The sequence below is a fragment of the Podarcis vaucheri genome (genome assembly GCF_965113315.1).
Source record: "Podarcis vaucheri genome assembly, chromosome: 9".
NCBI lineage: Eukaryota > Metazoa > Chordata > Lepidosauria > Squamata > Lacertidae > Podarcis > Podarcis vaucheri.
This window is the reverse complement of record NC_138767.1, coordinates 25,900,606-26,009,730: the sequence shown is the minus strand read 5'-3', so window position 1 is coordinate 26,009,730 and position 109,125 is coordinate 25,900,606. Positions and strand designations below refer to the sequence as shown.

The window sequence follows — 109,125 nt, the reverse complement described above, 5'->3', positions numbered from 1 at the left end:
CGAGCAAACAGGGCTGTCTGGCTAGGAATCCACATCGCAATCCACAAAAAAAGAAGCCCGACTCCTTTCCCCGCCCTTCCCATCGAGGGGCGTCACTTTCCGCGCTGCTCCCGCTCCGCCCCCCCCCCCGGCCTGGTTTCCCTGTAAAGTAGGCAGGCAGAGTTTGAAGGGAGATCTTGGCACGCCCCCCCCCGCGTGCGCGTGTGGAGGGACAGAAGTGGGCCTGTAAGAAGAGCGGATGTTTTGAAAGTTTTATGAATATAGACGGGCTATTGATTGCCTTCAGGAGCTCGGCTCGGCTGAACCCAGCACGTTTCGTCGGGGAAGGAATTAAAAGCTGGAGGGAGAAAAAAAGCCAAGAGACTTGGGTGGCTTCTTGATGTTTCTGCAGCGGTAAACGGCGAGCGGCTGCCTATTCCTCCATCTTCCCGGGCATTCGCCTGCTCCTGACGACGGAAAGAAAGAAAGATCGCCTCCTCTCCTTCTTGGATTACTGGATCAATAAACTAAGATCATATTTTAAAGCTTGTATGTACACACACTTGGGAGGGGGTGTTAGCTTCGTTGAACACAGGGGGCTTATCTCCGAGGAAACGTGCTTAAGATCGGGGCACACTTCAGGCATCCAAAAGCACGAAGAGAAACCAGTTTTGGGTCTCTCTTTGTCCCTCGCCCGTAAAACTGTTAGGATTACGTTCCTGGAAACACACTTCACAATTTAGCGGTGTTATTGTTTGCTGTTGTTTTACAGCTTCGGTTCTTCGGCATTTTAACAGTCTGCACTTAACGGAAGCTAAAACGTCAAAGTGAGCTTGAAGAGCTAACAGATAATAAAGGGAAGAAAAACCAGAGTCCGCGAATGCCAGGGAATTTATTTTACGAAGGACAAAACGTACTTGCAAGGATTAGGGGAGGGACGAGGAGAACTTTTCATTGGGTTGTTAAATGGATTAAAAATGTAAATTGTGCATTGCATTCCCACGATATACACACCCACCCGCTGGAGGTTTCACCAGGCAACAACTTAAACTATATTTTATCCAGCTCTATCTACAAGAATTCCAAATTTTGGACGCGGGAAATGAAGTACGTATATAATCTCTGAATTGTTCCCAAATAGTGTTATCTCATTGACAGTCAGTGAATATCGCTGAAGAAGAATGTGCGGTTTTTGTGAGTGTTTTATTACCTTTTCACGCCAGCTTTAACAGTGCATGGCACACACAATGTCTACACACAGACATACAGGATGCATACCTGCGTATCTCTCGAAATACAATTCTTATTAGCAGAATCCTCCCACCCCAATTTGAAATATATGTCCGGAGAAATATGTGTCCAATTTTTAATCAAATTTCTATTCACAGCTGTGCAAACTGACTTTAAAGGTGCATTTAATGCAGTGATAGTTAAATATTTTAAGGGCATATGATTTGGCTTGCTAAATGCCTGGTTTGATACGCAGACTAGACAGATGTAACTCTCAATAGTCGCCCCCGGTAGGCCGGGACAGTTAATCTTCCACGAACCAGGAAAGATTTACTCTTTTCCAGATCCGTACGAAGACTCGGCTAATTAGATTGCTGAACCTCCTCACCCTCCCACAGGGTGAGCAAGAACGCTTACCGAACACACACGCACCATTCCTGTCCCAATCAGTGAGTCTCAAAACACACACACACACACACACACACACACACACAGAGAGAGAGAGACAGAGAGGGGGGGGGGGAGGGAGATTTAAAGCGAACTGAGACTCCTTAAAGTGAAAAGACACAAATCAGCTTAGATAAGGGTTACCTATTCTCACATCGGAGCCTTCTGTCCCCAGACAGTGTACTAAGTCGCGTTGAACTCGGCTGGTCTTGTTACTAAGTAAACAGGCGCACGATCGGATTGTCCTACGCTTTTGTCTACAATGCATTTCACACGCCGGCCACTGTGTGGGATCCACCGAACAACCCCACTTCAGCCGATGGAGGTGGACTGGTGGTTTAGCTCTGAGAGACTTCAAGCGGATGACTTGAATCGATCGATTATGAATCGGCAATGCCCAATCATTGCAAACACTCACCTCCCCAGTCCGCAAATTAAGTGCAGCAGATTTTAAATCGTAGGTTGACAATCACTGCCCAATGCCAATAAGTATGTCCTTTTCCTACAAAAATTGCAAACATCTAGCCTCACCCCTCTCCCAATTTAATCCAAGTAGAGCTGTACCCCACCACCACATCTTCTTTCAATGAAATTTATTTCCAGGTTTACTGGAGATAAGTCCCGCTGACCACTCACGTCAAGGCGTAGCCGGTAGGTAATAAAGGAGATACCAGAGAGGAAGCTACTTAGGCTAGCAACTAGCTAGCCGCTAGCTGCCTTGCAGCCCAATCCTATGCTCGTTTACCTGCAGGTAAGTACCACTGATAAGCCAATTTAGTATCAAATAAGCGAACAAAGGGGGGTCAGCCGCCCAGCCCTCCAAGCATGAGTGCTTACTCAGAAGTAATAATGATTTCTGTCAACTTCCTCCCAGATTCATGGGACTGCAACTTTTAACAGTCTGATGTAAGCCCCCTTAGAACTCATGGCACTTTCTTTCAAGTTAAAGAAAGGTTAAGAATGAGGTACCACCCATGGGATCTAGGGCGGCCCCTCGCTATCAGTGCTTTTCCATGTGAGTCTATTCTGAAACATACCATTAATGCAGGAATAGTATAGTAATGGAGGATCTTGACTAGATTGTCCATGCTCCATCCCATTGATGTCTTTGTTCTCCTATGCTTTCCCTATGTTACCAGATCATTGCCCTCTTGCGCTACAATACAGCAAAAGTGGAACAAAACCAAGGAACATATGTGGTATGAAAAATTACAGGATTTCATTTAGAAGTTGTGGATATGCAACAACTGGAAACTCACCATCATGAGCACAAATTATCATGACTGGGCAATAAAAAGGACATCTGGAGTGAAATCAAATTGAGTTAAATCCAAATATTTGACTGCCACTGTGAATGGAACTGTAAGGCTGTGGGACTGAGGTAGCCAGGTGCAAAAATGGACACGGCTCCTGCACCTGATGTAGTGATAGAGAAAAAAAAACTACCAGCTCGCAAGAAAACACAGAAAGAGGTAGGAGCCCTTTCCTCTTTTGCATATGCCCTACCTATGTGACATTTTGGTCCCATGGAAATAAAGGAGCTTTATGTACATGTATCTAAAAGGCCCTAGGCAGAAGGTAGATTGGAATCTACTGGTAGTCTGTGATTTGAAGTAGAACAGCAAGGAGCAGCAGCAACAAATCACCTCTCTCCACCAAATCAGGTGGCTGAGATGAAAAAGGTTGGGGTGAGGAGAACCAGGAGTGGATTTTTGAGTGACAGACTGGGAGCTCTCAGTTTTGGAAACTGATTCTGAGCACTGAGTTCCTTATTCTAAGATTATGTTGGCCACTCTCCTAAGCTACTGTTTTGTACCAGTGTGTATGGCTTAAGAGTTAGTGGATCTCTGGTGGGTGTGTGGGTGTTTAAAGTAGTTTCCACAAGCCTGAAGTCTGCCTGGCCCTGATCCCCATCAGAAAATCTACTGTGACAACTGAAACAGAAAAATTTGACGCCTACTCCTTCCACTCTTTCTTCTTGCTATTGTTCTTCCCAGTTGCTTTGCCTTGCCAGGAGGAGACCTTTGCCCTACATGGTGTAAAGAACATTGTCCTGTGGCCCCTTGATCACTTAGGCCCTCTGATGTGGTGTACAAACAAGAAGATGTTTCTTCCTGGGTTCAATTGTACAAATGATGAGCATATCTCTGAGTAACCAGTAGATAGAGTCTCCTTTGGCTAACCTGAAGCCAAAGGGCAGAACAATGGCCCTGTAAACAAATCAGTGATCTTGTTTATTGAAATAGGGTTTTGTAGAGTAGGTAGTGAGCTGAAGGGTGAAATGTTGAGTTTGGAGGAAGTAGGGATATTCAGGAACAATTCTGGATGGAATAGGAAACACCTAAGCTATTTCTTGGGACATGGGTGACGCTGTGGGTTAAACCATAGAGCCTTGGGCTTGCCAATCAGAAGGTCAGCAGTTCGAATCCCCGTGCTGGGTTGAGCTCCCGTTGCTCGGTCCCAGCTCCTGCCACCTAGCAGTTCAAAACCACATAGTGCAAGTAGATAAATAGGTACCGCTCCGGGAAGGTAAACGGCGTTTCCGTGTGCTGCTCTGGTTCACCAGAAGCAGCTTAGTCATGCTGGCCACATGACCCGGAAGCTGTACGCTGGCTCCCTCGGTCAGTAAAGTGAGATGAGCGCCGCAACCTTAGAGTCGCCCGCGACTAGACCTAACGGTCAGGGGTCCCTTTACCTTTACCTTTAAGCCATTTCTCAGGACCAATTTTCTCTGCCCACTTGACTTCACATCAGGGGTAAGACTGCTGCAAATCCAATGGCTAATGCTGAGTCTGAGTCTTACCCTGAGTAAGCAAGTATAGACTACAGCTTTAAACATGCTTAGAAGCATAACATTTGGGTAGCCAACACAGTGTCTTTGAGATGCTGTTAGAATCCAACTCCTATCAACCCCAGTCAGCATAGCCAGTGGTCAAAGATGATGGGAAGTGGAGTCCAATAACATATGGAGGGCACCATGTTGACTATCCTGCTATAACTAATAGCAAGCACTCTACCTCTCCTTTACCTTTACCTTTTTACCTGAGGTCTTCTTGCAACCTCCCTCCATAAATTTCTCCCAAATCCCTCCCACTGCCATGCTTCCTTGCCCTCTTTTCACCCATGGGTGTCTGTCCCTGAGACTTCAGTCATAAGAACAGAAGAAAAACCCTGCTAGATCCGGCCAAAGGCTCGTCTAGTCCAGCATCCTGTCCTCACAGTGGCCAACCAGATGCCTGTGGGAAACCACCAAGCAGAACCATGAGCACAACAGTGCTCCCCTCTTGTGATTCCCAGCTCCTTAACTCATATGTCAAGAGTATCCTCTTCTTTTCCACTAATACATCTGTGTCTGTTTTCTGCTCTAGGTTCTCAGGAGCAATCCCTTGAAGAAAGACTTTCCTAAACAACTTCTGTATCACATCTCTCTGCAGACCACAAACTTATACATACTAGGTTTATGCCACATCGAGGAAGAACCTTGAATACTATGGTTTGATGAAAGTTTGGAGACTTCTCTGTTCCCTTACCATCCCCCCTTATAGAGCTATAGTTTCCATTATTACTTCTGGGCAGTGTTATGTCTATAGGCCCTAATTTCCTCTGCCCCACACTCCATTCACCTACTCCTGAGCACTCTTCAGTCTCTTATCTTAAACCTCAGAGCAAGGACCATGGCATTTCTGCTGTCTACAGCAACCACCTAGCACCCAGATGGTGCAGTCCTACTACCCCTTGCCTGGGAGTAAGTTCTACTGAATTCAATGGGACTTCCTTCTGCATAGAAATGTAAAAGATTGCATTGTTGCTGATGAGTTTGGGGCATACTATATGGCAGGGGTATGGAATCCACTGGCTGCATTGCCTCATTCTTGGGAGGAGGTACCTCCCAGCAGTGGGTGGGGCCAGAGGCAAAGTGGGTGGGGCAACCGATGTGCCGTTGTACAACAGACTGCATTCCAGCCATGCAAAAGTCTCTCTCTCTCTGTGTGTGTGTGTGTGTGTGTTTTACAAACACCTCTCTCCATCCAAGTAAACAAGAGGCTTTATCACAGTTCAAGGACACATTCCAGCCAGGCCAAAACACTCAAGGCGCCTTGGAGCAGGGCTGTCTCTGCTGCTGGTGAGGTGCAGCAGGGAAAAACAAGTGTGACTCGAAAAGCGGGTGTGGCCTGAGAAATCTCCAGAGGGCTGGCTAGAGAGGCTTGGAGGCTTATATTTAGCCAGAAGCCTGAGATTGTCTGCCGGGGCTGCACTGGATTTGGGTCCCTGTCCAGACTCTGATAGTCCTGAGACTGGAGGGCTTTTACCAAGAAATCCCGTTGCTATATGGTGTGCTTTCCTATGCATTGCATTACATATCTGCTCTGAAGCAGGCCCTACTGCGCGTGCATAGGAATGCAGCTGAAGTCGTCCCCCCCCCCAAAAAATGTGAGGTCTACACTTGGTTCTCTTGCCCAGTAGAATTTAGGGGAAAGCCTTTGAAGAGAGAAAGAGACCCCGAGCGAGACCTTGTTGCCTAAGCTGAAAGGAAGGGGGTGCCTAACATTTGAAGCCTGTCTTGTGCAGAATTACCCTAGTCTTGACGGCAGTCAGGTCGTCTTTCTTCCGCCAGAATCAAAACACCGAGTCCAATAGCAGAAATGACTTTTTGCCTCCATCTCTTGACCGCCCAAGAGGCGCCTCTGCGTTGCCGCCCTCCTCCTCTTCCAAACTGACAGGGTGATGCGGTGGTTTTTTTTTTTTTGGGGGGGTGTTTTTTAAAAAAGTTTCCAGAGGAGCAAGACAGCTTATCAGACGAATTCCCAATGCATGAGTCACAGCCAGCAATCCTAAATGCACTTACCAAAGAGTAAAGCTACTGTCCTATCCACAGGCAGTCTCATCGTACTTAGCAGGACTTAATACTGAGTAGCTATGCATAGGATTGCGACGTAAGTCTCCAGGGAGTTACTGGAATTTACTACGCAGTTAAGTTGCAATCCTACGGTGTTTTGTTGAACTTGCAAGTTGATGTTTCCATTGAGATCAAGGTCCCCTGGATCTCACAAGTTCGGGATGTGATTCTGGAAGAATTGAACTCGATTGCAATACATTGGCTTAAACGCGCCCCACCCCACCCCTTTTTCTGCGGGTTTGGTATATGTGTACGAACCAGCTGCGCCTTTTCATGGGGAAGGGAATCCATTAGAGCCGCGGAGATTTAAATGTTTGTATCGGGAGGCAAATGGGACTTCAGGTTTCCAACGCTCTGTCTGGAATAAATTAAAACTTTCCACATTATTTCTGTCTCTGCAGCCAGGTAAGCGGTGGACGCCACGTGCTGTCTAGCTGGCCACTCCGCGAAGAGGAGGCTGGAATAGATGGGCCATTGGCCCGATCTAGCAGGCTCTTCGTATGTGTGAACTTCTTGGGCAGTTCACGTGGACTTCAACGGGCCTTGCGCAGGAGACCTTCCCCGCGGATTATGCGCTATGTCTGTAGTTGCTCCATAGCCATAGCAGCGGAATACTATATAATGTTACTTCAGAGTTGTCTGACTTTGCCTAGGCTACGATTTAATTCCAGAAAACCCATGCCTTATGTGCTCCAATAGTAGTAGCCGGAGTCTAAGGTTACTTTCTTCTGAACATTGTTTCCTGAGTGGACCTGGAGTGAAACGTTTGGCCAGGTTTCTGTCATTTTTCTCGGGGAATGTAAATCTTTCCAGCCCATTCCCATCGCCTGAGACAGGAAAGGTACGCAGTCCTATCGAAGCCCTAACAACCAAATGGATCTAACGCACCGATTTTGCTTGGTTAACCTAAGGCAGCGATTGTACGGACATTTGCCTATAAGTAAGTCTCGTCGAACACAACGGGGTTTCTTCCTGAGTACTCATGCATAGGATTGCGCAGGCTGCAAACCTACCCAAGGTGTCTTAGGAAGCAGTCCCGGAGTATTTATTGGAACTTACTTCCGAGTAAACATAGGATCGGGTTGAGTTGGGCAAGTAACTCCTAATGAAAATAACGAGGCTGGTTTCTGATTAGATAAATGTTTGGGCTTACCTGGAAGTAAGCCTCACTGAACGCAGCTGGACTTACTTTCCAAGTAAATGTGCACCTGGAATCATATGATACAACCGCGTGGTTTAATAATCTGGCGTCCGGCGCCCCCAACTGGGATTTTAATGGATGCTGATTCTATGGCAAATCCAGAGTATTTAATGGGACAGTCTCAATAATGCACGCCAAGGATTGCGTTTCCCAATTAAACTCGATCATAATCTGTTTACCCCCGACATTGGTTTCAAAGAGGAGTCGCTTAAAGTGGTTGGTAGCCGTCAGACCAATCCAGCCTTCAGAAGTTAAGCCCCAGAGAATTCAGTGGGACTGACGCCCTAGCACCTACGGAACTGGGTGGAGAGACTAACTTCTCATTTTGTACCCTGGCTGTGTTCCTGGGGACGAAGCCACTTTAATTTCACTGGAACTTACTTTCGAAGTCAGTTGATGTTACTAAGCGCCCTAACTTCGAAGTGCCCTCGCCTCCAATTGGACTTGAACCCGCGCAGAAGGACACTCCTAATTATAGCCGCTCCTTTGAGTGTCTACTCGGAAGTAAGCCCACTTGCGCTCACTACGGCTTACAACAGGCCTTGAAAACCTATGCATGTCTACTCGGAAGTAAGTCCTATTGAATGCATTGAGTAAGCACGCAACGGCTGAAGCTGCAAAAAATGCGTGTCCCGTTAATTTCACATTGCCGCGCAATGAGATCCTAGGCTTCTATATTTAGTAGGAAGGAAATCTTCAGAGCCCAGTGGAACCCCCCTTCCCTCTCTTGTGCGCAGGGACCGCAGCCTTAGGATCAGCCTTCAGGCTTACAGGTGGAAACTATTTTCTTTTTCATAATTCCTCTTTGAGGGGACCCGCCAGCCATGTAAACACAGGGGGAGGAAAAGAAAAACACAGTCTTGCTAACCCCTTAACCCTTTCCTGGAGTCCGATAGTTGAAATGGTTTCCAAGGCGAAATAAAAGCCGACCTGTAAAAAAAGAAAAGAAAAAGTGTGTGTGTGTGTGTGCGTGTGTGCGCGCGCGCGTGTGTGTGTGCGTCGGAGCTCCTCTCCTGCCCCCAAACTCTGTTGAACATTAACAGCCTGGGAGCTGCATTGCGGTGTAAAATGTTACATATAAAAATGAATCATCTCTAAGTTTCTCGTAAAAGGTCCCATAAAAGTAGCTCTATAAATCTTGGTATGCACTTAATCCTTTCGACTTGACTTCTTACGTTTCCACTAAATATTTGCACCCGAAAAACAAGAAAGCTGCTGTTGCTGCTCGCTATTAAGCGACTGTCTGAGGTTGTTTTGTCCCACTAAGGCCACAATAGCTGAATGACACCATCAGTATTACCACTAGTAACACTACCACAGCTCCGTTTAGATGCACAAAAGTCTTACGGAGGCTTCTCAACAGTCAATAAGCTGGAAATGAAATTTAAAACCCCAGAGGAGCATAGCGATGCTGACGGAGAATTGCATTGAAGTGGATTATGGGCTAGAGAGGATCCTGGGTCTACTCTAGAGTAGGCAGACAGGGCAGTCCACATCTGACTACTCACCACCACCACTTTAGAAGGAGTGTGTCCTTCCTTTCCTCCAATCCGTTCCTCTGGAGTAATAGTAGTGGCTTCAGTTCTAGACAACTGCACCATAAGGCGTCAAATATTTCAATGTCTGCCCCCCATTCCTTTTGGAAAGTTCTCTCTGCTAACCCCCATCCCTTTTGTTTCGGGGTACTTCCATAAGATCCCGTACTCGCAATCCGGATGAACTGTGAACGCCTGTAACTGTTTGCTCAGAAGCAAATCCCACCCCGTTGATTGTGGCTTGCACTCCCGCAAGTGTGCATAACTCTGCCCGGTTTATTGCGCTGAATTCGGGGGAACTTTAATTCGGAATAAACCCGCACAGAATTGCCTTTTGCCTAACTCAGAAGAATTACTGCTGATTCGTCTGCAGGGGGGGGGAGCGAATCATTCCTTCATCTTCTGTGAATGAACGTAAAAAGCTTGGATTCAAATTATTGGTTCTCCTAGGGTAGCTAAACTGACTTTTGTTAAGACTGCTCACCTCAGAATATAGAGTTGAAGAACTGTATATTCCAGATGACTCCTGCATGGAGCCAAAGCTGGACTTTCTGATCTCCCAGAGGCTCTTCCATCTCCGAAAACTTGTGCTTTTAATCAGGCAGTTAGGGAATGGGGTCTTGCTGCATCCCACTCGCATCCTATGAATGCTTGCTCTGCATTTGGGATAACTCCCAAATCAGTGTGCATAGGATTGCAAACGGACACCAAGGGTGCGCTCGCGCTCCTGTGCAGATGTAAGTACCTGGTAGTAAGTTCCATTCAAAACCATGAGGATTATTTTTGAGTTGCATAGGATTGCGTTGCGCGGAGGAATTCGGTTTTACTGCCAGGGCTCAGAAATCTGCTATGCTCGCATCCTTTCCCTAAAAATGACCCATTCACGCCGAGGACCGCAATCCTATCCACAGTTTATTTGGACAAAACGAGATTTACTGCATAATACTCAGCGGTAAAATTCCTCCCAGCTGTTTTCTCCCATCGCAGCTGAGAAAAACAAGCCTCTAACAAGCCCAAGGTTAGTTAGGGATGTAATCGGCGCTGACACGTTTGAAAAAGACGTTCATGAATTACAGGCTTGTAACGGCGCCATCCGATCCGAAACACGCCTACTCGAAAGTAAGTCCTGCAGATTTCCGACAGAGCTTATTCCCGAGTAAGTGGATATGGGGCTGTAGCCTAAGCAGGCAAAGGACAGAGCTGATTTCTCCAACTGAACTTGGAAGGGCAGTTCCATTTCCTTAAGAGACCGGGAAAGTTTCCTTTGCTCGCGCTGACTGCCGGGCGGCGCGTTCTTTTCATCATCCTTATTAATTATCCCCAGCGTTCTATCATGAACTTGCCCACCCATTCATGAAAAGGGGAACTCTGCGCCGGCGCGCGCACACACGCACACCCGGCGAAAAAAGTTGCCGCGCGAAACCGGCGGAAGATGGGGGAACTTCTCCCTCTTTTTGCAACAGCTCGGACCGATCTTCCTTAAAATTGCTAGGATTAGGAAAGTCTCCCTCCTCAACCCGCCCCCTGCATCTGCAAGGCCTGATCCTTCCCCGGGATCGCTCGACTAAACCTTTCCGCTAAGAATCTAGCCTGGTTCAAGGTAAGAGTTATCCGCGTGGCTGGTTCCTCCGTGGAACTTGTCTTCATTCCTTAACCATGGACGGGTTCGCTCCTTCCTTCCGTCCTTCCTTCCTTCCGTCCTTCGTATTTGTATGCATACCCACATCATCATTCTTTTTCCAGAAGAAGCATCTTCTGCAGATGACCCAATCACCAATACGGTGATAGCAGGAAATACAAACCTGCCTCCTTTTATTATTTATTCCCCCCTTCAGTGAATAAATTGGTTACATTCCACGCAAGAAACGGAATTACCGTAGATTATTGGCCTGCCTGGCTCGGCAGCATCCGCGCTGACTGGCAGCAGCTGGGGGGGGGTTCGAGCAGGGGACTTCCTTTACCTTACCCGGAGTGTAGATCTGGAGGGATTAATTCTGGGATCTTTGAAATGCAAGACATATGCTCTGCCACAGAGCTACACTACCTGACGCTCAGCACTCTTGCTACTAGCAAATTAATAATGGTCTTAACAAAGAATAGTGAGGATAACACAGAAATTTGCTTGTGCGCATCCCTCTGTCAAGGCTCTCCTAGGTGTTCAATAGTTAGATGATGGGAGAGCTACCTGATTGTATGCCATTCTTGCTTTTCCTGAATTGTCCCAATTTTAGTAGATGTATTGCAGAAGCGAGAACAATTTCACCCACTTGTGTGTAATTTCTACCTGCCACAGAGCTTTTAGAGGCATAAACGCTTCATGGAAAGAAAAACAGATTGTGACAGCCTTGCCTCCTCTTACAGGAATGAAATCAAAGAGGTGGAATTCACATTAGCAGCACTGGCTTGCATATTTACCAACAATATAATAATTTCATTAATTGGTATGTATATTTACCAACAGTTTATTAATTTAGAGTCCCCCCCCCCCTATATCTCATCATTCATCCAGATGATCCCACAGTGGTTAGTCATGAAAGAAACCCCCCTCCACACACAAATAAATAAAATAAAAACAAAATGTCATAATGAAAAAAAGGTGTTATATAATCCCCCATGAACAAGGGGTTGATTCGCTCACTGAAACCAATGACGTATATAAGAAACAGTAGTATTTTTTTTAACAGACTATAATGGCTATGAATGAGTGCAGAGCTTGGTTGTATAAACATTCCTGACAGGAGAGTATAGAATCTAATTAGTGGTTACTACCTGTGTTATAACTACAGACAATTGGTGTGTTTATTAGGTCTGGATGTACGGTCCTGGCTCTCTCTGGCATCCACCCCTGCTTTGGAATAAGCAGCAGTCATGTGGTGATGACCACCCACAGGTAGGAAAACCAGGAGGCGTTGTTTTGCTAGGAAGAGTAGGAATAAGAGCACTCTTTGTCCTCTTCCTTATAGAAAATAGCATTTCTCCAGCAGCTGTTGTGAAAGAGGCTCTTATTTTGACCCCAAGCAAGCAAGCAAGCAGATTTTGCTTTTAAAGAACCCAAACAAATACTAGCTTCCTCCTCTGTATTTATATGGTCCAGTTTGAGTTACAGCCTCCATTGCTTTCCCGCTCTAGGATTATTTTGAGCAAAGGTTAGGAGCTTAACTTTCTGAGCTCAGGAGGTTAATTAGCTCTGGTAGGTTAAGTAATGCCTATTTAATGCACATTTTAAGTTAATAATTAGAGGGTTTGTCTATAGGGAAGGCTTGCCCACCACCACGAGTAATTAAGCTATGTTTAGCTAAGCTAGGTTAGCTAGCCCATTTTAAGGCTATTCAGACCGTTTTAGCACTGATCAAAAGTAATGTGAACATACTGCATTTGACTCTTATTCAAACAAGGTTAAGACTGGCTCAACCCAAAACAGGCTCTCTTAATCCATATTAAGTATATTTTACTTGACACCCTAGTAAGGGCTGATTAACCCTACAGATGAAAACTCCACGACGCAGGTCAGTAGCCAGCATGGACTATCGAAATGCATTCTATGCATAACACTTTATCCACACAGCCCACAGAAGTCCTCTTCAGTAGTTTTATTCTTTGTTGCTAGAGTATACAGTGCCTAAAATGGTCTGAGGTTTAAACAAACAATGCTACTGCAACCTTTCTGCAAAAGCAAACACGCTTTAGAAGGTATGTAGCCAGCATATGAAAAGAAAAGAATGGGTTGTTTTTATAAGTACTGTATAATGACAGCTTGAATGGAACTGCCCTCCGATCCTTTACCCTTGCCTGGGTGTAAGCCCCTTCATGCTGGGTGGGGCTTTCTTCAGAGCAGATATGCGTCAGAAGTGAATAAGTTTTGCATCCCACTGATTTACAGCAGCTATAGTCAGCTTATGCTGGCACTTTGCAATACTCCGGGCTCAGAAATACACATGTTGGCAGCTCACTAATACTCATCCCAAATATGAGGCTAGGGTTATAGACCCAAACATTCTTCTCCAACTCAGCTTTGAATCAGCCTTTCCACTCAACCACCTTTCTTCCTCTTATATGCTTCATTGCTGCTTTCTTTTGTGTATATTGAATTTTGCAGCATTTGGCTTCATTGAATGTCCACAACGTTTAGCGTTAGTCTGATATAATTTTGCTGCAAAGAAGTGAAAAGAGCAAGCACAAGTATTGGCGAGGCGACAAGCAGACTGCCAGTTGGTGAACCCGTTGAGGTTTCCAAACAGAGGCAAGCCTATGCATAACACATTGCAGTCATCAAGCCTGGATGTTACCAAAGCACAAAGACCAGATAATTATTTTCACCCATACAGGAGGCTGGATGCACTGTGAGGGTTATGTACATTTTGTAATGGGAACGGGACTGGGATATGTTTGCACACATAGAATGTTCAACATGCACAAACATAGAAAGTGAATACCTTCTGCTGTGGCCATGGTCCAGCACTTGAGCTCCATCCGTGCAAGTTGGATTTCCTCATTGTCAGCAGCAGTGGAAATGGACTCAACAGCATCTGTGGGAATGGTTACTACTAGAGGCCCACTCCCCTAGCAATAAAAGTCCCATATGCACACGGACTAATGAATGAGACCCAGAAGTTCCCATGGAAATAAACGGGATTGCAATGCTCAGTTAACATTATTTGGATTGTGCCTATTATGTGGCAATAAATCCTACTGGTAGAACTGATAGCTTGGACTCATACTGGCACTGGCAGTAGTGCCATGGTCCACAGTTCTAAAGGCATTGCAATCTGAATCAATGGAGTGCCATGCATAATACTTTCTCAGGTCTATAGCCAGAGATGTACTGTACGGTAGGACTTCTTCTAAATGGTTCCGAGGGGTTTGTTGTTGGGACCAACCATCTGAGATAGGTGTCACTTCCTTGTCACTTTGTTTGGAGGGGGGCATGCAGGGGTTCATTGGGGATGAAACCGCAGTCCAGAAATGGGGAAAGCACAGCAATTTTGAATAGGAAAGAGTGAAACTGCTTGCTTTTGGCAGCATTCCCAAAAGACTCTTCCAAAACAACTGATCGCTCTCACACGAAAGGAGTCCATTTACGTGATCTTACAGTGAAGTACGATGCATTTGGGCACGACAATGAGTTATATTCACCAAATGCAGACTTGTGTTTTCAGTTGTTCCTTCGTGACTGGAACGTGCCTTTCTCCATAATTTATGTTGTCAGATGTCTGTCCTTACTGATTAGTACCTCATCCAAGTCATAATTCAGATCTATCTGACATAAATATCATGCACAACATGATGGTTTGCTTTCCCCCAGAAAGCAGAAACTTCTTTTGGAGGCTCTTTGCTCAGAATAAAGATTTGAATCATTGGAAAAATATGTGGATCCTAAATCCATTATTTTGAAGTGTTATTTTTGGACATAGTCTCTTGCCACTTAGTTATGGGAAAGAGTGATTGGGCGGGGGGTATTGAATGATGTCAATAAATTGCACTTCTGAATTCTAATACGTATAGGGAAATCACAGCCCCTCTACCATAGCCTGCTAAAAAGCAGCTATATTTTCCTCAACTTCCTTGTGTGGGAAAGGTTGATAAAAGGAGCAACTGTCTCTATCCACCCCATTTAAGTATGCTGGGAAGCCATGAGTTCCCCAGTGTCCTTTCAGTCCAGCTTTTGTTCTGGGATTGATCTTGTGGTCTTGGTTGGTCAATCTCCATCCAGAGATTGAAAGAGTGGCATTGCGCTCTATTGATCCTGTTATCTGCATGCTTTTATGTTCCAAAATGGGAAATTTAGGGGCCAATCCTATGAAGAGATCTTCTGGGATGAGTAGCTTTGGACGCAACAGATCTCTGGCTCAGCTGGTGTTGAGTCCCTAACCAGTGTGGCTTTTGGGCTTTAGAATTTCTGCGGCACCCTGTGTGATGGCAAAATTTAGCGCACCCCTGCCTCTCACCTTTCATTGTTCATCATTGTTGCAGTGCCCTTGTGGTGCCCTCTTGGCTCGGCACCCAGTGCAGGTGAACCACTCCCACTCCCTTAAATTTTCCTCTGTCCTAACTCTGGCTCAGCCCAAGATACGCCAGCGTAACTTGCTCAGCTGGGCTTCAACTGGCTGAGTGGAAGCCAGTGGAAGTCCTCCAAAATGGGCATTCTGGGGGTGTGGCATGGGTGCGACCAGAGTGGGGGTACTTAGGCTAGATCCTAAACCCATTCAGCTTGATATTGTAACCAGGCAATCTGTCATAAGACTATTTTAAAGCTTGCTTTCCCTCTGCCAGGTTTGGGCAGAATATAAGCAGCTCTGCTGCTGAGCAGGGTTTGGATCTGGATGTAGCTTTAGCTTCATTTACACCAGCTTCTGGTGCACCAGATTGCTCCCTTTATCTGGGAGAGCGTAAATTGTAAGTTTTAGCATACAAAGCCTTTTGTATGCTTCTTATAGCTCACCGATCAATCGTGTACTTTAAGGTTTTCTACTGATTTTGCTGTCAAAACATTTGGTTGAAATGTAGCAAGTTTGGGAGTTTTCCAATAAAAGCTTAATTTCTCCAGCATATGGGTGAAATCTCACATTACATGACTAGACTTCTGCTGGCTCAATGAGAGCTCCCCTTCCTTCCTTTTCCCTTCGGCTCCCTATCCTGCAACCTACTCTGGAGTAGCCCGAGGAGTAGATTTTGAGGGCATGTGAGAAGCAGAGGGAAAGAAGGGAAACTCCCATTGAATGCGCCATCATTTAAAGTTTTAAACAAGCAAACAAAAAAGTTAGGTGGTATGCAGTACGATCACATCTAGAACACATGTCTTTAAGCCTCCTTTGGGTTCCATTGTCCTTACTCATCTTTTTAATGGAGGGTTTCTTTCTTTCTGACCAGCAAAAGGCTCCAAAACTGAAACAAAGCATGGCATTTATGGCTCGCTTAGCATATGACCTCTAGTCTTTTTTGTAGATTAATATTACAGAAGGGACTTACTAGAGATCAGATCTCGCTTTCATGCCCAGATTTTGCATCCCTGCACATTTGGAGCCCCTGCCAATAAGTACAAAAGATAGAACAGTGGCCTAGAAGATGGACTTTAGCAAAATGTTGGTAAGATAAAACTGTTTTCCCTCCCCTCTGCATGATCTTCATGGAAAATAAGTTTTTTTCAAGCAGACTGCAAATCCACTGAAGCAGTGAAGCAGATAGCCCAGTTTTAACTTGAAGGTTTGGGCATCCCTTGAAATAACTTTGGTTCACATTCATATGCTTTCAACTTCAGCAGCTGCTGATAGTCCTCCCTAAATGTTCCTCAATGGAGAAAAATGGGTTATTTATTTATTTGCTACTGCTGTCCATAAAAAACCCCCCAAGCAGGCTATAAATGTAACACATAACACATAAAAATAATGAACACAACAAATGAAAATGAAAATTTAATTAAAGTATTTTTATCTGCTCTAATCTGGTGTTATTGTCATCTGGCTTCCTTGTTTGTGAATTAAAACCCACAAGTTAAAAAAAACGGAAAGAAAAGAGCACAAACAAGGCTGCAAGATGACAATGAAACCAGAAAAGAGCAGATAAAGATAGCAGCTAGATAAAAACACAATTAAAATCAAATTAGATTCAAAATGCAGAGTAGCAGAACAACAACAACAACAACCCATTAGGCCAAAATGCCTGTTTAAATAAAAGGGTTTTTTCTTGAGTAGTCTCCAAAGATGCATCTGATGCCGACAGGAGAGATAGTTAGATAGAGAGATGGGCCTCTCCTTAAGGTCTCAACACCTGGGCAGATGGAAGTAGTTCTTCAGATGGCCCAATCCTAAACCTAGATTTCCACAATTGTAGTCCGTAGACTGCCAGATGTCCATGAGTTTTGTGGAGGTGGTCTGCAGGATGTACACATTAAATACACAAATTCAATTTTAATTGTAATTTCACTGCTTCTTTTATTTCTTATATTGTATTATAATTAGGATTTTATGGAATGCAGACTGTAATCAATAAAATACGATATAAGAAAAAAAGCAGCAATTAAAATACAGTTTAAAATTGTACAGCATCTAGCACATTCCAGCTGGCTTTTTTGTGGCCATGATCTTGCACAGCATCCTAAAATGCACATTTTTGGGTGCTGCGAGAGCACAGCCCTGGAAAAAAGTGTGTCTTTTGGGCTCTGTGACCTCACACGGGTCATGTGACTTGCACAGGAGCATGGACGGGAAGGCACATATTCCAGTATTGGAACTCAACAGGTTGGAAGGTAGGCAGTCATCGTAAAACAGTGATAGATGAACTAGCTAGATGAACCATTTGTCTGACTTAGTATGAAGCAGCGAGTTTCCTATGTTCCTGCATCTGACTATGAGCTAATTCTAGGAGGCTACACATGGTGGCGCAAGAGGCTTAATGCCAACATTGCAAATAATATTTTCCAGGGACGGTCCTGGAATTACAGAAACCATCCTGGTTTCTGATTTGAACCTGGAATGTCCCGCTTTTCCTTAGGACGCCCCTATTTTCATCAGTGGAATGTTGGAGGGTATGGAGTTATGCAACCCCTGAGCCAAGGACACACCTGAAGGCAGCCCTGTATAGGGAAGTTTTTCAATGTTTAATATTTTGTTATGTTTATAAATGTTGGAAGCCGCTCAGAGTGGCTGGGGCAACCCAGTCAGATGGGCGGGGTATAAATATGATGATGGTGGAATTGGATGTCCCTATTTTCATCGGAGAAATGTTGGCGGGTATGATAGCGCCGTGTGTAATCTACACTGCAGAGCTTTCCCAGATCACATCAACTAGCCAGCCGTTTGCAGTCGTGTTTTTGTTTCCACAGGGAAAGCCCACAGCAGTATTTGGAAGGGCTTCTTAAGAGCAAGCGGCATTGGCAGAGGTGCCAACCTCAACTTTCATAGTGGGTGGTCCGTTGTGAAATCCCCCAAAGGCTTAGGATTTTGAGCTTCCCTGGGCCTCCCGGGCAAGATCAAGTGTTTAAAATATTTTACGTGTAATCCAAGACCCAAGACTCTGTTTTGCAGGGAAAGGCAGGTTGAGATTTAACTCTTGTTAGCTCAGATGTTTTCATGTGAACAATTTAAAGAGCCTTCAGCACCTTGGATTTCCACTGAACTGCATGAGCAGTGTTCTGCCACCCCAACAAGTATAAACTTTCATTCAGTCCTTCTCTTCTGTGAGGGGGCCAAAGGAAGGTGGCTGCAGCGCCGCCTATTAACCTGTTTTGTGTGTGCTTGGAGCATAAATGCACAGAAGCTGTCAATTTATTTTCTCATCCTGGCCTTTGGGGTTTTATGAATCATCATCAATACAGTTTCATATGAATTTATGAAACTGCCTTGCTCTGAGTCAAGCTAGTTATGCTGTCTAGACCTGAATTGTCTGACAACCTCTCATATCCATTGTTTGTGTGAGGTATGCCTTAGTCTGTCCTCTAGGTCAGCCTTAAGGCAAACCTGACTCTGTCCAATGCAATTTCATATGTTTCTGTGCATTGGTATTCATGGGTTTGCTATTGTCAATTCACAAATTCCATTCAGGATACGTTTTAGCTATTACTGACTCAAGATCTGGGTGAGGTTATCCAATTGAAAATATAGAAGGGATAATTTCCTGCGCTTCTTGTTTGCATACCTATGAAGATGCATATGTTGGCATTCATAGAAGATTACTTGATTATACACTCAATAGTTTGAATGCATGGATGTGGGTGCATTGTCCATATACATGCTTTCGTGTTTCATGCTTTGAATTTCATGTGCATTTGGGGGGAAGTGGGAGACAACGCTGAATGAAAAGTGGCATATATTATGATTATTGTTTAGCCAGTGTGATGTAGTATTGCACTAGGATCTCTTTTTTTTAAAAAAAGTTTTTATTATTAAAATAATTCAGCATTAATGCACACATATTGCGAATATACAAGCATACAAACATACATTTCATACAATCCTTAAAATTGTTCAAACATACCTTCACTCAATCCCACAGATAATTCCTTTTCCCATCACCATCCACCACCCCTCACCCCTCACCCCACCTTTGTGTTAGACTTCCAATCTACTCAATTGCAATTTCTTTCGACTTCTATTACTTTCTTTCACACACCTTTAACCTAATTCCATGCTTCTTTTTCTGTTACACATTGTTATCCATCTTATTTAGTATCTGTGATATCAGGGTTCAAATCCCCACTTAGTCATGAAGCCCATGGGTGACCTTGGGCCAGTCACTCATTCTCAGCCTAACCCACCTCATAGGGTTATTGGGAGGACAAAATGAGGAGAAAGAGGAGCCGTGTGAACCATCTTGAGCTCCTTGGAGGAAAGATGGGACATAAATGTAATAATAAATAAATAAATTTAAAATATCTATATATGGCTTATTTAATACTAAAAAAAGTCTCTAAATGGCTTACAAAAATAACAGATTTTATACAAACACACACATAACCACCACCGCCACCACCACCAGCTCATTCATTTTGGAAACTTTAGAAAACTCGCTGTAAACAATAGCCCAATCTGTAATCCGGTTTAATCTGGATTAAAACAATTTAGCCTGGACCGACTTTGATGGCTCTCAATTGCCTCTAAGCCCCCATACTTCACCTGAACTGGATTGTAGACCAGACTATTAGCCTTGAAAACGTTGCCTCAAAACAAGCAGCCATTTAGGGTATTGAACAATAAAACCAACATATTACCTCAGCGGTGGCCTTGCTTCTTAAGAGGCAGTCCTCCTTGAATGTTTACAGTAGTCATAAATGCCTAACATTTGAGTAGAGGTTATAAAGTAAATGTTGACACACTCTCAACCCCATTGTTCCTTAAAAGGGGTGGGGGTGGAAATCACGATTTGGGAATTTATTTTGATTTCCAAATGAGTCTTTGAAAGGGCAGGACAACCAAAGCTTAAAATGTCCTTTCAGGCAAATTATTTTCTTACAGCAGCATAAGTTGTTGGAAACAAGCACTCATAAGCAAAATGTTAACAGCAGCAGTCTAAGGATGGCAGTCAAAGGCTGCATACATACGATACCTCTCTTCCCTAGCAGGTTTTTAAGCAGAGGTTGTGAGTCGAGGACCCCTCACCCGCTTAGGGATAAATAAGACACAAGGACACGTATATTTTAGGTTAATGGGCTAAAGAAGGCCACAACTTTATTGGTTACAGCATGTGAGTGGTATTGGCTTATGCATTGGATCAAACAATCTATATATGACTCCACCCCACTCAGCGGGGAATCATCCGAAGGTTAACAACCAGTGGGAGGAGCTTGTTGATGCAAATACAACTGGAAGCTTCCCCTGATGTCACCGGGGGGTTGTGCCATGGCCCTAGCCACCCGCAGGGCATCGGACAGGATCCATGACTGCCCGATTCCTTTAACGGAATACCCAACAAGGGGAAGGGTAGGTGATGGCCCCAACTTGCCTTTCAGCACACGACACATATTCCAATGCCTAACCGCCAATACCCGAAAAGTTGTGACGATTTGCTACAAGGTAGGTGAAAAACCAAGTGGCTGTTGCCAATTTGCCAAATGGATAAAAGTTCCTACCAGGCCCCCTGGGCAACCAACCAAAGTCCATAGCAAGCTCAAAAGCATAAATATGACCTAAAGGGAGGACGGGCGGGTGATCTGATAACTCCAGGCAGCAGCATGAGGGTACAGTGCTGCTGCGGCCGCTTGAATGCGGCTAAAACCCGCCCCCAAGCCAGCCCTATTCGCTGGCTAACGGGTACAGAGCGGCAGGTGGGAAACTGACACAGGGTGCCGAATACGCCCCCTTGCCAATGCAGGAACCGGCTCCCGCTCACAACTCCTCTCCTCTGGTTGGAAGAGAGGCTTTAGCAGCCATCTGTCATTGATGCTTTAGTCGAGATTCCCGCATTGTGGGACGTTGGACTAGATGACTCTTGGGTCCCTTCCAGCTCTAAGATTTTATGATTCTACATTGAAAGCACGTTTGAAGCACCTTCTTTATCTCAAAGAATTCTGGGTACTGTAGGTTACCGAGAACCATTGAGGGGTGAGCTACAGTGCCCAGGATTGTTTGAGGGGGAAAGTGTAGCGTGTACATAGCCAAACTTAGCAAGAATCCTATTTACAACTGATTTTTCTAGAGCCTGGGAGTTTTCAGAAGCTTTTGAATGAATGTCATTATATTTTCCTTTACTGTTGCACTCATCTCCCTCCCTCTCTCCTGCCTCCTCCCGATACTTCATTGTTTGCTTCAGAAATGTCTTCTGAGTTTTGACTCACAAGAGCTTTGGCTAAGCACTGAGCTAATATTGACTAATATTTCAAAATAAATTGCTCCTTCGAGTGAGGTCACAACAGAACCGATGCCTGTTAGGTGTGATGGTACCACTCACTTCTGCGTTGTTTTTATGAACCTACAATTCCCCCCCCCTGCACAAATTATATCCAGAGCTCTCTTGTGAGGTTCAGATTTCCATTGCTGTCTAATAGAACATTATCTGCTTCTACTTAAACTTATATCCTGCAGCTGAGATGCAAAGAATTGTGCCTCAAGCTCTTTTGAGTCAATGGGCTTTAGGTGAGAATCCCATACTTTGTTGAAAGTAAGCAGCCCTCATTCAATTCAGCAGGACTTACTTGTGAGTAAGTATCCCTAGGATTGTGCTGATGGACTTCCCCAAATAGAATCCTGTATGCCTCATGAGATAATGCTTTGGAAATTGAGGGGAAGGAGATATTGAAAGCAGTGGTGTAGCATGGGTTGCCAGTGCCCAGGGCCACATGGAGGGTGGTGGTGGGAGGGAGGGAAATGAATGGAGAACAAATGTGCTTTCAACTGCCCAACAGCATCTGCGTCACCCAGGAAATCACAGCCACAGAGATAAGAAAAAAAGAGTCATTCGTTGTCTGGAGAGGTCTCTTTCTGGTTCACATGGAGAAGCCGTTTTCAACGGAGCCCAGGCACGGAAGCACACAGCTGTATTGAGGCAGCACCAGGTGTTGAAATGTTGTGTCCCTAACAATTTTGCACCCCGGGCAACCACCCCTGTGCCCCCCTGCTATGCCACTGATTCAAAGCAGTTTTTGTATCTAGTATGGGGGCCACAGCAGCCAAGGTTTAGACACAGCGGCTATGCTATTTATTACTGTCTGTATGGGGGGGGAGATCTAGCTACTCACAAGCACTTGTGCTAAGATTGATAAAACAGAGGTAACAAATCCATAGCCACCTAGAACAACTTTGCTCTTGCTGCAAAATCTTTGAAATAATGCAGGGAGCAATGCAAGCTCTTAAGGGCACCATGGCAGTCTGCCTTTGAAGTATGTAGGCTTGTTGCAGCCAGCGCTGTACAAGTTGCAGATGGCACTTGTTTTCTACTGTTGGAATCTGGAAGGTGCTATGAAATGATTTTGATGTAAGGCCTATTTCCTGTGACTTTATGGGGATGCAGCCATTGTGCTGTTACCTTTGTGATTTGATTGGGCAGGATTGTCTAGCCCTTTTCAGGGCTGCATTCACCCAGGAGCCAAAATGTAAAAGTGTAGATGCCTAATAGTAGTAGTAGTAGTAGTAGTAGTAGTATTTTTAAATAAAAAAAACCCTCAGTTTTTATGTGTGCATTTGTGTTTTGGAATCACAAAAGCCCTTTGGCATCATGGAATCACAGCAGAAGAACTACGGGTGTAGTCAGTGTGTATATATGTGTGTGTGTGAGAGAGAGAGTGTAAGTGTGTGTGTGTGCACGTGTGCACATATCCTTCCCACTGAGAAAAAGCCCTCTTATCTAATTGTGGTTTTTGTTTGTTTATGTTTTGATGAAGTACAGTGGTACCTCGGGTTAAGAACTTAAAGTAATTCGTTCCAGAGGCGTGTTCTTAACCTGAAACTGTTCTTAACCTGAGGTACCATTTTAGCTAATGGGGCCTCCCACTGCACCGCTGCTGTGCAATTTCTGTTCTCATCCTGAAGCAAAGTTCTTAACCTGAGGTACTATTTTTGGGTTAGCGGAGTCTGTAACCTGAAGTGTCTGTAACCTGAGGTACCACTGTAATGATGACCTGGTACATATCTGAGTACTAGTTGCTAAGAATGGGGAGATTTCTGTTATGCTCAGCTCCTTCTCGTGGGCTTCCCATTGGCTGCTGTGAAAACTGAGTGACGGACTACGTGGGTCTTTTGGCTTGATCCAGCAGGCTCTTATGTCCATTTTCTACTACTGGCTGGTGAGAATAATCATCAGTGCTAGCTGACAGAGATCCTCTGTTAGGAAGCCTACAGGAAAATCAACACTGAGTTTCATCTACCAAAATTCAGCTGCCTTTCTATAATCAAAGCAAGCCATGACTGGTAAGGAAATTGTTTACTTCCCTGTGTCAAAGGGTTGTGGGTTGAGACACCAGGCCAAAAGCCCTTTTATTTTTTCAGTTCTAGTGGCATCGGTGATGCCAAATAGATTGGATGAGACCCGGGGAGCAGGTGAACCCTGCTTCATTTAGAGGTGTGAATATTTTGGGGGAATTTGCTGGATTGCAGGGAGTATTGAGCTATGTCTATTTGTCTGTCTTTGCCAATGCTATTTTTGTTGCACTCAGAAATAATAGACACCCAGGTCAGAACTTTAAAACAAGTGAACGAACACAGGATTCTTTATTGTCATCAATATCTATACAGGCATATATTTAACCAAATGAAGACCCGAAATGGATTAGTTTGATTGGGACATTCTGGAATTCTGACTAGGATGAAATAATGGATCCACGATAAAACATTGCTGTGCTATGTATCACATTATTTGACTCTGATTAGTGGCTTGTAGAAAATTGGACAACAAATGGCCACGACAGTTCCTAGTGCATAAATATTGAACGTTTATCTGTAATGACTTCTCTTTGCCACTAGGGGCTGCTCTTCCTACATCATGATGAAAACTGACTAGACATTTTGCATTCTTCACCCATGTTAGTTAATTCCTGCCTTTGTTTACTAATTTGATTTGTACTACTGCTCATTACGGTGTGTGTTTTTTCCTTCTAGCAAATTTGTGTACACAACATTGGCTTTGGACATTTAGAACCACGAGAGAGTTGCTTATAAGAATTAGAAAAATTCTTTTTTCAAGGACCAGCACGATACAGTGGATGGAAGGTTCGGCACCCCCAAGGTGCTTCCAAACTAGCTGCTTGGGTTCTCCAGAAAATGCATAAGGTTTTGCAGCCAAAGTGTTACATTTTCCTTGTTAACGTATTCTCTCTCTCTCTCCCTCTCTCTCTCCCCACTTTCTTAAGGACCCAGAATGCTAAGGAGTTTATGGGTAATAAGCAGGCACACGCAAGAGCCAGTACCGTCAAGCCTGAATTAGTTTAAGCATCCCAAGTTGGGAACTTGGTGTGTGCACAGCAGCCACACTGTAGTGAGCCCCCTGCTGCTTTCCCCCTCCCAGTGGGCCTGGGATAGCTCAGTTGGTAGAGCACAGGACTCTTAATCTCAGGGTTGTGGGTTCAAGCCAGTGGCGTAGCATGGGTTGTCAGCACCCGGGGCAATGCAAGTAATTTGCGCCCCCTAACCCGTGGATTTGTGCCCCCTAACCCTAACCCCCAGATGTTGCGCCAGGTGCGGCCGGCCCCCCCTGCACCCCCACGCTACGCCACTGGTTCAAGCCCCATGTTGGGCAAAAGATTCCTGCCTTGCAGGGGGTTGGACTAGATGGCCCTCGTGGTCCCTTCCAACTCTATAATTCTATGACTCTCAGTAAGTGGCAGCAATGTGCAGTACTGGGACGCCAGGTGAGCAGCACCCCACTACCTGCGTTTCCCTGCTGGTCACTACTGTTGCCAGCAGCATGGCCAACCATCAGGGGTGATGGGAGACGCAGGCAAAGAACCTCTGGAGGGCACAATGTTGGCTTGCCCTGACTTAATACATAGCAGGCAGTCTATTTTTCCTTCATTACTTAATTGGGGAAGATGAATTCTCACTGTGAGGGCAGCATGCAGGAAAGGGAGGTTTTTCGTTCCTGTACTGGACTGGAAATTTCAGAAATGCTTTCATTATATTGGTGCCCTCAAGATGTTTGTTTGTTTGTTTGTTTAACAGGTAAATTATAAAATATAAAATATACCCTTAAAATTACTGATGCAACCAGATATTGAAAAAACAACAACCAGCCTAACATTTTAAAAAATAAAATAAATGAGCAGTTTTTCAAAGATATACATTAGAAAATAAAATTACATGTTAAAATACATGCCAAATTTACAGTTCTGGATAGGCTCACTTGAGCAAACAAAAGAAAGTTTTTAGCAGGCACTGAAAGCAGTGTGGTGAAAATGTTTGCCTAAGATCAACAGGCAGGGAGTTCCAACGCATAGGAGCCACCACACTGAAGGATCAACTCCTTGCAGGTGCAGAATGAACAATATGCGACACTTGCGCTCTCTGGACATGGCTGTGTGGGTAGGATTGGAACCACCATAACACAGCGCTCATGCTAGCCGGGGCTGGTGGAAGTTCAAAATACCTGGAGGGCACAAGGTCAGTTGAGGCTGCTTTGGGGGGGGGGTTGCTTTTGGTACCTAAGTCTTGTGGGGAGGGGCGATCTCCATTCTAATCTTAGGTCTGTGCATTAAGGGAGAAGCTACCCCTTGCCACACGCTGCCTTTAGAGGGCTCTCCCACACCTCTAACTAGTTAAGGAAAAACAAGATACATAGCTGTCTGCTATGTAATTTGACTGCATGTTACATTCGGGCCTGAAATTCTTGAATGTGAGACCTTCTGTATGCAGATCAGGTACCCTATGAAGCTATGGCTTCGCCAGGGTCACTTGGGCAACACGCAGATACCACAGTCTGCTTTGCAGTGTCATTTTACTGCCCTGCTATCGTTACAAAATGCTGCAAATGGCTGGAAATAATAGGCTACCTGTATATACAGTGGAGGATAATGTGTTTGAGGATGGTTTTACAAAGCATGAACGTCCTCTGAGGGAGAGAAAGTTTCTCATCTAATTTTCCTCAGGAGAGCCAGAGGCAAAAATTCTAGATTTGGAATGGATCGCTGTTAAGGTACGTTTGGAAGGGTGGCCTGAGTACATGGAATAATGTGGGTTTGGGATAAACAAAGGACTCGTTTTCAAAGGAGTGTGCGTCTATGTGTGGTAAGTACACACACCAGTGATCCTCACAAAGAAGACTAGGGTAATCTAATGAGCCATGTGAGCATGATAATTTTTCACTCTATAAGTAGCCCCACTAATAGGAGAACAAATGTATTAATGGACATTCGATGTTTTGAGGAGCTAGCATTCCTGTCTGGCTTATTTAAACATACATTTCAATAAATTACTCTATCCCCATGTTGTTTCCTTCTGACAGAACTGGCAGCTTTATCAGGGTCTGAAAGCAGGATTTCTACAAATCCTCATTTTGCTGTACTTTGAAAGTCCTAAAGATTAGTTTAGGGTACAAAGGATGATCAAGTCTAATTCGGAAACCAGGCTGCGATCTCTTCTCGGTATCGCTTTAACCATTCAATGTTGCCCTTCACCGTTTCAATACTCTGAGTCCTGGAAGATGCTCCAGCTCCAGCATTAGAATATTTCTCAAAGAAGTTTTCCATCTTAAGAAAAAAACAACAACAACCATGTGCATTCATTTGCATGATAAAACTGGTTTGCTAGAAGATGAATAATTGTCTAACTTATCTTGGGTCTGCATATCAGATACATGTGAATATACAGCTGCCCTGTGCAATTTGAAACTGGGCTTTGCAACCATTGGCTTGGGTGATATGCATCTGAGCCACAGAATGAATGACAGAAGGACCTGGCTACACCTGCAGTGTGGATCAGAGCTGTGGATCATCTCATCTCATTTTATCATGTTGTAACCCTCTTCCTGCCACTGTATCTGGGGACAAATGACGCATTCCAAGGTGTTCAGTGACTGATTTGGAACTTCCTACTACAGTGGACGCTTGGGTTGTGAACATGATCTGTGTGGGAGGCACGTTCGCAACCCGCAGCGCCGCACCTGAACACGCACGGGTTGCGATTCGGCGCTTCTGCACATGTGCAAAGCGTGATTTAGTGCTTCTGCGCATGTGCGAGCAGCGAAACCCGGAAGTAACCCGTTCCGGTACTTCCGGGTTTCGGCACGTCCGTAACCCAAAAACGTGCAACCTGACACATCTGTAACCCGAGGTATGACTGTATTTTCTTTCTTGAAACAGACAAGCAAACACACACTGATATGGGAGTCTCCAGTTGAGACAGGAGCTGCAGCATGAAGCGGGGGGGGGGGGGGAGGGGACTGTTATAACCTTTTCTTCCAATGCAACAGCCACAATCTAAATTGCTCCTTCCCCAAATATGCTAATAACAGATTCAGGGGGGAATATAAATGGAAGAATTGGCACCAGGGCAAAGGATTAGATCTGCTACTCCTGCCTTGGCCCTGATCCAAACCAGCTGATTTTAAAGAATGGCACTCCTGGCCTAAATGAGCTGACCTGTTCAGGGGCATCATGCTAAACCATGGTTTGGTACTACATGAATGAGCCTGCTCAGGGTTATGTGCTTCTCCTCCCCTCTCTTCTTGCAGCTTGTCCATGAGGAGAAACATTTGCTTCCTGTTTAAAACTAGCCGAAGTTCATAATTAAATCTGAACTGGTAGAAACTCTGGTTAGTTTAAACTCCGATTTTGTTTTAGAAAGCCAGGGTGAAGCTGTGGTTTATGGGTCATGGCTCGTTAGCAAACCATAGTTCAAACTCGCCAGAGTTCCCTGCTGCTTGAGCATAACCATGAGCTCCAGTTTGTTTATAACAAGAAGGAGATGCTTTCAGCCTCCCTCTCACGGTTGTGCCACAGGCGGAGAGTGTATGCATGTCACTTCTGTTCATGCCTGTGGCATTAAACTATGCTTTAGTGTATCAGTGAAAAGAGAGCTAGTACTGTATAGACTGTTGTTCTGCTGGTCTATGTAATCAAGAGTAAAGAGAAAGTGCAGAGTTATGCCCTAATTCAAGGATAGCCACTGTAATGCCCTCCAGATGGGACTATAGCTCTCATCATCTCAGATTATTGGCTATGCCGAATGATGCTGATGGGGCCCAAAAACATCCAGAGGCTACCATGTTGGTTGGTCTTGCAATCAGAGATTTCTGTGTGAATGCTGTTTTTTTTGTTTTTTGTTTTTTTTTGGAAGCAGCTCTTATCTTTCTGGCCTAGATGGCAGACGGATCTTTTTGAAACAACCAAATCAGTGAGGCTCCAGATGTAATCCTACCAATTTAGTATATATGTGCCTCAAGAATGACCCCATTAATGTGGATGGTCTAAAGATTTTCCAAAGTCTTATTACTTGTCAGAAATGTTCAAATGAATTGGTTTCACTAAACAGAGGTTAGCTATTGTGTTCCTCATGTCTGTGAAAGGCACTTTAGTTTTGCCCAGGCAGCCTTTAAGTGATTTATGATTGCAATATAGATCTATCACAATATACACAGACATCCTGAAGCATTATGGCATTCTGGTTTAACATTGAGGTAGCCAATGTGATGCCTGCCAGATATTGTTGGACTCCCAACAGCCCCATCCAGTGTAACTAATGGTCCGGGATGATGGACATTGTAATCCATTGACCGTTGGGAAGGTTCCACATTGACTATCATCATTTTAGCTAGAAAGCTGGAAGGTCAGACTGCTCCCTTACCTGCCAAAGCTGAAGGTCTGTGTTGAAGGTTTCTGTTATTCTTGACACTAGGCGACCAAGGTTTCTGTCATTGAGAGTGTATCTGAAAAGATAACAGAAGCCTGTTATAGATGCATCTAGATAAAGCTGGCATGAGGTGCTGGTGACCCTCTGAATGTTGTTGCTTTACACCTCTTATCCCCCTCGATCATTGTCCTTGTTGGTTGGGAGCTGGGATGCAACAATATATGGAAGGCCGCATGTTTTGAATTTCTGGCACAAAGTATATCAGCTTTAATTTTTAAAGCTGCATGGAACAGTGCATGGAAAGGGAACAATAAATAATTTCAGTGCTCTGCTTTCTGAAATATTTCATTTCCAGCTGTTATTCTCATTTGCATCCAGCCCTTTCCCTAAGAGTAAAGATAGGCATATAAGGAAGTTATCCTATTGTTTCTTCACAAAAACCCACCTAATGTCTTTAAAGTGGTAGCTATGTGCAGAGTGTAGCCTAATGCCTTTAGAGTGGAAGATCTTAAAAGTGTCATTATAAACCACATCTCTTGCTTAATAATAATAATGGCAGGCGTGTGTTGAGGGGTGGGGAGGTAAATTTTATTAGGATCACAACACATTGTCTTGTGGAACTCTTAACAGCTAAGGTTGCAATCCTATGCACACATATACGGTCCCATTGGATTCAGTAGGCCTTATTTCTGAGTAGCCAGGTATAGCATCACACTGTAAGAGATTGTGGCATACATGTTTCTGGAGCCCCTTTTGTGGTGTACAAAGTATTGTTCTTTGTTGGCAGATACATTTCTCGAATTCAAGAAAAGAGAGCAAAGGTTCCCGAGATTATGGACGTTTTGTGCATCTTCTCACATTTTTGACCTAGGAAAATTTCCACTTGGATATTAGAAGTTATTGCTAAGGCTCTGTACCTTTTATGAAACCAAGTCAGTTTAGGCATTTTAGAAAGATTTGCCCTACAAAACCATTCAGTGCCAGTCAGGTTTGGCACCAGCACCTAGCATCCTTGGGCAGCAGCCAGGGCTTCACCACTACTAATGCCTGCCCTGGCAAGCAGCCATTTAAATTTCCCATAATGCCCTTACTGTAGTGTTGCTCCTGCCCATTAGAGGAAAGTTCATGGAGGGTGAGGTGGTCAGTGGCTGCTAGGCACCGTGGCTGTGTTTTACCTCCACAGTTATTACATTTATATACCAACTTTCCCCCAAGGAGCTCAAGGTTGGTTTGCTGGAATTCAGCAACATCTGAAGAGCACGGTGTTGGCTATTTATGCTATTTCAATATGATATTTTGCAGTACAGATTATAGAACTGGATGTTGTTGAACTACAACTCCCATCACACTTGGCCACTGCCCATGTGGGCTGAGGATGATGGGAGTTGGAGTCCAACAGCATCTGGAAGACTACAGGTTCTCCAACCCTGCTCCAAAAGATGTTCTACAGCTTCCATAGCAGAAGCATCAGTGATTCAGGAACCTGGAGGCAGTGTGAGGAGTAGGAATGGAAAGCTATTCTCTTGTACCCCTAGGATCTGGGTCTCCATTGCATGACCAGTTTGTTCCATCTGCTGTTCCAGTATGGCCTTTATTGGGCCCTAGACTCTGATGCATATGTTCAGAGGCTACCTTAATTCAATTTGGCAGATTTAGGGAAGAGCAACTGGTTTGGTTGCACTGGGCATGGAGCTTTGGGGGCACCACAGGGGACGCCACAACTATGATTTAGAACGGAGTGTGAGAGATGGGGAGGATGTGGCAGATTTTGGCATTGCACAGGGTGCTACTGAAATTTGAGACCCCCAAGGTCCGCCACTGGCAGCTTCATCCCAACATGGGTTTTGCTCTTTAGGCATGCCGCGTCGGTGATATTGCAGATTCTGGGGCATGGCTCTTGGATCAGGCAACAAAAATGTCTTGGGAAGGTCCTGCATAAACACTATTCCTAGATTTATTGTGCAAATATCATTATTGTTAGGGTGTGTTTGATTTCACAAGAAGGGAGAGCAAGGCAGCACTTTTCTAGCTTCAGTGGCAAGTGGATATGGTAAAATGGAAGCCATTGCACATATATATTTCCCCCACTCCCAGTGCAAAAAACCAACAACCCCTCAACCATACTAAAAGAGAGAGTAAACTGCATTGAGAGGCTATGCACTTACCTGCTAACCAAATATTCCCAGTTGAGACGTACCCAGTCCCAAGCCATTGTTTTGCCGTAGCTGTTATAGGAGATGTATCTCAAGACAGTGAACACGTCTTGACTTTTAATGAGATTTGGGTCCGTGAGGTTCTTTAAAAATCTAGGAGCAATCAGATATGAAGCAATTACACATGATGATTAGTATCTCATTAGGACTGCATGGGAAATGAGCTGTAAACTGTGCCTTGAGATATGCTTCCGCCAAGATGAATTCGTAAGAAAAACACAAGTTCTTTTTTAAAGACGAGGAAGAAGAAGAGGAGCCTGTTGTCACGGTTTGTGTTTACAAAGCCAGAATGCCCAATAAACTATCTGGAGCAGAGTAACGGGCATGGTGAATGGCAGGCAGTGGACTAAATAGACTTTGATGTTGCACAAAGTCTGTGGCCACATTCATGCCATACATTGAAAACACTTTAAATGGTCATGGCTCCCCCGCCTGAAATCTGGGCAGTTTTTTTAAGGGTGCTGAGAGCTGTTAGGAAGGCCTGTTCCACTCAAAAGACCTACAATTACCAGAATTCTTTGTAAAGAGGGACTGATTGTTAAACCACTCAGAGATTTGTAGCTCAGAGCGGAATAGGGACCTCCTAAAAACTCTCAATTTTTATTTGCCCAGGTCTTTTAGTTTTGTAATGATATTTATGCTGGGCTTAAAAGAAAATGCTACTTGATTCAATTTACTACTTTAAAAAATATATCATATGTTTTTATATTGTATGTTGCTCCAGGAGCTAACACTGAAGAGCACCTAATAAAAGCTTTTATATGGGAAACAAGTAAGATCCCAAACAAACCTGTCCAACAGGGTGACGTTTTTCACTGATGCTAGGCCATATAGCAACTTCTCCTTTTCTTGAGCTAATGTTGTATTTTGGTACTTCTGAAACATATAATTCCAGGCGTCCTCATTGCCAGAGTTCTGCATCCCATAGCGATAGACCAAGAGGCGGAGGTTTACATCTGGGCTAACATTTAAGAAAACAGTACTATTAGGGGAGGTGGAACAGCTTTCAGCTTACTCTGCATGTGAGTGTTATGTACTTCTTTGAATGAAGTTCATACATAGATAGAAAGATATCCACCTTGTTGTTCCTTGTTGCCAGTCATTAAATAGCTTAGATGCATTGTTCAAAGTCTCTTGGTCACCCATGCTGCATGCAAACTCTAAAACTGTCACACGGAGGAGACTGGGGAGTAAAGGAGAAATAAAGTCTGCTTTATTCGTTTTGAATATGATCTATTAAGTAATGTAAAATAGCAGTACAAGTAGATCTGTGCAACCAATAGGATTTGGAGCTTAGGTTTCTCAAACAGCTGTTCTGTATACCACATATATGAAAGTGAAGGGACTTGGAAAAACAGGCATCTGTTACTAAAGGGGGAAGGGGATATAAAAAACTCTCAATGGGCAGGCCAAAGCTTTCATGTGTACTTAAAAAACCTATTTGTATCCTGGCTTTTTTGCCTATATATGCATTCTATACCGTGATTACACTATACAAGATGAAATTCCTAGAATTCTACATACCCTTTTGGGAACATACAAGTGGCCTCCTGAAAAGGAGCACCAGAAAGTTGGAAGATTTTAGCATTTGTTAAAGAGTTTTAGTATTAAAGAGATGATCATTTGCTTGGCACTGCCTGCCTGTGTAATGCAAATGAGTTTGGCTGCTTCCAATTGCGTAGTCAGAATGTTCACATCCAATTACAGTGGTGCCTCGCAAGACGAAATTAATTCGTTCCGCAAGTCTCTTCGTCTTGCGGTTTTTTCGTCTTGCGATGCATGGTTTCCCATAGGAATGCACTGAAAATCAATTAATGCGTTCCTAGGGAAACCGCCTTCAGACCAGGTCCGGGAACAGTCTGTCCCCGGACCTCTTCTGAAGGCTGGGGGGGGAGGGCTTTTCTTCCCACCCCCAGCATTTTAAAAAACCCCGGGACAGCGGAGGACTTCTCCGCTGTCCGGGCGATCTTAAAATGCTGGCGGGCGGCATTTTAAAATCGCCCCGGGACAGCGGAGGACTTCTCCGCTGTCCGGGGCGATTTAAAAGCCCCTGGGAAGGCAGGCAGGGGGGACAAAGACTTTTGCCCCCCGCCCGCCTTCAGAAGGTGTTCCCGCCCCCCCGGCTTCGCAGCAGCTCTACGAAGCCCGGCGGTGGGGCAGGTGTTCCCGCCCCCCCCACCCCGCTTCGGAGCACCGTTCTGAAGCGGGGTGGCTGGGGCAGGTGTTCCTGCCCCCCGCCCGGCTTTGCAGCAGTGCTACGAAGCCCGCGGTGGGGCAGGACCGATCTCCCCGCAACCGCTTGCTTCAAAAGAGGTCCGGGGGCAGCGGGAAGCGCGGACCTCTTTTGAAGCAAGGGGCGGTGGGGAGAAGCGATCTCCCTGCCGCCCCTTGCTTCAAAAGAGAAGACCCGCTGTCCCCGGGGCAAGCTTCGTTTTGCGAAGCAAGCCCATAGGGAAATTCGTCTTGCGAGGCAACTCGAAAATGAAAAAACCTTTCGTTTTGCGAGTTTTTCATCTCGCGAGGCGTTCGTCTTGCGGGGTACCACTGTACTATGCACAGGGCTCCAAACATTTATCTGCAACTTCTGTTCTTCAAACAGAGAAGGGACCAATGGACTTGAGAGAAATGGGAGACATAAGGCACACTTGAAATACAGAAATACAAAGGAATTCTCAAAGAACAAGCCTGAAACAAACGATTTACCTATTGATGTGGACTCCATCGTTACCCCATCCCAGTTGACTTGCGATGGGTCTAACCAGCTCACGAAAATATGCCTGGAAAACAGACATAGCAGCAATGACCACTGGATGCTTCGGGCAACAACATTATCATGGATTCACTACTATTTGTTTTATACATTTGAAGAACAAAGGAGCGAACATGTTCTCAGATAAATTGCTTGGGAACAAGCCAGGCACGCCACACGGCATTTGCAAGGCCCTGGTTGTAGGTTGTAGAGCTCTGTCCCCAGGTAAACTCACTGAAACGGGTAGGACTGAGTGGGAACAGACTACAATTCTATGATTCAGCGGCTTGAATCCCTGGTCTCTCCACTACAATTTGAAAAAACCAAAAGCAATGCTTATTACGGAGAGTAACGTAATAGTGAAAAGAGAATTGACATGAGGTGTTACTTTTTTGTGGACTAATTGGTGAGCACAACTTAAAGCCTTTGCATTCATTAGATCCTTGTTAGCGGGTGGAATTTCACTCAGATGGGTGTGGGCGAGGCTATAGCCCAATGAGCAAGCTATTCCTCATCCCACTGTCATTGTGTCTGGCCAAACAGTCTCCCCACCACATGCATTCCAGCTTCACCCATTGTTATCACAAAAGTCTGCATTCTGTTGTGTCAACAGAACCTGTTCCAGAGAAGTATTACCTGTGTTGTCCTATCCTTGAGGACTGCTAGTAAGGATTCTCTCTTACATCACTGCTCATTAAGAGACATTCAAATGATTTGATAGGCTCTGCATTTATCAGAGTGGCCCCATCTGCCAGTTATGACAGATGGACAAATACAGGACCACAGAACTAAATCCCCTTGCACTGGCAGTGCAAAACATTATGCTGGCATGTGCCTTTAAGCCAGCGCAAAAGTACTGTTGCGCCAGAAGACTGCTGGGTCAGCGCAACCCCAATGCCAGCAGATCACTGCCAGCACAAGGAGAGCAGGTGGGTAGAGGTCAGTAGTGGATGGCGTTGTAGGATGGCGGTGCTCAACTGAGCTCCAAAATGCTGAGATGCTGCTGATTACTGGGAGAGAGATGGAGATAGGCATGACAGCAGGGAGATCTGCCTGATGCCACCTGGCATTCCTGCCAGTGTATCAGCACCTGCCAACCGCTCTGCTGGTTTGTCCTTCCCTATCTACTTCCTATTAAGCAGCAGTAGCTCAGCTGTCAGGAGGTCAGGTGAGCACCACAATGTCGTCAACTACTGGTAGAAATGGAGAAGTTATAGAAGAATCACATGCTGGCCCAGAGGTCTGTCCTATCGGAAGGCTCCTGTTTCTGTGCTTCTCAAGATTTTAGTCTGTTTTTGTTTTGATGTTGGCTTTTGACGAATTGCTTTTTGCTTTTCATGAATTATGCCACTTTGAGGGTCCTTTTTTTGGATGGAAAAGTGGCTTATACATAAATCAAGACTGCAACAGAAATAAAAATACACAAATAACATTGTGCCCGCAGATGGGAGCACCCTGTTTACAGTTGCTCTTGAAATCCTGCCCAAATAATGTTGCCAATGCACTTTTCCACTGAACCCTGACAACCATAGTTCCTTGAGGGTATTGGGATTACTCAGCACTAGTACCAAGCCACAGTTCCAAGAATCTTTTGGTGGAAACCATGATTGTTAAACCTATGTAAATCCACAATTATTTTATAGTGTAAATAGGCCCAATGTAGTCCCCAAATCACATATGCTAATGTTGAACACCAAATGCTGATCTACACAGGTTTGGGAAAACACCAATGTTTTCAGAGGTTTAAGGTGGGAAATCACATACCAATGAGGCCTGAGCACACTGAATGTCTGTTGCGGAAAGGAATGGAAAACCAGGGGGATGGGATGTAGAGGACCCCATGGCTGGTTAGCTGGCTGACATGGGCCTTTTCTGTGGTAGCTTCCCATTTGTGGAATGCTCTCCCCAGAGAGGCTTGCCTGACACCTTCTTTGCATCTCTTTAGGCACCAGGCAAAAACATTCCTTTTCTCCCAGGCCTTTAGCTAATTAAACAATCTATGGCCTTTTACATTTTGTGGGGATTCCTTTTTCTTTCATAGTATGTTATGTATTTTTGTGTTTTTATGTTGCAAACTGCCCCATGATCCTCAGATGAAGAGTGGTGTAGGAAACAGACAAACCAACAAACCAACTCTGACCATTAACAGTTCACATTGCAACATTCTGTTCCAGGTCTAGAAGATTCAGAAATGTATTAATACTTACCAGGGTCAGCCTTGGAAGAACATTAAATCTACAACCTTCAAGGGCAACCTTGACATTTGCTTAATTACACATAGAAAGCAGCTACTTTTGTTTGTCCTTAAATAATTACAGGCATCCTGGGAGGCACATGGAGGAAAGACTTTTCTCTTTGCTCCCCTGGCTCCTAAGAACCAAAATGGAGAACTCCTCCACTTGTAGCTAGGAGGAGAAAATGAAAGCCAGGGTTACAGCCTTCTTTTCTTTAAAAATAATAATATGTAGTTTTATTGTTGGCATATAGTTCTTTACTTCATTAGAACCTTACCTGAAATTTGGGATAGAGTGTATTATCATCTGCAAGCATATCTCTAAGATAGGATACAGCTACTATGGCTCTTTGCCATGGTATATATTCTTCCTCATTTTTTAGATAACGTGTTAAGTTCAAGGCATAACTGTAATTCAGAAGTCCAGCCCTGAGAAATGAATAAAAAATGAGAAGTTTCAACAACTGCTTTATTGTATAACTTCTAGATAAGCATCTGATTTAGTACTGCTTATAGTTGCAGCTGTATTCCCCTCCTCCAACAGGTGGCACCAGAGGGCGGCAGTGCCAACCCTCCCATTGCTGAACTCCTTTGATTAACATATATTGTTATTCTTATTTTTCTTAACATGTGGGATACAACTTTGCCCCTTCTGGGCCTACCCCCCTCTATATATATTGTATTTACATGCTAAACTTAGCACCATTCTGAACAGAAGTATTTAGAATCAAGCAAAGGTACTAATTTGCCACAGGCTGTCACAGTCTTCGAGCAACTCATTTGTGGATGGAAAAAGCAGGGTATGCATTTTAAAAGCAATTAATAATGAACCATATGTGAAAGTGACCTGAAAAGCTTGTGAGGTGGGGGGTGGGAAAGGCCTTTGAACAAATTCTGGGGATCTCCAAATTCCTGTGCTTTACAGGGTTAAACTGCATAGGGACAAGGATGGATAAATTCTTACTCCCAGTGAAACTCTGCCTATGTCAACTGCGGAGAAAATTTAAGGCATGTATATTTTAGGCAATGTATCAAAATCTTTCAGTCTCCCAAATACCACAAAGAGGAAGTAAGGCAGACTTTAACTGTCTTAATTCCTCATTCATATGGCATTTTCAGCTTGGACATTTTCAGGCACTCATGAGAATTCAGTTTATGTTGACTGGCTTTAAGATTAAATTGAGGCACATCAAAAACAAGCAACAGATCAGCACTGTGTCTGTTGGGGAACTTGTAATAACACAGCGATTGCCCTCAAAGCCTGCTCTGGAGGCATGCCCAGTTTCATGACAGAGCAGACCAGCATATTTTTGGGAGGTGGGAGGAGGAAGAGAAATCTATCTTGCATGTAGTTTGGGGGAGGAAGTAGGACTCCTATGCTGCATCTCCCATCCCTCCCTGAATGAGAAAAGTCAGACGTTACTACAGCAATAATTCATGGAGGTTTGCATCAATGTAATTTCAGAACGTTTTGTCCTTTAGATGTCACAACAGTAATGCTTGGTGATTAGTTCATCTCCTCCTGCAATGGCGCTAGATGCTTAAAAGGCTCACTTGTGTGCAGGATTTGGAATGCTGTCAACAAGGATGCAAAAAGGAACCAGGAAAGACATCAAGACCTCTGCTGCCTGTGAGATAGATATCCCTGAACAGCATCAATTGTGTTTTGTCCCATACCAAAAATTACTTGTGGAAGGGAGTTGGGATGGCAATCAAAAGCCATCAGCATTTTAGTGTGAATTTCTCCTAATAAACATGTGTAATATAGAGTTTTGACTGATGTGCAAGTTGTTTGCAATTTGTTTTATGCACACTTTCCCCTAATACGTGCATTTTTGCAAGCATTGGTTAGAGAACTGTATTGCAAAATTTGGATAAGTGTGAATTCTGAAGGATGGCAGTAATTTGGTTCGCACCTGAGGATCTGTCTCTGGGGAATGCTGTTTCTCTCTCTTTTGGGCTGGGGAGGGACAGTCATCTGAGTAGCTCCAAGCAACTTAGGAACAAGACTTTGATTCTGCCTTCATTTTGTTATTCCAGATCCATGCCTAACGGATTTAGCAAGGAGTTTCAAGTTGCCTTTATGTTCTCTTGACTTTCTACAAGATTTCTATGAAGAGTCTCCCCAGTTGTCTACATTTATCCTTTCTGTACACAGTTACTTAGTTCTACTCTTACAAGAGCTCTTCAGCTTCATTCCAAAGCAAAAGCAATTGCCTGTACTGGGTCATAATAGACAGGAAGCTCCTCAAACTTTCATCACAGTGGTGTGCAATTTGATCCTGGGGTACTTCTGGATGGAAGCCCCCACCCCACCCTTCAAGTGTCAGGAGTATTGATTCAACGTGTCTGATATTCACAAGCAAGATAGGAATTGAGATTATCCCCCTTAGATGTGCATCTAGCAAACCAGGGCAGGTGCTACGATTCAAGAGTCTCGTGCAAACATGTTACTTTGTGCAGTCGTCAGGCTCAGGGCTGCAGCTTTAAATCAATTATAAGTTCACCTCCTGCCTAGATCCAGTCATATAATAAAACCTGAGGAAAGAAGGCACTTGTCAGAGTTCTAAGAAACCATTATGGCTCTGTGGAGACAATATATCTGCCTCTATTGAAGCTGTGAAGGATCAGTCATCAGTGGTACCCTCCATATGCTGCCAGACTCCATCTCTCACCAGTGGTCAGTTACTCCTGACTTTGAGTGTGAAATGTAAGAATGCCATGATTTTGCATCAGGGAAGAAAAACCCTATGGTGCTACAGATGTTGCCTCTGATCACTGGCCACTTGGCTGAGGCTGCTGGAAGTTGAAGCCCAACATCTGGAGGGCCACAGGTTCATCTCTCCTGTCCTAAATGCTACTTTGGGGCTAAGTCACTCCCTTCCTAGAACAGATAAGCATTCAATCACATGAAAGGGGTCCCTCAGCCATGCTGCCTGCTCCCATGCATATCTATTCTGAAGTGAGATCCACGGAAAAATGGGGTTTGCTCCTAAGGACGTAAGCCTAGGATTGCAGCCTTAAGACAGGGAGGACAAAGGTTACTGCAACAATATACTTATAAAAAACAACTTCTATTTTTTTCTTCAGTTAAATATAATGACGACTAACCAAATTTCAGTGTTGTGTGGTGCAAATAATAAGATGACATGTCTACTTGAGTTCCTTTGATTATGATGCTTACCTGGCCAATGAAAATGCATCCTCCAAAAAGCCAGCGCGATCCGCCAGACTAAATTGCTTATGGGAGAAAAAGGAAATAAGCAGGTGAGTTCTTGGTGGCGAAACCAAAGGATGAAATAAAATCATAGCTGTTCAACACCACACTCTTCTGACCATCCCATCATTCCCTCTCCTCTCCCTGTGTGCTATTCTGGGTGTTTCCCCTATGCTCCAGAGTGGATTGGGGAGAAGTGCAGGGGGAACCCAACAGGGAGGGGAGAAAGCAGGATTGCAGCAGTGGAAGCTGTTGTGCTAGTTGCTACTAGGGCACTGTGTTAGTTGAATCTGGCCCTGACTGATCATCTATACATCCCATAAAGCAACTGTTCAGCAGACTGACCTTGTGGTTGGCCTCCATAATCCTGGCTAAGTCTTCCCAGGCTTGTGTTTGATAGTTGACCCGATAGAACCCAACATGATCCTGGTTCACTTTCAAGAAAGAATTGGGATCAGGATTGTTGGGTCGCGTAATAGTAATTCCTGTGGTGGTTAAAAACAAACAGTGGTGAAGGACTTCTGAACGTGTGACTAGATGACATATCAACTCTCCAAATTATGTTAGTTTCAAACTGGAACAAGGAAGAACCAAAATTATATGTGATGGCCAAATTAGATGGGTCATTCAAAACATTTTTGCCTTCCTGTACACATTTTTTAAAATGCCGATGTTTATTGTTAACGTTGGATGCAACCTTGGCATCATCAGCACCATGCTCTAACCAGGTTCAGTGTGGTGTGAGCAGTGTTAGACTAAGCACCCTCAAAATCTGCTTCCCAGGGTCTTGCAACTCTTTAATCCTGTTTTTGATGATGCTTTAGAGGGAGGGGACAGGAGAATAAAGTTTTATTGTGTGCATCAAAGTCTGTTGGGTGAATTTACATACTCCTCCTTTCAGGTGACTCTCACAATGCTTCTTACATATAAATATTAAAACAACAAACATTAATGAAACCTATAGAATCGAACAGCCAAGGCTAGCTACGAGTGGTGGTGGTGGAGAGTACTTGAAAACTAGATCTGTTGGTAGGACAAGGATGGACCTAGAGCCAGTTAAAGGAGGAACATCTTGGCTGGACATCCAAGAGCTGGGTCGTTGGGCATGTTCTGCCTTCTCCCACAGGAGAAAGCAGTCCTCTCATAACCTCTGATAAAGGCCAGGTGTGTGGTGCCGACCCTCCTCCCTGATCACTCCTGCTGCCAACATACATTTCAACCAGTCAGTTCCAGTCAATAGTCTAGCTGCCATGTTATGAACCCACCGAGTTCCCAGGGCAGCTGCACTCAACACAACATATGGTAGTAATCAAGTCTGGATGTTATCAGCAGAATTAGATATCAGTGGCAAGGCTACCTCTCTCCTTAACTTCCCCCAACATTCTTCCTGTTCTAGTACCTCCTGAAGACAATGCAAATCCAACAATTACACACTGTGTTCAGAAGAAATTTGAGCCAATTTAATTAAAATCACTTTGGAAGGTTCTTTAGCTATGTAACCTTTGCCGTCCCAACTTAGAAAGCATTTCACTGTGATAACAGGACTTTAAAAAGAAAAAGAAGAAGAAGAAGCTGAAATGAACTTTACTGAGTTAATGAAATGTAGTTTAATTGGAAATTTTCACATGCAGACAGGACGTTAATTGGAAATATTTATCACCCCCTGATAAATGGGGCAGTGTTTTGTTTTGGTTTTTTTGTTAACATTTATTATTGGTTTTAGGGGCCACATGATTCTATTTACTTGGAAGCCAGCTACACTGAGTTAAATAGGGATGTATCTGACTATTGAGTAGTCTACAGACTCACTGAGATCACTGGACTTTGGATTTCAGCTATTTACAAATCTGATTTCTCCCCTGTCTTTTGTCATAGACTTGATTGCAACACTCAGTTATCACTCTTTTGTTGTCACATACTCAGCCACCAAGTCAAAAGCACTTCAGTCTTATGACAATGCCCTTATTATGGTGATATGCAATGCTCCTGTGTGGGTGAACTGCTGGCAAATAATGATCTGATTGCTCCATTATAAATCTAGAACACATCTTATGTTCAGCAATGCACAACTTTCAGTCAGCTTCCTTGCAACATTCAAACAATTTATTGGCTGTGGTTTAACCCCAAATTTGGCGCTTATCACTTGTCCAGTTAGGGCCAATTTGATGGGATTTGGGCAGAATGATTTTGTGATTCCTTTGCTGTTTTACCTGCCCATAATCCAACATGTTGTTATTGGTATTTCAGAGTACCTATGCCCCACTTTTCTACAAAAGTGCACAAGGCAGCTTAGAATCATAGAATCATAGAATCATAGAGTTGGAAGAGACCACAAGGGCCATCGAGTCCAACCCCCTGCCAAGCAGGAAACACCAAGCAGCTTACACAAAATTAGCACAATAAGAGAAGCACAACCTAAAAAGGAATCAAACAAGCAAACCCAATGGCAGTTAAGAATAAGCAGCAGATTTAAAAGCAGCACGTCACACAAGAAAAGATTGGGAGATGAGTTCGGCAAATCACAACACTATAGTAGGAGCACAGTAAATGTTGCTGGGTTCTACCCAGATCACATATTTACTATGCCAGCTTGTGGAGCACAAAAGACTAATGTTTAACATGAAGCTTGATGTTTGCACACTGCTTAATAAACTTTATTGCATAGACAGCTATTGTCTGCTAATGAGGATTACCCTGCTAAATTTGATTTATTGTAGAATATTGTATCAGTGTCAGCTCCCTCATACCATTTCACTGGGATATTCCACCTATAGCTGGACATTTGAAAAGAGAGAGATTTCACTTTTTTTAAAAAAATACCACCACCACCACCAAAATAGTTTTAAAAACAGCATCAATGCAATGTACTGTAGCAATGGCCCATAGTTTGGCTAGATTAAATAAACAACACCAACAAAAAAGGATTAAGGCACACATCTGCTGTGGTGAGTTGAGCCCAGTGCTACCAAGGTGGCAGAGTACTTACATAGACCCAACTTCAATGCAGCTTTAAAAAAAAATATGCACAGCTTTTCACAGGGGAGAGGGGATTTGTTTTATTTAAAGCCTTTGGAGAAGCAGAACATCTCTGTTTGGCCTCTGATTGGCATTGCAAAATGCATACTCATCTACTGGAGAAACTGTACCCGAATTCAGAAGCTGGCTCGGAAGGGTCTGCTGTGGGATCCAGGAGAAAGCGCTGTTGTGTGATCACTGAGTTTGGAAGAACGTTCAGCATGGGGTAGCCCATCTGCTTGGTCCAGGTGTCCATCACTTCTTGGACAGGATAACCACTTACCTAAGAATAACAGTGGATGATCATGCTGAGAACACCAAAAGGAGACTGAAGAAGGATATCACTCTTCTGCTCAGGAGGTGAGAACCTACAGTTTTCTCTTCTAAATGCTGGCTTTGGAAAAAGCATGGGCATAGCTGGTCTAAATAACAGTATTTATTGATTGTAAACAACAAGGAAAGGCCAGCCAGTCGTTATACACTGTTTGCATAGATGGCAACATTTTGGAGTTCCTGCAGAGGTGAATGCTCAAGATATCACAAGCCACCTTAGGTGACAGCATTCAATATCTTTCATATTTTCCTTCCATGAAAGTTGTGAGGGGAAGTATAGTAAATTCAATATGAAGATGTTTGCTATGATTAGTATAACGAAAGGAAGGAGAGGGATTTGGACATTGCCAGAGGCAGGGTGCCTGGAAGAAATCTCATTCCCCCGCCCCAGATATAAGCTCTGGCTCTGTAGGCAACAACCTCACCCACCCAAGTGTGCCACAGTGATGGGAGAAAGTGCCATGGCTACTTGTCTGCAGGCACTGTGGCTATGAAAGCCACAGGGAATCTGCCTGAGATGCTGTCTGACAGCTTCATTCTAAACACATACACACATGATTAATGGTCCTAAAGGAAAAAAAGGGTTTCAAAGGGTCTGAGAATCCAACTGGGTTGATAAGAAGAGCGTATCCTTTTGGCCGAGTCTTGCTTAGCACTTTTAGTCAAACTGCTTCCATTCCCCCCCAAAAGATAGAAGAATAAAGGAATCTCAAGAGTGCCACCAGACATCCATTCCTAGTGATCTGTGCTTCTTGGTTCGTTCATGTTCTCTTTTCTCCTCTCCATAATTGTGCTATCAGGACAGCAAGGACTGCACTGATAAAAGGCAATAGGCCAGAGGGGAGCAGTCTTCAGGCTCATTAGAACCAATTCACTGGAACCACTAGAGCTTCAAGATCTACCAGCCAGAGCCAGGAGCAAAAAATATATGCGTGTTCACATGTTCCATTCAACAAATTTACAACTCTGTGCATAAGTAGTTGAGCACAGTAACATCCAACAGTTAGTGCATCTGTGTATACAACAGCTGAGCTGCACAAAGCTGTATACTCTTTAAAAAAACACTTGTGTAATGTATGAACAAGCTTATGGTCAGAATTAAAGAACAAGGTGCCTCTGAGCACATTATGAACCCTAGAATTTGTTCTCAGAACCAGAACTGAGCTGGTACTTTCACAAAAGTACACTCCTGGTTAACCCAAGCTTTCTTCACTTCAGCAGTCTTATTTAAGAGGTGTAAGTTACTTGATGTTGCTCTTGCAGGAGAATCTCACCTAGTGAGGTGGAGCTGCAGCATAAGCCTCCTGACAGTGGGGCAGTGCCATTCCTGCAGGTTGTCTGTGTAGCTCTGACCTTGCCACCTCCTTGTCCTTCCCACTTGGAGATACTGCTGCAAGAGGCCTATTGCTGCAGTTCCGCACCACCAGGTTAGCCACTTCCTTGTTTAAAAATAGCAGGGCAGGTTATGGATGAAGCATGCTGAACAGATATGCCCAATACATTGAAATTCTTTTGCAGTTTATTTTCATTATGGCTTTCTTCTTATCCACCTGCCTTGAGGCATTTTCTTACTGAGAAATGCTGTCGCACTTAGCGGGAGTTTGTGTGAGCCAGAAGCAATGCATTCAAAATGTATGGAGAGAAGTTGTTTTTAAGATTAGATTTCCTAGCCAAGCAGAAAGATGGGGGGAAGTGGGACTAGGAGGCTGTCCCTAATAAAATAATACAAACATTTGTACTGATTCATAGTCATACATACACATACCTCTCCCAGTGCTTTCCAGAAGTCACTTGTTTTTGCATTTTTGAATTCATGGTCTTTTAAATATTTCTGTTGGAGAAAATGGAAACAGTTACTCAATATTAGTATGAACACCCACCTCAGCAGCTTTAATGGTCTGATGTTAGTGTCAGGAGTTGAGCCTACACTCGAGTAGGACTCTGGCAGAGACACATGCCCGACTGGCATGTTCTCTCCCTCCTGGTCACTCGTTCGAGAACTTCATAAGCTTTCTTCAGCCCGAACATCACAGCGACTGATGCTAACCGACACCGGCACACTTAGGGATCTGCAGAGTTTGTGCATCATGCATGTGACAGACCTCAGCAACTCAGCATTTTGGATAATCTACTTTATTTACATATAAACACACACGGAGCTCTGCAACATGGCTCTCTCTCTCTCTCTCTAGCATCAGACAGCCAAGAGAAAAAGAACAAAGCACAATAGTCCCACTTCAAGGAACACAGGAACACAAACATCCTGTCTCCGTCACTTCCCACGTTGTAGAGTCAAAACATATACTGTCATGTGATAGACAAAAATCCTATGACTGCAATCATGGAGCAGGAATTCTAACAGTTAGGAGTTCTGCAGCATGCAGTTGCCACCTTCCTGACTCTGTGGATCAGCAACTGCAACTTTGCAGTCTGCACTGGCTTCCTATTGTTTCATGGGCATGATTCAAAAATCTGAGGGTGGCTTTGAATAATGTAGCAGATGTGCCTCTTAATCTCCTTCCTTCTTGCCTATTCCAGCCATGCACCATGCAGAGACCTTCTGAGCAGTGCGGCGGCATGTCTTTAGCCAGAGTGCGAGTGTCACTGTTGGTATATCTCACTTACGTGCTGCTGTAGTCAGTTTAAAACCCGCATGCAAGCAACAGGCAAGTTTCCAAAGCACAGAGAAGGCTAAAGGAAATAAAAGTGCTCTGGACAAGATTCTCTAGGAAATTCAGGTTCCCACTGAACACTATAGGAAATACTCCTGGGGAAGGTTGCAGTATTTTAATTTAGAGGAAGTTGGGACGCGGGTGGTGCTGTGGGTTAAACCACAGAGCCTAGGACTTGCTGATCAGAAGGTCGGCGGTTCAAATCCTGGCGATGGGGTGAGCTCCCATTGCTCGGTCCCTGCTCCTGCCAACCTAGCAGTTCGAAAGCACATCAAAGTGCAAGTAGATAAATAGGTACCACTCCAGCAGGAAGATAAACAGTGTTTCCGTGCACTGCTCTGGTTCACCAGAAGCGGCTTAGTCATGCTGGCCACATGACCCAGAAGCTGTACGCCAGCTCCCTCGGCCAATAAAGCTAGATGAGTGCCGCAACCCCAGAGTCGTTCATGACTGGACCTAATGGTCAGGGGTCCCTTTACTTAATTTAGAGGAAAGGCATGGGAGGGCTTAGCCACACGTCCTCTTGTCCTTCTGTTTCCCCCCAGGGAAAACCGTCTTATTCTTATTCTTATTCTTATTAAGATTTGTACACTGCCCTTCATCTGCAGATCTCAGGACAGTTCACAATATAAAAATGAAACATAAAAGCACAAAATACACGATAAAAGCAAAAACAAAACAAACCAATAAACCCTGCTACCTTTAGTGCTCAATTGGAGAAAATGACAATTTGGGTTTCCCCCGGATTGCCATTTGTTCCAATCTATTGCTAAAGAGCAGTTTTTCGCTTGGTAAGGAGAGGGGCAAAGGGAAAACCACTCAGACCAGTGCTTTCTAAGCACAGCAGAAGTATGAACCAACCCTTGACATGCAAGAAGTGTATACAATTCTGCAAGGCATGAAGAAAGTGGATAGAGAATGCTTTTCTCTCCTCTCCTAACGTTAGAACTCATGGGCATCCAATGAAGCTGGAGGATTGTTGGAGGATACAGGACAGGCAAAAGAAAGTGCTTTTTCACCGAGGGCAAAGTTAAACCATTTGCTCCCACAGGAGGCATTCGTGGCCAAAAACATGGATGACTTTAAAAGAGGATGAGACAAATTCATGGAGGAGAAGGCTATCAGTGGCCCTTCTCCTATGTTCTGCCTCCATGGTCAGAGGCAGCATGTGTCTTGGTACCAGCTGCTGGGAATGGCAGGAGGACTATTGCACTCAGGTTCTACTTGAGGGGAGAACAGGATGCTGTCCTAGATGGGCCACTGGCCTGAATCATCAAGTTCTTCCTCACATAACATTGAACTGCATGGATGCTTCCTAAACATATTCAGTCAGAAGTAAATTCCATTGAACAAACTGCTGCTTACATAGCTGCTACAGGAGAGGGACTCTGAGCAACATCTCAAGAAGGGTGTTTCTAGGACTAAAGTGAAACTGTGAAGCTCCCTTGTTATTTTTGCTTTTGGATGCTGCATGTTGTTCTATTTACAGTATTGAAATGTGGGTTGTTGTTTTTTTGGTAAGTTATAATATTTTTGTTTTGCTATGTTATTGCGAAAATGTTACTGTGTTATTGTTCTGCTATGTTATTAGGATTTTTTGTGTAATGTTTGAAATACATATCTGTTTCTTTGTTGTAAGTCGCTTTGGGCATTATTCTTTGGTGGAAAAGTGGCATTCAAATAAAATGAATGATTGTGTGTGCCAAGATGAAGAACTTGTGGCCCTCCAAATGTTGAACCACAACACACCTCAACCTCAGCCGCCACAGACACTGGTTAAGTATGATAGGGTCAGTGACAGACTTTGGTAATATGGCACCCTCAATGAGGACAAAATGTTGTGTGTTCCCTAAATATCTCTTATTTTCATGCCCTCCTCCCTCTCGCTTTCTATTCTATGCATGCTCTCAAGTGCAGTACAGGATATTTTGTACTCCCTTGGCTCAGTGCCTTGTAAGGAGGAACTGCCTGCACCGCCCTAAATCTGGTGCTGACGGGAGTTGTGGTCCTCCAACATCTGGAGAGCTGTAGGTTCCCCAGCCTTGATGTGCAAGATCCAGGTGTAGGATGCTGAGCTTCCAAGATCACCGGGTGTAAGATGCTGGTGTCCCAAGAATTTCATCTGTGACCAGAATGATTATACAGCAAAGTTGTACAAGATGAATGAAAGGGATCTGAGATTTTTTGAGGGTTATTTTTAAAATCTGTCCTTGATTAAACAGTTACAAATCTAATTCTCATTGACCTTAATTATTCCCCCCAATTAAAAGCTATTTATGTAAGAGAGCAGATTGTTCTCATTATACCCTGGTTGAGCTCATATTCCCATTATTCGAGAACACATCTTAAAATAACACTCATCCATTTACCAAGACAGGAATTTATAATCCAGGTACACCATGTGGGCCTCAGTAAACAAAAAAGAACACAGCCAGAGCGCGCGCGCTCTCTCTCCAAGCTCTTTAGTGCTAATGCACTGCCTAGTAAATGTGTCAGGCTGGAAAATGCTGACTCCCAATGTCAAGGCTGGATAAAAAATAGATCTGTCCTTTGGAAAGCGTTGAAACTTGCTTTCAGGGACCAAAGAATGGATCCTGCAGACATGCAAGATTGGAGCGTGGAGAGAAGTTTATTTTTCACTCTAGATTGTATTGTCAGGGAGCACAGCTGTGTTTCTGCTGAATTGTCTTTTTAAATCACTCCCTCCCCTGTGCTTTGGTTTTTAATTGAGATGGGTGGGTCCCCCCTCCTCTTCTAGATCATATACCTGAGGTCAAGTTTAAAGTGATATATTGCATTTTTCGCTCTATAGGACACACCGGACCATAGGACGCACCTTGTTTTAGAGGGGGAGAACAAGAAACCCCCCCCCTGCTCAGTGCCCCTTCAGCAAAGCAGCAGGAGAAATGGAGCCCCTTCCATTTCTCCTCCCTCTTGGCTGAAGGAGCGCTGCGCAGCTCTCCCTCTCTGCTGAAGTCAAGAGAATCTTGCTCTCCTGGCTTCAGTGAAAGGAACCTGAAGCCTGCAGAGCACAGCGGGAACTCCGAAGGCTTTAGGCGGCTATCCCTCTCGCTCTCTGACCCCTCTCACTCTCTAGGCTTCAGCAAAAGCAATGCAAAGCCTCCGGAGTGCAGCAGGAGCGCTCCCACTGCACTTCGGAGGCTTCACGTTGCTATCACTGAAGCCAAGGAGCCTGCGTTCTCTCTATAGGACGCACACACATTTCCCCTTAATTTTTGGAGGGGGAAAGGTGTGTCCTATAAAGCAAAAAATACAGTAGTTGATAAGGAGGATGTGTGGGAACCACTTTGTTGGATGGTACATTTTTGGTGGCTATAGTTACATGCCCAGATTGCTATTATCACAGGGTGCTTGTAACCACATAGTTTGATAGCGGATCATATTTGCCAAGAGGAAAAGGAAATATTGTCACGTCTTTGCTTCTTCAGCTTAATGATCAAGTGTAGTTGCTTTTGATGATGATGATGATGATAATGATAAAATAATCAGATGCTTACCACTTGGCAGGATGACATAGCTGGCAAATATGTCAGGTGGTTACAGGAACACCATGGTAAGTCACCACTCACTGAACATCTAGCCTACTTCTGAGCTTCCCATTGCCATGAGTTTGGCCACTGTGGGAGCAGAATGCTGGACTAGATGTGTCTGACCCAGCAGGGCTTATCACATACTCCTGTGTTCTCCTTATGTGTTATACAAGCTCATATGCTTGGATAATAGCTATTTGTGGACCGAGCTCCCTAAATGCACGCCTGGTTGGCGTGGGTGGCATTGCTTCTGCAGTTGCTCTTGCATCACTCCCAGGAATTTGTATGAAAGCTTCTGCCCATGTAGCTGGTTGGCTTTTCTGCCACGAAAGGTTAACTGCATGGAGGAAGTTTTTAGAAGTTCCTGAGAATGATGTGGCAGAAACGGTGATGGTGTATTAGTGGCGGGGGAGAGGTAGAGAAACACTGCCTTTCATATTTTGGTTTTGTGATTGTCTGAAGAGGGCTTCTTCTGAAACTCTCTGGTATATTTATTTATTTCATAAAATTTATACACTGCTTGATTGCAAACCCCCCCCAAAAAACCCCAAACCCTCAAAGAAGTTTACAAAATAAAATAAAATAATTGGCACAAGCAGTTTAAAAGAACTATTTAAAACTTTCAAAGAAATCAGAAATAAACTAAAAGCATATTAAAACACACATCAGCACTCTACATATCTGGGTAGGCTTGTCTAAAGAAAAGCATTTTTAGTAGGTGCCAAAGAGAGAATAGTGAAGCCTGGTGTCAATAGGAAGGGAGTTCCAAAGTGTGTGTGTGTGTGTGTGTGTGTGTGTGTGTAGCAGCAATAGCAGCAGCAGTACTGGATCTCTCTACCGCTACTACCACCTCAGTTAATATGGATGACTTTGACTGGAAAAGTCATCCATTTCTCTACATTAGAATTGCTATTTGACAGATAGGTTACAACTGTTACATTGAGTATATAACACCATCCATTTTTTCCTGGTACATCCCCGACTTAGCTGTAGTGGGACAGTAGATGGCACTGTTTGTCTCACTCTCAACTACTTCTGTACTTTCAGCGTATACATACGGCACAAGCTTACATTACAGCAGACTGCGAATTATAAGTGCAAATGGATTGCAACCATGGTACAGAAATAAGGGTGGGAGGCTACATTCACCGCAATGCTGACCTTTCTGTATTAGCATAGGAACCGTGATGGCAGAATGCAATATCCTAAAGGCTTGGATGCCTTTATCACTTTGATCTCAGTTCTGGCAGTGGGCACTAGATGCATCTGTGATGTAACAGTGAGCAATGACCCAATATAATGGTATGGTAAATAATTTCATTTAAGCACTAGTGCAGCCAGTGCTTGTGGGGAACATCTGGCCCTCCAGATTTTGCTCAACTCCAACTCCCATCACTCTTAGCAAGCATGGCCAATAGACAGGGATCATGGGAGCTATTGGTCGGCAGCTCCTGACATCTAAAGCTTCCCCAGTGTGGTGTAGTGGTTAAGAGCGGTAGTCTTGTAATCTGGGGAACCAGGTTCGAGTCTCCGCTCCTCCACATGCAGCTGCTGGGTGACCTTGGGCCAGTCACACTTCTTTGAAGTCTCTCAGCCCCACTCACCTCACAGAGTGTTTGTTGTGGGGGAGGAAGGGAAAGGAGAATGTTAGCTGCTTTGAGACTCCTGAAGGGGAGTGAAAGGCGGGATATCAAATCCAATCCAAATCCAATCCCCATACCAGTCCTACAGTATATTTTAAAGGCAGCAAGGCACACATTTTTCTTAGGCAAAAAATGGAAGTTGGGACTCAAACCAGAGTCCTGACAAAGGTAGCAAACAGGGCTTTTCATCAGCTGGAACTTGCCGGAACTCAGTTCTGTCACCTCTCAGGTGGGTGCCATCGCCATTACAAGAGAACAAAGGAGACAGTCATGTTGAGTTCTGGCTCCTCTTTTTCTAGAAAAATACCACTGGTAGCAAGCATCTCTGTTGTTAAAGGAAGCATACACAAATGGCCTATAATGACTAGGAAATGACTGGAGACCCCTCTAGGAAAGGGATGGCTAACCTTTTTCAAGCCAAAGGCTGCACTACCCTTTGAACTCTCTGCAGGGTCACATGTCAAAAGGGGCATTGCAGTTTCCAGACCCTCAGGGCTGACCTTAAGTCTCCAGGTTTGCCTGACCCCCCCCCCCCCAGGTGGTGGTGGGGCCTGAAGTTTCAGTTGGGTGAGAGAACCTTAAAAAAGGTTATATGGGCCTGTCCATATAAGCCCTGCCATGGGACACTAAAACATCTGGAGAACGAGGAGGGGACAGAGGGTGAAGAAAGGGTTGTGAGGGAAGGGTAGTCATCTCCCTATCCTTTGGTCCCCCTGGGAAACTCAACAAACCTGTTGTACCTGGCACTGGGTGTGGAGAGTAAAGCTGAATGGGACACAGCTATGGGCAGCCTGAGGAAGTACCACCCACCTTGGGCCTGACCATAAAAAGCAAGTCTAGAGTGAGAGACTAGGGTGATGCCTGCTGTTTCTGGAAACGCTCCTTGTGAAGCTTTTGTGGGTGAGCTGAGAGTTTGTTTGGACCCTGGGTGAGAGCCCTGAGACTGAGGGGAAGGGTGTATCAGAAGGAAATGAACTGATATTGATTTATATATATAGTAACAGAGAAGCTGATAGACAGACATAGTTGTGGGGAAGGGTCTTATGTACATGTCTATAAACTCAAATTGCTGCTGTTTGGAGATGTCATCACAGAGAAGATGCTTAGAGAAGACCAAAACCTGTTTTGTGAACCAAAATGGATTGTGCCATCTGGCTTTAGAGGGAAGTAAGTGAAATAATTCTCTAAATTTCTGATCAAAATTCTCTAAAATGATCCACACCACAATCCTAAACAACTTTACTCAGAAGTAAGGCCTATTGTTTTCAATGGGACCTATTCTCTCAAGGAAGTGTGCATAGGATTGCACACTAATTACTAAGCATTTCCCTATTTTCCTGTTCTACACCAATCTGAGTAGATCATACCTGACATCCAGCTTGGAATTTTTCTGGTGAGATCCAGTCTTCCAGCATTCTGAGAATCGATGCTCCCTAAGAAAGCAGAGATTGGGATTATCAGCAATTATCAGTTGATACTATACCAGTATCAATCAAGCCATGTTCTTGAAACTTGAAAAAGTCTGACTGACTGAGCAAAATACATGGATAAAAGATTGATTCCCTTATTTATGCATAGCACAGCAACATATCATTCATATTTTTAATGCCTTACATTTATGAACTGCTCTCCTTAGCCAATAGCCTTCCTCCTTACTGTGTGAGAGTCAACACAACCTAGAATGAACCAAAAACCACAGAGCACAAGAAGTAGGCACAAATCACCCAGTTTCAGCCATAAGCAATTCATAGTGGTTTGTCTGCATCTTACCTTAAATGCCGCCTGTGTTAAGGCAGATGGCTTGGTAGCAAAGGACCCCTACCCTCCTGCCTCAAATAGCTCTGCCTGCGACTTTGTTTGTTTTCTGTGGATTTAAGAGATCCTGCCTGCAGATGCTTTTCAAAAAGTTTGGCCACTTCTGACAACACTAACAAAAGCCAAAGTTCTCAGAAATTCTAGTCTGAAGAAGATTCCAGCCCCATACAACACTACATACCTACAAGGAAGCAGTGTGAGCGCTTAAGTTTGCATGTGAGGTTGTTGTTGTTGTTGTTGTTGCTTTTAAAAAAGATTCCTAAGTGAAGACATTCTCTAGCAAACATGAGCCAGGTTCACATGGCATGCTGACCTTCTGCATTTGTGTTCAAGCAAGGCCCAGTTCACATAACCCTTTGGCTTATGGCCATTTGCTTGCTCTCCCCACCCTTGCTTGTGGCAATCTGATTGGGAAAAAGAGCTGTATGTTGGGATGGACGGATCTGTCAGTTTCAGTTACTCTCAGTTTCTCTCTCAGTTGTAAGTTCACTTTTCCACATCAGTTTGCGTTTTGGTTTTTTTTTTAAAAAAACAACACACACAAATTCATTCGTGCAAATTTCTCCTAACATATACATTTGTGTATGATATTTTTCCTGAATGTACACATTTTCTACTACAATGCAGAATTCCAGGTCTGTTCATGCATCCAAATTTCCCTGCTCTTGACCATCTGGATATTAAAAGAAGCCACCTTTCCCACCTGTCCTAGTGTCTTCTGCATTGAAGCCAAAGCACATTGTCAGAAGATGCTATAAAACCAACTTCTTTCAAGCTTCATCTCCTGAAGAGCGACATATCAACTCAAACACTATTGACTTTGTGTCTGCCTTTTTGACATTGTATCAAAGAGAAGACAAGTTCTTCCTTACTTTGCTGTAGGATATGCCATCAAACACAGAGGTTATTTCATCAGGAGAAGACACATTCACTACAATAGCATGGGAGGAAATCAGAGAGTCCTCCTTCAGAACAGGGAACAGATCCTCAATCAAAATTTGGTCCATCTGTAAAGAAAAATGAAGGGAAAATGGAGCAAAATACACTGAATAAGATTGCAAGAAATGATTATGCCTCTCTGTTTAATATTTCTACTGGTCTGTCATCATGTTGCGATGACAATCTGAACCTCGAGGGGTGAAAGAGGCACACAGATTGAGCCAAGACTTGGAAAGTGGCTCTTGTAGGACCCTACCTCAGAGTCTGTATGGATAATCTTGGGAAGAGAAGGACAGGAAGGGGAGGTGCCTCCATAACCCCTGGTGAGCTCTCCTCCCTCCCTCCGTTTCTTTCTCCCTGGCACTGAGGGAAGCTTTTTCTGACTGGAGTGGGGGGAAATAGGGAGGGATAGGAAGAGATATGTTGTTTTCCTTCTGCTGGAAAACTGTAGATTGGAGAGAGGATGGTCTGCAGGCTAGGGGAGAGTTTGTGGCCCTTTGTGAGGAAGAACTTAGTGGTCTTGGGGGAGGAAATATGAAAAAGACATGGTCATAGTGGGTGGTTTGGTAGCACTCCATGGCTTAAAAAAACCAAACATGCTTTATTCTACACTATACCTGTGACTCGTTTTGAGTTTTTGATAAAACATTTTCCCCCATGTTATCGGTCCAAAAAATTCTACATAAATCAGTAATAATAATGCCTCTGCTCCACACCACAATATAAGCACGTAATATAATGTAATGTAAGAAAGTTAATATTTACCATTTGCCAATCTCCTTCTGTAGCATTGACCCCCAGAAATTCAAAGAAGCTGGCAAATCCTTCATTCAGCCACAAGTCTTCCCACCAGTCCATGGTCACAATGTTCCCAAACCACTACAATGGGAAGCAGGGGGAGAGAGGGGAGCAGCATTATTTATACAGGTCATACCTCTATGGTAACTTAGCAAATATTTAGATAATACAGCTATTGTGCAGATCTTGTGTGTCAAAATTAATAGATGAAAGGGTTCCTTATATGGAGATATGCTGTCCACTTCACTGAAGACTTTTAGGTGCCAGCTTAAAACAGATATGTTAATGGAGGCATTGGGGTATTGGATATTTTTGAGACCATTGCTGAACTGTTCTGTTGAGCTCTTTTTACTGGGTTTTAATATAATTATGTCTGTATTTTATCTGCTCTGTTTATATTTTGTTTGTTAGGACCCTGACGTCCTATGGCATGAAGGGTGGTTAAGAAAAATAACTAATAAATAAATGATTAAATAAATGTTATTTTCACCAATGCATGCATTTTACAGTATGTAGACTTTCCCCCAAATACATTTTTGTACACATTAGTTCAAGAACTGCATCCAAAATTTGGAGAAGTGTGAATTTCACAGGATAGCTGTGTGACACTTCGCTTATTGGTTCTAGAAGTGTGAATTAGGCAGTTGCTCATTAAAATGCAATCAAAACTGAACTCTGGCTCAACATCCCTGCACAAAGCTCTGTCTACTATCATCTTCCTATCTGCAGCCCCAGCACACACCACCTGAGGCACCCAGCTTCACTCTGCCTAATAATAGGGCTAGCTCTGGGGTGAAATACAGTGGTGCCCCGCAAGACGAACGCCTCGCGAGACGAAAAACTCACAAGACAAAAGGTTTTTTCGTTTTCGAGTTGCTTCGCAAGACGAATTTCCCTATGGGCTTGCTTTGCAAAACGAAGCTTGCCCCGCAAGCTCCGGGGATAGCGGGAAGCGCAGCGCATCTTCCCCGCTTCCCCGGACCTCTTTTGAAGCAAGGGGTGGCGGGGAGAAGATCGCTTCTCCCCGTTGCCAGCCCCGCAAGCTCCGGGGATAGCGGGAAGCGCAGCGCGTCTTCCCCGCTGTCCCCGGACCTCTTTTGAAGCAAGGGGCGGCAAGGGGGAGAAGTGATCTTCTCCCCTCAGCCCCTTGCTTCAAAAGAGGGGACAGAGGGGAAGGCGCACACCTTCCCCTCTCTCCCCGGACCCCTTTTGAACCAAGGGGCGGCAAGGGGGAGAAGGGATCTTCTCCTCTCCGCCCCTTGCTTCAAAAGAGGGGACAGAGCAGCGCTTCCCCTCTGTCCCCGGACGGTCTCCATAGGAACTCATTGATTGATTTTCAATGCATTCCTATGGAAAACCGTGCTTCGCAAGACAAAAAACTCACAAGAAGAAAAAACTTGCGAACGAATTAATTTCGTCTTGCGAGGCACCACTGTAAAGTGCTGTTGATACAGGATGAAAATGAGACAAAACCATTATCTGAAATATGTTTCAGTATTTCAAAGCTTTAAAAAGAATCCACTTATTTTGCAGCTGAAAAGAAAGCAGAAAAATCTGACAGAATAAAATAGATGGCATAAGTGAATCATTATTTCCTTGACTAAAATATTAACATTTGATGACTTTGTGATAAGATGCTATGTAAGCTGTACCTGGTGAACAAGTTCATGGGCAACCACAGCCGCTACTCTTTGCTTGTTTGAAGCAGCAGATTCATTTGGATCATAAAGAAGATTAGTTTCTCTGTAAGTGATCAAACCCCAGTTCTCCATGGCCCCAGTGCCAAAATCTGGAATGGCTATTTTGTCTAGATAGAAAAAGAGAGACATTTACCATGAGTGTTCAAGCTCATTTATCTTATTCAAGTCACAGAACTGCTGCATCTAACAGAAATACTTCAGCTTGTTGCTTGTGCTCCCTGCAACTCTGAAATGCATAAGGTCCTGGAATTCAACCCCCCGAGAGATGCTGCAAGTCAGTATAGGCAATGGTGAACCCTTGGTCTGACTCAGCAGAACATTCAACATGTGTCTGGACTGCTGAAATGCCAGGTTGATGCCGGTGAACTAGCAGGTTCTTCTGCTCCTAATTTCACATTCCCCCTTATGACAGCATGGGTGCAACTATGCTTAACATTTTGGAGAGCTTATGAAATCAAATAGGTGTGGACATGTGGAGCTGGATTTGTGGACCTTGAGTCATGGTATTTGCAGGACAGCCCCTGGCTGTATGCATCTACGTGTTCATCTTTCCACTGGAATGTATCCAATGGGAAGAGCCAGGGAAGGAGAGACAGTGAGATAAGGAGGCACTAACATCGGGAGGAAAGAAGGCAAGAAGATTAGGTGTCCTCCATTGACACCTATTGACTAGGTACAGTATGTGTACAAATTATTGCAATCATAGAACTGAAGAATTGGAAGGGATATTGGAAAACATTTAGTCCACCACCACCTTGATCAACACAGGATTCACACTGCAGCATCCCTGGCAGATGGCTGTCCAATCTCTGCTGAAATATATTCAATGAAAGATGTACCGTATTTTTTGCTCTATAGGACGCACCTAACCATAGGACACGCCTTGTTTTAGAGGGGGAGAACAAGAAAAAAAAATCTCCCCCTCTCTGCTCAGCGCCCCTTCAGCAAAGCAGCAGGAGAAATGGAGCCCCTTCCATTTCTCCCGCTTCGCTGAAGGGGCGCTGTGCAGCTCTCCCTCTCTGCTGAAGCCAGGAGAGTTTTGCTCTCCCAGCTTCCACAAAAGGAACCCAAAGCCTTTGGAGCGCAGCGTGAGGTCCTGCTGAGCTCCAAAGGCTTCAGGGATAGCCACCTGAAGTCTCTGGAGTGCAGCGGGAACTCGCGCTATGCTCCAAAGGCTTCGGGTTCCTTTCGCTGAAGCCACAAGAGCCAGTGTGGTGTAGTGGTTAAGTCACGTAATCTGAGGAACCAGGTTTGCGACTCCGCTCCTCCACAGGCAGCTGCTGGGTGACCTTGGGCCAGTCACACTTCTTTGAAGTCTCTCAGCCCCACTCACCTCACAGAGTGTTTGTTGTGGGGGAGGAAGGGAAAGGAGAATGTTAGCCGCTTTCAGACTCCTTAAAGGGAGTGAAAGGCGGGATATCAAATCCAAACTCTTCTTCTTCTTCTTGCTTTCCCAGCTTGAGCAAAAGGAACCCGAAGCCTTCGGGAACCCGAGTTCCCACTGCACTCCAAAGGCTTCAGGCGACTATCCCTGAAGCCTGGAGAGCGAGAGGGGTCAGTGCCCATCGACCCCTCTCGCTCTCCAGGCTTCAGCAAAAGCAACGTGAAGCCTCCTGAGCACGGAGGGAGCGCTCCCTTTGAGCTTCGGAGGCTTCGTGTTGCTATAGTTGAAGCCAAGGAGCCTACATTCACTCCATAGGATGCACACACATTTCCCCTTAATTTTTGGAGGGGAAAAAGTGTGTCCTATAGAGCGAAAAATACGGTACTCCTGAGGTGCCAGCCAAAATTGAAGCTTGCCTGGTCAGTACAGAGTCCTGGGTGAAATATCTCAGCTGGCTTCCTCCTACTCCTTCTTCAGACCTGTACCTATTTTCCTCAGCCAAACAAAGGGTAATGTAGAAGAGAAGGGAGCTATGCCAGGTACATGTCCTACCAGCAATGTAAGAAGACACCAGCTGGATGAAACCAAAGACCCATCTAGTCCAACGTTATGTACCATAAGTGGCCAACCAGATGCCTCTGGGAAGGCCATAAGCAGTACAGGTGTGCAGTAACTCTCTCCCCCTTGTCTTCCACAGAAAATAGGCTCCAGAGGCAGTACACAGCCATCATGACTAGTAGTCACTGATAGTCTTATCCTCTGTGAATTTGTAAACACCCATCCAAGTTTGTGACCATCACTAGAATCTGTGAAAGTAATATGTGCTGTGTGAAGTAGTTCCTTTCATCTACCCTGAATCTCCAACCATTTACATAGGTATATTGGGTGAGCTTGGATTTGGGTATTATAAGAGAGGGGGAAACTTCTCTTTCTCCACTTTCTCCATACCTTGCAAAGCAACTGAACCACGATTGCCATTTTTATGCCCATTCACCCAGTTTGGAGACATCCCTTTGGACCTCTTCCCAATCCCTCAGTAGGGCTCTTGGCAGGCTCTTCCCCTGCCACAGGGGATGCTTTCTGCTACCTGATTGGTAATGCCAAACTAGTCTTTACAATGTCTTCCTGCAATTAGGTTGTAAAAGGATTTCGTAAATGGGACTAAGAAATATTTATTGGCAAATTAAGTAAACTAAATCCCCATGTAATGAAGAACATCTGCTTCTACTCCCCACAACATGGAGGGTCATGTCTTCACGGCTGGCAATCAATACCAGCTTAAATGAGAATTATGGACGCTAGGTTCCTCTGAGAGGCTGAACAGCCCCGCTACTTAGCCTCGCATAGAATTCAAATTGATTCTGAGATGGGCAATGCTAAAGCATGACCCACCGGTTCAAAAGCCAGAAACCACTGCTTTCTGTTTAATTTTGGTCAAAATGGGTTTCATTTTGGGACTCTGAAGGGCAGCATGTTTATAATTGCAGTTCAACCTTTCTGAACCGCACTTCACCTTTGAGTAGTTTACCACCCACCATTGTTCAGATGTTCAGATGGAAATAAACACACACACACACACTTCAGTCACTTCTGTCTGCAGAATAAAATGTATCTCAGGTGAGTATTAACAGATAGATCACAGCTCCTTGTGAACAGGAACATAGTAAGTTGCCTTATAATAGGACATATGAGCATATGCAGAGTCTAATGGATCAGGCCAATGGCCCACCACATCCAGCATCCTGTTCTCACAGTGCTCACCCAGATGCCTCAAAAGCATAAGAGAACTCTTCCCTTCTGTGGTTTCCTGCAGTTGGTATTCAGAAGCATTACTAGCTCTAGCCATGGAGGCAGAGCGCAGCCATTGGGGCTAGAAGCCATTATTGAGCCAGATTCATCTAGCTCAGTAACTGTGCACATTGGCTGGCAAAGGCTCTCCAGGGTTTTTGGGGACGGTACATTCTCACTCCTACTTGGAGATGCTAGGAACTGAATCCGGGACCTTTTGCATGCAAAGCAGACACTCTACCCCAGAGCTCCTGCCTTACAGAGCAATGGTCCCCTGAAATAGCTGAAGCAGGGGGAAATTCCAGAGGGCTCCATTGAAAATGCACATGTGATTTTGGCCTGTGTGTTGTTGTTGTCTGCTCCAGTCTAGGCAACGTAGGTTTTGCAATCGTGGGTGTGCAATATCACGAATACCGGGAAAGAGGGTCAGAGGGATTTGAAGACTTGTGTGAAAACTAGGGCGATGCAGCGGCTCTGGTCAAATACCAGATTCTGACTTGAATTGGGCTCATTGGACAACACAGGATTTGGCTAGAGTGGGCTGAGGCAACCCTGGATCCCCTTAGGTAGAGTCGGGTTAGCCTGGAGTGGTCTAGGGCTGCCTGGTGGCAAGGACTGGCAGGGGAGAAGATTCATGCAGGCAGTCTATGCAAGTCTCTTGTCCTCTCCTGACAGCATCTTTAATTAGGGGTTTTAGCCCTATTTATACACTGTGAAAGAACCCACACCCAAATCACTTTGGGACCTGAATCTGGGTGGTTCAGGGCCGATCCAAAATGCCATAAAAAAGGTAAAGGGACCCCTGACCATTAGGTCCAGTCATAGCCATATTTGTACATAACACTAAGCCAAGGCTATTTGAAAGCAATATTCAACTGCAATCTTGACAATTTGGTTGGGTTTGTGGAAAGTCATTGACTTTGTGCTAAACTATGGTTTAGCCTTATGTGTGTACAATATGCCCATTATAAGGCAGCTTCATCTGCCCAGCAAAGCATGCTAATATACTGTTAAGGCGCAAGCACAGCAGCTAAACACCACTACTTCAAACATCATACTTCCTGTCAATTTTCAGGTGACTCAGTGACTGACAACAAAATCCTGAAAGCAAATGAACATCAATGTTAATTCGTTACCAAGTTTGGGAAGAGAATAGCTCATGTTGAAGTATCCTTCAAAGAAATCAAATATCTCTTTAGTTATATTTGCTGCATATTCTGCTGTGTGTAACTGCTGGGGCTGGGCATAAACACGGAGCTGTAAAACAAAGCAAAGTTATTATCAGAGGTGTTTCTTGCTGGACACAATTATTGTTTAGCACCAGGATACATTTGATCAATTCACAGAGCTAAAAGGATTAACTCGTCTTGCCCTGAAAGGCAGAAGCACCTTCTCATACATTTTACCCTATAGCACTTTGGCTTCATTGACTAGTTCTACACTTGTTCCATTAAACATTTAACTCCCACCCCCACATCTCTTAGGGGTGATTTATCCCAGATAAGATGTTCCCCAGCCCTTGTTAACTTTTCGTATTTCATGTGATCAGGCTGATGAAAGAGATGAATGATTTTGGCAGTGGAGTAGTAGATAGACATAAGGGGACCAGCGTGAGAGGATGGAAGACCAGAGACCAGAAGACCAGAAAAACTCACAGTAGTCTAGGTGAGAGATGAGCAGGGCATGCCCCAAAGCTTTAGCCAATGGGACAGAAAGGCATGGCTACATTTTGCAATGTTCTAAGTGGAGAAGCAAAGTGAGTTGGTCCATGTACTGAATATGGGGAACAAAGGAGAAAGGGGAGTCAAAGAGTAAGTCCAGGTCACATGTCTGTCCAACAAAGGGAAGGGTAATAATGTCAATGGAGAGAAGAGCTTTGGGGGAAAGAGGGCAAATTTGGTCTCTAGTCATGGGGCAGGGCTTTCTTTCCAAGTATCTCACACTGGGGGCTTAGGGTGATCATGTTCCTTGCTTTACAGAAGACAGTCCTCTATCTGTCAGAGGACAGTCCTGGATCTGAAATTGTCATCTGCTTGAGAATTATCCAGTCCAAAGTCTGGTTTAAAGAGAAGGAACCATACAAAGAGACAACAGGAGTCTTGAGGTTGCCTATCCCTTGTCAGCAGACTGAGCTAGCTCCTAAGTCACCTGGTGTAATTGCTACTATGGTGAGATGTCTTTCTATTTAAATTATAGTAATTTCTTTTAAAATTTGCATCTAGACATATACATTATCATATGCAAATTTTATGCAAATATATGATGCAAATCCTCCCTTTTGGCAAAGCATAACGGGTCATTCTAGGAGGGTTGTATCATGATGCTAAGTTCCCTCTGTTCCTGCTGCTGTGGCTTACAGATGTACTCAGTTCCTTTGGAAGCATGGACCATTGAGGATCAGACTTTTCCTTCACAAATGGGTGTCTCTGGGGATTCTATCATTATCCAATGCTCTCAGTGTGGTACATTTAGTATGAACAGCACCCAGGTGGTATTAAGTGGCCTTCTAAGTCCAAAGCCCTTTAAACTCGGTGAGAGACTTCTCATTGCTGTAGATCAGGCACATCCAACAGGTAAATTGTGATCTACTGATAGATCACTGGATGTCCGTGGTAGATCATTGGCAGATGAGTGGCTCCCCGCAAAGAAGCTGAACAACTTTGGCTCCCCTAAAAGAAGCTCAACATTTTTGCCCTGCACCCCAAAAAATGGGAATGCCCTCCTCCCTAAGAAAAGCTCAGCAACTGTGACCTGAACCCCCCCCAAACAGGGCTTTCCTTCCTACAAAATGCTCAACAACTTTGACCTGAACCCCCCAAAGGGGGTATATCACTGCCAGTTTTTAACTCTGTGAGTAGATCGCAGTCTCTTGGGAGTTGGCCACCCCTGCTGTAGATGACAGCGTGAAACCTCTTCTGCCATCAAATCCCTCACCAAAATATCAGCTATGTTCCATAAGTAATTCTCAAGCTTCCAAAAGTCAATGTTTAAGAAGGTGCTGTGGTCCCAGGATAGTAAAATAAAAAAATATATAACCAAATACATTTTGCTGTACATTAACAGGGTGCTTTTAAATATAGTGTTATGGGTTTGTAGGAGGCAAACTGGGTGCCAGACATTAGATTTGAAATTCAGGCTAAAACCAGGAAATTGCCTGGACAGAAGAGCCATCAGGGTGTAATGACCGGACAATGGCCAGTCACTGACCCTCTGCCTGAGCTCTGGGTAAATAGCAGAATTGGGAAGGGGGAGTGTTACAGGAAGCATGATGTAGAAATAGGAAAGAAATGTGTTCTTTAAAAAAATGAGGCTTGAAATAGCGGGAGATCAGAGGGGTGAGCAGTCAGGTAATGAGGAGTTATAATAATTGCTATATTAATTGTTGTAAATATAACAATATATACCACTCTCTCTCTCTAATAGGCACATGCTTAACTTTTTGCAGTAGCACATTTGTGATAACTGTTGAAAACCAGTGTGGTGTAGCAGTTGGAGTAGGACCTGGAAGAACAGGGTTCAAACCCCACTTGGGCATGCATAACCATGTATTAGGGTTGCCATATGTCCAGGGAAACCTGGACATGTCCTCTTTTGGGGGGCCAACATGCCCATCTGGGCAGATTTTTAAATTTTAAGGGAAATGTCTGGATTTTGGAGGTTTGGTGGGGCTTGGGCCACTGTGGCCTCTGCCAGCCCGAGCTGGGGAAAGAGAAGTGTGGGTGCAGTGGCGTCACAATGTGCCCACGCCTGTGCTTGCGCAGCTCTTTCCCTGGCTTGGGCTAGCAGCGGCTTGGGCTGCCCCCTTGAGCTTCCTGTAAAGAAAAGGTTGGGATACAAATGTAATAAATAATTGCCTTAACACCCACAGTGGTGCAGGGAACCATTTGCAAGAAACAGGCACAGTTAGCAGATATATCCTGGTATTGGTAAACTAATTTTGCCATATTTACCCATCTATAAGATGCCCCCATGTATTTTGGGGGGCTCAGATTTAAGAAAATGGCCTTGGCACTATCTGTGAATAAGACACCCCCTATTTTTTGACATAATTTATTAGGGGGAAAAACTAGTCTTATACACGGGAAAATACGGTAGTTCCAGAAAGAAAACAAAGAACTCCGACGCAAAAAATGTAATGTGAAATAGCTGGATTACAATTAACCTGCTAAAAGGTTAAAGATGTGCATGTTAACCTGCGCTGGCCCAAGAAATTTTGGCACTTGAGGCAAACCACAAAAATTGTACACACCCCACCAGGGAAGAAGGAGTGAGTGAAGATCTGCATCAAGGACAAGGGGGGAATGAAAAACTACATTGGGAATAAGGGGGTGAGTGAAGCTCTACATTGTGAACAAGGCGGGGGAAATAAAATCAACCTTACCCAATGGTTGATGTGGGAATCAAAGACCATTATTGGGGGAAAGGGGTCTGCTCTGAATCACATCAGGTGCCAAGGAGGTGACAGATCTAGCCTCCAAGTACTGCAGCTGCAGCCATTGCTGCTAGCACAGCGGCAGCAGCAGAGGGTGATGCATTCCCTGGAGGCCACATCTGATGCCCCTGTGGATCCTGCTGCCCAAGGCAGTAGCCGCACCTTGTCTCAAGGGTGGGTCGGCTCTGCTGTTGACATACTTAAACTCTAATTATCACTGACTTTAATTTTTGCATCTCACAGCCATTCAGCTCCTACCTCACGTTCTTCTATTTTACATTCCTGCCAACTACTATTTCACTTTGTGCCTCCGATGAAGCAGGCTTGAGTCCATGAAAGCTTAGGCCATAATAAATGTGTTAGTTTATAAGGCGACTATTAGAACATTATGCTAAAAGGCTAATTATTGGCTGAAGTTTCCGTCCAAGTTTTTCTCCGCCTGTATTTTTCCAAAAGCCCCAAAGACATTCTAATTTCACAGAGACTTTTTTTTCCAAAACTGTGTTTGAGCCAGATAATACTAATGCTAAAAACACGAGGAACGAAGCATCTGACAGCTGCTATTAATCCCATGAATTGCACCCTCCCCCCCCATTGACTGGGTGACCCTTTGCCTCTATTTTAAATGAGCAATTAATACACAAACACCATGAGGAGGGGAATTAAGGCTATTTGATCACTATGTTCACTTCCTTGGATGAATGGCAGCTCGACTTCCGCTATCTTTTTCAAACACGTAGCATAAAAAACATTATAGAATGACACTGTTTGAGAGCTATGAAATATTTACTAAGTCTTCAGGGAGAGGTCCCTAGAGATGTGGAGGAAATTGCAGATCGGTGAAATGATGCAGTAAATAAAATGCCCTTATTTTCAGATAAGGAATTGGAGGCATACAAGTTTAGTAACTTGATAGAGAAGCTTAGCCAGCTATATTCCTGGCAGGAGAGCTAAGCTAGTCAAATGAAACATTACAATTAACAGGAGTCTTGCCACAGGTTAATAGATTCTATGATACCATCTAAAGCAGTCATGGCATCCCCCACAGAATTTTGGGAGCTGTGGTTTGTTAAGGGTATGGAGAGTTACTGTATTAGGAGGCTCCTATGGCACTGTGGGTTAAACCACAGAGCCTAGGACTTGCCGATCAGAAGGTCGGCGGTTTGAATCCCCGCGACGGGGTGAGCTCCCGTTGCTTGGTCCCAGCTCCTGCCAAGCTAGCAGTTCGAAAGCACGTCAAAGTGCAAGTAGATAAATAGGTACCGCTCTGGCGGGAAGGTAAACGGCATTTTCGTGTGCTGCTCTGGTTCGCCAGAAGCAGCTTAGTCATGTTGGCCACATGACCCAGAAGCTGTCCGCCGGCTCCCTCAGCCAATAAAGAGAGATGAGCGCTGCAACCCCAGAGTCGGCCACGACTGGACTTAATGGTCAGGGGTCCCTTTACCTTATTCCCTTCTCAGAACTACAATTTCCAAAGGTCTCTGTGAGATGGGGTTGAGAGCTAATCCTCTCTGATAAAGCCATACCTGGAGAGGCCAGAGATTGAATCTGGGACCTTGTATATGGAAAACTGATGCTGTAACACTGAGCTATGTCTTTCCCCTAAATTACCATCACCATGGGACATCCAGCTTGGCTATTATCAGAGACAGAACATTGGACTATTGGAGGCAGACCTTTGGTCTGGTCTAGTCAAGCATTTCTTTTGCTCTTCTGCATTTAATAATCCCCCCATGGGGGACCGACAATATGAGTTTCAGCTAAATTTAGATCTGACCAAAATGTTTCTCAGATTTTCTCCTTCATGCTTAAACGTGTGGAGGAGAAAGAAGGATTATGTTCCTGGCCCCACTCCTGAAGCTGCTGCATCCTGCTCATGCCACCCATGATCTCTGCACACAGAGCCACACAAAGACCACCCGAGGTCTGACAAAGGGATGCCTGGAAAACCACAGCGAGCCGTGTGATCCTTCTCCCTTTTGCATGGATTCATTCTCCATATGGAGGGGAATGTCTGAAAAGAGATCTTGGCTGCCATCCTATGAACACTTATCTGACAATATGTCCCGATTTCACATAGTGTAACTTACTCCTGAGTAGACACTGAGTGCTACACTGCTAAGTCACATCAAAATCCGTGGCTCAGTTGATGACAACTAAGTTAAATCCCATTGATTTAGGCTGCATACATGGCATACATTTGAGGAATTCTGGGAATTGTCATTTATTCCCCCACAGGGCTGTAATTCCCAGCACACTTAACAAACTACAGTTCCCAGGATTCTTTGGATGAGAAATGTCCCTTAAAGGTATGGTATGTACACAGCCTTAATTAAACAAATTCAGTCACAGTGGTACCTCAAGTTAAGTACTTGATTCGTTCCGGAGGCCCGTTCTTAACCTGAAACTGTTCTTAACCTGAAGTACCACTTTAGCTAATGGGGCCTCCTGCTGCTGCCGCACCGCCGGAGCACAATTTCTGTTCTTATCCTGAAGCAAAGTTCTTAACCCGAGGCACTATTTCTGGGTTAGCGGAGTCTGTAACCTGAAGCGTATGTAACCTGAAGCGTATGTAACCCAAGGTACCACTGTACATCCCATTGTTTCAATGAACTATAGCTAAAATAAGGCCAGCATGTTCAACCTAGACCAAAGGATTTTGATTTTTTTAAAAAAGAGGCCTTTCTACATACATAGTGTTTCTATCCTTTTTCACAACATCCATAACTGGAGGAGGGCTTGTTTCCAGTTCGCAAAGCAAAAATCACCAAGAAACATTGCATAAATTTGATAAGAATTAGCACAGGACTTACAGGAATTCCTCGGGCTGATATTTTTTCTATAAACTTAAACTGGTGTACAGCCCAAGCCACTAAGTAGGTGCTCATTGGAACAGACTTTTGGAATGTCGTTACAGTCCAGCCATTGCCCAGTGAACGTTTTTGCTGCGGGGAAAGTGAGGAAAAAAGAATCACAATGAAGCATTGTTTACAAGTAAATAACTTTCCCAAGACAAATGTTTATCTTTATGTACAGAATGGGAGCAGGAAAGTTGTTGTTGTTGTTGTTGTTACTGTATTATTACTTTGGTTACACATAAAATGTGCCCTTTTCAGTGTTAATGCTTTATTACTATTATAATAAATATATAATACCACCTCTTTCCAAGGGCACACTCTCCTAATCACCAAGAAGGCATAGTATGTCATTAGAAGGTAAATAATGTACTGCCCTCATGAAGTTACTTCTGAGGAAAACACAAGATGTCATAGCAGTTATCAGCCCTGTTCACACTAGCGATGGGCAAATCTGTCAATTTCAGTTCTCTCATCTTATCATTTCGCCAATCTTAAATTCAGTTCTCAGCATATCCAGAATAATTCTTTTTTTAAAAATTAAACATAAGGTCCTCATAAAAAATAATCAGCAGGTTAGTCCAAATTTCTCCCAATATACATATATTTGTAAGCAGTTTTACCTAACATACACATTTCTGCAAAGCAAATTTTCCTAATAGCACACATTTTTGTATGTTATTTTCACTAATATGCATTTTTAACAACATTTCACCCCAGTATGTGTATTTTGGAACACATCATTTGACTGAAGAATTGCATTGCAACATTCAGAGATGTTCGAATTTTGAAGGCTGGCTGTGCTTCAGTCTGCATATTGTTTCAGAATGTGCGAATTAGGTTGGTTCACCTTGACATGTGAACTGAATTGAATTTCTTCCCCATCCCTAACTCACACGTTACTCATGTGTCAGGCGTGCTCGTGTGTCAGGAGTGGTCTGATGGTGTTTCCTGCTTGGCAGGGGGTTGGACTTGATGGCCCTTGTGGTCTCTTCCAACTCTATGATTCTATGATTCTAGGCACTCCCAGTTTATAGCCAGGGGAGGCTATCCTTTTCACCCCCAATTCTCCATCAGTGTGCTACCTCAACCATCTAATGACAGCACACTGAGTGAGGTGCATAGGAAACTCTTCGTAAGAGAACCATGCTCAGTATGAGAGCCAGTGTGGTGTAGTGGTTAAGAGCAGTAGATTCGTAATCTGGGGAACCGGGTTTGTGTCTTCGCTCCTCCACATGCAGCTGCTGGGTGACCTTGGGCTAGTCACACTTCTCTGAAGTCTCTCAGCCCCACTCACCTCACAGAGTGTTTGTTGTGGGGGAGGAAGAGAAAGGAGAATGTTAGCCGCTTTGAGACTCCTTTGGGTTGTGATAAAGCGGGATATCAAATCCAAATATGTGGTCATTGGCAGGCAGTGTCATACAAAGGAGTAATGCATGAAAAGGTCTACTCGTGTACTGGAATTACATAGCTAAAAGCAGAAACTTAAGCATGCCTATTTAAGTAAGTTGTATCGAACGCAGTGGGGCCTACTGCTTGGCAAGAGGGGTTAGGATTGCAACCTTAGCCAAGAAATATTCCAGTGTTTGCAAACTGATAAATGGGAATTTTTTGAGGGTTCACTGAAATTACTAGAAACTTATTGTGCAGTTTTACTTCAAAGCTTTTTGGTGGAACTTTCACATTTACTCATCAGAAGCCACAACTTCACTGTAGACAACTGCTGTTGAGGATTGGGCTTCACAGTTCAAATGTACTTATATTTTAATATTTTGGGTAGATTTGAGAGAAAACATTGCAATCAGTAACATTATTTCTAGACAATCACTGACTCCCTTAAAACACAAAATACGTAGTGTGGAGGAAATGTGGTAAGGTTATCTATAGTAGGGTTGCCATATTTCAAGAGGTGAAAATCTGGACACAAAAAGTTGTTGAGCTTTTTCAGGGCAATTTGACATTTGCTTTAAAATGTAAATTTCCCCCCAGGTGGGCATTTAGGACCCCACCAAAGAGGACATGTCCAGGAATTCCCGGATGTATGGCAACCCTAATCTATAGGCTAACTTTGCATATGTCAGGTCAGTTATGTTTATTACTGTGTAGAAGAAAATACTGCAATAGCTACCAATTTTTCAACCACAAATTAAAACAGTGGGAGCTGTATGGTAATCAGAAACTGATGGGCAGAATCCAGTTCATAATTATGTGCTCTAAAATCCCAAGGAAATAAATGGGATGGATTGTGGGCATTTTCACTGTGGCATCTCAAAGCCCCATATCATAAACAGGACACTTTACCTTAACAGAAATATTTAAAAGATATTGATATGGTATGATTTTTGTGTATTTCATCTTTGACTTCTGCTAACAGTAATACAAAGTTTCTAGAACTTTGTACTAAAGCTGATGTTTATGTGAACTAACTTGGGAAATGTCTTTAGCCAGAAGTTTGCTGGGATGGAATTTGCATTTTAATTGTGCACTTAATTTGGAAATTTAGAAACTATTCATTCAAAGTTATGTGTTGGCTTTGACTTTCCACTAGGCTATTCACTGGACATTCTTTTGGCCAAGATCCATAAAATCATTTTCCGCTGCAAATCCCAGAGGCAGAGAACTTACGCCATTGACTTCCATAGAAGATTTGGAATTTAAGCCAAAGGAACTAAATATAACCATTTGTGAACCTATGACCTTTGCCTAGGAAAGGATTTTGACAAACATTCACATCTATGGTTTAACAAAAAAAGGAATATATTTTATAATGCCAAATGTTTTGCTCTTAATGCCCACTAACTCTGATATGAATTCCTCTAACAGACTATAACCCACCTACTCCAAAGTCATTTTTAGAGAATACTAATGGCTGCACCAACAGGCCATGTGATTTGGTGATCAATGCCACCAGGTTTCATGTATCATATGTGCATATAGACATAGAATGCATACCTCCACTGGCATGTTTGATAGAGCTTCATATGTGTCTTCATGGAAAATGGATATATTATAAGTTGCCTTTATGTTAGGTTCATCAAAGCAAGGAAATGATTTTCGTGCATCTGTTGGCTCATGATCAGTGGCTGCTATACTCCTTTGGAAAGAAACGACAGTTACATCAAGCCATTATTCGCAAATAGATAATTAGACCAAGTATGAAAGCAGTAAAAGGAATTTTTCATATGAAAGAAATGGGATAATCTTTCTCCTATGGCTCATATCATAACCTGTGGGATCACCTTACCCAATATATGCCTGCTCGACCACTTCAATCTGCAGAACTGCTATGGGTACCACATAAGACTGGTTCTGCATTTGTAATAAATCAATCTTTTAGTCTGGCAGCACCTACACTGTGGAACTCCTTGCCTGTTGACATGAGGCAGGCACCTTCACTGTACTCTTTTTGGTATCTGCTAAAAGCATTTTTGCTTAGACGAGCCTATTCGGATGTGTAGAATGTGGATGTATGCTTTAGTCTGTTTTTAGTTTACTGCTGATTTTATGTTTTGAACAATTTACAAAATTGCGTGTATTTTTTTAAAACAAAGCGGTGTATAAATTTCATGAAATAAAAACAAATAAAAAATAGTCTTAAGACAAAGTAAAGCTTGAAAGTGTAATTATCCTGCATAACCTGTGAACCCACAAGCCAAATACAGCTAAAAAGCCCTTATGGTGCTTGACAAATGCCTTGTTTATTTATTCCCAGTCAGCCAGGAAAATAGGTATTGACTGCATTTGGCTCAGTTGCAAAGGCCTAGATAAAACTATGATGACATGATCCATAGGTTTGCTGTGACCAGGGATGGATGAAACTAACATAAGTATTTCAGCATCTCTTAAGTTTCTCGTTTCTTCAATCTTAAACTCAGCTCACCCCATTTCCACATCAGTTTGCAATTCTCCATAATACGTATGAAAACTCATAAGCATCTAACTGCACATTTATTCTCATATACACATTTTTGTGTGCAATTCTGCCAAATACACACATTTTTGCAAGTCCCCCCCCCCCGAAGGACTACATTTTTCTTTATTATTTTTACCAATATATTTTATGCACACTTTTTCCTAAGACACTTATTTTGAACACATTGTTTTGGTTGGAGAATAGCATTGCAAAATTCAAAGAAGTACTTTTTTTTTAAGAATGGGGGAAGATTTGGTTTGACTTCTGTGGTTTAGGGAAGCATGGGTTAGTTAGGTTCACATTCAAATGCAAATTGAATAATAATAATAAAATCTCTTCCCAGCTGTGACTGAATGGGCCAACCAAATTAATGTTTTGAGATGGTGAATTTGGACCCATGTAAAATTCTGTGTATGCTGAAACATTTGTGTGATTGCACCCACCCGGCTTGCTACTTACCACATAACTACCACCTCACAACTCCCTCCACATCCAAAACTTTATGCTCACATTTATTAATTTGTGGCATTTTTAACCTGCCCATCACCATATGGTCCCAGGGCAGGAATGGTTAAAACAACAAGAAATAACAGTGAAACTCAAATCACATGAATATTAATTTAAGTCCTCATTGTTATAAACATCACATAAAATCATAGTTTAAAGAATAAAACCTAACACTATACCGCTACAGGTAAACACACAATTTCATATTTGGTAAATATGGGCTGGGCAAACTGTTGGATGTATCATGGATGAAGAACCTAAGAGGAGCCAATTGGATCAGGCCAATGACCAACCTAGTCCAGCATCCTGGTCTTACAGTGGCTGACCAGATGCCTCTGAGAAGCCTGCAAGCACAAGAGCACTCTGCCCAACTGAAATTCCCTGCAACTGATATTCAGAGGCACAATGCACACATTTTCAGCAAACCCATTCAGCAAACCCATGCTTGGCAGGGGGTTGGACTCGATGGCCCTTGTGGTCTCTTCCAACTCTATGATTCTATGATTCTATATGAATGTCCCCATGTCGACTACCAAATGAACCTCCACTGTTTTGGCCCATACTAAGTCTCATCACCAGAAAGACTGCAGTCCCTCACCCCTCCTTTTCTGTGCATACACACCTGTGATAGATAGCTTTAAGCAGCTTGCCAAATGCTAGCTGAAAGCAGCACATTCATAACAGGGACATTGATCACTCTGAGATAACCTTGCACATCTGCCTTTCGTTGTTCATGGACAAGAGTATAATGACAATCTTGGTGGTCTGAATACTGATAGGATGCAGCAAAATAAATGGCTGTGGAACATCGTTGCTATAAATTGATATAGTGATATTTGCCTTAACAGCTGGTACCAGAACATCTTACCTGCCTGGGATATAAATGACTGAGGAAAATAGGGTCATTATAATTGTTGCCAAGGTTTACATAAAATATCTGCTCCCTAAATGGAATCAAGCTCTTCTTATCAACATAGCATTCAAGGATGGAGCAAGATTGATGGGAGAACACAGCTAAGTTGTCTCTTCAATTAATTCAGAATGCTGGTAGCTTTCCAACCACACGTCTGTAGATACGTTTGAGCTACATAAAAGTAGTCCCCCCCCTTCTTTTAAAAAAGAAATAAAGCAAAAACAAGAAGTAATTAAGAGTGAAGGAACATAGCTTGTAACATTCCTGAAGATCTATAAGTTATCTCGCCAGTCAATTTGTCAATGTCCTAGTGTCCTTGGCATTTTCCTAGGACTCCCTACATGCTTAACTGATCATAAAGAACTTATAATGGTACATTCAAACCTGAAGAATTAGTGAGATACCAAGCAAATGGGATATTTTTTTAAAAAAAAATGTGGGCATAAAAATGGGCTGTACAAACTTTAAGGTCAGACTTCTCTCTGCACCTACAGAAAGGGAAATATGCAAATGTCCTACATGCCTTGAAAATCTTCTCAGAAAGACTATACATTCGTACCTTGGTTTTTGAACAGCTTAGTTCCCAAACGTTTTGGCTCCCGAACGTCACAAACCTGGAAGTGACTGTTCCAGTCTGTGAACAATTTTTTGAATCCAAATCTCCTACAGGGCTTCCGGGGCTTCTAATTGGCTGCAGGAGCTTTCTGCAGCCAATCAGAAGCTGTGATTTGGTTTTCAAACATTTTGGAAGTCGAATGGACTTCCAGAATGTTGAACGGAACTTCGAATTCCAAAGTACAACTGTGCTTTCAAGAAGGCAGACTGAAAAGCAAATATATTGTTGCATGTCAGTGGAACAAGGTGCTTACCCAGGGTTCAGTTTCCTTGGAATGAGGACAGCAGAGACTGTGGCATCTTTAGCATATGTGGTTTATTTACACACACATATACAATGTGAGCCAATGATGGAGGGACTCACAACATTAACAGCCCAGGAGGTCCCACAGCCACATCCTCAGATTCAAACAGAAATCAAGGATGTCTCTCCCTCTTAGGCTTCTGCCTACTACAGCCTGCTTCTAGCTTCTAGCTCACACATTCTAGCTCTAGCTTCTGTTTTTCTAGCTACCAGCCAGTTGAGGGAGGGGGACCCATCCATTTGTCCTCTGGCACAGAACCACTTCCTTTGTCACCTTAATGACCCCAAAATGGGGGCCATTATGTCACCAAGAAGTTGGCCTGGCTATTCCAACAACTGAATCCTTCCTGGATCAAGGAATTAGTAGGGGCTCAGGCATACAGCGTAACTACTCCCCCTCACAACAATATTTTCAGCAAGATGGCTTATGTCAATCAACTGTTGAACTAGTGAAACATTATTCGCATGAGAAATTGCATTTATTTAAGATTATTTAAATTTACTGCAACTAGTTTAGGTATTGCTTACATCATGTTCTATTTATATAGATGCTTAAAATTTGACAGCATAAATACACTAAATTCTTAATCACAGAAGCAACAGCACACATCTTCATTCATGCCATAATGGTGTTTCAGTTATTTATTGCTCCTTTCTCTTCGTTGTGGGTTTACAGAATGCTCCAGTATTATGCCGGCAGCTTCCTTAAATGGTGAGATTTTATTTTATTTTATTTTTTTAAAGATATTTATTAAAAGTTTAATAGTTACAGAAAAAAGAAAAAAGAAACAGTAAAAAATTCACAATACATCAAAAATAAAGAGAAAAAACAAAAAAGTTTCATGAAGAAGAATTTACAGGGGATGGGGGTTGGTCAAGGCTTTGGAAATGGTATAGGTGCAATTTATTCAGAACAGAAGGCTAAATTAATTGTGAATAACGTAGTGACGGAATAATTTAAGATTGAGAAAGGAACACGACAAGGTTGCCCAATTTCCCCATTGCTTTTCATATCGGTCCTGGAGGTTTTGCTAAATATGATTAGAAAGGACCAACTGGTAAAAGGTATACAAGTGGGAGCCAAACAGTACAAACTAAAAGCATTTGCTGATGATTTGGTATTGACTTTACAGGAGCCAGAATCTAGTACTAAAAGAATTTGGTCAGGTAACAGGTTTTAAGTTGAACAAGACGAAAATTAAGGTTTTAGAGAAAAATCTAACGGAGATCGAGAGAGATAAGTTTCAGAAGGAGACAGGATTAACACTGGTTAAGAAAGTGAAATATTTAGGGGTTAATATGACCGCTAAGAATGTGAATTTATTTAAGGATAATTATGAAAAATGTTGGACTGAAGTGAAAAAGGACTTAGAAATATGGTCAAATTTGAAGTTATCGTTGTTAGGTCGAATTGCTGTGATAAAAATGAATGTATTGCCAAGAATGCTGTTTCTGTTTCAAACATTGCAAATTTTGGACAAAACGGACTGTTTCAAGAAGTGGCAGAGAGATATCTCTAGATTTGTCTGGAAGGGCAAGAAGCCTCGTATAAAATTTAAGATATTAACTGATGCTAAAGAAAGAGGTGGATTTGCCCTGCCAGACCTTAAACTTTATTATGAATCAGCCGCTTTTTGTTAGCTGAGAGAAAGGATGCTTCTTGAAAATACTGACGTGTTGGATTTGGAAGGTTTTAACAATGTATTTGGTTGGCATGCATATCTGTGGTATAAAGCGTTTAAAAACCATATTGTCAGGAAAGCACTGTTTAATGTCTGGATAAGATACAAAGACCTGTTAGAAAATAAAACCCCGAGATGGCTGTCACCAATGGAAGCAAAGGCTCAGAAAAAACTCAATATGGAGGCCAAATGGCCGAAGTATTGGGAAATTCTGGAGCAAGAGGGAGATAGACTAAAACTGCAGAGCTTTGAAAAATTAAAAAACAGAGTGCGAGACTGGCTCCATTATTATCAAATAATGGAGGCATATAATCTGGACAAAAAATTAGGCTTCCAGGTAGAAAAATCAAAATTGGAAACAGAATTGTTAGACCCCAAAGTTAAGAATTTGTCAAGAATGTATAACTTGTTGTTGAAATGGAATACTCAGGATGAAATGGTGAAATCTGCTATGATCAAATGGGCGCAAGATGTTGGACATAACATTATGATGGCTGACTGGGAACAGTTATGGACCACAGGTATGAAGTTCACGGCATGTAATGCCTTAAGAGAGAACCTAATGAAAATGATCTATAGGTGGTACATAACACCAGTCAAGCTTGCAAAAATCTACCATTTGCCTGATAACAAATGTTGGAAATGTAAGGAGACTGAAGGTACATACCTTTGGTGGACATGCCCAAGGATTAAGAACTTCTGGGAGATGATTTAGAATGAAATGAAAAAGGTATTTAAATATACCTTCCTGAAGAAACCAGAGGCCTTTCTCCTGGGCATGGTCGGCCAATTGGTGCCAAAGAAGGATAGAACTATTTTTATGTATGCTACAACAGCAGCAAGAATACTCATCGCAAAGCACTGGAAGACACAAGATTTACCCACCCAGGAAGAATGGCAGATGAAGCTGATGGACTACATGGAATTGGTGGAAATGACTGGCAGAATCCGAGACCAGGGAGAAGAATCGGTGGAAGAAGATTGGAAAAAAATTCAAAGTATATTTACAGAAATATTGTAAAATTAATGAATGTTAGAAGGATGCTGGAATGAAGTTACATGGTTTTAGCAGAAATGTTATAAAAAACTAAGTAAAAATAGATTGTTAATGGGCCAAAGTGTAAAATTTAAGGTTAGATTGTGTTAAGATAAATTATAGAACAAAAATTGAGAAAGATGGAAAGGGTTTGCTGAAATAGCTAATTGAACAAGAATACAAAAAAGGGAGATGTGAGGAGGTCGATGATACAAGTAAATGAAAGGTAGAGATATTGGATGTATTTTTTAAATGTTTTTGCTTAAATGGTGAGATTTTATAAGCAATTGCTTTTGAAGCAGGACTCAAGACCCTCCAAGTGTCCCTTTTTTCCAGGGACGTCCTTGATTTAGAGAAGCCATCCTGGTTTCTGATTTGATCCCAGAATGTCCCACTTTTCCTTAGGATGTCCCGATTTTCATTTGAGAAATGTTGGAGGGTATGGAGTTATTCAACTGCCAAGCCATCTGAAGGCAATCCTGTATAGGGAATGTTTTTTAAATGTTTAATGTGGTATTATGTTTCATTATGTCTTTATATCTGTTGAAAGCTGCCCAGAGTGCTGGGGCAACCCAATAAGATGTGTGGGGTATAAATAGTACAATTATCATTATGGAATGGGACATCCCTATTTTCATCGGAGAAATGTTAGAGGGTGTGGGACTCCCTCTTCTGAGGTTCTTTGACCCTTGCATTCCACTACCAGTAAGAATGGAACCTGATGACTTATTTATAATGTGACAACTGACCATTCAGCTGGTCTGCCTTGTTTTATTGTGGACTTAAAAGGTGCAAGGAAGGATGGAGGAAAAATCTGCAGTTCTGCAGCAGCATCTTGGTCATTCCCCAAGTTGATGGGGCTCATTTGATAACAATAGGAAACCAAGTCTTTAATGTCATTTGCCCAGTATTGTGGAATGCTAACTGAGTCAGACTTATTGGTCTACCCTTGATTTAAGGCCCCTCCCTTAAATTTGCCACTTCTCCAGATTTTGTGATGTAGTTCTTCAGTCGAAGAATGTATACCAAAATATGTATATTAGGGAAAATAATATACATTCTTCTGCAAAGATGCTTATACTAGGCCAAATTTTGCGGAAAATATGTATATTAGGAGACATGAGCGATAAAATGAATATGAATGTTCATGTAGACTTTGCTTTCTTTAAATCAGAATGCACTGAAGAACTGAAAAACCAGAAGTTCACCCATCCCTAGGTGCAAGACCCATAGAAATGAATGGGAGCAATGCAAAAGCATGTTTGCAAATAGCTCTTATTCATTTCAGTGAATGCAGAATAACTGCCCATTAGATGATGCCCAATGAGAACAGTAAAAAGATCTCTAGGTTGTACAGTATTTGTTAAGGGCTTTATAAATAATAATAATTAGACGCTGTGTTCTCTTTGTATTGAGAAAATGGCAATAGAAGGTGAAATATTTGCTTTCAAAATCCATTATGTTGTGTTACAATAAAACTCTGCCTTTTCTTCAAGGCTTGTCCTGCCCCCATCATTTGCATTATAGTGTCTAGGCCTTACAAATGAGAACCAGAAGCAAGAAACATGTAAAGACACTGAATATTTACGTGCATCTGTGACTGCTTCCAGCTGTTGTTCCCAAAATAAAACATGACCGAAGCTGTGATGAATTGCCTTTGAAAAAAAATTGGCCAAACACATATTTTCAGTGAAATTGTCAGCCTATTATAGAAGGCAATCCAATTTTGGCTTTAAACGCACAGTTAAAGCACCGTTAAACCACATTACTTCCCCCAAATCATTCTGGGAGCTTTAGTTTGTTAAGGGTGCTGGGAACTGTAGCTCTGTGCAAGGTATAAGTACAGTTCCCAATATTCTTTGCAGAAAGCCATGCACTTTAAATATATGCGATGAACAAAGCTGAAGTACAAATTAGAGGGGGGAAAGAAATTAGCCCAACTGATAATGAAAATACATCCCCCAAGTCATTTCAAAGGCAAAACTGATATCAATGAATGGCTAGCTTGTTTTTCACCTCAATCATTTGTATCCATAGCTGCCACCTCCTCTGCAGATTTCTTTTTAAATAAGGATGTGTCTTCTGCTGCTGCTACCTGCTATTATATTCTCCTAATTCTCGTATCAAGTTGGGACCTAGTTACCCGTCAGTAAGAGGATTGGTTGGGGAAATCTGCCAAGGAGTATTAATTCAATGTCCATTGATATAGGTAGCCCCCACCTAGTTTTCCTGAATGGCATCTAAATTCAACGTTCTGCAGACAGATTGACTGAAGACACAGATGGGGAGTGTTTCAAGATGTGCTTGCTATGAGTCAGTCATCTGTTACATAAAACAAACCCCGCTTTCAAAAAAACCCTGTTTGCTGAATCCCTTTGTCTATCCATCTCTGTTTCAGGGTATGCCAATTTGCATTCTGATTGCCATTTCTTACTTTAAAGCTCACCATCCATTTAAAGCATCCTTATACCACTTTAACAGACATGGATTTCCCCAAATAATCCTGGGAACTGGTTTCTTTAAAAGCTTCTTTTTAATTCAATGGGTATGCATCTTTATAAAAAATAAATATACACATCATGGATATGGTAAGTACACAAAAGAGAGAGAAAATAGCAGAAACATAGAATGTACAATTACCATATTTTTTGCTCTATAAGACTCACTTTTTTCCCTCCTAAAAAGTAAGGGGAAATGTGTGTGCATCTTATGGAGCGAATGCAGGCTGCGCAGCTATCCCAGAAGCCAGAACAGCAAGAGAGATTGCTGCTTTCACAGTGCAGTGACCCCTCTTGCTGTTCTGGCTTCTGAGATTCAGAATATTTTTTTTTCTTGTTTTCCTCCTCCAAAAACTAGGTGCGTCTCGTGGTCTGGTGCGTCTTATAGAGCACAAAATACGGTATATACTGCCCTTCATTTAAGGACCCCTGGGGAGTTTTTAACATAAAAAAGCACAATAATACGTGACATAATAATAAACAAAATCCAACCCATATATAAAGAGTGAAAACATTAATATCTAATTGTAAGGAAAAGGGTAAGGGGGGGAATGGACAAATGGACAAATGTAGTAAGCCATAGATGAAGAAAACAAGCAGGGAAAGTACTAGTTAAAAGTACTTCCAGATAAATTCATACTTTGCGCGGACTGTATTGAAAAAGGGTGATTATTAAGGTCAGTGCTATTTTTCCAGAAAAAGAGGTGCCGGAACTGAGCTTGGTGTCTTACGTTGGTGTCACGGAGTTATTCTGCTTTTTCTATTCAGAATGATCTGTTAGATATCCTAAACTCTCACAGAACTGCAGTTCTCAGGGAAGACTGAAAATGTCAAGCCTGGAGTCTACACGTTGCCTGATGAGCTCTCATTTCTGTCAGTAAAATGGTGCTGCCAAATAGCTATTTACAAGATATGATCAAGATGCATCATTCTGAAGCATCAATTAGAGTCTCGTACAAAGGAAGGCCAGAAGAGACAGTATATCTATCTCTTGTCTACCTAAATAAGGGCATGGAGAGCTAAACCTGACTTTGTTTCTGGTTGGTGCACTTTTGGCTTTGACAATAGGGAACAGAAATATCTCCAATCATACTCATTCTCCTGTCTTCAGGCTTGCCTACCTATAATTCAAAGCAGATGGGGGAGTAAAGGTCAAAATCTCACTCAGATACATCTGGTTCTTAGGCTAGCAAAATGATTCACCCTGATGCTACTCTGATTTTAACACAGCATGGGGCTGGGTCCAAGATTTACTGTGCCATTCTATGCAGTCTCCCTGTGTTCTGTGGAGCTTACTCCTATGAAAGTGTGTTCAGGATTGCAGCCTTATGCATTAGTAACTTTGTATTAATGCAACATTTTTATAAGTAACTGTCTTTTTGTAATATTTTGTTTCAGTTATCTATTGTTGCTTCTTCTTTTTTGTACACCGCTTAGGGATATTTTAAATATATTAAGTAGTATATAAATTAAATAATCAAATCAAATGAATGGTGACAAAACTTATAAACAGCACTGAAGTGTTGCATTCATTGGATGGGGATCTCTATACTGCACTTGTAGAGCTTCACTGAAGGCATAATACATTATGGAGGACTAAGCTTCTGGAATAAGGTAGATCAATGGTGTGGACCCTTTTGGGAACATAGGAAGAGGCCTTATATCAAGTCAGACCAATGGTCCATCTAGCTCAGTGTTGTCTACCCTCGAGGGACGTGGGTGGTGCTGTGGTCTAAACCACTGAGCTTCTTGGGCTTGCCGATTGGAAGGTCGGTGGTTCAGATCCCCACAACAGAGTGAGCTCCCGTTGCTCTGTCCCAGCTCCTGCCAACCTAGCAGTTCGAAAGCACGCCAGTGCAAGTAGATAAATAGGTACTTCTGTGGCAGGAAGGTAAATGGTGTTTCCGCGCATTCTGGTTTCTGTTCCGGTGTTCCGTTGCACCAGAAGCGGTTTAGTCATGCCGGCCACATAACCCGGAAAGCTGTCTGTGGACAAACACTGGCTCCCTTGGCCTGAAAGCGAGATGAGTGCCACAACCGCATAGTCGCCTTTGACTGGACTTAATCGTCTAGGGGTCCTTTACCTTTTTACTTTTACCTTTGTCGACCCTCTCCAAGGTTTCAGGCAAGAGCCTCTCCAGTCCTGCCTGGAGATGCTAGCAATTGAATCTGGTACCTTCTAGTATTGATACATCACCCAGGACCAGTTTGAAGGCCAGAGCACAATGGCCCACCATCACACTTTGGCCCTCAAGCTGAGGGAGGAATGAGACCAGGGGCGCCGACTTATAAAAAATATTGGGGGGGCCCATACCGGGGTCCTGCCGCTGCTTCGCTCGGGTAGCCGGGAGAACGCAGTTCGAGGTGGCGGTGTTGGGGAGAGACCCTCGCTCAGGGCGCCATGAGACTTGGCGGCCGGTGGCCAATCTGGGGGGTTTTGGAGCGTATTTCGGTGGAGCGATTGGGGAGGAGGGGGCTTGTTGCCGGATTCTTCAGCTGGGCTGGAGATCCGCTGCTGGGGGGTCCCTGGGCCGAGTTGTGAGCCCGGCCTGCTGAAGGGAGATCCAGCCGATTGCGCGACGGGGACGGCCGGGGCTCTCCGGCTAGGGCGCGCGGCTGGCTGGCTGGCTGGCGAGGGAGCAGGTGGGGAGGAGGCGGGGGTCCTCACTCTCTTAGGAAACGCACCCGCACGCCCGATTGCCACGAAGTCCGAAGGGTGCGTGTGTGGAATTAAAAAGCAAAAACGAGATACGGGCAGGGCAGGCAAAGAGTTTTCCGCAAGAGGATGGAGGGCAGGTTGAAGAGAAAATCACTCAGGATGAGACAGTCAAATCAGCCATGATAAAATGGGCTCAGGATATTGGGTATAAATCATGTTTGAGGACTGGGAAAGGTTATGGACCACCGGAATGAAATTCACGGCATGTAATGCCTTGAAGGAAAATATTATGAAAATGACTTATAGGTGGTACATGACCCCAGTCAAGCTTGCAAAAATATATCACCTGTCTGATAATAAATGTTGGAAATGTAAGGAGGCTGAAGGGACATTCTTTCACCTCCAGTGGACTTGTCCAAAAGTGAAGGCCTTCTGGGAAATGATCTATAATGAGTTAAAAAATGTATTTAAGTATACCTTTCCCAAGAAACCAGAGGCCTTCCTCTTGGGCATTGTTGGCCAGAAAGGGTTAAAGAAGGATAGAACTTTCTTTATGTATGCAACTACAGCAGCAAGAATACTTATCGCAAAATATTGGAAGACACAAGATTTGCCCACACTGGAAGAGTGGCAGACGCAATTGATGGACTACATGGAACTGGCTGAAATGACTGGCAGAATCCGAGATTTGGGAGAAGAAACAACGGAAGAGGACTGGAAAAAATTTAAGGACTATTTACAAAAACAATATAAGTTGTATGAATGTTAAAAATTTACACGATTCGGAAACTATAGCTTCAGCAATTAGATTTGGGAAACAGGAAATTATATTTTAAGTAAGAAAAGGTCAAAATCTAAGGTAATACTATGTTTAATTTAAGATATAAGTAACTGATGAAAAGTATGTTAAATTTAGAGGTATAGTATTTGAAAAGTACAAAATAAGGTACGAAACAAGGTAATAATTTGCTGATATCTTTATTATAAAGAATGCAGGGTAAGGGAGATGCGAGGAAGTCCAGTTAGTTATATAAAAAATGTGTTGAATGGTTGGTTTTCTTTTCTTCTTTTTCTTTTTTTCTTTTTTTTTTGTTCTTTTACTTTTTTCTTCAGTGTATGTTTCTAACTTTGTATTTGAAAACTTAATAAAATATTTATATATATAAAAAAGAGAGAAAATCCTTTCGCTTTTCTGGGGCGCAGGGAAGTCTCAGAGCCGGAGGTTGGGGAAGGGACCCCCTTTGCTCTGCCCTCTTCTCCCGTCTTAGATTCGCATGGGGGTCCCCGCCCGAGCTTGCGTGGCCACCGGGCCACACAAGGGCCGCGCTCTACACGGCGCACCTTGCTAGCCGCGCAGCTGTCCTCCGCGGCTGCGGAGCGGCCCTGCGCCGGTGCCCAGCCCCTCTGGGCGCCCGCTGCACTGCCAATGACAAGTGGGTGACGTCGCGGGCGGGGAAGGCATCGCTTTCTTTCCCGATCCTTCATCCTCCGAGTCTTCCAGCCCTTTTTTGGGTTGGAAGCTCGTCTCGTTCGCCCTTCTCCTTTCTTCACCCTGCGCGCAATTTTCCTCCCTCGTCTCCCTCCCCATTTCTCTCTCCTTCCTTCCTTCCTTCCTTCCTTCCTTCCTTCCTTCCTTCTTCTTGACTGACTGGCTTGGGCTCTGGCTCGGGCTTTGGCTTTGGCTCGGGCTCGGGCAGCCACAGCGTCGGCGGTGTTGGCGATCGGTGGCGCGGGGGGATGGCCCTCCCGGGGGAGCCGGCGCTGCTCAATGGGGTTGCCAAGGAGACAGGCCGGCCGCCCCCCGCCCCCGGCCCGGCGCCCCCCGCCGCGCCGGTGCCCGTTATCGAGCTGGTGCGCGCCGGGCGCCCTATAAAAGCCGCGGACGCGCCAAGCATCGACAGGCAGAGCCAGCGCGGCGGCGGCGCTCTGCTGGAGGGGCGCCCGAGATTATTGGGGGGGCTGAGCCCCCCAAACGAATTTTTGAGGGGGCTCGGGCCCCCTCAAGCCCCATGGAGTCGGCGCCTATGAATGAGACACAAGGTGCCAGAGCCGATGCAACTTGTTTTTTCCCGCGACACCACAGGTGCTGGTGACTCCCTCCATTACCAGTGCCCAGCACATGGAGGAACAAGCTTCATTGGCCCTGGACCTGAAAGGTGCCATGGCCAATGGAGCTTGTTCCTCCCTTGTCGCCCAGGCATTGGTGGAGGAGGGAGCTGAGTTGGTTTCACCCCAGTGCCTCATGGCACCAGGCCCAATGCAGCCTGTTCCTTCCTCCACTTTTCAACATCGTGATGTATCACTATATTGCAATGTCTGGGTGGTGATACATAGAGATGTTGAAAAGCTGATATCACCCATCTCTAGTACCTTCTGTATGCAAAGCAAATGCTCTTCCTCTGAGCAGCATCCCTTCCCCACAAAATTCAAATTGTTCAGCCCGAGAGGCACATTCTTTTAACAGTAAGCTTCTGAAGACCATAGGCTGATTATTACACACACTCACACACTCCCCTCTGTCCTGCATTCAGACAAGCGAAAAGCATTATCAAAGTTCAGTGGTGATAAATTCCAGCCAGGCACTCAGAGTGCAAAGCAGGATCAAGGGAAGAGTTCCAAGGGCCAGACTGAGAGGGCTGGTGGGCCATATTAGGGTCCTGGACCTGAGATCACCTACCATGAAGGAGGTGCTAATATTTTGTATGGCCTGAACTGGATACATTTGCTATACCGAAAACATGAATGTAGAATGTCTAATGGATGAGATTTTGGACTAGGCTATGTGGCCAGGAGATTCAATAACAAGCAGTGAAAGGAAATAAGAACTACACACTCAATTCAATATACAGGTCCCATTGTCAGCACAAAAGGAAGTCGGTGTAGAACACAGCTTCTAACTTTAAGCACAAGTAGTTCAGAAAAGCGCATCCAAAATGATCAAGGGGCTTGAGCTCCCCTATGAGTAAAGGTTACAACAGTTTGCATGTTTCCATTTAGATGGATAAGAGCTGGGCAGGATAGAGGTATATAATTATGTACTGTGTGTTGGAAGTGGATAGAAGTTTTTCATAATACTAGAACCCAGGGTCATCCAATGAAGCTGAATGTTGGACTGTTGAAAGAAAATAGTTCTTTACTAAGCTAAACTAAGGAGTTTGTTACTGCAGGATGTAACAATAGTCACTAACTCAGACAGCTTTAAAAGGTGATTTGACAAATTCATGGAGGTTAAGGCTAACAATGGCTTTTAGCGACTTCCGGAGGCGGCGCGAAGCAAGCAATGGCGGTCCTCTTTGCGCTGCGAAGAGGGGCTCCGCAGAAAAGGGTCGTTCGCTGCGGCAAAGCGACGACCCACTAAGAAAAACCACGAGCAGAGTGAGCTCGTGGCCGTGGGATCCGGCGGGCACCTAGAGCGACCCCCAAAACGAAGAAGGGACCCCGTAAGGGGCTCCGGAAGCGCGGAGGGGAAGCGGTGCTGTGGATTCATCGCTCTTTCTGCGGGAGTGAAGCCGCGCGGCTGTTGCGGATGAGCGCCGACCTTTCTTCCTTTTACATTGGATTACAAACCAACTACTCGTGAGTAAGATTTACTCAAAATTGGATTACAAATTTATGAATTTGGCTGAAAGCGGGAGGCGAGAAAAAGGAAGTCCGTCTCCCGAGGATGCTAGTGATCAAAAGCAAAGATTTGACAAGCTGGAAGCAGTGCGGAGAGATTTTAAAGTGAGACATCATACGTTCGGAAAAGTCGGAAACTGAAGCAGGCAAGTTACTTTTATTTCCTTGCTATTTTCTGTACCTTATTTGGGGACTTTCTCCTCTGCTGGACTTTTCTAAATTCTAAAGACTTTAAAACCCCCAGTCCCGGACTTGCAGTGGGACAAAAGGCTACTTTGCGGATACACTTATAAATTTGAAATGGACACTTAGAGGCATTACTGTTGGATACAATTAAACAACTGTACTTTGCACCTTTTAAGAAACTTATGGCAACACTGTGAGAGCTCTGCTAGAGGGAAAAGGTCTTTTCCAAGGATCATCGTTAATTTACTTAACTTAAGGAACTTTAATGGCGTCTGAAATTTTGTTTCTTCTTCCCTGAATTGCAACATTACTCCCTCTAGTGGAACTTGGGACTTACAATTTCCTGAGAACCAACTTTGCTTTGTCTTTCTGTGGTTAGATTGTTTACGCTTGCGCCTGCCTTTCTCATGAAACTTTTGACAGTCTGACCTTGAATCCAAAGACAGGTGTGGAATGAGCGACAGGGTAAAAACAAGAGCTGCGTCGAAGGCAGGGAAAGGCAAACTGACACAAACAACCCTGTTTTCTCAGGGACGTAGATCTTCAGTCCCTGCTGTTTTACAGACTGCACCCTCGCCAACAACACCAGCTGAAGAAGCTGAACAACCAATAGGTGAGGATATGGCATCTGGAGGATCTAACACTCTTTTAGAGGAAATGTTACAACAATTCGCAATTTTGAACAAAAAAGTGGATGATCAAACTGCAAAAATTGACTTAGCCACATCTTCAATTACCAAACTTTCGGAACAGGTGGCCAAGCATTCACAAGATATTGGAAACTTAAACGACGCAACATCTGAAAATCGAAAATTGGCGGAGGCTGCGATTGGAAAAGCAGAGGCTGCAGCCAAAGGAGTGGAGGAACTGAAAGGAGAGGTAAGACCGCTCCACAAACATATTACAGACCAGCAGGCCTACCTGTCTTTGGTGGAACTGCGAAACAGGGAAAATAACCTGAGATTACGCTCTATCCCAGAGATTGAGAAAGAGGATTTGACCGGCTTTTTAACGGCAGAATTTTCCAAATTCTGGGGTATAAACCAAGACACAGATTTCAAAATAACGACTGCATTTAGATTGGGAAGAGTCGTTGGGAAGGACAGGCCTAGAGACTGTTTGATTATTTTAAGGACTAAACAGGAGAGAGACAAGCTACTTGATTTACACTTCAATAAAGCACTTGTGATCCAGGATAGAAGAGCACAAATTTACAAAGATATCCCTAAACAATTACTGGATCTAAGAGCCAACTACACTGACCTAACTGGACTTTTGAGAGGTAACGGAATACCTTACAGGTGGGAGTTCCCACAAGGTGTCTTATTTAAATACAAAGGAAAGAAGATAAAAATCAAAACGAAAGAGGATTGCCAGAAGTTCCTACACGATCACGGAGAAGACCTACAGAAAGGAGCAGCTATTTGGCCACCACCAGAGTTAGGGAAAGAGTTACCACCTTCGGACTCGGACAAAAAAGAGGACACCCCACAAGAGTAACAACAGATTGATACAAGATGTCTCTGCAGCTGTATAGTTGGAACATTAATGGCGCGAATTCCCCAGAAAAACGCAAACGGATCTTCCATATCCTAAAGAAAGAGAATTTGGATATAATTTGTTTGCAAGAAACCCATGTGACAAGGGTACACAGGAAGGTGTTAACAAATAAAAGATTAGGCCAAGAATTTATCTCATCAGACAGAGTCAAGAAGAGAGGCGTGGTGATTTACGCCAAAGAGACTCTTTCACCGAAATTTTTGTTTAAAGATGAACAAGGAAGAATCCTGGCTATTGAGATTTCGACCCAAGGAGAGAAAATTTTGATATTAGGAATTTATGCACCAAACGAGGGGAAATCAGAATTTTATAAGAAGCTGCATGAGACATTATTGGACTATCTGGACTATTCTAACATCATTATGATGGGAGACATGAATGGGGTTGTCTCTACTTTTATGGATAAGTCACAGAACCAGAATTTGACTAAAGATGGAAGACTACCAAAAACTTTCTTTGAACTAACTGACAATATGGATTTAATTGACTTATGGAGGACGAGAAACCCCCTAGGTAAAGAAGGAACTTTCTTTTCTGAGGCCCACCTGTCATGGACAAGGATCGACCAAATTTGGACAACTAGAGGGCTGGCACCTAAGACCACAAAAATAGAAATCTGCCCAAAGACTTGCTCCGACCATAACGCTCTGAAAATGGAAATGAGATTTACTACTGCCGACTCCTTCAGATGGAAAATGAATGACAACCTGCTAAGAGATCAAGAGATTGTAAAGAAGGCCCAAAAAGCTTTAAAGGACTATTTTGAAATCAACTTGAACACCTCGGTGGAAAAAAGAACAATCTGGGACGCGAGCAAAGCTGTTATGAGAGGGTTTCTGATACAACAGAATACGATTAAGAAAAAACTCTGGAATGGTAAAAAGGACAAGATATTGGAGAAGATAAGAGACGGCGAGAAAAAATTAAGATTAAACCCAAAATCCAAAGAGACCTTAAGAGAAATTAAATTCCACCAGTCACAATATGCGCAACTGATTAACCAAGAAGTGGAATGGAGAATTAAACAAATGAAACAAAGATCATTTGAATCGGCGAATAAATGTGGGAAACTGCTAGCTTGGCAGTTGAAAAAGAGACAAAAATTAAACTACGTTACCAATCTAGAAGTTGAAGGAAAGAACATTCAGAAACCGGGAGAAATTAGAAAGTGTTTCCAGAAATATTTTAAAAAGCTGTATACACAAGGACCCGAGGATGTAACCGAGATAGAACAATTTTTGAAAGAAAATGGTCTTCCAGAAATATCTCAAGAGAAGAGATCAACCTTGAATTGTAAAATAACACAACAAGAAATCGAGGATGCCATTCAGAATATGCAGCTGGGCAAATCTCCAGGACCTGATGGACTTACCTCCAAGTATTATAGGACGTTAAAAGACTATTTGATACAACCACTAGAGGAGGTTTGTAACCAGATTATGGGGGGAGGGAAGGCACCAGATACGTGGAAAGAAGCATTCATCACATTGATACCTAAAGTGGAAACTGAAAAGACTCAACTCAAGAACTACCGTCCCATCTCACTCCTAAATGTGGATTATAAAATATTTGCGGATATTCTGGCCAACAGATTTAAAAAAGTATTAAATGAGATAATCCATAAAGACCAGGCCGGCTTTCTCCCAGGCAGACATTTGTTTGACAATACCAGGAACATTATTGATATCTTGGAACTTTTACAAACAAATATTAACACCAAAGCAGTATTGATCTTTATTGATGCGGAGAAGGCCTTTGATAACATTTCCTGGAAATTTATGAAGAAAAATTTGGAAGGGATGGGAGTGGGAAGGGGGTTTGAGAATGGAATAGAAGCAATCTATTCAGAACAAAAAGCTAAGTTGATAGTGAACAATGTGGTGACAGAAGAACTTCATATTGAAAAAGGAACACGACAGGGGTGCCCCCTATCCCCCTTATTGTTTATTTCAGTCCTGGAGGTTTTGCTGAACATGATAAGGGAGGATCGGCAGGTACAAGCAATACGGGTCGGAGCGAAACAATATAAACTGAAAGCATTTGCAGATGACCTGGTTTTAACACTACAGGAGCCAGAACCCAGTACAAAAAGAGTTTTAGAACTGATCCAGAAATTTGGTCGGGTGGCGGGTTTTAAGTTGAACAAGCAAAAAACTAAAGTCTTAGGGAAAAACTTGACGGCCATGGAAACAGAAGGGTTTCAGAAAGAGACAGAACTAAATATTGTTAAGAAAGTGAAATACCTGGGGGTCAATCTGTCTTCCAAGAATTTGAATCTATTTAAAGATAATTATGAGAAATGTTGGTTAGAAGTTAAAAAAGATTTAGAAATTTGGTCAAGACTGAAATTATCCTTGTTAGGCCGAATTGCAGCTATAAAGATGAACGTTTTGCCAAAGATGTTGTTTTTGTTTCAAGCCTTGCAGATTGTGGACAGAGTGGAATGCTTTGGAAAGTGGCAGAAGGACATTTCTAGGTTTGTCTGGCAGGGCAAAAAGCCCCGAATAAAGTTTAAGATATTAACTGATGCAAAAGAGAGAGGGGGGTTTGCCCTGCCGGACCTAAGGCTATACTATGAAGCGGCAGCCTTCTGCTGGATGAAAGATTGGATTCTATTAGAAAACACTGATGTCCTAGATCTGGAAGGCTTCAACAATTCGTTAGGTTGGCATGCGTACTTGTGGTATGACAAGGGTAAATCATATGGAATGTTTAAAAACCATATTGTCAGAAAAGCAATATATATGGTCTGGAAAAAATACAAAGACTTATTGGAAAGCAAAACTCCGAGGTGGATCTCACCAATAGAGGCCAAAGCTCGGAAAACAACCAATATGGAGGCTTATTGGCCGAAATATTGGGAAATAATAGAAAATATTGAAGGTAACTGGAGATTGCAGAGCTTTGAAAAACTAAAGGATAAGGTGCAAAATTGGCTGCACTATGCCCAAATTAATGAGGTTTTTAAGCTAGACAAAAAAATAGGTTTCCAGGTGGAAAAATCGAAACTTGAGACAGAGTTGCTTGAACCAAAGACCAAGTTATTATCGAGAATGTATAACTTGCTGCTTAAATGGAACACTCAAGATGAGACAGTTAAATCAGCAATGATAAAATGGGCTCAGGACATTGGTTATAATATTATGTCTGATGACTGGGAAAGGTTATGGACCACCGGTATGAAGTTTACTGCATGTAATGCTTTGAAAGAAAACATCATGAAAATGGTATACAGGTGGTACATGACCCCGGTTAAGCTAGCTAAGATTTACCATTTGTCCGATAACAAATGTTGGAAATGTAAGGAAGCTGAGGGAACATTCTTTCACCTCTGGTGGACCTGCCCAAGACTGAAGGCCTTCTGGGAAATGATCTATAATGAGTTAAAAAAGGTGTTTAAGTACACTTTTCCCAAGAAACCAGAGGCCTTCCTTCTGGGCATTGTCGGCCAGAAGGTGTCTAAAAAGGATAGAACTTTTTTTATGTACGCTACAACAGCAGCAAGAATTCTTATCGCTAAGCATTGGAAGACCCAAGATTTGCCCACACTGGAGGACTGGCACACGCAACTGATGAACTACATGGAATTAGCCGAGATGACTGCAAGGATTCGAGACTTGGGAGAAGAAGCAATGGAGGAGGACTGGAAAAAATTTAAAGACTATTTGCAAAAGTATTATAAGTTATATGAAACATAAGATGTCGTGTGATTGGGAATCTAGCCCCAGTAACAAAACTTAATTATTTATGAAATTTGACAAGATTTATGAAAGAATCAAGGTTTAAATGGGTAAAAACGATATTATGGTATATTGCTCAGAGTATATATTGATCAAGAGATTTAAATTTAAACTGTAATTGAAAATAGAAAGAAACATACGAAATAAGGATATAATTTGCTGATAAATTTATTGTTAAGAAATGCATTCTGCGAGGGATGGGGGAAGTCCAATGGAAATTTGAAATGAGTTATCGAAATGGTCGTGTTTTTCTTTTTCCTTTTTTTCTGGTCTTTTTTTTTTTTTTTCTTCTTACTTTTTGATCTCTTTGTTATTTCTGTAAAAAATGTAATAAAAATTATTATTAAAAAAAAAAAAAAATAACAATGGCTTTTAGCCATGACTGCGGTGTCCTGCTTCTGGTATCAGAGACAGCATGCCTCTGAATACCAGTTGCCAAGGAGTACTAAGCAGGAGGAGTGCTGTCACACTGAAGTTCTCTTTCAGAGTTTCCCATAAGCATCTGCTTGGCCACTGTCCACAGGATGATGGACTCGATGGGCTTTGGATCAGATCTGACAGGGCTCTTACGTTAGGGTTACCCATTTCCCGGGGACAGTCCCTGGGTTTACGAATAAGTCCCCAGACAAATTCCATCCCTGGAATGTCCCCGGATTTCATCTAATGTCCCCGGGAATGTGATCTAATGTCCCCGGGAAACGCAGCAGCAGCAGTCTCAGCAGCCCAGAGCAGTAGGCTCTGGCTAGCTTCAGGAGCTGCTCAAAGTCCTCATATGATGGTGGTGCAGGGGCTCTAAGACAGTGTTTCCCAACCGGTGTTCCGCGGCACACGAGTGTGCCATGAGACATCGGCTGGTGTGCCGCGAGATACCTGGAGGGAGGCGGGCGAGTCGGGCGGCGAGAGGCGGGGCGGCGGCGGCGAGGAGAGGCCGCGCCTCCTGCTGCTGCCTGGCGCTCCTCCTCGCAGCCGGCAGCGCTGCCTGGGCGCCTCCGCGCGACTCTGCCTCGCTGGGTTTGGTCTCCCAGCAGAGACGGGTCACACGCGCCCCTCCCTCCCTCCCTCAGCCTGCGCGGAGGGAGAGCCAGAGAGAGGCATCGCTCCTGCGCTCCGAGGCGGATTGAGCGCAGCTGAGAGGAGCTGCCGAGGGAAAAAACTTTCACTTTTGTGCGTCCCTCCCGGCGTGACGCTGCGCGCTGACGTCACGGGGCGGGGCCTTAATGGTGGTGTGCCGCGAGATTTTTTTTCAGTAAACAGGTGTGCCGTTGCCCAAAAACGTTTGGGAAACACTGCTCTAAGATACAGCTTTCGGGCTGCCTCCACCTTCCCTGACCCCACCAACTAAGCTGTGAAGGGAGGCTTCATGCTGCCTATAGGAGCAGCCTCCCAACTCCTACTTGCGTGCAAGCAGGAGTGGGGTGGGGATCTCTCAGCTGTGAAGAGAGGCTTCACGCTGCCTATCAGAGCTTGCATGCAAGCAGAAGGGGACAGGGATCTCTCACTTAGGCAACGGGAAGCCTCCCTTCCCAGCTGAGGGATCCCCGCCCCCCTCCCGTTTGCAGGCAAGTAGGAATGGGATTGGGGCTTCTTCAGTGGGAAGGGAGGCATCACGCTGCCTGAGAGATCCCTGCACGCAAGTAAGAGTTGGGATGGGGCTGCCCCGAAAGACAGTGTGAAGCCTCCCTTCCCAGCTGAGGGATCCCTGCCCCCTCCCGCTTGCACACAAGTAGGAATGGGATTGGGGCTGCTCTGATGGGAAGGGAGGCTTCACACTGTCTGAGCCTCACCACCACTGCTGCCCTTGGCCCTCCTTCTCTGCCTTCCATGCCTGAGATCTCACAGCTTCCCCACCACCACCACTGAAGAACCAACAATGCAGGGGCTGCCCAGGCTCATGGAGAAAGGAGACAGGAAGACTCAGAGGAAGGGAAAACATGGCGGTTGAGGTCAAGGCAGCGGCTGCCCCTCTGCTACTGCCATTGCTGCAGCATCAACGTCCTGAACGTGTAGTATGTATGTATGTATTTTTATGTACGTATGCATGTATTTAATTAAAGTGTCCCTGGATTCATTGAAAAATCTGGTAATCTTATCTTATGTCTATATGGGTAGGAATCTACTAATGCTGCAGCAGAGTCCAGCTGAAAACACCAGCTGCGCTCTTGAAGTTGCTGCAGTCATGAGGATGGGAAGCAGCAGTCAAGATGCCAGCCATCCAGCCTCTGATGCATTTCTGCATGCTACTTTACAGCAGCAAACTGTGCTGCCATATTGCTGCCAAACTGTTATACATAAAGACAGGCATATAGAACATAGACAGCTGCCACATACTGAATTCATCTAGCAGACTATTGTCTACACTGACAGACTCTCCAGGATTTCGGAAAGGAGTCTCTCCCTAGCCCTACCTAGAGACATTGAGAGTGGAATCTGGTATCTTCTCTACGGAAAGCTGATGGTGCTCAACTCCTGATCTATCGCCCGTCCCTGCAGATATTTTGCAGGCAATAAAAAGAGAGCCTTTTTGCTTTTTTCAAAATTATTTTGAGCACCTTTCTGTAAACATAAGGCAGAAATTTACAGCAAAAAATACAATGAACTCTCCTTACAACTTTCAAATAGACGTATTTAAATTAGACTGATCAGGAACAGATTCTGGTCCATGAACTTAGAGAGAGCTTAAAGTCTTCATTGTCTTAGCACATTTAAATGCACATTCAAATTCACATTGAATTCTGTATATATGGGTTGAAATGGTAAACAAAGGTAAACACTCTCCCCAAAACTCAGAATGACATTATAAATAATCACCCAATTGCCATCTTTCTTAATATTCACTAAATTCATTTGAAAATATGCAGTTTACGTTGAAAAAAAGGAAGATTAGAGAGAGGGGAAGGGAGACAGAGAGAAACTTGGAGCAAAAATTAATAGCAGAAATATGTTTAAAAAAAGAAAGATTTACTTGTTTTGTCCATCTTCCACGTAGGTTGTTCTATAAAAGCCAACCAGGGATCCATTTAAACGGCCTTGGAACATCATGGTCAGTAAATAGGCGTCATTTCCACTGGTGGGAGCCAGCTCTTCTTCTGCCTCTACCACCACATATTCCTGTGGTTTGTACTCAAAGCAATGCTTTAGGGTAATTGACTGGCCGGACGATTTCATGAGCAAGGGCATCCTGGTAATCTTAGTCTCTCGGAGGTGAAGCCACAAGTGCCTGGTTGGGCTTCCCAACTGGATGGTGATAGTGACTGATCCATCGTACAGATCTGCTTCCATCTCAGGCTTCAGCATCAGGTCATAATGAATCGGACTAACATAGGTGGGTAGCCTGAAATTTTTCCAATCTCCACTTTCATTATTTTCAGCCGGGCATGGATCTGTCTCACCTGGAGCAGGGCTCGCAGTGGGTGATGCAGTTGACACTGAAGTGGGTGATGCAGTTGGCACTTTCCCATTTTCTTCTGAAGGACAGTCCTGCGGTTTTAAGCCCAGGCCGAGGCCCAGACCCAAAATTAAACCTACAGCAGCTATCACGCCACAGATAAGGGCCACATGTTTGCTCTTCATGCAGTACCTTTTGGATGACTTATCTTCCATATCCATTCTCTGCATCTCCACTCCCCCTGGACCAAAGCTATATATCCAACATTAAAAAGGCTGATAAAACAACAGTGCTGTAGCCTTTAAAAATATATGCACACCTATTGGTTTAGCAAGCTCTGCTTATGTTTAATAGTTTTCTCTCTCCCTCACCCCCTCGCTCACTTACTTTTCCGTTCTCTCTGCCTCGCTCCCCAGCCACTTCCCTCCTACAGAAGCTCAAGTTAACTTCTTTCTTTCTTTTTTTTAAAGAAAGTTTATCCGTAGGAAAGTGAACAGTAAAGAAGGATTTGTCTAGAGAGCGGAGACAGAGGAAATTAACACAGAAGAACATTGTAGCTGCTGCAAACGCTTCTTATAAGCAGTTGCAACCCCACCCCCAACTCCTCCTGCTCTGGTCAGAGTTAAATATAAAACAGCGCTGTGTTAATCAGCAGTTGGAGATGATCAAATGCCAAGGCTCGGTCAGCAGCTTCCCAAAAGGGAGATCACAGACTGAGAGGTGTGTGCAACTCCTCAGAAACCTCAACCTTTGTCACTACCTGTGGTTTCTCCCTCCCTGGTATCTTTTATGAGCAATGATTTCCTTGAACTTCCACCCCAGATATTTGTGCAAGGGGAAAAAATCCCATGGTTCTCCCCCTTATTTCCCCCTCTCTTAAAAAAAACACATGTCTCATTATGTTTGGGTTTCCTCTTTCTGAGTTATGGAGTTTTTATTCTCCCTCTCCCTCTTGGTTCTGTTATTCCATGTGCTTAAAGAAGGAACACTTGGCCATAAAAGAAATATCTTTTTGCTCAAGACTGTAAACACTGACTTTTGGTGTGCGCACAGAGCCAAGTGCAATCTTCAAGTGTCCCTTCTGCTTTGCATACCAAGCAGGCAATCAGCAGTGGATGTACATCCCCAATTTTGCTATTTATGGTTGGTTCATTTTGTGTAAACAGATAACTAGGACCCTGGGAGAAATGGATAGCACAAAATGATTTGTGTCAGCTAGTTCTCATGTTGTAATATCAAGTTTTGAAATAGTATTGTATTAGACTTCCTATCGTGCACTCCTAGGCTTCCACTTTGAGGAAGGCAAGGGGGCAGTTGCCCCCTTTCCAGATTAACAAAAATCCTTAGATTGCAAGCTTTCTTTCATTCTTATTAAAGAGGATTTTTCTAGCATTTGCAAAATCTGAACTATTTTTTTTTATTACTCCTTTCATTTTTACACTGCTTTATATTCTTGAGAACAAAAAAAATCTCAAAGTGGTTTACAAACTACATTAAAACATCAACTAAAGCAGTCCAGAAGAAAACATTACAGAATAAAGTTATATATAAAGTATACATCAAAAGAAACACAATTGACAGGGAACTAAAATATTATCTTGAAGATAATCAAAATAAAACATTACAAAGGAGGTCAAGTACAGAATAAACATTTAATGCAGCAAAGTTTACAAAAAAAAGTTATGAGACAACGTACAGCCCTATGGGGGGGAATTTGCACACTCTCCTGAATGCACTCCTATTTACTCAGAAGTAAATCCTGTTAAATTCAGTGGGGCTACTCACAAGTGTCTATAGGACTGGGCACAATGGGATTTACTTCCCCATTATCATATGTAGAATCGGATTCCACATTTGATTTTACCAATGAAAACCCTTTGGAGATTTTTGTTACTTTTACTAATCTCACTGCCCCACCTTCCCCTATGAATACTTTTAACAGCATATCACTTCAATGCTGGTAAGAGGTCAAAGAAAAACTGTAGACAAACCATTTATAACCCTCCTGTCCCCACACACCAAACAGATTGTTAAGCTTGCACCATACATCAGAAAAATTCCTGACATGTCCTGGTTTTCGGGTGTAAAAATGGCATCAGGGGGGAATTTTGACAAATTGGCAAAATGTCAGGGGAAACATAGGTGTATGGCAACGCGACGGAAAAAGCAGTGGAAACAGTTCCAAAAGCTTAAAATCAATATTTTGGGGTTAGGTTTCCCAAAGAAGCCTCAACAATTTTGGTGGCTGTCAGAAAACCCTAAGATTGTGGCATGATCCATAACACCATGAACATAGCAGAGTAGACCTTTAAATGAATCTAAGGGCTGTTCTGTGCATTGTCAAATTCCTACAGAGAAGCCATTTCTGAATAAAAATGTGACTGCTCTCACAGCCCGGGAGAAAGGAGCACTTAAGCCAATTTAAAAGAAATGTAGATTGTCACAAAGCACAAAAATGTGCACACATGGAGATCATCACTGATCTACATGAAATATTCACACAAACAACAACATGGGAACTCCCTGTATGTAGGAATTCTGTAATGAACAAAGCTGGTCCTCCCAGATTGGCCTGTTTGTTGTGGCTTCTCCTTGCCCCATGTGTGGTTGCCACTGAAATTCCTCTAAAGTTTCCACTGAAATCAATAGGACATAAGCCATGACGAACTTTAAACATTGATTTCAGTTAGTTTCAATTGTACTTAGGTCCAATTACTTAGTTAGAAGTTGTACATTATGTTCCACTAACACTGCAATCCTATATGAATAATAATAATAATAATAATAATAATAATAATAATAATACCCCGCCCATCTGGCTGAGTTTCCCCAGACACTCTGGGCGGCTCCCAATTGAGTGTTAAAAACAATACAGTGGTACCTAGGGTTAAGTACTTAATTTGTTCCAGAGGTCCGTTCTTAACTTGAAACTGTTCTTAACCTGAAGCACCATTTTAACTAATGGGGTCTCCCGCTGCCGCTGCGCCGCCAGAGCATGATTTCTGATCTCATCCTGAAGCAAAGTTCTTAACCTGAAGCACTATTTCTGGATTGGTGGAGTCTGTAAACTGAAGCGTATGTAACCTGAGGTACCACTGTACAGCATTAAATATTTAAAACTTCCCTAAACAGGGCTGCCTTCAGGTGTCTCTGCTCAGAAGTTATGCAATGGTGGGGCTTACTATGTAAGAACATAAGAGCACAGGAAGTGTCCTGCTAGATTAGACCAAAGGCCTATCAGAGCAATTATTCTGTTTCCACATTGGCCAAACAGATGCTAATGAGAAGCCCACATGAAGTACATGAGCACAATAGCATGCTCTCATGTGTGCCCATGCAACTGGTATTCAGAAACATGCCGTCCCCGATCCTGGAAGAAATGTGTAGTCAGCTTGACTTGTAGTCATGAATTGGTCTAACCCCTTTTTAAACTGCCCAAGTTGCAGAGAAGAGAAATAGGAAGTCCCATTACGCAAGCAGATTTCCATTCTGCAAGTGGGCAAACATCATTGGCTATTGTGCAATATGCTTCAACTGACGATATGTTCTGATATGTAGGAGATGTTGCAGGAACTGCACAACTTATGTTGCATAGATTTCAAAAACAATATAGGCCAAAATGCTGGAAACAATGTGAGCAGTTAGGTCCTCTCTTTTATGCATGGTGAGCTTGTTTGTAGTGTTAAATAAAAATGGGAAGCTTCTGCCCTAAAAGGGGCCTTAATATTGTTGCCATTAACAGTACTCTTTCATTGACAAGTAGCAATCTTGATCAAGATCATGTATAGGGGGAAAGACTCAACAGAATCATCCCCCAGAAGTAACAGTCTTACCTGGGTTCACCCCCAGCTACTATGGTCACAACCACACCTACCATTAAAGCGCATTTAAAGCACACTTAAAGCACATGGTTTCTCCCAAGACTCCTGAGAATTGTCATTTGTTAAGGGTGCTGAGAATTGTAGCTCTGTGAGGGTTAAACTTCAGCTCCCAGGATTCTTTGGGCTTTAAAAGCATGGTATGGGGGTGAGAAGCAACAACAAAGCCCATGTTTTTCATGTATCTTCCACTTTGGCCTTTAGCTGATCCTGTTGCAAATCCTGGAAAAAGATTCACAAAGACTTGCTGTTAAGACTTGCCCAGCATTAGCCATCTAAAATGTTGTGGGCTGCAACCTTTTTCACTGATAAATTTGCCAAAGCATGGGAGTTCTGTGTTCATGCACAAACTAAACTATTTATTCATTGGTTAGATTTGTACCTTGCTTTTCCACCTAAAGGTGATCAAAGTGCAATAATGTAGATGCAAGAAAATGCAAGAAAACAGCAAGAAAATGCAAAGTAAAAACAAATTAATAAAAGCAAAGCAGAGTTAGGACATTCTCTCCCCCCTTCATGATGTACTGTATTATTCAGCTATAAATCTCTCAGTTAACCCCAACTACTGCATATTTAGTAGATACCACCCTAAAAGCCAAAGTGCTGTCTAAATAGAATTTCTTTGCTCCTAACTGGACAGTCTCTAGAAAACTTGTTGTGTTTCCCTTAGCAAGGAATTGCAGGGCCTAGGAGAAGCCACTGAGAAGGCCCTCTATCATAGGTGCCAACTCCCTGGGGCCCTGAGTGCCCAAGCACCCACAAAATTCCCCATGAAGGGGCCGGGCACCCACAAATTTTGGTGCCAGGGCCATGCATACTGTATGGCACCCATGGCCCTGGGCACCCACAGTCGCAAGGCCAAGCTGGCACTCCTGCCCTCCATGTAGTTCCTGCCAAATATTTTTCAGGTGTTGGTGGGACAGAAAGAAAGGCCTCTGCTGAGGAGATTAAAAACCAGACAAACTTGTATGGGAGAATGTGGCCTCAACCTCAGTCATGAGGGCATTTGGAAGTCATAACCAGCACTTTGAATTGCACCCAGATTTACATGTGTGTGGCATGGAATGAAGGAAATCATGACAAATTTGTTTTATCTCTTTGTTATTCTTCACATTCTTGTAATCCCGATTAGAGAAATATGAAACTGACGCATTATAGGTGTCAATACTGAACTCAGTGAACCAGGATGTACCGGTAAATGCTTCATTTTTTCCTATGTCATGTCTTATGACTTTCCTTTTGTTACTTCCATGGTATGTCCTATTTTGTTCTAGCAAAAGTCTCAATAAATATATTGATTAAAATAAAAAGGTAAAGGACCCCAGATGGTTAAGTCCAATGATCAATGAGATGCTGGTGGTAGTAGTAGTCTACAATATCTGGAGGTCACCACATTGGAGGCTCTTGATACAGCATTGGAGAGCCTGTGGATTAATTTTAGAATCAAGCATGGAAAATGGCTGTGCTCATTTGTGAGAAGCAGATTTTTATTTTTATTTACCAGCTCCCTCAAAGTCTCCTGAGTGTGTGGCAAGCAAAACGGCAAGTTCTGCTTGTGGCAAATATATCAGAGCAGGGCATTATGTAGGAAGAAGGAAAACAGAAGCGTGCAGACATGTCTTATGCTGCAATAATCACCTTAGTAATCTAGGCAACCTGACTGATGGTCAGAGAAACAGCATCAGTGTTGTATCACATGCCTCCTGGTGCAACACAAAAATCTACTTATTTGGCAAGTTTTGGTGTGACAAACAAACACTACAAACCCTCACAGCACTGTTTTTAATATCAGTCTAGTCAACTGAAAGATTCTCACCTCCTAGGGGGTACAATTTAGGCCAAGTTTCAACTGGCTGAAATAAGAAGAAATAGCAAGCAACTATATTTAAGCCATTAGAGGCAGAAAACATTTTGCTAGCCCATAGGTGAGAGACCTTATTGTACTAATGACAACACCATGAGATGGCAGCATTATTTACAGCTGCAGCAGAAAGAATGGAGGGAGCCAAAAAATGGGAAGTCTCAACAGGCTACACAAGTCAAAGCTGGTGTGTGAGGATTTGGCAAATCATATTAGCTGAGAATTTGACCCACTTTCTGAGTTGACCTGCTTACCTAATTTGGGTCAAATAACAGTTAAGTAGTTACTGTAGCTGGGTTTAATATTAAATTTTCTTGTGCTTTTTCAGTCTTCTACACTGACTTGATGCCTACCGTCCATCTATTATCAGCATATTCTCAACATAGTTATATTAATTTTATTTTTAAATGATGCATTGTTTTACATACATCATCTCAGTAATAATATTTACAACACTTTATGGAAGGTCATCATTTTTATTATTGTAGAAAGAGTCTGGAGCTGACAAATTATAGTAAAGCTATGAGAGAGATGAGGTTCAAGCGAGAGATGAGAAACTGGTGGCTTCTTGGTTCACAGATCAGATAGCAGCTCTCAAACAATAAGCATCTAAATGAGGTCATTTGGTAATTCACACCTAGCGAATTTTGCAACGGGTTCTCTGTGGATCATTAATTAGCACTTCAGTTTTTATTGCCTTGCTAATTTTCATAGGATAAGTCACTGAAATCATGCAAATTTGTAGAATGCCGTTACTTATCTTTAAACCCAAACATCAAATAAGCCAACAAGACCTCAAGTATAGGTAGTATGGAATAAAAAAATAGTCATGATGGCTAAATATGGTCTTTTATTTATCTGAATGAAGAAAAGAAAGTGATTTTGCAATGAGGGAAAGAACCATAATTTCAAAATCATAGGAGCCAATACAGACTAAGCAGATGAGTTTATTTTATTTTATTTAAATGACTTCATTTTGGGAAATTACAAAACCTGGGAAGTTTTGAGTTGCCACTAAGCTGTAGTGAAGTATTTTGTTCCAGTGTTGTTCATGAAGCTGCCAGGAAAAATGAATTGCAGCCCATAATTTTATATTTATATTGTTTCTATTCCAGAAAGTCATAGATGCTTGCTGGCACAGGCTAGATGTCCTGCATTCTTCATTCTTCTTCATTCTGCTGTGGTGGTGGTTGTTTCCCCCCCTATTTTCTCTCCCCATCTCACTTGGTTCCTGATCCAGCCATGAAGGGCATGGTCTCACCTGGCCTCCCGTGGTGCTGCTTACCTTTTATACTGCTGTGTTTCTGTGATCCTAGTTTTTCTTGATAGTTCCCTACTGGGACCAATCGCAGCAGCCATCTGGACAAATCTTTAGTATTACCATACCACAGATCATGCATGAGACCTGACCAGCTATTTTCTCCACTTGCTCCCTGCTATATAAGATCACATGAAGGAAATTCTATGTAAACTGAACTATACCTGAAAAGAGTTCACAGCAGCCTGCAACCATTTCTGGTATTTAGGGACTGAAGAGATTGTGTGGTCACAGGACTAATTCAGTTGCATGTCAAGTGATACCTGCTCCTTCAGGGGGAGTATAACCCATCGAGAGCGCAGGCCACTTCCCACCCATCCAATCTAGGGAACTGCCCACAGTGCCTCAGTCTTATCTGGATTGAGCTTCAGTTTGTTAGCCTCGCAAGACTTGCCTCGCAAGACGAAAAGAATCCGTTCTGTGATTCTCTTCGTCTAGCGGTTTTTTCGTCTTGCGAAGCAAGCCCATTGAGGATTAGCGGATTAGCGCTATTAGTGCTATTAGCGGCTTTTAGCGGCTTATCTGCTGATCGGATCAGCTGATAAGCGGCTTAGCGGCTTAGAAAAGGGGGGGAGGGGGAAAAAACCAGCAGGAACTCACAAGACATTGTCGTATTGTGAAGCAAGCCCATAGGAAATTCGTTTTGCGAAGCACCTCCAAAACAGAAAACTCTTTCGTCTAGCGAGTTTTCCGTCTTGCGAGGCATTCATCTTGCGGGGCACCACTGTACTCCGAAACTCCATATAACCCCGCTCAGTGGTTTCATGAAGATGATGAACAGCATTGGGGATAAAATTAAACCCTGAGGAACTTCACACTGAATGCTCTATGAGGCTGAGGAGCACTCCCCAAGCATCACCCTCTGGAAATGACCATCCAGATAGGACTGGAACTTCAGCAAGCGGTGGCACACCCCCCCAACGTGGACAGCCACTGCAGAAGGACACCATGGTATCAGAATTTGCTGAGAGGTCAAGGAGAATTAACAGACACATTTCCTCATTTCTCTCCCAACAGAGGTCATCATGCAGTGACCAAAGCAAAACCAGACCTAAACTCCAATTCAAATGGATCTAGGAAATCAGTTTCCTCCAAAAGGGCCTGGATCTGGTCCACAACATCTGCTCAAGAATCTCCTATCTCCACTTGTCTACCACCCAGATCAGAAAGGGAATATTAGACCAGTGTTTCCCAACTGGTGTTCCGCGGCACACTAGTGTGCCGCGAGACATTGCCTGGTGTGCCGTGAGAGGGAGGCGGGCGAGTCGGGCGGCGAGAGGCGGGGCGGCGGCGGCGAGGAGAGGCCGCCCAGCGCGGGGCTCTCGCCGTCTGCCTGCCTGGCTGCCTGCGTGGCGCTGACGTCACGGGGCTGTAACGTGCCCCACATAGGCACACGCAGGGCGGCGAGCGAGCTCCCTCCCACATCCCATCGCCGCTCGCTTCGGCCGGCCTATTGGGCTGTCGAAGGCGGAAGGCCTGCACATGCGCGAGGTTTTCGCGCCTTCGGGATTCCCTTCACGCCTTCCTCCTCCCGGGTCCTTGAGAGTGGCAGCGCGAGACCGGCGTTGAGCCTGGTAGGTATTGCGCTTGCCAAGGCAGTCATTTGGGAAATGAAAACTTGCAAAGCAAGCAACCAGTTCAATCTGAAGTACGTGTATGCTTAATATCCTGTATCTGAAACCTGTTCTGCCCCCTCCCCCACACTTGGTGCCATTTTCATCTACACATGCAGCAGAGTAAGTTGACCCAGAATAGTACCAATTCAGATGGCAGATGGGAGAATGACAGTGCTGAATGCTTTCCCATGTAGAACAGTCCCTGCAAATAAAAACCTAGCATATTTGGAAGAGGGATGCTAGCCTAACCATTACCTTCTATGCTGTTACTATTTTTTATTTTTTTTTACATAAGTAAAAAGTGACCTTTCCCCATCTGGCATGGTGGTGTGCCTCGAGATTTTTTTCATGAAACAAGTGTGCCTTTGCCCAAAAAAGGTTGGGAAACACTGTATTAGACCTTACCAGTAGCTTTGGACAGTGATTCTTATTCATTTGTGTAGTTATGAGGTTGAAATAAAATGTAGCCATTTGCTTGATTTCTGCTGACAGGGCATAGGAGCTGCTCTGGAAAGACTCAAAGAAGTCAACAAAGGAAAGAATTAAAAAGAGTAGGACAAATCATAGAGAACATGAATGGAACTGGGACAAGTTCTGCTCTGGTGTGAGGCTAACAAACTTCGTGGGGTCAGAACAGAAGACCAATTGGTTCCTTGTTTTGGAACATAAGAGTGCAATGGGTTAAGTGGCTCCCATGAATAGACCCCCATTCTTAGCCTTTGGAGTCTTAAATTTCCATTCCCCAGCTGCCGCCAGACCTGTTTCCTGTAAACTCTGCAATCCAGACTTCATCAACTTGGTGCTGTTCAGCTATTTTGGACTACAACCCCCATCATCCCCGACAGACACATCTGGGAAGGTTGGCAAAGGCTGGAGTAATCAGGACACTACAGTTTGTATTCAGGCAATCTTACTATATGCCAGCTCCAGAAAGCATTCTATGCCTTGATTTTAGCTGTTTATTTAATTTAAGAAACGTCAAGCTCGCCTTTTCATTTCTTAAGCAAGCAAACAAACAAACCTCAGGGTGGTTTACAGAGCAAATTGGGGAAAACAGGACTGGGAACGTTAGGAAGGTTGAAAAAAAACCTCAGATGACTGAGTCCAGACTCATAAGCATTACAAAGCTAGAGGCATATGTCACTTGTCTGGCTCACTATAAGACTCGATCATTGCATCAGTCCTCGGATTCATTCTATGAACAGATTTTTTTTCTGAAGGAAAGGCATTGCTATGCTCAGAGTTTGATGAGATCCAACCCTTTCAGACTCAGAAGTGTGTGTTTGTAAGAGGGAGGGAGGGAGGGAGAGAGGGAAGGAGAGAAATGTGTTTTCCCCCAATCCTATCTGGGGTTCCTAGGGATTGAACCTGGGACCTTCTACATGCCAAGCACTGAGCTCTGGCCCTTCCCTGATTTCCCTATAGAATAAATTGTTGACCTATGCTACAAGCTGAAAGGCATTCAAACCTGCCACCTTCAGGGAGAAGCGGTCACTGCCCTGACTACTTGGCTATTTCACCTCCCTCAAAGCTCGCTGCAGGGAAATTTAAGCATCTGTAAAAATGAGGAGGAAATATGGAACTGATTGTCCTGAAAATTTAAGACCCCAAAGAAATACAATAGAAATAATTCCCCTGGCTCCATATTTCCTGTGGAACTGAACACTGACCTCTTCATCTCAGCTCTTAATGCTGTCAAGTGATCATTAATTCTTAGAACTGCCTAGGGTGTAAACATTGCTGCTTTATGGAGAGCCTTGGTTTATTTAAAAACATTTTCTTTTGCCATAATTCTCACTTGCAACTTGGAATTGTACATTTTGGAAACACCAGGACTTTGCTCTGAGTGCGTGTAATGAAAGCCATTTGTAATTTCTCTTCCAGCTTTCAGACTGAAATGCTTGCAAACTGACTTATTCTGTAACTCGATCTTTACTACATTTTCTTAAAAAGTCACATTATTCCCAAACAAGCCTGATTAATTCAGAATATAATAGCTCTGCCAGCGCTGGATTGATCTATTTATTATGCATCCAAAAGGTGGCCAGCCAGATGTTTTTGGGAAGGTAGCAACCACCCAGCTGTTTGTCCTCAAAATCTCATATTCAGAAGCATATTGCATCGGAACAGAGGGATTCCATTTGGTGAATAATTTAATTACCACCTAGTCCAAAAGCCCTCCAGAAAACTGAAGTTTTAACAGCACATGTGAAAATTGGCAGAAATGAGCTGCTGCATCAGATGTAGTCCAGTATTCTGTTTCCCACAGTGATCAGTCAGATGTCTCTGGGAATCCCACAAGCAGGACACACGACCAATAGCTCTCTTCTCTTCATGTTCGCCACAGCTGGTACTCAGAGATCTGATGCCTCTGAGAGTGAAGTAGCCATTCAGAGTGGGCTTCCTCAAACTCAGCCCTCCAGACGTTTTGAGACTACAATTCCCATCATCCCTGACCACTGGTCCTGCTAGCTAGGGATCATGGGAGTTGTAGGCCAAAAACATCTGGAGGACTGAGGTTGAGGAAGCCTACATTCAGAGACATGCTTCCTCCCATCCAAGTGGCCATTGATAGCCTTATCCTCCATCAATTTATCTAATCCTCTTTTAAAGCCATCTAAGCTGGTGGACATATCCACATCTTGTGGTAATGACAGAGAATAGCATAGGAGGTGGGTCTGAGAGCTGCCTGCAGAGGATAGGGAAATCTAGAAAAATCAGCTCCACTGGAAGCCTCCGGCGAATAATGGGTCTGGGTTCAACCTTTGGAATTTTCTTTAAGGGCTCTTGAGTAACAGGAATATCAGACTTCATTTCTATCGATGAGGGGGAAACCAGGAGAGTTAAGCCTATTTAGTATACAAATGTGCTCTGCTATATCTTCTTAAAAAGCATTCTGTGTTACCTGGGGCCAATTAAAACCTGGCTTCAGTGGTTAAGGAAACATAGTGTGACTTCTGAGCAGCAATTGCATTTGCAAAAAAGATCAGTACAGTACAGAGATGCTCTGCACATGAAAGAAGCTTCAGTGTGGATTGTACCCACGCCATTAAACAGACATTTACAGGCTTGTGAGAAACTCTTGACATTTTGTGTACAGGGAACTGTCTTTCCTACAATATGTAAAGGAAGAGAATACTTGGCTTGGCTTTCACACAGCTCTATCAAGTGGCCTAACCTGTTTACAGTGTGATTGACTACTCCATGGAAAGACCACAGATCTCTCTGTCTCTCCTCATTTATTGACTTAGTAAAGTTATTGCCAAGCAATTGTGATGAGGATTTTATGATTTCTTTGAGGCAAGTAATACGAGGACAAAGTTATACAGAATAAGTGACCTTATAAAGGTGAGGGTGGAATTCAACCTCACATTATGACAATCATTCCATCAGCTCAAGCATTTCTACTGATCTCCTCCTCTCCTCCCCCTGAGCTGTTCTGGGAGTTTTCTCAACCCTCCAGAGTGGAATTGGGGGAAGCATGGGCGGGAGGAGAGGGGGAAGCCCTGTTGTGCTAGCAGGAGTCCACACACTGGATTCTGCTGGCAGGACAGCTCAGTTAAATCTAGCCTTGCATGTATATTGAACAATGAAAACAAAGATGGGCTTTAAGACTTCGTGGTGTGCATAACTAAGCCTGCATAACTATACCCACTTACCTGAGAGAAAGTCCCACTGAATTCAATGGGATTTACCTCTGAGACATAAGGGTAAAAGTCAGTTCACAAAGGCCCTTCGAGGGAAAATGGAAGCAGGAGCAGGGGATTTACAGTGAGTTGGCAAATGTTTCTATGAACTTTTTTTTTACATTCACCACTGGAAATGCTGCCCACAATATGTAAAACAGACACAATACCCAGAAGAGTGCCACCAGATCCTTAAAGAGGAAAGCCCACAATTTTCACATACCATTGTCCTGTAAGTAGACAGAAGCCCCCAAGGACAGTGTTCATGTGCTGGGGATTGTATAAAACTATCTGCTAAGAACAGTTTCTGTAGTTTGCTCCATGTGCTTATGTAAATTTAAGCTCCCCTAATCTTTTAATACAGTTTTGTCCTGTTTGTACTCTTGTTAATCTGCTGGCTTCCACAGGGCCGCCAATATTTTATCAGTTCTAACAGGTGCAAGTCAAGGTATGAAGGTACTGGGTTTCTGAGACAGGGAAGTGAAACAAGAGAAGGGCAGATGGAGAGTCGAGAGGGAGATAACAAATTTATCAAAAGATTTAAGTGTTGCAGGAAATGTCTACAGTTCAGCTCTCTTAAGCTCTGCTTGTTTGCACCCTCTTTTAACTTGTGTCAGTGGCGTAGCGTGGGTTGTCAGCACCCGGGGCAAGGCAAGTAATTTGCGCCCCCTAACCCATGGATTTGCGCCCCCTAACCCTAACCCCCAGATGTTGCGCCCGGTGTGGCCGGCCCCCCCTGCACCCCCCATGCTACGCCACTGACTTGTGTTTAGCCTCTTTTTCACTTTCTGTTTTGAGACTATATTTACTGAGTTTTATAAATGCTGTATAATCAAGAGGTGCAGTTTATACAAAGAGCAATGGACCAAATATAGAAACCAAAACACAAGCCACTCAGGCAGACAACCCAAGTTATCAGTATGCACAGTGGCGGGTGGCAGGGTGGGGCAGAACCATGGAGATAGCCTTCCTTCATCATAGCTGCCAGCTTTTCCATTTTTTAAAGGGAAATTCCCTTATTTCGAATAGGATTCCTCTCAAGAAAAGGGAAAAATTGACAGCTATGTCCTTCATTGGTGTCATTGCAGCTTGCCTGGATGATGCTGGGGGAGGGAAGGATCATGACAAAGTCAGGGCTTCGTGGATATGCAGGTGGAGCATGCACATAGCCCTGACCTCACCTTCATCCTGCCCCACTGCTGCATTCAGGTAAGCTGCAGTCAGGCCAATGACAGGTTGTCACAGCATATGGAGTTCATAGCTACAGGAAAACAGAGGTAAATGACACTGGAGAAACCACATCCATCAGAAAGATACAACGCAAGTGCAGAAGACACACTGCCGCCGCCATCACCAATGAACTGAAATAACTGGTCCAGTCAGGGTCTTCCCTTCCATCAGTAGAAGGGAGCCAGCATCACATGCTAGCCAAATGCACAGACAGTGAGAGCATGAATGCTGCACGCATGAGAGCAGGGCTAGCCCACATGGCCCCACAAGCTCTGCATTCATTTCTATCCATACATTGGGGATCATCTTTAACCCTTTAGGTTTGTGTGGATGGGAGTGAATCTTTGTGAAGTTTGCTTCTGTATTGTTATGAGTTTGTGGGGTGCCGGGCCCCCCTTCTAATTCCTAGATGTTAGAATTTATTCAGTGCTTGGAGTATTGAAGTGAACTGCTAAGCGCTGGATTTAGTGAAGTGCTAAAATACAGGCCAAACCAGCTTTCCCAGTCAAGGAAACCCGCTTGGGAGAAGACCATCAAGGAGAACAAAAGAAATGTAATGGCCAAGTCATTAAGCAAACAAAGACAGGGATATGCACTATTAGCCAAGGCTCTGTACCAGATGGCAGAGAGCTGGGCCCTCTCCTTCAGCAAAGCTGAGTTTCAGCAATGCAGTTCAGCTTTATGGAAGCAGGAGGAAAAGTTAGTTGCAGTTTTCAAGCAGCATCTAGCTGGAGAAGAAGGTATCAGAGCTATGGGGGCTAGCATCTAAATCCAAGGCAGCAGCTGTGGGAGAAGCTGGACCCTCTTGGAGTGTAGTGCTGGAATTCCCTCCACTGTAGGCTCAGGTTGTATATATGGGTAAACAAACCATATATCATAAAGACCCCACAGTCTCTACTTTGCCTCATTTACAAAGGAAACACAAACGCTGGGTAAACTCCTGGTCCCCTGGAATCCTGCATTGCACAGCAGAGATTGGGGTGGTGCGTGACAATATTTTACTTTCAACAACTGGATGTTGTTTATCATAACATTTTTGGTGGGGGAAAACTACTTCTCAGGGCACACCTGTTCTCAGGGCACACACTCAGTTACACTTTTTTTGGTGGCAGCAACATGAATTGGAAAATGGTGGTTTTGCACAGGTTTTCTATTTTCAAGTCAAATGCTGCTTTTATTGCATTTGCAAACATTAGTTGCCACAAAATGAGCTAGTTTCCAACACTGGAAATTGGACAGAGAAAGTTCGCACTAGGACCAGCAGAAAGATAAGAGGTGTGTGCTTGTCTGTGTGCTTTTAAACAGCTTGAATTTAACCAAAGTCAGTGAGTTCCATTGTGTGGTGCAAATTTTCACATCTGCAAATCTATGACACTGTCATGGGCACAGACCAGAAACCCATTTCACAGAGGCAAAATGGGAAAAGCTCAAATGAAAACCTACTCCTCCACCAAATATAAAACAGATAAAAAAGAGACAATCTCTCCTTCTCTCAAAAAATAAACATGCAACTGAACACTCCCCTAAAACTAGTTTAAAACATGGGTGAAGCAAAGAACTTTGGTGGGTCTTTTGAGGATGCTGTGATACCCATGGTTGTCATGTTGGGGACTGCAGGGCTAGTCAGAAATGGAAGTTTTGAACCTAATGCCTCCTATTTTCACATCAGTTAGTGAGATTTGAGTGATATCTGAGCAGACTTTACAAGGGCAGAGACTCACAGCAGGTACAAGGTGGTCTTTCCTCCATCCACATTCAGCTTCTACCGAGTATGGATTTGGCCACAGGCTCCGTTGTCTTCTGCTACTTGGCAACCCACAAATAATTCAATGTTATGCCTCAAACAGGATCCAAATTGGCAGATGGCGCTGCGGCCTCATTTTAGCAAACAGACAAGTTCTTGGTACAGTCGGCCGATCATTTGGCTCCCAGCCACTGCCACCTTCCGCAGGGTGTCTGTCTCCAAACTGGGCCAACTCTCATTCTGTAGCACAGCAGTCAAAATTAGGAGGCATACCATGTGCATCAGGCAGCAAAATGCTCTTTTGAAACACTCTGGAAAAAGCTCTAAGCTCAAGGAAACTGATGATGCCGCAGTTCATCTGGATGACCCTTAGGTCATTTAATAGGTGCATTATCTTCTGTCATGCTGCTCTAGTACTTACGTTATCAGATTAGAATTATGTGCAGTGTGCAGGAAAGGACTGTGATAGCTAGATGTTTCTTAACAGCAGGAAAGGAAGCATTGCAATGGATCAGAAATCCATAACAAGTGGCAGCGTCTTGCTTTTTGGAAGAGCTCCCATCTGTAGGCATAAATATTAGTCTTTGAGAATATTTTATTTGAGTCAGCTGTTCAGGGTCTTGTTAGACCAGTGGTTCGCAAACCTTTTATTAGGGACCCTTCTATAAATATTGTTACAAGCACCCAAATCTCCACGCAGTGAAATATTTCAAGCATGCCAACACATTCCTTGTGTTTGGTATCCTTAGAAAGAAGGTCAAAGGAGATGGCAATGTCTTTGTGATATATGGTTTTATTTATGCATATATTTAGGCTGAGCGTAGGGTGAAAGGGCTCATTAACGTAG

General features: G+C 43.5%; 1 protein-coding gene across 1 annotated transcript; it reads right to left on the bottom strand.

The window, feature by feature from the left end:
* Positions 1–24,930: 24,930 nt before the first annotated feature.
* ENPEP (glutamyl aminopeptidase) lies at positions 24,931–93,498 on the bottom strand. Its single transcript, XM_082237132.1, is given in 21 exon segments — positions 24,931–26,891; positions 28,987–29,068; positions 31,158–31,298; positions 31,996–32,166; positions 32,284–32,388; positions 33,909–33,982; positions 36,466–36,616; positions 39,372–39,427; positions 39,750–39,889; position 42,098; positions 42,100–42,178; positions 42,551–42,702; positions 44,518–44,583; positions 51,986–52,051; positions 53,306–53,440; positions 54,138–54,251; positions 55,823–55,977; positions 60,179–60,299; positions 66,288–66,419; positions 69,282–69,423; positions 92,523–93,498. Coding segments are annotated over 21 exon segments (2,874 nt in total). The 5' UTR covers positions 93,176–93,498; the 3' UTR covers positions 24,931–26,753.
* Positions 93,499–109,125: the final 15,627 nt, after the last annotated feature.